The sequence below is a fragment of the Patagioenas fasciata genome, chromosome 1 (genome assembly GCF_037038585.1).
Source record: "Patagioenas fasciata isolate bPatFas1 chromosome 1, bPatFas1.hap1, whole genome shotgun sequence".
NCBI lineage: Eukaryota > Metazoa > Chordata > Aves > Columbiformes > Columbidae > Patagioenas > Patagioenas fasciata.
In genome coordinates this window covers 3,307,374-3,451,180 of record NC_092520.1, presented here as the reverse complement: position 1 = coordinate 3,451,180, position 143,807 = coordinate 3,307,374, and the positions used below count along the sequence as shown (strand labels likewise).

The 143,807-nt window shown below is 46.4% G+C and overlaps 3 protein-coding genes across 3 annotated transcripts; 1 reads left to right on the top strand and 2 right to left on the bottom strand.

Annotated features, from left to right (window-relative positions):
* Positions 1–2,484: 2,484 nt before the first annotated feature.
* On the bottom strand, positions 2,485–31,015 carry DGAT2 (diacylglycerol O-acyltransferase 2). The gene is made up of 8 exons (XM_065833646.2): positions 30,877–31,015; positions 22,453–22,572; positions 21,310–21,417; positions 20,769–20,839; positions 10,215–10,419; positions 6,046–6,220; positions 4,917–5,119; positions 2,485–3,943 (listed from the first exon to the last, which is right to left on the bottom strand). Exons 1-8 carry the CDS (start codon positions 30,914–30,916, stop codon positions 3,789–3,791), a joined length of 1,077 nt encoding a protein of 358 aa, XP_065689718.1. The 5' UTR covers positions 30,917–31,015; the 3' UTR covers positions 2,485–3,788.
* A 21,495-nt stretch (positions 31,016–52,510) lies between these two features.
* Positions 52,511–88,902, bottom strand: MOGAT2 (monoacylglycerol O-acyltransferase 2). Its single transcript, XM_065852408.2, has 7 exons — positions 88,724–88,902; positions 78,131–78,261; positions 69,838–70,016; positions 58,244–58,448; positions 56,728–56,902; positions 55,964–56,163; positions 52,511–54,069 (listed from the first exon to the last, which is right to left on the bottom strand). The coding sequence occupies exons 2-7, from the start codon at positions 78,219–78,221 to the stop codon at positions 53,915–53,917; spliced, it is 1,005 nt and encodes a 334-aa protein (XP_065708480.1). The 5' UTR covers positions 78,222–78,261; positions 88,724–88,902; the 3' UTR covers positions 52,511–53,914.
* A 69-nt stretch (positions 88,903–88,971) lies between these two features.
* Positions 88,972–132,902, top strand: MAP6 (microtubule associated protein 6). The gene is made up of 4 exons (XM_065833660.2): positions 88,972–89,813; positions 116,843–117,056; positions 119,385–119,581; positions 132,617–132,902. Exons 1-4 carry the CDS (start codon positions 89,086–89,088, stop codon positions 132,684–132,686), a joined length of 1,209 nt encoding a protein of 402 aa, XP_065689732.2. The 5' UTR covers positions 88,972–89,085; the 3' UTR covers positions 132,687–132,902.
* The last annotated feature ends 10,905 nt before the right edge of the window (positions 132,903–143,807 follow it).

Sequence of the window (143,807 nt, the reverse complement as noted above, 5' to 3'; positions counted from 1 at the left end):
TTATAAACTTCTATTAACGTTTAGGTTATTTTACAATGCAATCTCTTCTGTTCCGAATGCTGTGTACATCAAAGTCAGCTCCTCTCCAAGAAGTCTCTACGGTACATAGGCAAGGACCTAAATAGGAAAATGTAGGTGCATGGACGGTACCTTCATTACCAGGACACCCCTACCGAGTCTTTTGTAAAATCAATCAAAATCCTCAAATACCTCACAAGCCAGAGATTAACTTTAGGTAAGGCTCTTACTCCTAAAGTTGGCATAAGAAAGGAAAACCAACTGCAGGAAAAAACAGCTTGGAAGAAGTCATTTGTCCATGAGCTCAGCTTAGAAGGGTGGTTGAAACTTGTATGAAACTAAGATGTCCTTGGCTGGTACCTTAGGCACAAGATAAGATCAAAAGACCATCCGCCTTTTATAGACTGGTGGAAAACGGGGAGAAAAGAACAACATGTAGTGACAATCCCATGTTAGACCTTACTTAAAGGGACTTCCAGCACAGCCAAGAGTTTTGATCAGAGCTAGTCCCACCTTGCAGTATGGACAACTACAGGACATTTATTAGTGCAGCCTTTTTCAGGAATGGATCCTAACTTGGAATAGATCCCCTGTTCCTCTGCACTAGGGGGATTGTCAAGTAGCAGCTGTGCTTTGATACAGAACTTGAAAATTGAATGCATCGCTTGGAAAAAACTCTGGAAGAACTGAGTTCCCCGGGTTTCTGCCAAGGGCTTAGAGCAGAGCATTCATGGCTTGCTTTGTTATGGTTTCTAGCCAAGTCACTGGAAACCCAACCTTTATGTTTTCTAGCAGAAAACATGAGGACCAAACCAATTTTACAAGGTGTGAAAAGACGTTAATAACACAATGTTTATTGTGTGGAACAGGAGGCTTCCAAACTGCATTGGCCAAGCCTACAAAGGGTGAAGATTAAGTTTAGCTTTCACCTTGATGAGCAACAGCCAGCATTGATGGACCAATTCCATAGCTCATAGACCAGACCCAGCCCAACAGACAACAGGTTAAACCCTTTAGTTGTTACTAAAAAGGGTCACATGAACTTTACAGCCATGTGTGTTATTTCTGGAGCACTTTGCACCTCTGGTGGCGTAAGGCTGGGCACTCTGACAGGAGCTGGAAGGATTTCCTCAGCTGGGGATCAGGGATGCAATCCAGCTCTTTGTGCAAGGCCTGTATCTAGTGGAGCCCCCCAAGGGTCAGTCCTGGGATCAGTATTATTCAATATATATTCAGTAATGACTTGGATGAGGGAATAGAGTGACTGTCAGCAAGTTTGCTTGTGACACCAAGCTGGGAGGAGTGGCTGACACGCCAGAGGCTGTGCTGCCATCAGAGACCTGGACAGGCTGGAGAGTTGGGCGGGGAGAAATGGAATGAACTAGAACAAGGGCAAGTGTAGAGTCTTGGATCTGGGCAGGAACAACCCCAGGTTCCAGTGTAAGTTGGGGAAGGAGCTGTTGGAGAGCAGTGTAGGGGAAAGGGACCTGGGGGTGCTGGGGACAGCAGGGTGAGCATGAGCCAGCACTGGGCCCTTGTGGCCAGGAAGGCCAATGGTACCTGGGGCGGGTTAGAAGGGGGTGGTCAGTAGGTCAGAGAGGTTCTCCTGCCCCTCTGCTCTGCCCTGGGGAGACCACCCCTGGAATATTGTGTCCAGTTGTGGCCCCTCAGTTCCAGAAGGACAGGGAACTGCTGGAGAGAGTCCAGCGCAGCCACCAAGATGCTGAAGGGAGTGGAGCATCTCCCGTGTGAGGAAAGGCTGAGGGAGCTGGGGCTCTGGAGCTGGAGAAAAGGAGACTGAGGGGGGACTCATTCCTGGGGATCAATATGGAAAGGGGGAGTGTCATGAGGATGGAGCCAGGCTCTTCTCAGTGACAACCAATGATAGGACAAGGGGCAATGGGTACAAACTGGAACACAGGAGGTTCCACTTAAATTTGAGAAGAAACTTGTTCCTGGTGAGGGTGTCAGAGCCTGGCCCAGGCTGCCCAGGGAGGTTGTGGAGTCTCCTTCTCTGCAGACATTCAAACCCGCCTGGACACCTTCCTGTGGAACCTCAGCTGGGTGTTCCTGCTCCATGGGGGGATTGCACTGGATGAGCTTTCCAGGGCCCTTCAACCCCTGACATTCTGGGATTCTGTGATAGGCAGCACCAAAACCCACAGTAATTTCCTGAAAGGAGCAATAGGGTATGAACTTCTTTGCTCAGTAAAGGAGGGCCAGACATGTAGGCTGCCATAACTCCTTTTACACTGACAGCCAAAAACCCAACCTAAAACCATGAAGATTTGCTTAGCTTACCATAGGTGTCCCATGCAGGGACAACACAGATTAATGTGGATCCACTTTTGGACAGACAGACCAGTTTTCTCCCCATAAAAGCCAAGGTACAGCTGAAATCACACAGAACTGCTGTAACAAACTCAGCCACCTACCACAGCAACACCAAAGAGACCACAGAAAACCACCGGTTTTGCCCAAGTTTATTTCTAGAAATTTGTACAAAAAAATTGATACTCTGTAATACAATAGTCTATCAAATATGACAGATGAACATTTGTATTTAGAGGCAAGATTCCAGGAATGTGAAGTACCGTCCTCTTGCGTGGAAGAAAGGCACATTTTGGAGCTCAAAATACACTCAACTGATCTGTTGAAAAGGCAGGTCAGACATGCAAGTAGTGCAATGTTTCAGGTTTATACATAAACAATTTGTACTCTGAAGGAATCTCACTACCAGCAGCGTTAACACCCATGTAAACATTTTATAAACACTTTAAAAGCCACTCACTTTAGATCCTATGCATGGAAAGGTTACTCCTTTACATTCACTGGACGGAATATTTAAAAGCCATCTCTTTGGGCAGAAGTTACTCTTAGCTTTCCCCAAATGCTTTTGGGATCCAAAACACTTCCATGAATAGTCCCAACTGCATTTCTCCCTACAGGCTACCCCAAGGGTCTGCAACACCAGGGCCACGCGATTGCACCATCCCATTGCTCCTGGAACTTGTCCTTGGAGTTTCCTGATTATGAAGGCATCCCATATTTCCAACTAAATGCCTCAGTGCAAGCAGCGCCTGGGACAGACCCGCTTCTAAACCGACATTCAAAATACAAGCGGTGACATTACAGCCACCAAATTATCCATCATGCTGTGTGGAACGAGATCCAGGCTCGCGATATCCTTTGGTTTCCTGTACCATCTACAGTAGATGCTGCACCAGGGGGTTTGGCAGCCTGCTTGTGCTTTCAGAAGGGGCTTTTCCAAAGCAAGAAATGCCCTTGTGCTATCTAAGCATGTCTTAACATGACTCTTGTGCAACATGCCTGTAATACTGCTGTCTCGGTCAAACCAAACTGCTGGGTTTTTGATCAAAAACCAGTAGAATCCTACTCTCCCAAAATAGCTTGTGCTGGTGAGTACAGTAGCTGTAGGAATGCTTGTAATTCATTGCTGGCAATCCAACAGCATTATGTAGCAGATTACAAAGGCAATAATTTATCCCATCCAAATCCTCATAGCAATGGGGAGTTGTGCTCTTTTTTTGAGTAGAAAGAGTTTTGTAATGGGATTTATCCAAAGTAAAAACTTTTTTGTTTTTTTTTGTTTTGTTTTTTTTTTTTTTAAATGGTCTAACAATACTTTAAACACTTTCTTTGAAAGACACAGACACCCACACATGCTTTCAAGTACACGATGACAGTGTGGACTCCTGGAGAAAATGTGTTGATTCTGAGAGAAGATGATGCTGCTGCACCAGTTCCCTTCAGTTGACTTCCAAGACCTCAGTCTCTGGCAGACCAAATTTGCTCTTATACTTGTCAAAGAGTTTGACCAGGGAGTCCACATACATGCTGTGGTAGAAGTCCACTTCCTTCTGGGATGGATTATCGATTTTGGGGATGGTGATGGGCTCCCCAACTGATAAAAAAGATAAAATCCACATGTTAGGTTCAATGCTCTTAGAATCATAGAACCATTTTGGTTGGAAGAGATCCTCAAGATCATCAAGTTCAACCATTAACCCAACTCTGGCACTAAACCATAGAATCTCTTCAGCTGGACGAGACCCTCAGGACTGAGTCCAACCACAACCTAACTTTAGCACTAAACCATGTCCTTAAGAACCTAATCTAAATGCCTTTTAAACCTGTCCAGGGATGGTGACTCCACCACTGCCCTGCGCAGCCTGTTCCAATGCCCAAAAACCCTTTCCGTGAAGAAATCTTTCCTAATATTCCATCTAAACCTCTCCTGGCGCAACTTGAGGCCATTTCCTCTTGTCCTATTTCTTGTTACTTGGGAGAAAAGACCAACACTCTCGATGTTACAACCTCCTTTCAGGCAGTTGTAGACAGCGAGATGGTCTCCCCTCAGCCTCCTCCAGACTAAACAGCCCCAGTTCCCACTACACAAATGCCAGCACTGCAGAGACTCTGCTTCACTAGCGGGAAGTCCCACTTGCTTCTGCTTACAGAAGAGTGATAAATCCCTCCAAGAATAAAAGCTGCAGCTCTTGTATATTCCCCTATACACACTGGAAAAAGCAAAACCCCACTTTTTTCTCTACCTTAGAGCCTCGTTGCTTTGAGTTGGAAGACTCAAAGGCTGCTTCCAACTTCAGCCCACCAAGATAACAGAAGGTAGCAGCTACAGTATATTTTTCCCCAAAAAGAGCTCTCTGGCAAAACTGGCTGGCAGTAGAGCATGGTGAGAGATGTGCAGCCTCTAGAAACTCTTCTAGCTCATTCTAAGATGTGCTGGAATGTTTAATATAGAAGGAAAAGCGGTTTTATAGTCAAGACTGCAAGAGCAACTAGAGTAGGGGCATGGCATAGACTCAAATATGCTACTACCTAGAAAGGAACATAGAGTGTTTATACTAAGTCCTTACCAACAGTGGTGATGGGCTTGGAGTAAGGTAACAACCCCCAGGTGTTGGAGGAGAAGAGGCCACGGCCATGAAAGATGCATGGAGCAAAGCCAATGTGCTTCTGAAACTTCTTCTGAACCCATCTTCCCCAGGAGCCCTCCTCAAAGATCACCTGCTTGTACACTTCATTCTCCCCGAAGGAGTAGACAGGAACCAAGTCCGCACTAGAAAGACGGCAAGATGTTAGGAACCCACACCCCTGGTCTACAGCACCACCCTCACTGCCATGTACTCTGTCAGGCTGCACATTTGCAGATTTTACTGCCCAGAGCTTTGTTTGCAGTGCAAGGTACTGACATAAGTCAGCCAGACTTCACGTGTTATGGTAGATACACTTTTAAGGTATGAAAGAAGATAACTATCCTGGCAATGGGCCAGTCAAACACCACCCAGTCAGGTATGGAATATGCTTCCATGTATTGTTGTTGGAATGAATAAAGGACTCTGCATTCCGATTCAATGTGAATCACACAAAGCCATTTATTACAGAAACAAGCCTCCTTATATACGCAGTTATTTCCTGATCATGCGTCCACGCTCCAAGCATGCATTAGCTGATTGGATATTGCCTATGTTCACAAGCTGTCCATGCACCTGAGTCTCACTGCTGATAGGTCTGTTGATTTACGTCATGTAGCTGCTCTGTTGTTGCAGAACTGTTTTACTCCCACAGCAGGTCCTGTTTTCAGCTTTCTGAGGTGGCCTTGAAATTCCTTTGGGCCTGGCTAGTTCAATAACAAATCTCCATCTAGTAGAAACCCCTCCACATATTGTCATCTCTGATTTTTGATGGACATTCTCTTTCAGACTCATGGGATCCCTAGCTGTGCAGGTAATGCCCCACACAGGTTACTGCCACCTGCCTCTCCTTAACCCTGGAAGCCTCCTTCTCTCTTAGACCTCTTTTTGCCCCTGTCCTCTGCTCAGGGGCAGAAGGCAGGACATGCACATATGTCTGATGCTAAGTAGACACCCACAACACGCAGTATGACTGCAGAAAGAAGAATCTACCCAAAACATCAGCTGCTTCAGGGGATATAATCAAATTTCCTATGCTAATAGTATCACACTCATTGAGGTTGCCTCTTACCCGTGCCGTAGAGCCAGTTTCACGAACCCTTTTCGGTTTTTCAGCGTCACAGAGTTCTTCCCCGGGGTGCAATTCAGGGACTCCGCTGCCCCTCCGACCACAATGATGATGGCATTGCCGCTGCCGTTCTTGGACAAGATGTAGTCTATGCTGTCACGGTTCACAGGGCATATACCTGCGTATCCAAGAGACAGACATAAGGGTCAAGCTGCAAGATCAAGAGGATCTTGAAGACACCAGGCAAATTTGTAGCAAGGAATTTGTGCCTTGATTGCAAGTTGAGTTGTCCACCTTCCTTGTTACCACAAAGGGTTGGGTATATTGTCAGACAACCTGCTCTTTAACTAAACAAGCAGTGAACAGACCTGGACAGCACTAGACTCGGTCATAAACTCCACCCAACACCAGTCTCAAAAAGTTGCCTTAACATGGAAGATTTCAGCAAGGGTTTTCTTCTGGGCTTAAACAATTGCCTTTGGCATCACTAAGCCATCCTTCTTCCAAGTAAGCTTTGCAGCAGGAGCTGGTTTATCTTTACGGGGGAAGCAAAGCAGTTGTGTTATTTTGGTGGATGAGGAACTGAATTTGACCAGTTCCTCAGCAAAACCAAGCAGTAGAATAAGTCTTCCTTTGGGACGATGCTTTTGTGATGCAAAAAAAAAAAGAATAAACAAGCAAACCTTCCTGAGGCAGGTATATTATGAATCAATTTATTTTTCTGAAATAACATCAAGTTCTTGCAAGGCAAGAACACAATTCTGTGCTCTCCTGGGATGGAAGAGATGTATGCAACAGAAACTCAGGTAAGTCCATACTGAGACAAGTGTGTGGAAAAGCCTTTCCAGCTATCCCACACTGGAAAGGACAGGGTTCTACTATCAGTCACGGTACTCCAGCTTTACAAGGCACTCCTTGCTCTAAAACATCAGTCTTTGCTCTGGGGATCTTATAATTCAGCCTAATGAAAGAGAGGTCTTTTAATTTCTACCCTATTGCTCTAAAAACTGCTAGAAAGTTTGATTCTCTGCTCCCAAAACTCATACTTTTATCCTACAGTTATTGTCAGAGCTTAATCATGCCTCACATTTTTGGCTGGGATAAGGCAAGGAGAAGGAGATACCGTCATTTACATTCCCATCCACACATATCTGAGCTGTGTTGAGTACTTAAGGTCATCGCACTAGGAAGGGCAGTATTACACAATTTAATTTTAGAAGCTGATTCTGCACGTCTCGTGGTAGCCACCACTTGGCCCAAGAACTAAGTGATGAATGAGTCCCATGGGATTGTACAGAGCGAGTCTGCAAGCTTTTGTGTGCATCCTGAAACCCTGGGCATCGTCGTCACCAAGCAATCGCAGCTCCAGACCACAGGGGAGCAGACCTCACTTGAGACAAATCAGCCAGATTTGAAGACGAAAACCCCATTTCTTTTGGCAGAGTTACAACTCTCCTTGACTATGTTTCCTTTGAAAGGCTCAGGCTGTGCTTGCTGCTCCGCAGGACAGACAGAAGCCTTCGTACTTCTCCCATTTTCCACACCAAGGGTCATTGTGACTACATAGCTCTGGCTACTGGGACAGCACAGATTTATTCTGAGCCATTTCACACTTGTTAGCAGAAGGAGATTGTGCCTGCTCAAAGCACTGATCATTGAAATCCTTCCTCCAGAAAATGCAAGGAGACATGCAGACAAATGGCAATAGCTGAATTGTGCTCTTGAGCACATTTACACAGTATATAGGATTTTCTGGCCATCCCTCATGCCTTAAAGGTTTCCCACTATAGCTCTAGTCTCTAGCAGCTTATAAAACATCGTGATATACAACAGTTGGTTGTAAACCACCTAAGTGTGTGTATTGGTATGGTAATACTTGTTAGGATTTCACCTGAAGTGATTAATCCCCAAAAAAAAGGATTGATCATCAGCACTTCCCAAGTGAAGTTAAAGCCTTTGTAGTGACACCCTTAAGTTCCAGTATAGGAGAAGTGAAAATCAGCAGTGGTTTTCAGAAAGTTAACTTTGTCCACGAGATCACACCTATAGTCCTAAATAAAAAGGAAGCAGAATTTCCACCTGATTTAACCACAAAGCTCAAGGATGGCCAGGCCACCCCAATCAGCAGCAATGTTGCTCATGTCTCCTCCCATTTTCCTTCCAAAAAAAAGAGGGAAGAAGCGCTGACTGGCCACATGATTTCTCCACCAGTCATCTTGAGCAGATTTAACATGTTTGAGTTTTTGTTTGTTTGGTTTTGTTTTTAAATATAGAAAAGCTAATGCTCTGTGGAAACTTCAGTGACCCATGAAATAAGTTGATAGACAGGATAGACTAGAAAGAAGATCCCACCTTCTCATGCACTGCTGTCCTGCAGAATTCCCAAATTATGGGAATTATGCACTTCACACAGCAGCTTTCTATCTGATGCAGGATGATAGAAACCAGCTTTCAGGAAAAACCATCTTTTCTGCACCGGGTCCAGGTAGTTTCCTCTCCCTCACCAGATTAGGGCAGTAATCTTGGAAACAGTCAAACCTAGCAAGTCAAGGCCAAGTACAGCTACTCCTGTCCTCTCTCCAGTCAGATTCAGCCAATATACTATATCAATATACTATATCAATATACTATATCAATATACTATATCAATATACTATATCAATATACTATATCAATATACTATATCAATATACTATATCAATATACTATATCAATATACTATATCAATATACTATATCAATATACTATATCAATATACTATATCAATATACTATATCAATATACTATATCAATATACTATATCAATATACTATATCAATATACTATATCTTTTTTTTTTTAAAAAAAAAGGTCATTTATTGGTGAATCTGCTCCAGGAAAAGCAAAAAGGGCACTGGATTGTTCAAGTCATGGTCTTTAGCCCCTCATCACTACCTGACCAACAGGCATCCTTGCTCTGAAAAGGAAGATTGGGCCATCCAAGAACAGTTTCTTGAGGACTTCAACACTTTTTCTTCTGCCCAGCCACAACCTACAAGCTCTCTGTCATTAAAATACTGGAGTCCATTAGAACAAAACGATCAATGTCATTCAGCAAACTTGTATCGTGGTCTGTTCCCTGTGACTCATCTTTTCAGGGAAAGGGCTCTTTGAACAGCTGAAACCATGCAAACCTCTGCTCCCAAGCAGCAAGGGATAGGACAAGAAGAAATGGCTTCAAGTTGTGCCCGGGAGGTTCAGATCGGATATTAGGAAAAATTTCTTGACAGCATTGGAACAGGCTGCCCACGGAAGTTGTGGAGTCACCATTCTTGGAGGGGTTTAAAATACATTCAGACGAGGTTCTTAGGGACATAGTTTAGTGCTATAGTTACATTATGGTTGGACTCTATGATCTTAAGGGGTTCTTCCAATCGAAACAATTCTATTAATACCCCAGGCTTTTTACTCCTGGCAGGCATCTAAAAACGTGGCTGGGTGAAGAGGGCATCTGTCATCACCGTAAGACCTGATGTGTGACAGCTCATGTGATAATGAGCCCAGGAGCAGAGCTAATCCTGGTATTCACATTTCAAAGACTAATTAATAATTTATGTTTTCATTTGGTGTGACTTCTTCATCTACCAGTACCTCCTAATGATAACCAGGACAACTCGCTCCCATGTCTCTATCTTCTTCACTCACAACTACAAATGTCAGATATCTTTACTATCTACACGTGAGGAAGAAATTGTTGCCCCTGAGGGTGGTGAGAGCCTGGCCCAGGTTGGCCAGAGAGGTGGTGGATGCCCCATCCCTGGAGACTTCCCAGGCCAGGCTGGATGGGGCTCTGAGCAACCTGAGCTGGTGAAGATGTCCCTGCTCATGGCAGGGGTGGCACTGGGGGAGCTGGGAAGGTCCCTTCCAAACCAAATTATTCTATAGTTCTATGCCTTTGAACAAGAGTATCCTTGAGTTCAGGATGAATGCAGAGGAACAACAGCCCCCACAGTCCATGGTAATCCCATTTATTCATATATTCCTCTTGACAACTATACAAAAGCAACCTTTCTGTGATGCTATCAGAAATAAATGATTATGTGAGTTTCTGCCACAGGTTTTCACCTGAAAGAAGGGAAGACAGTTCAGAAACAAGGGTATGAGTAGGAGGAACACAGCGTTCTTACACTTACCACCAGACATTAAGTAGTCCCTCAAAATGGGCATCCTGAAGTTTCCAGCCAGGGTAGCGAGGTATGGTCGGATCCCAGGGAATTTCTGGCTGACACCCGTGGCCTCTGTGCTGAAGTTGCAAAAGGCACCCAAGCCCATGATGCCATGTGGATGATACCCAAAAATGTAATTCCTGGTGGTCAGCAGATTGTGAGTTTTAACCAGCTACAAAAGAACAGAGTGAGCTCACATGAAAACAGATATTTTCAGGTAATAAGGAAAAAAAAGGAAAAAAAATTAGAAGTCCCCAAATTTTGTGTCTCTTCCCACCAAGAACAGGTTAAGGGATGGGGATATGGGCTGTTCTGGATCTCAGAGCTTGTGGTAAGAGCAGCCACTTAGATTTCAGTTCCCCAAGCAGAAGGAACAGAATAAACAGGGTGAGCTTGGACAGAAGACAACTGCCAGCCAAGCAGGAATAGGGGCTGGGTTGCAGTAACCTGTGCCCTTTGTTTCTCCACTCCTCCCAAAAGTATTCTTGCGAGCTTCTTGTCCAAACCAACCAAGTTCTTCATGGCCATGTTACTTCAGCTACGCCTCCTTCCAGGTCCTCTCTCACCACATTAGTGGCTCCCATCCCAGTATGAGAGGAGAAACACGAATAAAAATCACTGTCCCATAACAGAAGCAAGTTTGCTTAATACCTGAAAAAAGGTCCTACCACTTAATACACCAGTTGGCCACCCTCCAAGAGAGAAAATATGTGGAATGGTGGCTTACCACTGCAAATTACCCCTTTCAGAAGGCCTTGTTCTGACCTACATGCCAAATGACCAACAAGACACCTCAAGGTATCCGTAGCAAAATGCTCCAATTTCTGCAGGACATGCTCCAGGAGGAGTAATCAGGTTGGTCTGGGATTGTGCAATATTCCTAGCCATGTGCTCATCTGTTTGTGCAGCGTGGACACTCCAAAGCACAACCCATACCCTGGTAGCACTCATGCCAGAGGATTCTTGATGTTATAAGTAGGAACAGCATCAAAACATCTTTCCCTGACAGTATGCAATCAGTCTGAGTAAGCAAACAAAAGGACTGCTGCATCACCCTGCAGAAGCAGGGATCAAATGTAATCTTTTCCAAGCTGTAATGGTGCCAGGTTTTGCCAAATGCAACACCCCATTAGCTCTCAGACTGAGGCGGGACCTACAACCCCAGTTGCACCTTCAGCCATGTGCACTCCATGCACCCCCTCCCTCAAATTGTACACGAAAAGGTCACTGCATATCAGCTCCTATAGGAAAGGACACAGATTTCCAAGACGTCACATCAGCATTACATACTCCACCGTCTTGGCCAAGAAGTGCTTTGGCATTAAGCAAGCAGGTCCGTTTTGTTGAATCATGCTATGGGCAGCTGAAGTGCCATTGCGACACGCTGAAGTGGCGTGGCCAGAAATTTGATGCCCTCCTCCCCATATTCCTATCACTGTCCCCAGACCAGGCTACAGCACTCATGTTATTTAAGACGGCAGCTGCAATACAGGCAAGACACTGCAGCGGGTTGAGCACGTTTACAGCCCCCACCTCCATGCTTTCCACTAGCTTTGAGGTCACGTAGGGCTCCAGGAAGCACTTGCAGATGCTTGTGGTTGCAGCAACTCTGTAGAACCCCACAGCCTGTGTCACATCAAGTCAAACTCCCCTTTCCCTTCTTGCCCAATTAGTAGATGACTTGGCTTTCACTCCCCAGAGTGGGAGGGCTGTCCCTTGACCAGTTAGGGCAAACAGTGCTCTCCAGAATATAAACTGGAAACCAGTCTTCAGGAAAGGCTAGAGGGAAAACAAATTCCTCCATCTGTGAGCTCTTGCTCAGCTGTATCACGGAATCATAGAATGGTTTGGGTAGGAGGGACCTACAAAGCTCATCCAGTGCCACCCCTGCCATGAGCAGGGACATCTTCACCAGCTCAGGTCGCTCAGAGCCCCGTCCAGCCTGGCCTGGGATGTCTCCAGGGATGGTTCATCCACCACTTCTCTGGACAATCTGGGACAAGCTCACACCACTCTGTGTCAAACATTTCTTCCTTATATCTAATCTAAATCTCCACTCCTTTTGTTTAAAACCATCACCCCTTGTCCTATCACAACAGGCCCTGCTCAAAAGTCTGTTCCCATCTTTCTTCTCAAGCCCGTTAAGTCCAGAAAGGCCACACTAAGGTCTCCCTGGAGCTTCTCTTCTCCAGCTGAACACCCCAGCTCTCTCAGCCTGTCCTCCCAGCAGAGCTGTTCCAACCTCGCATCATTCCTGGGGCTCCTCTGGCCCCTCTCCAGCAGGTCCATGTGTGTCCTGTGCTGAGGACCCAGAGCTGGACCAGCACTGCAGGGGTTCTCACCAGCACAGAGGGTCAGAAGGACAAACTCAAGGCCTGGTGCCTACAGACACTCATGGTTTAGTTGGACCAGTGTCAGACACTTCTTAGAGCTCTTGTCAGAACAAGGCTGGAGTTTTCAGGCTCCAAGCCTCATCCGTCATCTGCACGAAGCACAGCTGCTTGAAACGGAAACTGGCTGAAACAGAAGGTTTGTCCTTGTCACTCTGGAGCATGAGGAGTTTGTGAGCCGAGCTTGGCAAAGCCACTTATCTGCTCTCATATGGAAAACATGCTGTTTTCCTGCTTGCCAGCCATGATAAGCACCCTGTTCCAGCCCCTCTACCACATGCAATGACACCTTGTTCCCAAGGGAACCCATTGCTTGCATACCTCACACAAGACCCAGCCAAGATGTGGCCTTATCCCTCTGTGTTTGCTTTCCAAGACCTCCCATTACAAATCATAGAATAGTTTGGGTTGGGAGGGACCTTCAAAGCTCCCACAGTGCCACCCCTGCCATGAGCAGGGACATCTTCACCAGCTCAGGTTGCTCAGAGCCCCGTCCAGCCTGGCCTGGGATGTCTCCAGGGATGGTTCATCCACCACCTCTCTGGCCAACCTGGGCCAGGCTCTCACCACTCCTAGTGTAAAACATTTCTTCCTTATATCTAATCTAAATCTCCACTCCTTCAGTTTAAAACCATTACCTCTTGTCCTGTTGTAACAAACCCTGCTCAAAAGTCTGTCCGCATCTTTCTTATCAGCCCCTTTTAAGTCCGAAAGGGCGCACTAAGTCTCCCCAGAGCTTCTCTTCTCCAGCTGAACACCCCAGCTCTCTCAGCCTGTCCTCCCAGCAGAGCTGTTCCAGCCTCAGATCATTTCTGTGGCTCCTCTGGCCCCTCTCCAGCAAGTTTATATCTTACAGAGACATAGGGTTGGTGGCCTCACAGTCACAGGCCCTGGTTGTTGTGGGTGATTTTAACTTCCCTGATGTTTGCTGGAAGGACCATTCAGCCAGCCAGCCACAGTCCAGGAGGTTCCTCCAGTGCATTGATGATAACTTCCTCATGCAGATGGTGGAGGAGCCGACCAGGAGAGGTGCACTGCTGGATCTCATCCTTATTAACAAAGAGGGTCTGGTCGAAGCAGTAAAGGTTGAGGGCTGTCTGGGTTGCAGTGACCACGAGATGGTGGAGTTCAGCATCTTGTGTAGCAGGAACAGGATAGCAAGTAGAATTGCAACCCTGGACTTTGGCAGGGCTAACTTCGGCCTTTTCAAGCAATTGCTAGGGGAAATCCCATGGGCAAGACTGCTTGAAGGAAAAGGGGCCCAAGAGAGCTGGATTGCATTCAGAGATTGCTTCTTCCATGCTCAGGATCAGAGCATCCCCACACGTAGGAAGTCGAGGAAGGGAGCCAGAAGGCCTGCGTGGTTGAATAGGGATCTGTTGGGTACGCTCAAGCAGAAGAGGAGAGTTTACAGGTCATGGAAGCAGGGACTGGCTACTTGGGAGGAATATAAGGCTGCTGTTAGAGGATGTAGGAAGGCAGCTAGGGTAGCCAAGGCATCCTTAGAATTACAGCTGGAGAGAGGGGTCAAGGACAGCAAAAAGTTTTATCTGCTATGTATTTAAAAAAGTTAATATTAGAGGCAATGTAGGCCCACTGATGAATGGGGTGGGTGCCCTGGTGGCAGAAGACACAGAGAAGGCAGAATTGCTGAATGCCTTCTTTGTCTCTGTCTACTCTGCTGGAGGCTGTCCTGAGGAGCCCTGTATCCCTGAGACCCTGGATGAAGCCAGGTCAATGGAGGAGTTTGCTTTAGTCAATGAGGACTGGGTTAGGGAGCAATTAAATAGTCTGGACATCCATAAATCCATGGGTCCAGATGGGATGCATCCATGGGTGCTGAGGGAGCTGGCTGAAGTCATTGCTGGACCGCTCTCCATCATCTTTGCCAAGTCTTGGGAAACGGGAGAGATGCCCAAGGATTGGAGGAAAGCAAATGTCACTCCAGTCTTCAAAAAGAGCAAGGAGGAGGACCCAGATAATTATAGACCGGTCAGCCTCACCTCTGTCCCTGGGAAAGTAATGGAACAGCTTATCCTTGGTGTCATCTCAAGGCACATCAGGGATAAGAGGGTCATTAGGGGCAGTCAGCATGGCTTTACCAAGGGGAAGTCGTGCTTGACCAACCTCATAGCCTTTTATGAGAATGTAACAAGGTGGATGGATGATGGCAGAGGGGTGGATGTGGTCTACCTTGACTTCAGTAAAGCCTTTGACACAGTCCCTCACAGCATCCTCACGGCTAAGTTGAGGAGGTGTGGTCTGGACAATAGAGTAGTGAGGTGGGTTGCAAACTGGCTTAAGGAGAGAAGCCAGAGAGTGGTGGTCAATGGTGCCGAATCTAGTTGGAGGCCAGTATCTAGTGGAGTGCCTCAGGGGTCAGTACTGGGGCCAATATTATTCAATATATTCATTAACAATTTAGATGAGGGAATAGAGTGACTGCCAGCAAGTTTGCTGATGACACTAAGCTGGGAGGAGTGGCTGACACACCAGAGGCTGTGCTGCCATCAGAGACCTGGACAGGCTGGAGAGTTGGGTGGGGAATAACCTGATGAAATTTAACAAGGGCAAGTGTAGAGTCCTGCATCTGGGCAGGAACAACCCCAGGTTCCAGTATAGGTTGGAAAATTACATATTAGAGAGCAGTGTAGGGGGTCCTGGTGGACAACAGGATGCCCATGAGCCAGCACTGGGCCCTTGTGGCCAGGAAGGCCAATGGCATCCTCAGGTGTGCTACAAGGGGGGTGGTCAGTAGATCAAGAGAGGTTCTCCTTCCCCTCTACTCCGCCCTGGTGAGACCCCATCTGGAATATTGTGTCCAGTTCTGGGCCCCTCAGTACCAGAAGGACAGGGAACTGCTGGAGAGAGTCCAGCATAGGGCAACAAAGATGATTAAGGGAGTGGAGCATCTCCCGTGTGAGGAAAGGCTGAGGGAGCTGGGTCTCTCTAGTTTGGAGAAGAGGAGTCTGAGGGGTGACCTTATTAATGTTTATAAATATATAAAGGGTGAGTGCCACAAGGATGGAGCCAGGTTCTTTTCAGTGGCAAACAATGATAGGACAAGGGGTAATGGGTTCAAACTGGAACACAAGAGGTTCCACTGAAATTTGAGAAGAAACTTCTTGTCAGTGAGGGTGGCAGAGCCTGGCCCAGGCTGCCCAGGGAGGTTGTGGAGTCTCCTTCCCTGGAGACATTCAAAGCCCACCTGGACATGTTCCTGTGCGACCTCACCTAGGTGTTCCTGCTCCAGCAGGGGGATTGGACTGGATGATCTTTTGAGGTCTCTTCCAATCCCAAACATACTGTGATATTGTGATACCCACCCTGCTCACCCACATCACTTCCACAAGTAGTTTTGTAACAAGATAAGGGATGTGCAGGGAACTGGCTCACCTGCACATCCCACCCATGATAAGGAAAAAGGGGAATATCTGAGCAGCACTGGAGAATCAGTGATAATCCAATGCTCATAACAGGGATTTACAGGTCTGAGAGTCAGCCCGGGATTCATATATTTGTGCTTTTCCCCCAGCAATCTGACCCATGCAGGCTGCCACTGCCTTCCACAGGTTGTCCCACAACAGAAGGTGAGCTTGTCTTCCTCTACTCAGGTCAAGCCAGGGCAAGCAAGGACTGCCAGGCGTCAGACAGGTTTGTGTCCTTATCTGCAAGTGGTGCAGGTTTTAGATCTGTTAATGCATAAACTCAGCCCTGAGTCTGACCTGCCAGCAGCAAAGGCAGAGACTTCATTGCTTCCTAAATTTAATGTGGAAGCAGCAATTTTTGAAGTGCTGTCATCACTTATTTCTAGTCTCAAGCAAAACTGAAGGAGGTTGACCCCTCACTACTAGTTTTGTTGCACCTTCCACCTCAACAAGCAACCCCTGAGCTGCTGGGCTGCCTTATCAGGTTGACCTAAGGAATTGCTGTAGGTGTCATTTGACAACACCACATATGCAACTCTGTTCTGAAAGTCCAACAGGTTTTTCCTCTTGCCTTCAAGGTTTTCTCCAGTCCCACACAGCCCTCACATCCTCAAAGGCTCAGTCTGCTGCATCCCAGCCAGGTGATCACAGTGCTGGGACTGAAGCTGGACCTTCACCCCTCTGCACTAACACGCCTGTTCCCAGCTGCTGTCTGAGACCAAACCTGTTTCACTGGGAGCAAAGGTCCATCCATCTGCTCTAGTAATAACAGATTTATTTAACAGATCTAATTGTGCCTACAGAGCAACAGAGCAGCACGATGACGTTAAAAACTAGTTAATATTTGAGTGTCAGATATGTCCGAAGAACAGTATTGCTGATTTTATTTGTACCAACAGGATGAATAAGTAGCACATTCCAGTGTAGAGAAATGGGACTGCAGAGACACCACTGCTCAGCACCAGGAGCCAAACAACAGAATGAAAATACATCTAAGTGGGTGCTCAGCCTACTTGCAAAGCTGAACAGCTCTGTGACCACAGGAGTTTGCAGAAAGCAGAAAGTTAGAGCTCATCCTGCAGGATTCAATCTGCAGTAGTCAGCATATAAACTTGCAAAACAATAGAACAATTGCAATTAGCTGCATCACACCCAGCAGTGCTGTAGAATAAATTATCTCACTTTCCCAGTAATTCATGCCAGGACCTGAAGACCCCTCCAGGTTCTCAGTATTGCCACCACGCTACACACATAGGAAACAAAAGCCTCTGTTTCCATTCTGTAAGTCATCTATACCAATAAACCAAGGAGAAGCTTCACCAGGAAGCCAGCCAAGCCACAAAAGTGCAAGACAAGCGCCGCAAAAAGAGTCGCTGTCTTGCAACAGACCGTGCTCTGGCACGCTGCTGACTCTCCCATCTTGGCAGGAGACCAAGAAAGTCTCATAGCACACATCTGAAACGCTCACTGCTCAACAAAGGTGAGCCAAAGGTCTGCAGTCCTCGCTATCTGAAGTGCTATTGCCTATGGAGATAAGCGGTGGCTGCGTTAACACGGTCCGGTCCTGGCTTTTTTAACTAAAAGACCTTTAGATTGTGGCACTCCCCACATGACATCTCATATGGAGCAGTGGGGCTGAGTCCAGCCAAGTGCACAGCACCATAGAATGTCCTGAGTTGGAAGGGACACACAAGGATTGAGTCCAACTTGATGGACGTTCGCGCCTGCAAGAGCTTGGACTTTACCTGGCTGTTCAGCAGCAGGATTTAGCTTGCTGGAAGCTTCCTCAGCTGCTTCAGGTACAGCTTAGCTTAAAGCACTATTTGTAAGGCCAGCCACTAAGCAGCAGACAAACTTAAGCTCCCCGTGCCCTAAAATAACTTGTTACTGTCAGAGCAACTGCATGAAGCCCTGGTGAATGTGAACAAGCTCTGCTGTTGCAGAGGAATTGATCTGGATTGAGGCTGGTTCCCAAATCCACCTGGTATTACAAAACATGACCTGGGTGTCTCCACATACAGGTACAATAGTCCTGCTGGTGTTTCAGGATAGGAAGCACTGCTGACTCAGGTGGAGACCAAGCCTAATCACAATCAATATGTGCAGAGCCACCTTCTTGTGCAGCTACTTGATAAAAGAAACCAGCAGGAAGAGCTGTGGAAAGATGCAGCAGATCCAGCTGAAAGTTCTAGCATACAGATTTGTCAGAGGTCGATACTGGTGGCATTTCTGTCTGATCAGATCCAGATTGCAGCCACAAGACTGGTGAACGCACACCATCTTGGCACAAGGAAGCCCTGGCTTTGAGACCTGCAACCACAGAGAAATCTCCGCTTCTGAAATATTTGGTGCTGAAGTTGTTACCCCCTGGGAACTGGCTCCCTAATTCCTGGGGAGATGGCCTTAGGATTTTGGAAAAAATAATCTGCTGTACCACTTCCTATTTGTTTCCTTGGATAGGAGTAAAATCTGAGCTAATAGTTCTAATGCAAGCGTTACCTGTGCTGGTAACAGTTCTACAGGCAGAGCTTGCAAAAGCTGAGTTTAGTATGACAAGTGTCTCAGTAAGATTGTCATTGCTGTGACCATGGCACAGGGTGAGGTAGAACAGATGACCGCCCCAACAAACCATAAGCTGGGGAGACAAACCAAGCCTTGCTAAGCCATTACACAGGCAGTTCAGGACTCAGACAAGGGGGATTTTGCAGACAGAAGTGATTCCCCTCTAGCCCAGTCTCCCTCTTGCCTGAAGACAGGTGAATAAGTTTATCAAAGGAGTTCCTGTGCTTTCCATAAATTTAAGCCCAAGACATTCTGGTGGTTGGTGCCACTCCTTACAAGTGATAATATTCATGGTTCATCCTCTAAGATCAGCCTGATAACTGCAAACAACCACCTCTAGTACCTCACAGCCCCACAATCCCCATAGCAACTTTTAAGCAGCAGGCAGCCAGCTGGCTGTTCCCCCATAGCAGGTGCAGGAGTTACGCTACAGTTGTCAACCCTCATATGATGTTCTCTGCATACCATTTACCATACCATTGCATACCATTGAGGGTGGTGAGAGCCTGGCCCAGGTTGCCCAGAGAGGTGGTGGATGACATCCCTGGCCAGGTTGGATGGTCCTCTGAGCTTGAACTGGATGAGCTTAGAAGGTGCCTTCTAACCCAAACTATCCTATGATTTTATGATTTACTGATGGGCTCTGTAAACCTTGCACAACGCTACCCCTTTAATGGCAACAGAATTACAGTTACAAGGGGTTCTCACAAATGGATCATGTGAAATACTAAGTAATTACCTAAAAAAGCAGAAGTTTGGTTTATCTATTCAATCTCATATCTAAACCTACTTGAACAACCCAGCTGTTTGACAAACTTACAATATATATAGAGTGGATCTGACCCACATGGCTGGTACAGAGCATGTTCCCACAAAGATGAGGGCTAAATACACCAAAGGAGAGATGAAATGAGGGGACCGGCTGTTACTGGTGACCTTCTTGAATTATGCCCCCAGTAGAAACCAGCACCGTTTTGCCTTCAGCAATATCAAGAGGGCAGGGTTTGTTGCAGTACTGAGGACTTGGCACCAGAGGACAACCCAATTTAGACCCTTCAACACTAAATCATGCTCTGTTCTCCATTTTCAGAGACCTGGGCTGACCGGCCACTTGCAGCCTGTGCAGTTGCAGTGTATTTTTCCATGTACACCTACATTTGCCAAGAGTTACCTGTTAATAGCAGCAAGAATATGGCAAGGGTGTTCACCAGCAGTTTGTTCAGGCAGCCTGAGAGCTCAAGTGACTTTCCAAAGGAGGAATACAGTCTACACCAGCTTGGTTTCCTACTGGCATTTGATTCCCTACTGCCTTTTGAGACTTGACTACCTTAGGACAGGGTGGTTCATCAAAAGCCATTGCAAGGTCCCTCTCTTTTGCTCAGGCTGAGTAAGATGTGCCAGTGCCTTTACATAATAGTCCCTTCAGCCGTGTGTCCTTCCAAAGAGGATCAAGTTCCCTCCCAGCTGAATGCGGCCCCTGCTCCTTTCCAAGTCCTTCAGCTAATTCTGCAGTCCCCAGAGCCGACTGACAGCCTTGTCCTTGGTCTGCAACTCACCTGAACTAGCAGGGAAAACATAAGCAGAAGGGGAATGAGTTACAAGATGGAGAATTGGAGTTATTCCTGCTGCTGGAAACTCCCTTTCCCCAAAGCTGCTGGACTTGGAAGCTTGTTTCCTTGCTCCCTGTGAAGTGGTAGAGTTTCTGGTGCATAGGTTTGCCAGATATTCTTACCCATTACGGTTCTGCCCTAGGGTATAACTGGAAAACAGACGAAAACTGAGCCAGATTTACAAGGGGGGAACAAGGTCAGGGCTTGGCACAACACAGGATTGTTGCAGAACAGAAATCGGGGAGATATAGCCTTATTGCTGCAGGGCTGATTGCCTCAAGAATTCTGGTGATAAAACCATCAGAAGCAGCATCTTCTACAAATCACGATACCACCACTGATGATGCATTTCAGACTTTATAGCCACAGTTGCTCCAAGCAGTAGTATGGCAATGGTAAGTAAGCCATGTCCTGCTTACAATTCAATGTCATGGATAGACTAGTGTAGGTCCAACATCAACTCCATGAGGGTTATTACAAGCCGGTCTAAAACAGTTAAGACTCAATGCATAGAGTTAAACTGTTACTTACTCTTATTGGAAAATAATCCCTGAAGTACCTCCATATAGCCCAGTTTCTCACCCATTGGGATCTTCTTCCTCCTGAAGAGACAAAAATAATGCTTTTAAAGCTCTTTTGGCATGGGTGCCTACCAAGAATCCTATACGACTCCAGATAATTTTTCTAGCTAGACAGCAACTTATGAATTTCGTTCCACTAAGGAAGTGGGACACCTGCATCTTGCACTAAAATCAGGTGAAACCATCTATACTCAGGATTTTAGGATACTTCAAGCTAATTAAGGCCTAACAAAAAATTTTGAGTAGGACCTGTTGTAGTTGGGCAATGAACAATTCCAGCTAGAAACAGCTCAATGTTAACCTCAGATTCATCTTTTGGGGAAGAAAGCCTAAGTTCCTGCATGATTTCAGCGGTCTTAAAGCAATGGAGGGTGGTCAGTGACTCAGTCAAGTCCCACTAAGCAGGGAACCCACCTATTATAAGAAAGTGCTTTGTCCAAATATGAGGACAGGGACACTTAACCAGCAAAGATCTATGCTGCAATATTTACCTTTCTTTGGTGTATTCCAGTCAAATACCAGCCAGGCTAAATATAGAGCGGCAATGGCCCAGCAATCTGTGCACAGTATGTACATGAGGATTAAAGTGCAAGCAACACCTGGATGGGTCCAAAAAGAGAAGAAAACAAGGTTGCATCAGGTTTTAGTCTACGTTTACACTTGCATTAAGAGTCCCTTGCCTTTTGACCCTTCTATACTGAAGTCTTAATCTCAATCTGATGTCAATCTTCAATGCAAACAGATTTAGCTAAAAAAAATAAATGCATGTAGGACTGAGGCAGCTTCCTCTAAAGCTTTGAAGTATCTCAACCCACCCCTTTATGGTTTCTCCAGGTATCTCTTCTATAAGATCTCCAGGTGCGGCATCTGCTTCACCAAGCAAGATCAAGACTCCACCAGCATCGACATTTCATGGCCTACACCAATGGAGTTTCTTCCACAACTACATAAACCTTCCACACATTACACCAGCTTTACACCAGTCGCCCCACCATGGTGCCAGAGATCCCACCCACAAATGCTATTGCCATTTCAGCACAAACTAAACTGGGAAGGAACAATGAGACTTGATTGACTGCAATCATCACCTTTCTCCAGTTTATTTATCAACAACACTATGGAGCAGAGCAGCCTGAAGCTTAACAAAACAAAAGTAACCAGAGACAAGCAGTTTTGCTGGTCTAACACAAACTTCTTGCCCATCTCTGGTATCTCTTGAGTGGTGACCAAGCCAAAAGTAAGGCACTCCTGTTTGCAATCAGTTGCATCAGCTATCGGTTGTTTCTAAGAAATTTCTTAGATATTTATTATTTCTGGACATGCCCACGAATGAGTCAGGTGAGAGATTTCCAGTTGCTTCCATCTTATTTGCATGGTACACATAGACATGAGCTAATCAGCAGGTCTTTCTATAGCTCCTATGGTTTTTCTAGAGCCAGGTAAAGCCATTTATTATCAAAATACCAAATGACAAGATTGTGTTCTATTATACAATATGCACACACCCCAGGGACTGTCCTGCTGCAGTACACATCCAGTAATTAATGCTTACATAAGAGTTAACATTTTTGCATTACAATTCTTTCAGAATTAAGGCAAACAAGCTTTGCTTTAGGCCAAAAGGTGTTACTCACCCATGATGAGGAAAGTGAGAACCCATTGCAGCACAGAGATGATCTGGAGTTGTTTCTCTACTTTGGATTTAGATAGCCAGAACAAATCCTGGAGAGAAGAAAGAATGTTCGACCCTGTGCCTAAGAAAAAAAGAGAGGAATAAATTTACATTTACATATTTTACTTTGAGATAGGAGGTTTAAAAAAAATTGATGTTCATATAGTTTACTTTTAGAACAAGACTTAAAGAATAATATTTCCCATGGAGTTTAAGCATCCCAGAAGGCAAAAGATTGTCATCTGCAAACATCCAGCTGTTTTGGGGATGCTGGAAGGGATTAATGGGCAACAGCAGCTCCCACCTGAGCAAGACGTTATTGCCTTGACCATCACACATGGTCCTACCGCCCACTTCAAACTTCCAGTTCCTGGAAGTGGTGGTAGATAACAGGGAAATCCATGACTTCACCAGAAGATAAAGATCAGCTGTCCCAAACCACAGGCAAAGCACACACGGGGCTGTGGTCTGAACTCTTGCTCATCCAGCCTTCACCAAGTCTGTTGCACAACTCCTACACGTGTGTTCAACGAAAGCTCTATGGTCCAGCCTTACACAGCAGAGCTCAAGGGCTGGTTGAGCAACACCTCAATTCATGACCCCAGGGATCCACAGCTACAAGGGTAAGGAAAACGATCATAAAAACTGCATCTGAGGAAGGAAGGAGTTGAAAGCCACTCTTAGAAGCTTAAGCTATTCAAGTGGGGAGAGAACAAGTAAAACACCAAAGTGACTTCATTTCTACATGAGGAGCCTCCTACTGCAGCATTTGCTGAAACACTCAGCCACCTCAAGAAAGTAGCACTTGTAAATGAGTTTTCCTTCCCTTCTCTTCATTACTTTATTTCACAAGCACCATAATAACTGGTTAAAATGCAAATCGAGCTGCTGGCCTACAAACAAACCAGGAGGTGTGTTTACATATTTCCTTCTCTGTTTAAGGATCAGCCTGTTATTATAAGGGACGCGATACTGCTAAGCAGCCATTATATTGAATGGGTTCAGTCCTTGCTGTTGCTGGCAAGACAGGACTTTGCTAATGGTGATATCATGGCAAGTGCTCACGCTTAGTCAAATTGAAGTTTGATGGAGAAGAGTCTCTTCTATAGAGACAGAGGAGGTGCCATAGTTCTAGTAATTTCTACAAAGCAGGTTTCACTAATGCATCTTTTAAATACGTGAACTATATTTAACAGTCTTTGCTGTCGCCTAACCTAGAATCATAGAACAGTTTGGGTTGGAAGGGACGTTCCCAGCTCCCCCAGTGCCACCCCTGCCATGAACAGGGACATCTTCACCAGCTCTGGTTGCTCAGAGCCCCATCCAGCCTGGTCTGGGATGTCTCCAGGGATGGTTCATCCACCACCTCTCTGCCCAACCTGGGCCAGGCTCTCATTGCTCTCACCACTCTCAGTGTAAAACATTTCTTCCTTATATCTAACCTAAATCTCCCCTCTTTTAGCTTAAAACCATTACCTCTTGTCCTATTGCAACAGGCTTTCCCCATAGTCTAAGCAATACAATTAATGCACAGTAGCTGTACTCATAGAGCTGCTGTATTAATTTTGCAGTTTCTTTGCTTCTCCTCTTACGTAGCATTTAATGTTAAGACTTAGCACGGTACCCAGGACTGACAGCTACATGTGTTCCTGAGCATTTCTGATTGTAAAGAACATCAGCCAAGAGCCACACCAGGCCCTGTAGCCTAAATCTATAGCTAGCCCACATCCTGAGCTTTCCTTAGTCCATGTCCAATGAACAATCCTTGCAAGGGGTTAGGCATTAACTACTCCAAGTAGACCAAGTCTCAGTCAAGGATGGATCAAGACACAGCAACTGCCAGCAGACTGAAACCTACAGTACTAATCCAGTCTGAAGCAGCAGCTCAAGTTGAAGGCAAGTCTTTGCATGATAACATAATATTTGCTAAATTCACTCTTAGCATTGCAAGTGTAACTCCAGTTTCTAAGAGGAGACAGGGCAACATGTGGACGAGTGAAGCCACCAACACACACTGATTCACAACGCTAGGAAGACTCAGGAATCCTGTGCAGCAGCTCCTCACATTTGACAGTAAATACCCAAATTTGGGTAAAGTGATAAATTACACCCTGTTTTTTTACCAGGTCAGAGTCATCTGTCCAAGGGTAAGAGAAATCTGTCATTGCTGCTGAGGGACCACAACGCTGGGGCAGCTGCTGCTCCAGCTCCACAAACTTGCTGTCCCAAAAACCTGCTTTACAAAATCGCACATGGACAAACCTCATGTGGCCTGAGGACTGCTAGATACTAGTTTAAAGGGAGCTTTAGCAATAGAGATATCGTCAGTGACACCGCTATAACCTCAAAATAAGTCAAGAGTCTTAGAGATTATTTGTGATCCACAATAAAAGCCCAGCCTTGTGTAACTGATCCTTCCAGCATTTGTAGTAACACTACCAAAGCATCTTTGGATTGATTAATCCAACACTCCCGCCTTGGATCAGATAAATCCCCATCCTCTTCCCCCAAAGAGGACAACTGTTGTTCCTTCCAGATGAGAATTTGTACTTCAGCATTTTCTAGATGCTTTAACAAATTGCAGGGATTACTAGCCCTGTAAATAGACCAGTATTAGGTGGCGTAAGTCAACCTGTCAATTTGTTTCCCGAACTGCATTAAGACAGAGGGAAGGCACGAGTTCAGCAGGCAGCTGAGCATCTGCCCTTGGACAAGTGGTGTCCTGGGTCAGTTATTTGCTGAAAGCAAAAACATCCTTCACAGAGATCAAGGCTTCCAACACCAGCAAAGCCAATAGTTACCATGGAATGTATAATATTAATGTTTAATTCACAGTTAAGGATATAGAAGTCCAGTGGAAATGAAAAGGACTGTGAGAATGGGCAGAGGTGTCACCTTTGCACCAACAACCTGCACACTCCAGATGGACCCAGTGCGTCAACTGCAGGTTGAGTAATTATAGATTGTTAGTGCTGACACAGCCATTTCCAGCCAGTCTTGAGCTTGTTGTCCATAGTGCCAGACTTCACACCTCGTATACTCAACCCTCCATACAAGCCTTGCTTCTTTTCTCCTTCAACTGTAGTAGCCAGGGGGGATTTGGGGGAATCCATGTTCTGGAGAACCAGGCTGGTTGCTGGTGACACAAGAGCTTTAACAAGCCAACAGAAACGTGGCTTTATTTTGGGGTCTTTGCCACAGCAGAATAACTGAACACTGATACTTGGATTCAGTTCTTTGAAGAAAACCCTTCCTTTCCAGGACTCACTTGTGGGCCCACACCAAACATCATTCACATATTAAAAACCCAAAGGAGAATTAAGCACAGGAAAGGCAGTATTTCTAATTTTCACGGAATACTTAGCCTAATAATTGAGTTTAATAAGGCTTATCAGACATACCTATGATAAATTTTAAGGCAAATAATGCTGTATATCTCAGTATTTGGTACCGTTTTGTATCAGTCTTTTCCTAAGGAAATATTTTTAATGTTGCAAGAACACAAATCTCCATCTTCTACTGCTGAAGACAGTTGTTGTGTGCTGGCCATCCAACACAGCTCCTGGAGAGTTTTCATAGAATGCCCTGAGCTGGAAGGGACCCACAAGGATCATGGAGTCCAACTCCTGTCCCTGCACAGGACAACCCCACAGTTCACACCGTGTGTCTGGGGACATTGTCCAGTCTCTTCTTGAACACTGTCAGGCTTGGGGCCGTGACACCTCCCTGGGGAGCCTGTTCCAGTGTCCAGCACCCTCTGGGTGAAGAACCTTTTCCTAATGTCTAGCCTAAACCGTCCAGTTGCTCTGTTTTCCAGGGCACCTGTCCCAGGACTAGACAGCCTGGCTGTTTGGGATCACACCCTTAGCAACACATGCCTACACAGCAGAGATCTTTAATAGCTTTCCTGATCTCAGATGAGATCCGGAGTCCTCCAGACTCTCACTGCAGCCCACGCCCTGGAGCACTGGCGGGATCCTGCCTGCACCAAGCCATGCACAGCTCAAGGATGCTACTTGCCAAGGTGGCCCCAAGTGACTTCTCCAGGACACCTCACTGCTATTGAGTGATAAGAGCCATCCGCAGCCTTCCAAAGAAGCCCAATGACATTTGACATCTGTTCCCCAAATAGTGATGGAGTTACTAAATTCTAGCAGCCATCAGAGTCAAGCACAAGAGATGCTACCAAGGAGTCGATGAAGGGTTTGACCAAGCAGACTCATGTCTGCAACACAGACTCAGCCATGGACAGCATCTGATATGCTTCCAGCACAGTTTATTTCAGATAAAATGTGCAAAAATCATGATATACCTTTACCCAAAGGTCCCAGGAGAAGAAGTAAACAGAACTTGACACTTGGGCACCAGGAAACCCAATTCACAACACTTAATTAAGGAATAGTCAGATAAATTAGCTGAGAGGAAGTACAAGTGCTACAGATAGTTAAAAATATACTGAAAGCTTCTTAAAGACAAGCTTCATCTGCTACCTTTTCAAGACAATTAGCATGTTAATTCTGGGTCAAGAATTATGCTGCAACACACAGATAATTTAGAGGGAAACCAAATTAGACGTAGTGTAGCTGTGCCCCTCCAAAGCATAAGGTGTGAATGGACATTTTGAGCTATGCATTTGGCAGAAAAGCTGACATCGGAGGCGTATAAAAGCCAGAATAGATAAACAGACCAATTCTAGGGTACTTGTGAGGACTCAGCCTCCCATGCAAGAGCAGGAGTCTGCACGGGAAGCTGCTACATCAGATGTGACGTCTGTAAAACCTCTTAAGCAACACAAGTTGTTCCATCTTAAGTTCACTCAGATGCCCCAGCTGCAGCACACAAGCTCTCTCCGCTTCCAGTTTTGCTGTTTGTGTTGTTAGATAGTCAATTACTTGTTAGAGAATAACGAATTACCAGCATGAAGTATAGTTCTCCTGCCCTGCACATAGCTGTATAGCAGTTTGCTCATGCCCCAGGGGAGAAATAATACTTAATAATCCCATATTATCTGCGGTAAAGAATGGCTGTGACTGGAGGTCAATGACATAGTTAATGGGGAGACATTTATTTCAACCTCTTTAAAAAGGAGCTGGGATTCTGCATAGCAAATAAACAAATTTGTTATGACATTTATCTCGTGGTAGATCTGCATTTACTCGCAACACTGAACTTGGCCTTCGGTCTCGACGCTTGCAGCTGTGTGTTGGTCAGAGTAAAGTAACACGAGCATAGACCCAGCTGCCCTAAACCAGCCAACAGTTTTAGATGTAAGTCAGCAAGGTCTAATAGCTCTAGACAAGAAAAAGGAAACCATCCTACTACATCTCGTCAGTGTGCACGGGGCAGAGTGCAGGAGCTCTAAAAGAAGGGCTCAGTCATGAGGCCAAACCTCCACCTCCCAGGCAGCTTGGTCAAGAGGAAACACCACAGGACAGCTAGCAGGGATGCTGTGATCCCAAAACAGGACTCAAAAGTCCACCCCCAAGCAGAAGTGAGGTCTGGCAAACCTCAGGTGCAGCACAAGACTAACCCCAAGGTTAAGCTGAGGGAAATTATCTTCCTCACCCCAAACTATTCTACAATTTTGTTCCGCATCGCTAAAGTTTAATATTGCTTTTATAGCATCCTAGAGGCATTTAGGTTGGAAAAGACCCTTAAGATCATTGAGTCCAACTGTTAACCCAACACTATCAAGCCCACCACTAAACCATGTCCCTAAGAACCTCATCTATGCATCTATTCAACCCCTTCAGGGGTGGTGACTCCAGCACTGCCCTGGGCAGCCTGTTCCAATGCCACAGTCCAGCCAAAATAAAGGAGAGAAAGAGCTTCTGCAAGATGAAACAAGATAAGAGCAGATACTTCAAAAGACAGCCCTTAAATGTCCTGACCACACCAGCATCCTTCCTCAGGAGAGCTGAGCACCTCCCTGCTGCTCTGCCAAACACAAGGAGGAGAATACCCGGCCAGCACATGGCCAAAGTGAGTCAGGTCAAGATGAGGAGATGACAAACCCTTCCACCCAAAGCATCTCAAAGCATCCTCCAACCCTAGATATTGGTCCAAGATCTGCTCTGATCTTTGCAACACCGGGTTAGCGTCCAAAACAGAGTTCTCCTGCATACACACAGGGATGGTTAGAGAGGCAGATGTCTGCACCTTTTCTTGTTTTTAATAGGATCAGATTTTCAAACAAATTCAGCCAAACTTACAAGCACTGGGACAAAGTCAGGTGTCAGGCAAACATGAAGGCTGGGGGCTAAAGGACAGTATAAGCCATTCAGACTCTCAGCCCACATAAATCAGCTCTTCACACAGGCAAAATACTTGGAAAAGATAGGGAGAAAAGAAAGTCTAGTGGATTTGTTCTAAATATTCTACATGGGTGGGGGCAGGATGTTATCTAACATGATCAAGCAGCGCCTAAGGTCCCATGCATGAACTGCTACACCACGTCACCTCTGCCCATCTTTGACCTGCAAGGTCCTACATCATCATCCCCAAAGCCCAGCCTGAGTCTGAGCTCCTGGCTTTGGACCAGCAGGCTTTGAAGCTGGTCCTGCATTTTCTTGCCCATGACAGGCTACAGAGCTGGCAAGGGGTTGCGTTGGCGGATGCTGCAGTCACCAAGGCAACATCTCGCACCTCCCCGGGCAGAAGCACGTGAAGAAATGAGTAAGGAAACAACAAATATCACTGCAGGACCCCCATGAGGTGCCTCAGAGGAAAACTGACCTGAGGAGCATTAAGACAGCTTTCCATTGCTAAGCAGGATTATCTAGAGATGAGGCCAATCACTGTCCCTAAACCACACTCCATTTTGAATTATGCACGTGTCCTAGATCCATCATTAACACGTCAATGCCGCCAAGGTGGCCACTGAGGTCTCAGGTCAGCCCTACATATTTTATAGGTCTCCTGAATGATTTATTCTCTGGACTTGGCTTGTGGTTAACTCTCAATTCAACAGTTCACATGCTGTCAATTCAAATGACCTCTCATCTCAAAACATCACTTGGCATCATGCTAGTTGTATAAGCAAGCTAAGATACTTTAAGGACCAGAGCTGAGCTTGGGAAACACATGCAGATTTTTTTCCCCAATCCGTTCACAACTGATCCTGCGGATCCATCCCCAATATTGGCAGGTGCCACATCTTTCTGATGGAGATGAGCACCAGCAGCTCGACATGCAGGACACGGTGGGAAAGCAAGAGCTGAGGGGTTAATTCACCAGGTTCAGGTCCTTTTAGCTCTGCTAACGATTTGCTTAATCAAGGAGCCATTTCAAAGGTCTCTTCAGCCCAAGAGGAATTCAGAGTGTGCTTTTGCAGGGCAGAAAGCCTTTTGCAACACAGACAGAGCAATCACTCCAGGGCCCTCCACAAGGCACGGGGCAAATCACTGTCCAAGCGCATTTTCCTGCAAAACCCCCACTATTTGCAAGCCATGACACTTCTCTAAACAAGCACCCTCGCAGGAGGGTTAGGAGGCTCCACCAAGCAACATATTTAGACTTGCTAAATTTATTCCTGTGAGATACCCAGAGCTGCTTTTACAAGCACACGAGGGAGGCTGCAAACTGAGATTTCCCATATTGTCTCTCCGATATGTTTATAACCTACGTGTTTCAGCCTGCAGCAGGAAGCGCTTGGCATCCGCAGCTCTGCCCACGATGGGTGGCAGCCATGGATACCCAACCTGTTCCTCTCACCAAGGAAGTGACTTACCAGTGCAGAGCATTGCAAAAGCGAACTTGGATGTAGTTCCTAATGTAAAACCTTGCTTTGACACTGAATCTTCAACTCCCCATGATAACACAACAAAAAATAGCAGTGCTCTTTTTATCTTCTCCTCTGTTGATGTAGGTATGGGCGACAACGTATTACAAAATAAGGCTGCAACAGTGAATTTTTACCAGCCACGCCGTGTTGATAAAACTACTACACCTCCCTTCCTGCCATCACAAGGAGAGAAAATAAGTAAAAATAAAATAAACGCTCGTTCCTAAGCAAATGCCACACGCCCACATTTTTCCAGGGTGCAAAGTGGCTTAGATAAACCTGAGCCGTTTGCAACAGCTTCAGAAAACCAGCCCGACCCTCCAAGCTCGCTTAAAAGCAAAACCTGCGCAGGGAGCCACTAAGAAAAACCACAGCCAGCCTCCCCGCCATTGCATTTTGCTCTTTTCCCACCATCCTCCCCCCTCTTAAACAAGCACTGCTCCAGGCAGAAAGAAAAAGGGGGATATTAGAAATTAAGCTGAGCGTTTCTGTGTCGCTTCTGCCCGACCCTGCACCTTGAACCGCCGGGATGCTGCTCCCGCACCGCAGCATCCCCACGGTACCGGGACGCGTCTCTACGTCCCCAGACCCCCCCTTTGGTACCTCGCAGCACCCCGGAATAGGCAGCGATGATGGTCTTCATTGCGGAGGGGGGGTCAGGTCCCGGCCAGGGCCATAGGATGGAAAAAAGGACCCGGCTCCGCAGCCCCGGTGCAGCGAGTAGGGAAGGGATCGGCCGCACATCCCTATATAGACCCGGAGGAGGAGGAGGAAGAGGGCGGGGAGGGGCGGGGCCAGGCAGGACGCCTGGGTCCCTCAGCCCGGGGTGTGGACGGGGAGGGAGCTCTTGGTCTAGGTGATCCAACTTGCTGCATGGGGTGGGGATTTGGGGGATACTGGGCACTGGGGAGGCCAAACCTCGAGTCCTGGGGGCAGTTTGGGGCCGCTCACACCAAGAAAGGTCTTGAGGTGCTGGAGCGAGTTGAGAGAAGGGAACGGAGCTGGGGAAGGGGCTGGAGCACAAGTGTGATGGGAGCGGCTGAGGGAGCTGGGGGGTTCAGCTGGAGAACAGGAGCTGAGGGGAGACCTTCTGATCTCTGAACTGCCTGAAAGGAGCTTGGAGCCAGGGGGGTCGGGCTCTGCTCCCCAGGAACAAGCGCCAGGAGCAGAGGAAACGGCCTCAAGTTGCACCAGGGGAGGTTGAGGTTGGATGTGGGGACCAATTTCTTCCCCAAAGGGCTGTGGGGCATTGGAACACACTGCCCAGGACAGTGCTGGAGTCACCATCCCTGGAGGGTTGGACAGATGGACATGAGGTTCTCAGGGACATGGGACAGTGCCAGGGGTGGTTTAACAGTTGGACTCGATGATCTTGAGGGTCTTTTCCAACCAAAATGATTCTATGATAGTAAGACAAGGCAGGGGGCACCCCCACACCCTCTGCAAGGTGTTTCCCTCCTTGTTCTCCTTCCCCTCAACACAAAGCGGGGAAAAATCCCCCCAAGTCCCCACTAGTGATGGACATTTTAAGGCACTGTGGTCCCTTTCCTGCTCAGATGCTCTCCCACCTCATTCTTGGCTGATTTTAACTTCCTCAGCGGGATCTGGGAGATCCAGATTCCTAAAAGCATCATGACATTAAGAGGAAAAAAGTAGAAAAAATAAAATTTTAGAATTTTTTTTTAACAGAAGCTTTAATGGTTTCTTTAAGTTTCATTTTCACAGAACAGTAGAACCATTTTGGTTGGAAGAGACCCTCATGATTATTGAGCCCAGCCATCAAGATAGCCTGTAGAAACCACTGACCAAACCTCATTTTCTGCTCCTGACAACATGTTTATGGATCTACTCGCAAGAGCCGTAAGAAATGAGGTGACATTTAAGTTTTTATCAAGGTTTTAACATGGCTGCACCTGCAAGACATTTTCGCAGATAGGGACAGATGCATCTGCCCCAGATCCTATAATATTAAACCAGATTCTTTAAAACGGGGTGATGTCTGGCCCTATTGTTAAAGGGGGGGATTTTGCTACACCCCTGAGCAAAGAATCAGGCCTCTCCTCCTTCCCTAATCTCAGCTTCATCTTCTATAATTTGGGGAAAATAAAAAGATAAGCACCTTGAGATCCCTCAGGGAAAAGCCCATTGAAAGCAAGGAACATGCAGAGCTGCCTATTTGTGGAGAGCAGGTAGCAATCACCACCAAAACACCCTAAAAAACTCCTCAACTTTTGCCTGGTTTTTAGGTTGGGAGGAGGATTACGCTTTGCTGAGCCAGCAACTTTTTTTCTCCTGTTGATCCTGGAGATGCTGATGCAACGTCCACTTTTTGGCCCAGACACACGTGTCTACCAGTGTGTTTCACAAAAAAAAAACCCTTGTATTTTCAGCTGTTGGGAGCTTAAATTGGAGATTCAGAGGTGAAAGAGTGATTTGTTTTTCTTCTCAGTCCTCTGAGGCATTCCCATACCCAACTTTTTGAGTCAAACTGGCACCAGGACTTGTTCGGTTGCCGTTTGGCCAAAGGGCTGTCTTCCAACAGTTGTAGCGGCCTGTTGAAATACGTATAAAAATAGAAAATTGTAAGAGAATGTCTGAAGAAAGGGTCTTGCCCAACAACTCTTGGATAAGACCTCCAAAAGGGAGCTCAGAACAGAAATAAATCACCACTAAAATAGTGCTGAGTGAAAGGGGAATGGTTTTCTGCCCATGTCCCCTGTTGACATAGAGTTATCTGCAAGCGAAGTAAGGAAAGAAGTGTCTCTTCTTATTGTAACTGGGATAAAAACCTGCAAAAAATTATACTGCCAGGTTGTGACGTGAGATAGAAAGATATTAGTGTTCTGGGACCATCATCTGTCCAGATTCATCATCTTTCTATTGACCTGTATTCACCTTTTTTATACATTTTGTGGGTAAATTCTCTGAATCATAGAATCATAGAACTGTAGAATCATAGAATCATTTTGCTTGGAAGAAACCCTCAAGATCATCAAGTCTGGCCATCACCCCACCCCTGGCACTGCTCCATGTCCTGAGAACCTCATCTCCATGTCTGTCCAACCCTCCAGGGATGCTGACTCCAGCATCGCCCTGGGCAGCCTGTTCCAATGCCCCACAGCCCTTTGGGGAAGAAGTTATTCCCAATATCCAATCTTAGCCTCTTCTGGCACAACTTGAAGCCATTTCCTCTCATCCTATTGACAAGAGAAATCCTGATCATCTTCTTGCTCCGTAGGCTGCAGTGGGGTCCCAGCCTAGGAGAATACATTAATAAAACGAATTCTGAAGATTAATAATAAATAAAAACATCATGAAAATTAATAATAATTAAAACCTCAGCGCTCAATGCAGCATCACAACTTCCAGAAGTAAAGACACAACCGCCACAGCCCCAGGCCGAGCAGCAACACGCACGTGTGACTTGCAGGTGCAAGTTGTGACACCGCATTTCTTGGGAAGAAAGAGAAGTCGAGCCCAAATCCATGACAATACACCCACGCTGAGCTGCAGCTTGAACGTATGACTTGCAGGTGCACGTTGTGTCACCGCATTTCTTGGGAAGAAAGAAAAGTCGAGCCTAAATCCGTGGTGATACGACCGAGCCCCGGGACACCCTTCATGTGACTCGAGCAGCGACAGGGAGCTGGCTGCCACCCAGTTCCCGTCTCACTTGTTTTACCGGTACTTGTCCTGCAACTTTTTTTTTCCCCCCTCTTTCCTCTCCCGTTCAACCCACTGAAAATCAGAAAACGGTCCAAAAGAATAGATTAGAGATCTCTTGGCTCTGTTCCCCGTGAGGATATGTTTTCCCACCAAGAAGCCATGCATCGCCGTGCTGGTTTGATAGATGTTTTTGGAAACATGCGTGGTTTGTTTTGCTCGGTGCTTGCGTTGGCGCAGGAGATATACAACCCTGTCTATTATTAACCCGCGTGTCTGGGACGATTATTCTAGAACAATAACATCCTTTCAAATACCCTACTATTACCGAAGCACCTGAGCCTGAAAAACACGGGTTGTGGACGGAATAACGTGGGCAGGAGCCAGTCTTGCAGCTCTCTGCAGCCAAGAACAATTCACAGCACTTTTAGACTCCTTTATTTCGGTTTTGTTATAATTTTTTAGCAGCAGGTAAATCTCACAGCAAAGCAGCAATGCACCCTTACACAGTGTTTTTTTTTAATGCACATATTGAATTTTTAAGTTGATGCCTATCAAATACATCTTTTGAGGACACATTTATTTTCCTCTTTCCACTTCTATTCGAGAACTTGAGAGCTGTTTGTTGGGCATGGGGCAGGTTTGTAGTACCTTGAGTCAGCTATTTGCATACAGCTTGTAGCCTTTTTTTTTTCTATACAGTTATTTAACAGCAGAAAATGCCCTATTTTCAAAGACTCCATGTGCAGTGTATTCACCCAGGGGCCAGGTGGTTGGATGCATGTATGAAACTGCCTGTATTTGGCATGTTGGGACATACACTCAAGTCAAGCTTATCTTTGTAATTCCCCTTCTCTGACTTAAAAACAGAGATTCATTTCCCTGCCTGTGGTTAACCCTCTGTTTATCAATGTTTAAGTTTTCTCTTTCCAGGAGTATTGGTTTTAGTAGGTTTTTGTTTCCAAGCCTTAAAACACAAAGGGTTTTACTACTGCCAGGGTTGTCTATTAATTCAACCATCTCTGTCTGCAGTCTGCAACCACAGCATCTGAAAAGGACATTTTCTCCCCAGTTTTTCCCCCTGAGCCCACTAAGAGCATCATGATGGGGCCAACTCTGCAGCAGACACCGTATCTCAGGTTCCATGATCATGTCCAGGTTACTGTGTATTTCTTCTGGTGCCTTCAGCACGATGAATTTGGGTTGGAAATAAGGTGTGCTCTCATGCTGCATGGGGACCATCCTCATCCTGTTGAAATAGGACAAAGGGTGACGGTTTTAAACTAATGGAGGATAGATTCAGGCCAAAGACATGGTGACACCCGGGCCCAGGTTGGCCAGAGAGGTGGTGGGTGAACCATCCCTGGAGACATCCCAGGCCAGGCTGGACGGGGCTCTGAGCAACCTGAGCTGGTGAAGATGTCCCTGCTCATGGCACTGGATGAGCTTTGAAGGTCCCTTCCAACCCAAACCATTCTATGATTCTGTGATTCTCATGGAAAGAGAAAGCCTTGTGTGGAGCAGGAGGACTTTACAAGCACCGAAAGTTTGTGCTGCCAAATTGTGCCTCACCGAAGAGCTCCCACCAGACCACAGGAACCCCTGGATCACTTCTGCTTTCATTCCTGCATCTTCCTCTGAGCCATAATCATCCCCTCACCACGAGTGATTCAAGTCTTATCATGAGTGATGTAAACGACAAACCAGATGATGAGAGCTGGGATTTAATGAGGAGTTTGAACTCAAGTCATCCAGCGAGCAAGATTTGCTTCATCCAATTGCCAAGCAGGCAGAACAGAGACAAAACCCTTTCTCACTCCTGCAGTGGTTACTTCGTACTTGCCGTAAACATGACTTTGGCCGTGCCTACTTCACGTTGTGTATCTCCTATGGTGTTCACTTCTGCAGCTCTCCTCTCTCTCTCCGAGGCCTTGTGTCCTCATTCTTTGCCAGTTATTCAGCCCAGGAACTGCTCACATGAGCCCAAAATGTAACTTGAGCCTCAAGGTGCCACTTGGGAGGCTCTCACAAGCCCCGATGCTGGCAAGACGTTACTTTGTCATCTGCGCTCGCCTTGACGAAGGTCCATCCATCACGTCCCTGAGGGTATTTTTAGCATTTTGTACAGAGATATCAGAAAGTCATGGGAGGGTTCATCTTCTCTTCCAGCCTTTTTCCTGCCTTGCTGGGAACAGTTTGTAGTCCAGGTAATATTTATGGAAGTGTGCTTTTGGCTCATACATCGCCTGAGTGCTGGATCTGAATTTTGAGCTAAGGCAGAAATTATTTATTCACACATACCCACATGTGGCCTGCTTCTCTACAGACCTTCAAATAAGCCCCAAAGCTGTGTAAACCTGAGTATGGAGAAGGCAACTGAGGCACAAGCTTGCTGGGGAGCTGAGCTGTCATATCCCTCTGAAGAAGCATTGCAGATTTAGGTAAATCAAGGCCAGGCTGGACGAGGCTCTGAGCAACATAATCCAGCTGAAAACCTACCTGTCCATGGCAGGTGTCTTGGAGCAGATGACCTTTGGAGGTCCCATTTGTGGCAGGATGCAAAAGCCCCTTTCTCCCTCTCCCTCCTTCATCATGGAAGGAGTAAACACATCTCCCTCTCTCTCTGCTGTTTGAGGCTGACAGCTTCTTTTGTTTGGCCCCAGAGCCCCCTGGCCAGGGCCATTAGGAGAAGGCAGTGCCGAGGTGCCAGGGAGCCGCTGGGCGCCCGCGGCCAATGTGGGGGATGTTTGGAGGCTTCAGGGGCACCCACAGCCAGTGTGGGGGTGCAGAGAAGCTTCTGGAATGCCCACAGTCAGGTCTGATCAGGCTATAAAAATGGGACTCTCATTGAGGCTCTGCCCATTGTCGCGGGTCTCTGGGAGCACAAGCGAGATTCTACCGCCGAGAGCCCCCCGGGATGGAGACTCCGCTTGCCTTGCTGCCATGGGTGTGAGTAAAACTTCTCCTCGCAGGATTGCGAGTGTATTTATACTTTCCGTGCACATATGCACGTGTAACTTTCCATGCTCAATATGAGCACGTGTAAAATTAATCCTCGCATAATCACGGGTGTATTTTCCTCCCGTGCTTCCACATAAGTACGTGTAACTTTCCGTGCACATTTGCACGTGTAACTTTCCGTGCTCAATATGAGCATGTGTATAAATTATTTCCCTGCACAACTGCGAGTGTATTTTCCTCCCGTGCTTCCACATAAGCATGTGTAATATTCCATGCACATTTGCACGTGTATTAACCCTCGCAGGATTGCAAATGTATTATAAATTTACCCTCGTAGAATCGCGAGTGTACACATTCTGTACTCACTACGAGTATATGTATCTCTTTAAAATAATTCCACACCGTGTTCAGGCAAGTGTGGACTCCTCCGGGACTCAGGGGCGGCTCCTGCATTGTTTTGGTGAAGCCACGTGCATGCACTCTGTGGACCGCCTGTTGTATTAGTTGCTGCCCTTTAATAATTTTCCTCAACTGACATCCGAACCTGTATTTAAGTCATTTTTGGAGTGCTAAAACCCTATTTCTCACCAGTTTAATAAAAGTTGTTTTGGACCCTGTTGTCCCTTAAACTAACCTCGGGGTGCCTCCGTGACACCGTCCAAACCAAATTATTCTATGATTCTATAATCCTAGGTAACTGTAGAAATTTCATGCTCGGTCATTCACCCCTTTCCTTAGTCTGGACTCCATCAGCTTCAAAGCTCCCCTTGGTCTCTCCTGCTTCCTGGTTGTGACTTCTGGTGGGATCCTGCAAGTTGTGTTCGCAAATGTGTGTGGGGAAATGTTTTGTCACCCCAGGTGAACAGCAATGCCTGGATTTGATTTTCTGTGCATGCTTTTGAGTTAGGTGTTATGATTTTAGGAGTCAGGACTGGTCTTTTCCAGTGCTCCACCCCTAGAAAAGTTGAATGGGCAGGAACCAGCCACACTTCAAACATACAGAATAATTGTGTACAGGGGTATCTGTAAACCTGTCAACAAACTCTTCATGGCCTATTCCTCATTACACAAACAACAACCAGGGGTCATACACTTGACAACTGGAGCATGGCAGGACAATGTGTTATAGATGCATAAAGTCACTATGGGCAAGGCCACCTGCATGGTTCAGTGATGCTGACTTGTTTTTTGCCAAGGTGCAAAGACATGCACCCCCATGTCCAGAGCCAGAAAGAGCTGAGTGAGCAGGGAGCAACACCCCCCTCTCCAGGAGAGCTCAACAGAGCCCATACTGAGATACCTGCACATGTCTGAGCATCACCATGGTCATTGCACTGGTTGGCCTTTGCATCTGCAGCTGGATCATAGAATCATAGAACCATAGAATAGTTTGGATTGGAAAGGACCTTCAAATCTCATCCAGTGCCACCCCTGCCATGAGCAGGGACATCTTCACCAGCTCAGGTTGCTCAGAGCCCCGTCCAGCCTGGCCTGGGATGTCTCCAGGGATGGAGCATCCACCACCTCTCTGGACAACCTGGGACAGTATTTTACCACTGTCATTGCAAAAAATTTCTTCCTCATGTCTAACCTGAATCTCCCTCCTTTAGTTTAAAACCATCACCCCTTGTCCTGTCACAACAGGCCCTGCTCAAAAGTCTGTCCCCATCTTCCTTATAGGTCCCTTTAAAGTTCTGAGGATCCACCTCATGTGGCCACAGATGTCTCCTAACCCCAACCCCAGTCTGATTTTCAGCCAAGTCGTGCTTTACACCCTCCCCAGACTTTGGTGTCACACTGAACTGTTATCTCACAGGTATTTATCAGGTTTGTCCTTCAAAGAATTTGCTTAGGAAGGGGATGTTTGCAATGCAGAGCAAAGCCTTTCCTGCAGAGGGATTTCTGCATATAGCATGGGCACCTCAGGCGTGCATCAACACATCCCTGGGACTTATTCATCTGGACATTCCCAGGAAAGAAATAAATAAAGAAAAATAGTGCAGCCAGTGTGGCAAAGTTTACAGTTATCCAGACTGTGTTAAAATCAATTTTGAGTGAAGAGCATCCCATCAGGGAAGGGAAGGGAAGGGAAGGGAAGGGAAGGGAAGGGAAGGGAAGGGAAGGGAAGGGAAGGGAAGGGAAGGGAAGGGAAGGGAAGGGAAGGGAAGGGAAGGGAAGGGAAGGGAAGGGAAGGGAAGGGAAGGGAAGGGAAGGGAAGGGAAGGGAAGGGAAGGGAAGGGAAGGGAAGGGAAGGGAAGGGAAGGGGGTCAAAGGCCAATGGGCATCCCACCAGTTGTTATGTCCACCTGTAGGACATATGGTCCTGTATCCTTTCTGATGGCTCACCATAAATTAGGTGCAATCTTGGGTAGGAGAACCAACACAATAAATCCTCATCTCACATTCAGTGGGGACACAGACAGTATTTTGGGTAGTATTGGGGCAAAGAGTGCATCCTCTGCTACTCACTATTTAATGGTAAAACTGCTTTGGAGCCCAAAGCTGGAATCAGCTATTTTCATAGCACTTGTGTTTTCTGTTCATGGAGTTAAAAGTCATTTAACATTACAGAGGTTTTGAAATGTAGCTATGTGTTGTCATTTTAAGCTGCACTTACACCTCTTTTTTTCACAAGTAGAAGCAAAGTTCAGGCCAAAACTGTGAGAGAGACTTCAGAGTGAGCTTTGTGCTGGAGGGTATTAAAACCAAAATAAGACATATAAATATATTATATATATATATATATAAAAAAAGCCCAACCCTTGCTTTTCACCACCATACAGATAGGAAGATTTATGCAAGTCACTGAGCAGAGCCAGATTTTGGCTGCTGGCGGCAAGTCAGGGTAGAGCTGCCTAGATACAGTCTAAAATTAGAGCACTTAAAAATTAACTGTATGGCTAAAGAACTTTGGTCCCTGCATAAAATGAGGACTGGAGAATTAGTAATAAGCAGTTAACCAGCTACGCTTTAATCCAATTGGAAGGTTTTTGCAAAACAAGATTTGACACCATAAAAAAAGAGGGAGGATTAGTATTTTTCTCAATTATGTTTACTGCTTTCATTAAGAAGGGTGTTGGGAAATGAGGCATAGGGAACTGTTGAAATATAATAGGGAAAACATGGTTCCCACTTGTTGAAAGCTTGGAGGCTTCCATGTTCTTTTAGGAAGCATCATATTAATCTTGTGTTATACTTCTCCAAAGTAAAATTGGCATTTTCAGCTCTCCCCCATGATGAAGACTGCATTTTCCTAAAGGTTTCCCTGCGAACTCCTCAAAACTCTGTGTTTGAAACCAGACAGCCCTGGGACAGCACCAGCCTCCTACCACAGGTGGGGAAACTGAGGCACAAACCTGCAGGGGTGACCATCCATGCCCAGACCATGTGTTTCTGATGACAGCAAGGCAAGTTCTCCTCCTCACCTCCCCACCTCCATCCCAGCTCTCACGCCAAGCGAATCCCTGTTGAAAGCCTCTTACATCCTCCATCCCCTGGGCTTGTCCAGGGCCAGAGAGGGAGGCTGTAATGCTATTATTAGCCCAGGCTGTCTGTCCTCCCTTGACCCTGCAGCCAGGCCAACCTCTCCAGGGATCTCCACCACCATGGGCAGGACAGCTCTGGTCCTAAATCCTGTGCAGGATCCATCAATCCCAAAATGATAGCGAAAAGCGGATGAAAAAAGGAGAAATCAGCCCTACAAATGACCCTCAATTTGCTTGGACATAACCAAGATGCTCACCACGGGATCTACCCATTTCTGGTTGTTTCCATCTTCTAAGGATTTTACCTGCCACAGCAAATCTTTCCAAGCCCTTTGGTGACATTTGCGCAGCAGCACCCTTGTTCTTCATGCAGAGAAAAGAAGAATGTGGGGAAATCCTTCATTTGCTACAAAATCCTGCAATTGTCCTTGAGAGTTTCAGCCCTGCACACCAGGTGGGACCTCTTCTGATAGGGGAGCAGAGAAGAAGATGCACCCCATCCTTGCACAGTAACCTGCTGAGAAGGGACCACCTTTCTACAGAGCGAAGGGGTGAGTTAACCACTTCTTCACGGCTGTTTGGTTTCTCAAGGCTTAGCCATAACATACTCTCAGTACCTCTGGTTCATGAGAAGAGGTTTTGGGTTGTTTCCTTGGAGACTGTCTCCCTCCAACCAGGGGGTCTCTGCTCCGTGTCATGTGTCATCTCTTGGATGGAGAAAAGCTGATGCTTTTTAGAAATCTGGAGAATGCTGGTGATCTTTCTAAGACGTAAGAAAGGGCTCCTTAGGACTGCGAACTGGGAGATGCCAGTTTGGAGGCAATAGGTGTTGCCTTGATGTTAAGACCATGTATGTATTCATGTTCAGGGATTTGTCTCAAGGAGAGGAGATGAAGACTACCTCCCCATGATGAACGAAGAAGGATATTTGAATAGGAATTTGTATTTGAATCTCTCAGCCTTTCATGTGAGGACAGACTGAGAGAGTTGGGATGTTCAGCTGGAGAAGAGAAGCTATGGGGAGACCTTAGTGTGGCGTTTCCATATTTAAAATGGGGCTTATAAGAAAGATGGGGACAGACTTTTTAGCAGGGCCTGTTGCGACAGAACAAGGGGTGATGGTTTTAAACCAAAGGAGGGAGATTCAGGCCGGACATGAGGAAGAAATTGTTGCCCCTGAGGGTGGTGAGAGCCTGGCCCAGGTTGGCCAGAGAGGTGGTGGATGAACCATGCCTGGAGACATCCCAGGCCAGGCTGGATGGGGCTCTGAGCAACCTGAGCTGGTGAAGATGTCCCTGCTCATGGCAGGGGTGGCACTGGGGGAGCTTTGAAGGTCCCTTCCAACCCAAACTGTTCCATGATCTTCTTCCCTCAGGAAGTCAGTTGAACTACACTATCAAATCATTACTACCACATTCTGCAAGGTGTACAGGACATCCCACGGGAGGTTGTCTTTCGATTGCTCCTGGCTCAGCCAATTTGGGCAATAACCCGAGCCTTCCCAGCATGTTAGAATAGCCTGCAATTTCTGTGCTATAGATAGCACATAATTTCTGTAATATTTGTTACAGTCCTGCAGTTGCAGGGCTCTATTTATAGATCACGTGTGGTGGATCAATGGACTAAAGGCACCTCAGTCCCCCATGGTGTTAAATTTAGGGGGTTGCATCACTGCCGTAATATAAAACAACTCAGAATTAACCAAGTCTGCAGGGAAAAGGTACCAGGCTGATTTCACAACTCCTGCTGGTCCCAACGGAGTCATTCCACAGATGCATGTGGGCAGCAGGCACCAGACAGACCAAGTCCTGCAACCCTTTACTCACCCGGGGAGTCACGCTGACTGCACAATGTTTCTGCAGATGTTCTCTGTGCACTTCACAGCTGCAGGATCAGGCCAGGAAATGCAGTGTAAGGGTGGTACTTGTTGGTGGCATCTCCAACCTGAAGGACAAAACTTCATCTGGTTACCTGAGGTTGTATTTACTCTCTATAGAGCCTCTACATGGCTCTTCATCCCAACCTATAGTGCTGGAGTGTCTAAGAAGGGTTTCCAGGAATATGTATAATATATAGAGAGAAGGAGAAGGAATAATATAAATAGGCCAAACAGGTTGAAATTACAATTGTTTTAAAGGAAGCAAGTTGAAATTACTGATTATTTTAAAGCAAGTAAATAGAATTGCTAAATTTATACTTAAAAATCAGAATTAAAGAGGCGATCATAGAATCACAGAAGGGGTTGGGTTGGAAGGGACCTTCAAAGCTCATCCATGAGCAGGGACATCTTCACCAGCTCAGGTTGCTCAGAACCCCGTCCAACCTGACCTGGGATGTCTCCAGGGATGGTTCATCCACCACTTCTATGATTATTTGACAAGTATTTAAGTATGAAACTGGTTCCCTTCCTTGCAAAGTGTAAATAACACAGATAAAGTAAAAGTCCTCTCCATGTTAGCCCTGTGGCTCAATAGTTCCTGCAGATCCATGTCCTCTTTTGCTGACCATCTCTGTTAGTCTCTGTTTTCTCTCTCATTCCTTTTTAATCTGTCAGTCCAGTTGGCATCAGCTCCCTTGTAGAAACACCTAGAATCCTGTTGTACCAGACCTCCTTGTGTCCAGGATGTCCACATCCTTTGGCCAAGGACTGAGATGGAATGGATTTCACATTTAGCTGAGAACATGTGTGCAGCACAGAGGTCACTGCTGTCCTTGTACATGACATTAATGATGCCAGGACATGCTACTGAAATTCCCTGACCTGTGTCTTCAGAGACAAATGGACATTATAAGTTTAAATACAGAGGCAACTGAGTGAAAGGTGAGATGTGGAAGATCATAAAGCCTGTGGATTTCATTATATTTCCCAGATATTTTCTTTCCCCTTTGCTCTTCTACGGGGATTAAAAATTTTGCTTGGTTAATTCCCTTCCACTTCTCATAATCTGGGTAGGATTTCAGGCTATCCATTTGAAGTCATGTATATATGAAGAAGTTGTTTAATCTTGCGTGGATAAGAAAGAGGACAGATGACTAGAAACTGAGAATTTAAATTCAGACAGTTGTGCAAGGGTAGTACATACTGCACCCCAATTCTGCAGGGTTGTTTTGATGCTAAATCATCTCTATTTGATTTCATCTGCTGCTCTTGAGAAGGAGTTTAAGCCACTTTTTAGAAAACCTACAAAAGTAAGGATGTTCCTTTGTTCACATGTTCCTGCATAGCTCAAGCAGCCAAGTGGTGATGGGATCTGAAGAAGCACCTGGTGTGTTTGCTTCAACATTTTGAAGGACACAGGAGCTTATGTAGGTTTTGGGTGTCAGTTCATGTCCTGTCTCTTCTTATGGTCAACAGTGAGACTCACAAAACAGAGGAACACTGATATTGCTGTAATTTTCACTCCCAGGAGAGCAGGAGATGGTATTTCAGGTGTCGCATTTAGGAGTCTACTGGACTTATCTTCCACGATTTTTTCTGATTCTTCTTGAACCCGCATACTTTTGGCCACCCCAGCTCCTGCTGACAGTGTGTTCCAGAAAAAGGGAAAACAAAGGAAAACTTATTTTGATTTTCTTCAAAAATGTCTGGGCAAAGGTTTCCTTGGATGTTCCCTATTTCCTGAGTTCCAAGAGAAAATTGCTTCACCACCTTCCGCTCTCCATTCAGAGTTTCACAAACTGCTGTTGCCATCCCCTCCATCATCTCTTTCCTGGGCTGAGGACTTCTACCATGTGCCTCCATCTATGGAAGAGGTTTGTAGCTCTGATTATCCTTTTTTGTCGTCCTCAGACCAGAATTTCACTCATTGCTTGAATATTGACTCACATCATGAATTCATTCAGTTGTATAGAGGTGCTTTCATTTTTATTCTTTATTCCTTTCCTAATAATTCATATCATCCTATTTGCTTTTTTTTTAGCCACCGCTAAGAAAGAGCCCACCTTTTCAGAGGACTACCCTTAAGGACTCCAAGATCTCCTTCCCATGTGATGAAACAAGTTTGAAGTCCAGATGTGTGAAAGTTTCTAACTTTGGAATCAGCTGTGAAGATGAAAGGTTTGGAAAAAAAATCTTCTGAGGGAACTGGGCAAAAGCATTCATGGGATTTACTGTTAAATATAAAGATAACATGTGGTCAAGAAGACCCAGATTGCAAATTGCTGGGATCTGGGAAAATCTTATGGAGGACCTCTACCTTGTGCTTGTCCCATTCTTCTCAGGCATCTTCTGTTGGTCACCAATGAAGAAGTCCTACTGAAGTAGCTTGGCCTTGCTCTGAAATAATAAAACTATTCTATCTTCTTAACCTATGTCTGGGAGGAGATTTGTGAGGACAAAGTTGAAGCTGGAAATGCTCTGCATGTGCTGGAGAAGTAGCATTTGAGTCAGTGTGGCCTACCCACAGCTCACCAGTTTGGGGAGAAAAGAGATCTGAACCCCAGGCACTTTCCCTATGGTGTTCAGAGAGACGAAGGCGAGAACACAACTCTGAAAGTCCTAAGACAGAGCCAAATCCTAGGGCCAAGAGCTGGAGAAATGAAGAGAACAGTAAGACCCCAAAGCCAGCTGGTGTGTGACCTCCACATCCCACACCAAGGGCCTGGATTCTGGACCTCAGTCCAGAAATAAACTTTAAGTCTTCACTGAAAGCTTTATTTTAGTAAAGAGGCCTCCTACCACCTCACTTTCTTTTATATTGACCAGCACAGAACAGTAGAAGGAATGAATACTGATAATGGGCAAAAATTTTGGCCACTGCTGTCAGTAGGAAGGAACAGGTATTGATCACTTCCTAGCAGGTCATGCTAAAGCTGGCCTCATGAAAGATCTGCCGAAGCCTATTAGCTAAGGCACATCCTGGGGGGAATCCTCTTAGAGAAGTGGAGGTGAGAATACAGATGATATTACTGTTCCCAGCACTGTAATCATAGAGAAATAGGGCTGGGAAGGGATATTAAGAGGTCAGCAGGGCCATACCCTTGATCTCCAGGGAGGATCAAGTCCATCCATGTCATATGTCACCAGGCAGACACCGTGTTAAAGTGCTCTTAAAGATTCTCCATGATGCAGATGCCACAACCTTTCTGGCCAATCTGTTCCTAACCCAGATTTTCCTGACTGTAATTAGGCCCATTGTTTTTTCTCCCATCCAGTATGTGCGTGAAAACAAGATCATTCCCTTCTCTGTATCTGTCTTCTATTATATGTCTCTTATCAATCCACACTTCTGCAGACCATACCATATTAATCCATTCAGTTGGACCCATCAAAACCTCCATAATCATCTATACTGGTATAGGTGCTTGTGTGTATGTACATAGTTTTGAATTTTTGAATTTTGTTTTTGTCCTTGAATCTTAGTCATTTGTTCTGAGTTGGACTCAATGATCCTTGCAAGTCCCTTCCAGTTTAGGGCATTCTATGATTCTATTATGTATATGTGTGTGCAATTATTTATATTTTGATTCTCATCTCAACTTCGGGAGTTCGAGAACATGGGCTTATCAGGATTGCCGCGAGTCTGAAAGTGCTTCCAGCAGAAAAGAGCTGTTGGAAGTTGGCCTGTGGGAGGAGTATTTCCTTCTTCATATTTATACCCCAAAGCCATTGGTTTGTTCTTGGGCACCCCCAAAACACCAGTCCATTTTCAGTCGAGGAATTTCTTGTATCTCAGATCAATGCAGATGACAGACTCAGGAAGTGATCAGGTGCACAAGGTACTTTTCTGCTTTTCTTCATATGTGTTTGTGAGCCAAGCCCATCCCCATCCTCACTTAGAGCATCCCTGAGGTTTCTCTGATTTCCACCCTTTTCTCCCTAGGTCTTCTCCAGGACTGAGGAATCAGAGAACAGCCGAAGCACAGGCTGCTCCAGCTTTGTTATTCACCTCAAGGGACAACCTACTATGAGTAGAGGAACCTCATTATTCAGAAAATTACCATAAATTAACCTCCATCCTGGTTAGCTCGGAGTGACTGCGACTCACATTTAGTCAATCATATATAATGTTCAACCCCTCTTTTTTTTAGTGGGACAGTCTCTGTCCTCGAAGGTTTTGTAGTGCAGTGGCTGATAGCCCCAAGGCCAATGTCAGGACCATCCTCTGGATTTGTCTGTAAATGAGAGGAGGTGAGTAACCCAAAGTGGAACAAGCCCTTTGTGCAAACACTACTTTATTGTGCTTTCACAGAAGAAGATAATTTTCATCTGGAAAAGTGATTTCTTAATGTCTCGGGGCTGGATAATCCTCTGGTTCAGTGGCCAGAACCCTATAGCCAAGACCTGAAGCAGAACTCAAGCTGAGACTAGAAATGAGAATCTAAACCAGGAGCAAACCAAAATCAGTGACAAAATGAGACAGAAAAAAGAGCCAGGAGAGGACACCAAGCCTCGAAGTGCCCAAGCCACCCAGGGAGAACATCAGACTGATCTTGTTCCCCACCATGCTGGGATGAAGAACCCTACAGATTCCCTGCTTCTGTGGGTATGTCCTTGGAGCGGTCAAGTGCGGGTTGGCCAGAGTAGCTGTCTCCATGTGAGGAGCAAAGATGTCCTCAGAGGAAAGGGCTCCTCCCATGGGAGAAGGGGACTTGCTGACCCTGCTCTAGACAGCTTTACACACAGAAACTTGCATTTTTATAGGACCTACATAAATGCCTTTAGGAAACTTTGGTCCACAGGCTTATTTGGTAGGGAATCTTCTCTCTGCTCAGAATAATTATACAAAAGCCAATTTCAAAATACAGTCTAAATTTCAATTCCATCTTGAAACACAATGTGTGACTTGTAGAGAAAAAGGATGCTTCATAATGACTTAAGAAGACCCAAGACATTTTCTGGGGTCACGTACAAAATAATCCACGTTTGGCTGTGTTCATATAGAGGCCCCTTCTTGCTAATATGATGACAGTTTGAATATAGAGTAAAACTTCGTGTTGTGCATTTGAATGCTAAAAGCAAGTACAGATGCTGGGATGGCTCCTCGGATTTGATCAGCTCCTGCTCTCATTAGGGGTTACTCATCACTTCTACAGATGAACACCCAGGATGATCCTGGCGTTGACCATGGGTAACCAATGACCGGAGGAGGTGGTGATGCTAGTGTAACTGCTGCTGTGACAAACCATCAGTTGTTGAGTGCTTGGAAGAGAAAACATCTCTCTGTCTCTTTCAGAGCTCCTTGCTGTAATGGGGTAAGATCCAGAGACTCAAAAGATCTGGGAAAGTGTTCATCCTACACCTCTGGTTTATTTGTCAGGGCTTTGCAAATCGTTTGACAATCACAGAATCACAGAATCATTTCAGTTGGAAGAGATCCTCAAGATCCTTGAGTCCAACCATTAACCCACCCCTGGCACTAACCTATGTCCCTGAGAACCTCATGTCCGTCTGTCCAACCCTCCAGGGATAGTGACTCCAGCACTGCCCTGGGCAGCCTGTTCCAATGCCCCACAGCCCTTTGGGGAAGAAATTGTTCCCAAGAACAATTGTTCCCAACCTCAGCCTCCCCTGGCACAACTTGAGGCCGTTTCCTCTGCTCCTGGTGCTTGTTCCTGGGGAGCAGAGCCCGACCCCCCTGGCTCCAAGCTCCTTTCAGGCAGTTCAGAGATCAGAAGGTCTCCCCTCAGCTCCTGTTCTCCAACTGAACCCCCCAGGTCCCTCAGCCGCTCCCATCACACTTGTGCTCCAGCCCCTCACCAGCTCCGTTCCCTTCTCTCAACTCGCTCCAGCACCTCAAGGCCTTTCTTGGTGTGAGGGGTACAAAACTGCCCCCAGGATTGGCGGTTTGGCCTCCCCAGGTCCCAGCACAGGGACGGTCACTGCCCTGGGCCTGCTGGCCACACCAGTACTGGTCCCAGCCAGGATGCTGGTGGCCTCTTGGCCACCTGGGCACACGCTGGCTCATGTTCAGCCGCTGGTACCAACACCCCCAGCTCCTTTTCCGCCGGGCACTTTCCAGCCGCTCTTCCCCGAGCCTGTAGCGCTGCCTGGGGTTGCTGTGACCCCAGTGCAGGACCCGGCACTTGGCCTTGGTGAACCTCAGACAATTGGCCTCAGCCCATCGACCCAGCCGGGCCAGACCCCTCTGTATGGCCTTCCCACCCTCCAGCACATCAACACTCCACCCAACTTGGTGTCGCCTGCAAATTACTAAGGGTGCACTTGATCCCCTCATCCAGATCATTGATAAAGAGATTAAACAGAAATGGAAGCCAGGGATGGGAGCCAGGCTGTGCAGCCGCCACCAGGATGAGACCTTAAAATGGCAAATTGGCAAGAGTGGCATCAAGCAGAGGACGTTTAAAAGGATGCAATGGTGGCTGAAATAGGTCAGATATCTGCCCTCAATCTTGTCCTCAAAGCTTAGCTATAAGGGGAAAGGCAGTGTTGTGGTTAAGAGCACAGGACATGGGATGGGGGATTCAGGTCTCAGCTTTGCTACAGATCTCCTGTGACCTGTAGCAGATCAGTTGGGTCAAGACGCACCAGAGATTTGGGCCATAGGGTCACGCTTATTCTTGCTCTCTGGCCCTGTGATGCTCATGGTCTCAGGTTGACAGTAGCCCAGGATCACCGGAGGGGTTAAAGAAGCTCCCGCTCCACCTCTCCAGGGATTATAAACCATATTCACTTGTGAAGTGCTTGACAGTTCTTGGAAGCAAGGCACATCATGGGATTTGTAGGCAATGTCATGGGACTGTTACGAAATACAGCATGGAAAAACCCGTAACTCAGCTCATTCCTTCATCTGAGTGACACACCGTGACTCCAGGGCATAAGCTCGTAGTGATACCAAGTCTCTCAAGTCAATATTTCATGTTGCTGATGAGTAAAATGAGGTGCTTAGCCTTGCTAGAAGATCCCGCTGTGTGGCAGCTTAAAGGATCTCATTTTCAGAAGGCAGAAGCTAAGCACTTTCTAAACATTTCTGAAAATCCTGACCTTATGGTATCCACTCAGTGGAAGAATCCTATAGCCATGTTTACATGCTCTTGGCAATGCAGAGTTGCTTTCCCAGTTCAAAGTACTTGGTGATGTGGAGGTGGATTCCTCTGGCATCCACATGTACCCTTGGCCGTGAATTGTTTGCAATAAGCAACCGAGTTCTCTGCTTGCTGACAGTGGTGAAGATAAAAGCGCTGCTGCATTTGTCCGCCTTCAATTCTAGGTGATCAGAACGGATCAGTAACCCAGAAAACTGTCTTCCCCAAGAATTCGGTGTGCATTTTTTTTCTGTGCATTATTTTATTTTCTATGCATTTTTTTTCTGTGCATATGCTTTTTTTTCTATGCATATGCTTTTTTTTCAATGCATTCACGGTTTTCTATGCATGCATGATTTTCTGTCCATGAGTTTTCTGCACAGCCTGATTTTCTGCACATGCATTTTTTGCAAGCATTTAATAAATCCAATTTCTATAGTGCTTTCTGTATTTAATTTTCAGTGCCTCTTGAGTTGCTCATTGAAATCATGTTTAGGCTGCTTTTTACTGGTCATATGACCTAATTAAACATGATTCCATTTAGCTCGTAGGCATTATTTTGTATCCTGACATCCAAAATGCTGTCTCATGACTACCTGATTTTACAGAAATTTCCCCTACCCAGAAGTACATGCTCTATTTTGAAGGTCTTCTGCTGTCTGAAACACAAGAAACCCCCCATGATGTGTTTGCTTAGGAGGCTGCAAGCACAGAGTTAATGGTTTAGCATCTCTGAGTGGGCTGAGGATGGGACACGTGCAGGAGCGAGGGTAGGAAAGAGCTTGAAAAAATGGATCAAACACACCCAGTATTTCCTTAAATCCGTTATATACCCTCCCGCCTTGTGTGACATGTTGCTCATTGCAGGTTATCTCTCTGCTGATGGGTTTTTATAATCTGAAAAAGGTAATCTAACAAAATCCTATGTCACATGGTTCCCCCCAGAAAGGCTGTGTCGAGGGGTGAGCTCAGGTGATGGGAGATGATGCAGAAAAGTGACTCAAGGGGTTCCAATCAGAGACAACTGAGAAATTATCAAAAATAAGGAAAGCGTCCATATTCCTGGGGAGACCCGTGGTTTTTAAATACTTTAAATGGTTTTGAAAGCAAAGTGATGGGTTTCAGATGCATTCACAATTTTATTTCCTTTCTTGAAAAGGAAATTTATTTCCTTTTTTTTTGAAAAGAAAAATCTCTGTGGCACGAGGGAGGGATATTTAACACACCGCATTTTGGAACTTTATTGAATTAAAAGCAGGGAATCTTTCCCTGAGCAGAAAACCACACATTATTTCTAGCTGCTTGCCACAAAAGCAAACAACCTTTTAACCCCATTCCCAGGTCAGTAAAACAATTTTGCGGGACTAGAGCTACAGAATGGCAAAAATAAAGTATTTCACTTGGCTTTCCTCCTCTTGCGGAATTAGTCCGTATTTTGCATTCATCAGCCATCGGAGGTTTTCTTCTGAGCCTCATGATCTGAACCCGCTAAGTAAGGCAAATCCAGATTAGAGCCTCTCTCAACAGAAATACTGGAGAGATCGTGAGGGAAGCGGTCGGAGGAAGAGACAGGTAGGAGGGGAATACTGAATCACTACACTTTTATTTTTTTACCGTATTTTCCAATTCGGAATTTCCATAGAAGTCCCACAAAGGCTGAAATTTGAAATTTCGGCAAGAGAGGCAATGAATTTATCCCTTCCCTTGGGCTTGTTTCTCAATTCAGAGCCAGTCGCAGAAATAAGGGGTGGACGTGCTGGAAAGAAACCTGCTGTATTGTTTTAGCTTTAAATGGTCCTTATTTTAGGGTGACAGCTTGCATGTCCCCTCAATCCTAACATTTGTGCCTCAAACTGAACCAGTCCTGAGCTGCAGAGTCCAAATTCAAATGTAATTTGGTTTGACTGGCTGATCTGGACACTCTTTTCTTATGGTTTCTCCTGCCTTGCGTTGCATCAGAGGATTTTTAATCCTCCAGACACTTCTGTGCAAAGCCAAAATAGCACAAAAGCTTCTCGTCTTATGTTGTTTTGCTCAGAGACAGATCTGGCCTCTTGAGAAAATGAGACCTCGCATTGCTCTGAGCCCCCTGAGTAGCCCTGCCCGCAAGGACGCCTATAAATTATTATTCTTAATGTTATATTTAACACGAGCCCAGGCACTGACCCCTCCTGGGTTATATAGGTCCCTGAGGGATCGAGGACACGTTCCGGTCTGTGAGATAAAACTGATCTCAAAAGATGGCAACTATATATAGCAAATGCACTTCTCTGACCCCTTGTCTCCAGCACTGCGGTCTTCTTTTGCTGTTGGGTCTTCCGTGTCACTGACCGCCCCATCACCCTTCAGACAGCTCCAGCATCCTCCTTCCCATTCCTCCACGGGATTTTTTTCCTGACCACCCCTTTTCTGCCTTTTTTCTCTTCCAGGATGGCATCACCAGTCAAGAAGGTGATGGGCCATCTCACCTCCCAAGTAGGTGCATCTCCGGCATTGGAAGCATCACCATGTCTTGTCCCCAAGCAGGTGGTCCAAGGCTTGGGAGAACATCTTCTAACGTGGCTCCTCCACCAGGCTGGGGCAGAATGGTGTCACTCCTACAGATCCAACCCCTCTTGCTTGTACCAACACTCGCCATCCTTATCCATCCCATGGACTGGACCCTGTGTCCTGCTGCCTTGCCATTTCCTACATCACCAAATCCAACCACCCATCTGACATCTCCCCAAAACCATTATCTCTCGTGCAGTGCTGATTCCCACCCCAACAGCAGCACCTTTAATCCTTTTCCCACTGAATCAAGATCTCATGGCCTTGTCCTTACTCCTGGAGATGTTCCCCAGCCCCACAGCACCCTACGCTGTGACCCTGGGAACATCCCCATCGCTCCTCTTCAGCATTGATACCCATTGGGATATTTGCAGAAGGTCATGGTGACTTTTCATGGGATCTGCAGGTGGCACGGCCAATAGCAAGGAAGACAGAGGAGAGGAGAGGGTAAAGTTTGGATGGTGATGAACATCAAAAGAAAAGGGTGGGAGAGAATTTTTTCTATTTTCTCAGTACATATATCTTCCTCCTGCTCATGCACCTGTGTCTTTAATTAAGGACAAAATGAAAAGTCTATTAATAGAAAGCAAGCAAGAAATCATAGCAGGTGACCTGCTTTATTTGACTGGATTAAGTGTGGTATTACAGGAGTGCTTAGAAATATCGATGTGAGCTCGATCAAATTCTTCCCTGTTGCTGCGTGTTTTCTGGGAATAAGAGGGATATGCAGCTGGTCATTCAGATTCAGAATACAGTGGGGCAATTTGATCAGGGCAAGAGGAAAGGGAAAAGAAAACAAAGCACAAGGATGGACCTAATATTGTCAGTTTAGAAACAGTTCTGTGTGTTTTCCTTGTTAAATGCAATTCTTGCAGCTGCAGTAACAAAAATCCTGGTTGCATGAAGCGCAGGAGCTGTGTAGGATTTTTGGTGGCTCCTTGCAAGTGGGGAATAGGACGTGGAGAAACGAAGGAGAAATTAAGTGGAAGAGAGAAGAAGGTGGTGCTATAAGGGCTCTATAGGGGTGATGTAAAGCTTGTCGGAGCAGGTGGCTTCCTGTCACCTAAAACTTCCACATTGCGAAGTCCCATTAAGTGCAGAGTTTGATAACGTTCTGGATATCAAGAAGAAGCGGCTTTTTAAAGCCTTGATCATCTGCCAAATGTGGCTTTATGAGCCATATTTCCTGTCCCAAATAATTTCTCTCTTCTCCCACCTCCTGGCCATGCATTCTCCTTAGAAAATTGTCTCATTTGTAAAATGAAATGCACAGTGACAGTGCTGGTGACTAGTCCAAGGTGTCCCAATGCAGGGATGTCTGGGGTTAAATAAGTAGAATTCTAAGCAGGACTCCTGGAGCTCAGATAAGGTGAAGCCTCCAGATAAGCCCTTGCCCTTTATAAATGTTTTATTTCTTTTGCCCCAGTGGGATACGGCATTGTGTTGCTGCTGAAGTTGCCCAGCACCATGCTGGGAGTATGAGCTTTCTCATAAACTGTGTTTAAGTTGGCAAGAAAGAGCCCAGAGCAAGCAAAGACTTGAAGAGCACGAGGCAAACAATTATCATGTGTTGATCTAGACAAATTATATTTAAAAAAAAGATTGCATTCAGCAGAAATTATGGCGCATCATCCCATTTCTGAATGGAAATAATGCAAAGGGAACTTTGGATAATTCATCTCTGCCTGGAAATACCTTGAAAAGCTGACCTTCAAGCCAAACTGGAAGTGCGAGTTTTCTGCTGAGAGTTTCAATAGCGTTGGGTTGGTCAGATGGGATTTTTCTCTTCTTATGTTTTTTATGTGTCCTACAGGGACCAAAACTGAAAACTCTGGCCCTAAATCCATGCAAATACTGGGAAAATCAAGTCATCTCCCTACACTGTTCAAACCACACGTTAACTGTGACTAAGTGGAGGTTGTGAAATATAATAGTTCCAGAGATATGGGAGAAAACTTGAAGCTTGATCTCTGTGGTTTCACCTTGCTTGAGGAGCTCTATATAAATTCCAGGTGTCTGTCCTCTGGGATGTTATATTTCGCTTTGTGCTCCTCAAAGAGCTTGCACAATTCATTTAGGTATTTCTGATGGACTTCAGCAACCTCTTCCTCAGAGGGTCTGTACTTCTTCTGCACTGGAATTGGCTTCCCAACTGGAAAAAATAAAAGCACAGGCGTTAGGATGAGCCAGTGTCAGGTCCCTTTGGACACTTTGCATTTATCAGCATGGAGCTGGGGTCCACCTCCCCAAGGATGTGGTGGATGGATTGATATGACCAGTCACGTTCTGGGGTTTGGGAGGTAGTACAGCCAAGAAGGTTGAGAGGTGGAGGTAGGGAGATGTCTTAGGTTGCCTCTTTCCTTGCCTCAGTTTCCCCATCTGCAAAGCTGGGTAATGTCAAAGACCCACTGTGTAGCTGTAGTGAATCTCAATGCAGTCCCTACTGCTGCTCTGAACATCTCAGATCTGCTGTGGATAAAGACAACATCATCCTAATATTTGGGTTGGACTTTCCAAGCTGTTCCCACATTGCCCTAGGAACCTCCATTGCAAAACTGAGGCACGGGGAAGCCCAAGACTACCTAAATACACTAACAACTGAGGTCCTTCCACTTTGCTCAGGTCAAAACCTCAGTGAAACCTCTAATTTTTATTAGGAACCAGGTAACCCACCTATCTTTAGAAAATCATCCTGTTTTTCAAGGGCAAATCTGATTAGTTTGATTCCTAGTACTAGAAGAAGCCCCTTCCCATCTCCCAGAGCCACGAGAAGTAGGATCAGGTGCCTGCAGTGGACAGGAAAGTTCATGAGGTATTATATATCACATGATATATATATATAATATAGACATTATATATTATTATTTCATATAGTAAATATTAAATGACACATAATTATATATGACACTACATATTATAATATAATTACAATATAATATATAGCATAGAACATTATCATGTATATAATTGCAATATATAATATTATTATATATAATACCTCTCTTGCTCTGGTCTCTTACTCAGATTGTGTTTGTCAAGTGACAGAGGGTTTCATCACCATGTAATGCTGCTCCTCATCAGACTAATGAAGAGCTCTTGTGATACTGCACAGCTCATAAAACCATTGAGACAATCCAAACAGGTTGTAAAACAATTAGAAGTAATTGCTGGTTGTCAAACTTAATCAGAGGGGTGAGCTCAGACCTTGCCAAACAGCCTCTTTGATTAGACCAATTCGCAGAGCGCCAGCCACGCTGGTGGGCCGAACACGGAGTTGTTGAAACAAACCAAGGAAAACTTCTTCAAAATCAGACTTTTTTGAAACCTATTGTCCTGTGGGCATGGTTTCTGGTCAAAATGATTTGCCTCGTTCACATACAAATAGGTTGGGATTTGTGGTTGTGTCTGCATGGGACACCGAGCAAACCTGCAAACTGCTTAGGTGTTGTCCTACTTGTGTTTGTAAAATGGTCTTGGAAAGTTTAAGGCAATACTATTGCAGTGGTTCATGCTGGCATTGAAGCTGTCTGCATCCAACAGGGGTAATCACAGAATCATAGAATCACAGAATAGTTTGGGTTGAAGGGACCTTCAAAGCTCATCCAGTGCCCACCCTTGCCATGAGCAGGGACATCTTCACCAGCTCACGTTGCTCAGAGCCCCGTCCAGCCTGGCCTGGGATGTCTCCAGGGATGGTTCATCCACCACCTCTCTGGCCAACCTGGGCCAGGCTCTCACCACCCTCAGTGAAAATAATTTCTTCCTCATGTCTGGCCTGAATCTCCCCTCCTTTGGTTTAAAACCATCACCCCTTGTCCTATCACAACAGGCCCTGATAAAAAGTCTGTCCCCATCTTTCTAATTGGCCTTTTTTGTAGTATGGAAAGGCCACAATAAGGTCTCCCTGGAGCGTCCTCTTTTCCAGGCCAAAGAATGATGAGGTGGCCATGTTTGCTCCGGGGCTTGCCCAGCACAGCCCAGATGACCTGAGCTCTGTTTTTAGATCAAGACAGAGTCCCAAACCAGTGTGCCAAGGAAGGACTTACCCACAGTGTAGATGGGCCGCCGGTATGGCATCAGCCCAAAGCTGTACTGGAAAATGCCTCGTGCATGGAAGAGGGGAAGGGAGATGCCCATGATCTGCTGGAGCCGGTGCTGGATCCAACGCAAGCAGGAACCTTTGGGGTTGTTCACCTGATCATAGAGGTCAGTCTCACCAAAGGAAAAGCAGGGGACCAGCGGGGTGCTGTGAGGAGTTGAACCCAGTTAGGAGCATGAAGATTAGAACCATAGGATCATAGAATGTCCTGAGTTGGAAGGGACCCACAAGTATCATTGAATCCAACTCCTGTCCCTGCACAGGACAACCCCACAGTTCACACCGTGTGTCTGAGGACGTTGTCCAGTCTCTTCTTGAGCACTGTCAGGCTTGGGGCCATGACACCTCCCTGGGGAGCCTGTTCCAGTGTTCAGCACCCTCTGGGTGAAGAACCTTTTCCTCATGTCCAACCTAAACCTCCCCTGGCACATCTTCCTGCCATTCCCTTGGATTCGGTCATTGGTCACCAGAGAGAAGAGATGGACTGCTATCTCCTCTCGGTCTCCCCTTCTCCAGGCTGAACAGACCAAGTGACTTTATGCCCTGCTCATGCGGCTTCCTCTCCAAACCCTTCACCAACTTCATGGCCTTCCTCTGGACACTCTGGATTAGCAAAGCTCACCCCAAAACACCTTCCCTCCCTTCTCCAAAATCAGCAGGAACGCCCCATTAACCAGCCCCAGATGCCTCTTGACCCATCCCCTGCGTCACCCGTGCTCGATGGCCAGGCGGACAAATCCCTTCCTGTTCTTCAGCAGCAAGGTGCAGGATCCCGGCCGGGCATCCAGAGCCTCCTGAGCCCCACCAACGATGATGGCCAGCATGTTCCCACCTTCTGGCTTCTTCAGCACATAGGATGCGCTCTCCTTGTCAGAGGAGACCAGGCCTGGGGTGCAGAGAGGAATTAAAAATGAGCATCTATAAAATCCACATGAGTGTGGTTTGCTCTGTACCTTTTTCCCCTCCGTTATCCAGCTCCCGAGGGGTGCTAGACACTTTATTTTCAGAGTTTTCCTGCACTTTGGCAATCTCAGGCCAGGTCCCCTGGAAAGTGCTGGGTTCATGAACAGATCTGTTGTGTGAATATACAATTATCCCTTTGCTGTCTGGCCCAGAAGTGAGAAACAGAAAAAAATGTTAGGAAAAAATGTAGACTGAGAACTAGCGGCACTTAAACCCCAGGGAAATCTGTTTTGGTTTGTTGTCAGATGAAACCATGTCCAACCCTGAATAATTTTGAAGGCAGTGAAACATTTGCTTAAGGTCAAAACACACACAAATTTCACTGGATGCTGCTTATTTAAAGTGGAATTTAATGCAGAGCTTCGCCCCTTGTTATTTACTTTCAAAAGTTAGAAATCTTTAATTCAGAAATGACAAAGCAATTTTGTTCTGATTTAAAAAATAATAATAATAAAAAAATCCTTGTTTCTGGTGCTGAAATAATTTGTAAATTAAAACCTCCTTGTCACATGGATTCAATCGACCTGAAAATGAGCTGTGCACCGAACTCGCACATTAGAGCGATTAAAGCTTCTTTCACCTGGGCCATAATTCTCTCATATCTCACTGTTATGATTCCTCGCTCTCCATGTAAATATTTTTTCAGCAGCAAGAGCCAGAGCTTATGTGGAAAACAGGGTGATGAATGCCCTGGGGTATCTCAGATGGAGCTGGATGACTCTGTTTAGTCTGTTGAATCCTGCCCATGACATGAGCCTATTTGGATGGAGAAGTGGTCATGCCCCGAGCCCACCAGTGGGTGATGGAAGTAATCTCCTGATGGTCTCCAAAAATGTCTCAGGACTCCCTTTCTCCTCTTTTCATTTAATTTTTATCTATTCTATTTAATTTCTTCTTCTCTCGCAATGTGGTTTTGCAGCAGTGTGAGCTGCTACTTGCATCCTCTGTCCCCAGACGCATCCTCAGCATTTCAGCTCATGATTTGCTCCGCATTTTGCTGTTACGCAGCACCTAGTGCAACGATGCCCTGAGCTCTATGAAGTTGAACAACAAACAGCTGGAAGGGTAATTTTTAACTTCAGAGAGTTTTTGGGTGCCACCTCCAGTAACTGTGTCCATGTGTGGGATCCAATTGGCCACAGATAGGAACAAACAGAACCTTGACTCATCTTCCCCTGGTGTCTTCAGTCTCTGCCCCCCAAAAAATCACCCACCCATCCCACCACTTGCCAGAGACATTGGCCCACGCTGTCACTCTTCTTACCTCCACTCATCAAGTAGTCCCTGAAGAATGGGACACGAAACCACAAGGAGAGCATCATCAGGTGTGGGGTGATGCCCGGGAAGAACGTGGAAAAGCCCGATGCCTCTGTGCAGAAATTGATGAAGGCTCCAACTGCCAGGACCCCATGGGGGTGAAATCCCACCAGGTAGTTCTGCCGAGGGTCCAGTTCCGCCGTCTTCACCAGCTGGGCACAGGGATGGAGCCAAAAAAGGGGCCATGAGTTAGTGCTTTCACCGTGGGAGGATGGAGCATTTGCTATGGAGGCCAGATTAGGGATTTCTGGAGTGGGGTCCCTAGCATCCACCATGCATTCTGTTGGAAAAAGTCAACTGGAACAACTCTATCATTTTTCACTGAGATGTATTTCATTGTCTGTATTTCCATCTCCTCCCACCCACTGTCCCAATGTGTTGTTTTCCAATGACAGAATACCTTGTGTTGCCTTGAGCTGGCCTAAGTGCTGTTAGGAACCTACTTTGTTTAAAATATCCTCCAATATAGTTTCTAATATGGGGAAAAACATAAAACAAAACAACAAAACAAAACAATAACAACCAGAAACAAACCAACCAACCAACCAAACAAACACCAACAAGTGAGAAAAGGGTGATTATTTCTGTCCCAGAACAGCAAAGGTAGCAAAGAATTGCTCTGGTAACCATCTACATAAAGCTGCACAACCCTGCTCAACAGCACAGTGTGGACCAAAGGGTTGTCCTCTTCTGGAGTTCATGTCAGGAGATTCAAGGATGGTTTTGTACATGGTGGGGTGAGATCCAGAGCCCAGACATCTAACAGAGAACAGGCTGATAGTTTTCTTTCCATCATGGAAAGCCTGCAAGAATCGAGCCTGTGTCTAAGTGCCCAGGTAATCTGTGTGTCCATCAAAGAGCAATGGATATCTGCCCAAGGTTGCTGTAACTTTACTGAGAGGAGGGAATGGGGAACCTCTATGTCCAGCCTTTAGAGATGGACAGCATGGGTTGCAGATACAGTGGAGCACGTGGCCAGTCCTTGAGCACTGGCTAAACAACCAGCTGAAATACTTGGCCAGTCTGAAAGCGGGTTTGGAGGCTGGAAGATGCTATAAAAACGTAGAATCGTTTTGGTTGGAAAAAACCTTTCAGATCATCAAGTCCAGCCATTAACATGGAAGAATGGGCCACAGCAGGAAAGGGGACAATTAAAGGGAGATAAGGAACAGCCAGGACTTGGACTCGGTGGGTTACACTGGCTATGGACCACCCAGAGGAAAGTGGCTGGTGTGATAAACTCACCCTCCAGCTCTGTCACCAGGAAGACCCTGCCATGCCAACATCAGCGACCACATGAATAATGATAGAATCATAGAACGTCCTGAGTTGGAAGGGACCCACAAGGATCATCGAGTACAGCTCCTGTCCCTGCACAGGACAACCCCACAGTTCACACCGTGTGTCTGAGGATGTTATCCAGTCTCTTCTTGAACACTGTCAGGTTGGGGCTGTGACACCTCCCTGGGGAGCCTGTTCAGTGTCCAGCACCCTCTGAGTGAAGAACCTTTTCCTCATGTCCAACCTGACCCTCCCCTGGCGCATCTTCCTGCCATTCCCTTGGGTTCTGTCATTGGTTGCCAGAGAGATCAGAACCTGCCCTTTCTCCTCCCCTTGTGAGGAAGCTGTAGGCCATGATGAGGTCTCCCCTCAACCTCCTCTTCTTCAGAATGAACAAACCAAATGACCTTGACAATAACCTTGGTAGAAGCAATCAATACTGAACACTGATGCCTCTGCACTCTTCTGTGGGTGCCAAGGATGTTCACATCACCATGAAAGCATGAATCTCCTCAAGGTTACCCACCACAGAGCCATTACGAACTTCCAGGCAGCTCAAAGGCACTTGTGCACTAAAAGAACCCAAGACCCATGGCGCATCAGCCTTCTGAGTACCCTACTCCTGTCCACACTCGGGGAGCAGCTAATGGTGCATGTTTTTCCTAGAACTGCAGGTTAATCATGAGGGTGTATTTTACTTTCTTACATCATGGCTAATTTCCCATCTGTCCTAAAGCACTGTTGACTGTACACATGTGCCCATTCAAGCGCCTGCTCCTAATGAGGGGAACGGACAAACAAGAGTCCCACCACTGCCCGGGTACGGAGGTGCCGCGGCACGAAGAGGGGCAGATGTTTGAATTACTAAGTGCCCAGGGCCCCTGTGACCATTTGCTCATTTTTGAGTAATCTCAGCTTACATCAATGTTTCCTGCATTCATCTTCGGCTTCCAAACAACCTTTCATCTTAGCGTGATTTATAAGCAGGGAGGCGAGATGCTCGGGTGTGTTGGAAACCAGTAAATCTCTGGCTGTGTGTGCACGGGGTGACAAGAAAGGCGGGGGTGAGAACAGTCTCAGTGCTTGGGTGCACCCCAAGATCACACTGCCCTTCTTGCTAATGAAGAGCTGAAGTCAGGGTATCCACTGAGCTGTGCAAACTGCTTCAGGGAGACAGTTCACTTGTGCTAAGATGCCAAACATCCATAAAAGCACTCCCAGGAGACATTCAGCTGCTGCCTTGGTGTCCACCACAACGAAAGGAGAGGAAAAAATGAAGAGTAGGGCTTGTAACAATAGGACAAGGGATAACAGTTTAAACCTAAAACAGTGGAGATTCAGACTAGATGCAAAGAAATTGTTGCCCCTAAGAGTGGTGAGAACCTGACCCAGGTTGCCCAGAGAGGTGGTGGATGAACCATGCCAGGCCAGGCTGGACAGGACTCTGAGCAACCTGAGCTGGGTTGTCCATGCTCATGGCAGGGGTGGTGGATTAGGTGAATGTTAAAGGTACCTTCTAATCCGAATCATTCTATGATTCTATGATAAGAAGTGAGGGAAGATAAGAGGGAGGTTGTGTTCCCTTACAAAGGACTGGGCATCCACCAACCAGCAATCTTTCCAGCTCTTTTTCTGGTTGTTCACATTTTCTCTTGATGTTTTCTATTGAGATCACCTTGTGATTTATTTTACTTGTTGTAGTGTGCACCTATTTTCAGATACTGCATTTTTAATCTTGCTTTGCATTAATGTATTATAGAATCATAGAATCATGGAATCATTTTGGTTGGAGAAGCCCCTCAAGATCATCGAGTCCCACCATTAACCCACACCTGGCACCAATGCGTATCCCTGAGAACCTCATCTCCATCTGTTCAACCCCTCCAGGGATGGTGACTCCAGCACTGTCCTGGGCAGCCTGTTCCAATGCCCCACAGCCCTTTGGGGAAGAAATGGTTTCCAAGATCCAACCTCAACCTCTTCTAGCACAACTTGAGGCCATTTCCACTCATCCTATTGCTTGTCACTTGGGAAAAGAGACTGATACCATTCATGCTACATTTGCTGTTTGTTCTCAATCAGGCCTTTTAAACCACATAAGCATTTTGGAGCTTGACCATGATTTGTATATCTGCTTCTGTGTATCTTATGTATCTGACTGGCAGGAACCTCATGAAGTTCAACAAGTAAAATGATGAAGATGTGCACCTGGGGAAGATCAACCCTAAGCACCAATACATGCTGGAGGCCACCCAGCTTGGCAGAGATGGGCCTAGGGGTCCTGGTGGACATCAATTTGAACATGATCCAACAACGGGACCTTGCAGCAAGGCAGGCAAATTGCATCCTGGGCTGAATTAGATATATTGCCAGCAGGTGGAAAGAGGTCATCATTCTGCTCTGCTCAGCACTGGTGAGGCCACACCTGGAGTGCTGGCTCCACTTTTGGGCTCCTCAGTACAAGAGAGACACAGACATACTGGAGAGACCAAAGGAACCACAAAGCTAATAGAGGGACTGAAACAGCTCTGCTATGAGAAAAGGCTGAAAGAACAGCAACAGTTCAGCTTTGAGAAGAGGAAGTTCAGGGGGATCTCATCAATGTATATAAATATGTGATGGGGTGATGCAAAGAGGATGGAGCCAGGCTCTTGGCAATGGTGGCCAGTGACAAGACCAGAGGCAACGGGCACAAATGGAAACACAGGATAGTCCCTCCAAACATCAGGAAACACTTTTTCACTGTGAGAGTGACTAAGCACTGGCACAGTTTGCCCAGAATGGTTGTGGAGTCTCCATCCTTGGACATACTCAAAAGCCATCTGGGCATGGTTCTGGGCAACCAGCTCTAGGTGGCCCTGCCTGAGCACAGGAGGTTGGACCACATGACCTCCAGAGGTCCCTTCCAACCTCAGCCAGTTTGATTCTGTGATTTGTGTACCCCTGCTCTAAGCCATGGGCAGCTAGACGGTAGTTGTCTGGTCACTCAGGAGTTCGTGGATCTGGTTAATGTTTCTGCAAGAGCTGTTCCCTGTGACAGCACTGACCACATCTTAGTGACCTGGTTGAATTATTTGCCTCTTTCAGCTTTGTAGACTGGGCTCCTTTCAGGGCAGAAGCAAAGGAAGGGAGAGAAGGTCCCCTTTTAGTCACAGAATCTGTTCACATTTGGATGATTTGTCCAGAACTTACACAGAAACCAAAGACAAGACTGAGAAGAAATCTGTAGCGGAGGAGAGACTTGGGCAAAGTTTCTTATGCCGTAGGTCAGGCCCCTGGACTCTAAACCACCCTTCTTCTGGAAACTATTTAAAGCAGAAACTCAATCCTCCCATCTGGATTGTTCCCACTGTGTATTTGTTTCTTCCCCCTCCTGCCAGAGGTCAATCTCAGTTCCCAGGCTGCCAGGAAAGTTAATACCTGACTCTGCACCAGCCCAGTTTACTCCTGTACTCCAGCCCCAAAGTGCTTACTGGGGCTGGGGTTGAGGTACAGAGGGGTGGGATTGTCCTCCCTCCTGCCTTGGCCAGGGTATCATTTCCACACCCACTGGATGGCATTTGCTGCTTTGGTCTTTCTGGATGAGTGGAACCTTTAATAATTGTCTAAGGACTTAAGCGTCCAGCCAACCCAGTCTGTGCGTAAACATCTAAGTGAGACAAGGGCTTCATCAAATGTTTTCTTTCTAAGAAAACATCAGATTCTCATCTCAGAGGCCTGAGGGGTGACAAAGTAATGTATATGACCTGTGGTCCAAAGGGAAAGAGCTGTTATCGGCTCAGGATTGTGGTCTCCAAACCAAGCCATGGGTTTGTTGTCTTCCCTGAGCTTCTCCTTGACATGGCTGGGATGCTGGTTGAGGTCTTGACCACTGACAGTGGTAATGAATCCTTGTCAAAGTGTTATGAGGCCTTCTAGATCTCAGATCTGGGGTGATCATAGAATAATAGAATAGTTTGGGCTGCAAAGGACCTTCAAAGGTCTTGGCCTTCCCAACAAATTAACTTATATTTGTGTTTTGAAGGGTGAGATCTACTGAAGACTTCTCCTAAATGAGAAATATCTTGATAGGTACAGCTGTTCAGTGCTCACAGTGATTATTCTGTAGCACTAACCTCCCTTTATTTTATGTATGTGGGCCTAAGACATAGGTAAAACCCTGTTCCAGTTCTCCAAGCTCCCATAGAGATGTGGTGAGACCTTCTCCACATACTGTCAACTGCATTAGGGAAACTCACACACAGACTTTCAGGAGCTCTGATACGAGCCAATGTACTGGCAAGGATCTCAAGCAAATTAATCCAAATTGATTTTAAACTGGATTAGTTAAACTGTATTAACATCCCAAGTAGATGCTCTTAGCTGGAATTAAAGTGGCCTTCACTTGGTATTTGGTGGTGGTTTTTTTTGTTTGTTTTGTTGTTTGATTGTTTGTTTTGTTTTAAATTCATCTTGGAGTAGAATTAGGCTAATTGGAATTAGGGTTTCTGAGACACTGTATCAGCCCAGGAGTTCAGCACTGGTTTAACGAGGCTGCTTTAAATCACTCCTTGAGAAGTGGCTGGGGTTTCCTGGCGGTCCCCTATAGACTAGACTGTCCTGCCCCAAAACCATGGGAGGAGGGAGGATGGGTGGTTCCCCACGTGATGCTGGTATCCTAAAGCTTGAAGAAAGTAAAACTCTCCCTGAGTACAAAGGGTTGGAGAGCTGGGTGCTCCAGCACACCCTGTAGATAAAGCCCTACCCAGTCCCCAGCCAGCACTGTTTGCCCAGAGCTGAAAGGATTAAAATATTGTTAAGTGAGTAATTAGATGAAAACAAGTTGAGATGAGTATGGGCACCGCACGGTGCTTTCTGTGCCAGGGGACGTGAAGTCAGGGAGGGCACTGACCTGCCATGACATCGCATCCTTAGGGATGGATGAACATGTGATGGGAGATGCAGACTTGCATGGCATCACCCCCACAGCCATTCACAGAGCAGAGGAGGCTGTGATCAGGAAAACTGGTCAGAAAGATTCTGCCTTCTTCAAGTCTCCCAAATCAAATTTTTAGTGTATTTCTAACCTTCTCTGCCCCCAAAATCTGTTTTCAAGGATGTTCTATTAATTAACATAGATGAATATAACATTAACAAGGGTGAACAAGGATTTTATTGTTCGTTTGGACTGGACTAGATGACCTTTGAAGGTGCGTTCCAACCCAAACTATTCTATGATTCTATGATTAATCCTCTCTTAAGTAGGACAAACCTCCTTTCAGCTTTGTCCTAAGCAAATCCTCAGGTGCCTTGCTGTCCACCCAGGCACCTCCAAAGAGCACCTCTTCCAGGAGGAAACATGCAACCAGATTCTCTGGGGGATGAAACCCCACAGAGAAATCCAGAAACCCAGTGAGACCCAAAGGAGGAGAAATCATGCCAAGGTGAAGAGAAACGGAAGCCCACACCAGAGTGTCTGGATGGGAGACCAAAGGAAAGGAAAACATCTGAGTATTGGCGGCAGCTGGGAAGGTTTTAGGCCACAGCAATGATGAGAGTCTGAGAGGGACAGCTGGAGAAAGAGGACTTTGGGCACTGGGGTTTTCTCCAGGTGACCCAATGCTAGGTCAGAGATGGGTTTTCAGTAAGCATCAGGGAGTCAGACCAGCCAGGTGGGTTTAAATTGAGTTAGGATAGGACTTCATGACCCTCACTCAAAGCTGGATAAGCATGGCAGCTCCAAAACGCCTGAATCTTCCCTTGTTCTTTTGTTTTGCTGCTTTTGGGGACTTGTAGGACTTTGGACCATCTAGCCATGTCTTGCTTTTGCTCTAACAACCCCTCTTCTCTCCTGGAGCCAAGAGAAGGAAGGAAAGTGAACAGCCAAGACTGCTAGAAATCAGAGATTATATTTAATGTCATAGGCCATGGCACAAAATCCCCAGTTACAAATAATACCATTCTTCTATTCAAAGCCCTGGTAGGGCTTGATTCAAGCGAACTTGGGCTGTTCCCTCTCTGCAACACTTTGTACATTCCCAGAACCACAACACATTCAAAAAGCCCTTTCATTATTTATGTAATTATGAGAATGAATGAGATATTGGACGGAGACATCCCAAATCAGAGCTCCAAGGGATCAACTAATTCTCATTTTAGTTATTCTAAAAACAAAAAAATAACTCCAGCAAGTCCTCAAGTACAATGACAGCCGGTGAGATGGTGTTTGCTGGTGTTTTTCTGAATGATGCCAAAACCTGAAGACAAGATTTGTCCCTCTAAGACCTCAATTTTAGCTTCCTGCTGTTGTATTTCATTCGTAACCCAGGTTGTGTGGTCTAAAGATGAAATATCTTGTCTAAGCCAAGCATCCAGCCCCAGTGTATAGTCAGGAAGAAAAAACAGTGACTTCTGTTTGAGAAGTAGGGATGGATCTTGTCAAGCTTATTCTTTCCCCATTTCATGCCCCTTCTCACCTTCTGAAGATCCATGGTGCTCCTCAGCTGAGGTTACCAGAGCACTATGAGGGATGTTGGTGACAGCAATCTTACAGTGACAGGAGGGGATGGGGATGGGGGGAAGAAGCAGCAAAGATGTGCATTCCCTTGGCCATGCAACAGAGAAATTTGTTTTTACTGTAACACTCGGTGTATCCTTCATAATAAAGATGTGTTGATAAATGACTGGGAAGAAACTGTGTGAATGGCCTCAAGTTGTTCCAGGAAAGATTTAGATTGAATATTGGGAACAATTTCTTCCTGGAAAGGGTTGAACAAGGTGCTCAGGGCAGTGGTGGAGTCACCATCCGTGGAGGGGTTTAAGAGGCATGTAGACGAGGATCTTAGGGACATGGTTTAGCGCTAGATTTAGGTTATAGCTGGAGTCAATCTTAAGTGTTTTTTCCAGCCAAAATTATTTTATTATTCTATGAATGGAGATAAAAGTTTTGGCAGAGACCTGGCAGTGGCAGACATATTATTGACTCTTGGATGAACATAGTATAGGTGGAGCAGTCCAAAGTATCCAAAATCTCTCTGGAGGCAACATCATCTCACAGCAGACATCATTGCATACCTGTTCAACCATAGCCTGCCCAAACAGATTCATTTTGCACCTTTTGGTATATTTCCCACCACTATTAAGACCCAGCTGAACTCAGGCATGTATTGCAGGCCTATCAGGAGGATGTATAAAAAAGAAGGACTAGAATAGGTTTAAAATCCAGGGGAGTGAAGCAGAAATAACTTTCCTGGGCAAGGCACTGGACATTCCCTTAGACTCTCAGTGCTTTTCCCTCATCCCTCTTTTAAAATCACCCAAACTCATTCAGCTCCTGCCTGACCCTATAGCTCCCAAACCGCTAACTAAAATACGCTTATCTCCAGGGGGAATCAACTGAGTAGCAAAGCGGTGCTTGTGCAAGGCTGATATCAGCAGAGGGTGCTCCTTGCACGCTCCATAGAGTCACAGCTCGGAGCCCAAACATTTCCACGTACCAGACGCTCGCTGCAGCAAAATGCAAATTCACACTGCCCAGATTCCTGGAAAACAGATGCTCATCTCAACCTTTCTTTGCTTTCGCCACAGCTAACATGCCCAGGGATGCTTTAAAAGCCGCATTTAAAGCTGATTCCTAAAATAAAATAGCAAGCAGCTCTTCCTGCCTCCAAACGCTGGTGTTTGGCCATGCTAAGTTTGTTGATGGGATCTGGGAGGATTAGGAGCCACATTTAATCTTCCCAGAATGACTAATCCTGCAGGGTTGAATGAACTCAATCTACACACAAATACAGCCCTGGGGTGCTGGGTGCCCACCCTGTCTGTCTCCCCAAATCCCACTTCTTGTGCCCCTGTTCTGAATGGGGCTTTGGGCAAGTGAGAGGTCCGTGGGACCATCCAGCCGTGCATGCTCAAACCAAAAGCTCAGCTTAGTTTATCATGAGCGCAGTTTACAGGACAGTTAAAGCAATATTTACCATGCTTAACTTCGACTCTGCTAAGAACAAACCAGCCCATGTTCTGCAGTATGAAATTAAATGCCTTCAGTTCAAGGAAGTAAACACATTTGGATTTATTTTTTAGGTGGGGAAATAAGCTGGCAGATGTGGGATATAACAGAGTATAAAACCTGGAGTGGCATGGCTAGGTGGGACAGGATTCACTTGGGCTAACCAGGGAGTTTCCAGTGAAATGAGCAGGGTGATCTTCACACTGTGTGGTTCAGCTGGTGAGCTCCTTGCTGTGGGATGCTGGGGATATCAAGTGTTTTTCCACACCCTTGGACTGACAAAAGGTAGCAGAACCATTCAGTAAGAGTGGATAAATTCTATATTCTGGCTTATAAAGTCCTTGAGCAAACTAATGTTGAAAACGGAGAAAATATTTTAAGGAAATAATATTATGTGATTGCTTGGTTATAATACCCTTTTAATTATATTTTTGTTTTCCTCTGTCGTTTTGCAGTGCCCCTTCTGACTTCGCACAGCCCAGTAGGGAGAAAGGCTCCATCCAACCCTCCCTGTCTTCACCCAGTGAGCTGCAGCCAAACCCAGTATACATGCTCCCTCTACTGGTCCTACTGGTCCTCCTGCCAGGTCCTCACGGCCTGACAGTGACACCCAGGGAGGGAAGGACAGACAGACAATGCAGTGTAGCATTCGGGTGGGTTGCATCACCTTACAAAAGGACAGGAGAAGAAGTGTCACTGGGCTACCAGCTAAGTTTTAGCAGAGGGATGGTCCGACGCCTCTCAAACAGTGGTTTATGGCCAAAAATAATGTACAGGATATATATTGCATATGATCATCACAGCCACATGAATAGCTCATAGCAATTTTAGCACTTCTTAAGGCAACCTCGAGAATAATTTATTGGGAACCCACTTGGTGTTTCCTATTAAACATCATAAAATATTACCCGTCCTTTATGGTAAAACTCACCACAAGCTCTCCTGGGATGTGTTCCCATTCCTCCCCAGAAGACTATTATGTACCTTCTGGGGGCCTTGCTTTGAAGTTCATCCAGAAGCCTTTAAATCACAAGTTAAGCTCTCAGAGTAGCCATAAAATAATTCATGGCGAGCTCTCAGCATCACTTTCCGCCATGCCTTTGAGCAAAGAAACTCAATGGTGGCAGAGTGCATATAAGGTGAACATACTCATAGATAGTCTGGTAGGGAGGCAACTTGGAGACGTAGTTCCCATAGAACGGTCTAGCCTAGAAACTCACTCCTTTGCATGGCCCACGAACTCTTCTGCTGCATTGCTCAGATTTGTATTGACTCGTGATGGCTCTGAAGCAGGATTTTGTACTGGTCCGTGCATTCATACCATACCAAGGGGATACCAGATAAAGAGGTCAAAGATCTGCTGTATTTGGAGCACAAGTCTTATGAGAGACAGCGAGTAGCTGAGGGGCCTGGGGGGTTCATCCTGGAGAACAGGAGCTGAGGGGAGACCTCCTGATCTCTGAACTGCCTGAAAGGAGCTTGGAGCCAGGGGGGTCGGGCTCTGCTCCCCAGGAACAAGCACCAGGAGCAGAGGAAACGGCCTCAAGTTGTGCCAGGGGAGGTTGAGGTTGGATCTGGGGAACAATTTCTTCCCCAAAGGGCTGTGGGGCATTGGAACAGGCTGCCCAGGGCAGTGCTGGAGTCACCATCCCTGGAGGGGTTGAACACAGAGATGAGGTTCTTAGAGACATGATTTAGTGACAGTGTTGGGTTAATGGTTGGACTCAACAATCTTGAGAGTCTCTTCCAACCAAAATGATTCTGTGATTCTATGATTAAAGTAAATCTGGAAATGCCACAGACGTCAGTGGATCAGCAGCTCTGTGAGATTGCCCTGTACACACCCACCCAGCCTCTTCCTGAGCAGAAGGGGATGCTGACTTAACAGGGCACCAGAACCAGTTGGGTTTTGGTCAAAACTTGGCTTTGTGTCTACTGGGCAAATGCTGAGCATCCTGAAGAGCAGAAGTGTCACAATATGCACATGGGAAGACAGGCAAGGGGAGATTTTTCTGAACTGCTAGAATGAACCAATATTAAATGCATGCATGAATTCAGATGGTTAAAGAGTGTGGTTGTGAAAATGGTGGTTTTATATTTTTTCTGGGTTTTGCAGTAATCTGAGAGCTGGGAAGACCATCCTGCCTCAGTCCTTCAACACTGATGTCCAAGCACCCAATGCCATCACCACTGGCCCCAGATCTGCCTCCAAACAGCAAGTTCAAAGTTGGTCCCTTAATCTCTTAAAAGCCAATGGGATCGGTGGCACTTACCGTGACGGGGAAATAGTCCTTCATGTACCTCCAGACCACGCTGTTCTGCATGGCATGGATCCTCCTCCCGCCCTTTCTGGGTTGTTCCCTGTCTAGGAACCACCATGCAGCATAGAGGGCACTGAGCAGCCAAAACCGGGTGAAGAGGAGGGCGATGAAGGCAGCGATGCAGCACTGTGCTGAGAGAAAAGCCAAGAAGTGAATTGGCAGTCGGGTTAGGTGTGTGTTGGGATAAGAATGATTCAACCGAAGGGACTCGATCTGTTTGGACCTGGGATGGACCCCAAGACTTCACTGGGTTTGCTGCTGATTTATTTAATCACTGTGAAGATACCCTTGATGTAAAGAGGTGGTTTCTTTCCTATCTGCCCCAGGAATCTGGAGAGCAACCAAGCACTATCCTTGCAGCAACCACCTTTTACTACAAAGGCCACCGTGTCCCCCTCTTCTCACAAGACTTGTGGACCTCAAAACATCCAGAGGGTCCTCATTGATCTCCGTCCCTTTGCTGTCCAGCTTTTCTCTGGAGTCAGTCTGACCTCTGCAACCATAATGCCAGTATTTTACCCCAAAACTCCTGTTAATACTCCCTGATGATAACCTAGCATTTTGCAACATCAGCAAAGTGAGGCACTATACCCTGCATGCACAGTCCCTGATAGCTTTGTTCCTGAGCTATCGATTCCCCATTTTAATTGTGCCTTGGATTTTTAATTTTTTATCTTCCCATATATAAGATTTTAGTCTTTATTGAGTTTTTCTTTTTAATTGATTTTGGACATTTTGCTCCATTTCTTGGGTCCATTATCAACAATAATCTTGGCCTCTAGAGGATTTTCAGTCCTTTCAACTTGATGTCATCACAGATTTTATAAGAATGCCCTATTTCATTCCCTAAGACGTTAATGACTTGGGACATTCCCAAGTCATTAAAGACTTTTCTGAGCTGCTTCCAGACAGTGCTCAGCTTTTCCCTCCACCTCCCATCTCCTTCATGCTCTGTGTTTTGGCACGGGAACAAGAAAAGAGAAGTCTGTGTGCAAAGAAGCATCACTTGGTACATCAAATCCCCTCCAAGCCCAACACCGTCTACAGACTGAGAAGCACCAATGGCCACCAAGCTGTCACCTGGTGAAGCAGATGCCCTCTAAAGTGCCTGGGAAGAGTTGCGTCCTCTCCATCTGTCCCTCTGGAACCCTTGGTGTTGTCTGGGATGGGGGAGACTGAGCTAAAAAAAACAACCCCACAACAATTCATCCAAGCCCTTTGCCTTCTGCAGCTTATGGTGTGATGAGCTATACATTTTGTTCTTCTCTGAGTCTTTATTACAGATCCAGAACCCAGGGCTTAAGGACATGAGGATGGAGATGCCCTGTTTAGCTTTAGCTTCAGCTCTGAGATAGATATATCCATGCCCTCATCCTCTGAGACCTGGATTTTCATCTTTGGGAGTCACTTGGCATCTGCTTTCTCCAGCTCATCTCAGCTAAGGGCTATCGGAGGGGAGGTACACGATGCTCTCAGTTAAGACCTCTTTGCACCTTCAGTTTTCTTTTACTTAAGGACCTATAAGTACGTCTGTAGTCAAGATCTATTTCTACTCCTGCAAATTCTGAGTCTTTCCTGAACCCACACTGGAGGGGAACACACAATCCCCTTCTCTGAACTTGCTCCAGCACCTCAATGCCTTTCTTGGTGTGAGGGGCCCAAAACTGCGCCCAGGATTTGAAGTTTGGCCTCCCTGGGTCCCAGAACAGGGACGCTCACTGCCCTGGGCCTGCTGGCCACACCAGTGCTGGTCCCAGCCAGGATGCTGGTGGCCTCTTGGCCACCTGGGCAGGGCCTCTGCCCATCGATCCAGCTGGTCCACATCCCTCTGTAGAGCCTTCCTGCCTTCAAATAGATCATACATGGGGAAATGCTGCAGCTCTCTGCAGAGCAACAGGTCGAACCTGCAACACATCCTCCAGGTCAGAACAAACCACTGCTCGTACCTCGTGCTACTCCTTTCAAATGCCACAGACATGGCCTTTATAACTCTTGAGGAAAATAGGATTCAGCACGAAATGAAGCTCCAGGGTCCACATGACACACAAACACCACTTGAGGAATAACGCAGAGGTCACGATTTTACTGCACCTGGGAGCCAGCTCATCAGGTCTTCTGCAAAACCGTGCAACGCTTAGTTCTCTTCTTTATCGTACTGTGCAAAGCTCAAAGTACATTCTACAAAAGGAAGGAGTTGTTCTGGTCCAAATCCATATACTTATCATCCAAATGAGGCTTTATCTTGCAATAATATAATTATTAATTACTCCTTTGATTCATTTCCAGTTCAGCTTTTATTTTGCCAGGCGGAATTTGCATACAGTGAACTTTGCTTAACCTTAAGACCTTTTTTTTTTTTGTAAAATCTGACAGTGTAGTGGTTTCTGTGGGAAAGAAGCGTATCTGTGTTCTTGTGTGGATCCTCAGTCTCAAAGTTTCTGTGGATGGCACTAAAAAGACAGGAAACTTCCAGAAAGTGTACAGTTAAATTATGTTCCCCATAATTACTGCTTTCTTCCGTTGAGGGGAATCCTAAGAGGAAATGAGGAATGACAAGGGCTTCTTGCCTGTCCCTCCCTGGACTAGAGATCACCTCAAAGCTGCCCAGATGAGGTCCATATTTCCCTCAGAACCTGCTTTGCCACAAACAACTGTTCTCTGGGCTACCTGCCAGGCAAACACTTCAAAGGATATCACGAAAATGGCATTGGGCTCTTGGCCAGGGAACCTCAGCAGATATTTCCATTCTGGGGCCAAACTCCACCCTACCTACAGATCATTGTGCCCACAATCTGTGAAGTACTGTCATGTCTTGGAAACACCACTGGAAGAGATGGCAGTCTGTATCTTGGTGGGGACAGGGGTAAACATGAAAGTATCCACTTCATTAGAAACCCATTTTTGAACCCCACTGTCTGCTGGGGCTCTGCAAAGCCAGACAAGCTCTCCAGCTTAGAATCACAGAAAGGTGTGGGTTGGAAGGGACCTTGAAGGCCATCTAGTTCTAACACCCAGCTTGGACAATCTCTCCATTGTGAGGATGGGGACTGCAGGCGCATCAAACACAAAAATAGCATTGAGATGTGATTGTAAGGTGGCTCTGCCTTGCTGCATTTACAGTGTTCTTTAAGGGAAAGGAGGAGGAAATTACCTTTAGTATGTTGGCCCAGACTGCCCAGAGAGGTGGTGGATGAACCATCCCTGGAGACATCCCAGGCCAGGCTGGACGGGGCTCTGAGCAACCTGAGCTGGTGAAGATGTCCCTGCTCATGGCAGGGGTGGCACTGGATGAGCTTGGAAGGTCCCTTCCAACCCAAACTGTTCTATGATTCTATGACTCTATGATTCCACGACTCTATGATTCTATGGCTACATGTGCTTGTACATTCAGGAGGAACAAACAGGTTTGGAGATGCAGTTGCAAACAGATATGATCCTTATCTCTTCTCTCTTGCAGGTCTGGACTCCTGTGAGGCAGCCCAACTGCACATGCTAAATTGTTATAAAATAGATTAAGCCCTTACAAAGTGTCCTTTCAAGGCAAATATCACCATGGGCTGCAGGAGGAGATCTAAGGGCATCATGCATGTCTTTGCTGTCACATCTTTTCAGTTATCTGAAAATAGCCAGAGAACACAGGGCTGGGCTGAGATTAGCTACTGTGCTGTCTACTCATAGAAAATAAGAGAGACCTTTTCAAACTACAACCAAACCCATAGCACGCTTAACAAGAAGGAAAGTTCCATACAGATCCTAAATCAGGGGTGTCGGACTCATTTTCGCCAGAGAATGCCTCCATGTGGATGTGATGGCTTTCTTTGATCCCCTCTCAGGCCAAGTGGCTTCCTGGGCTGGGGTGCCTCAGAGAAAGAGCAAAAATGGTGTTTGGTGGTTGGCATCTTGTGCTAAGCAGCTTTTTTGTGACCTGCAAGTGCCTCCCTGGATGAAAATATGGGCATATCATGGACAACACACACATATATGCCACAGGCTCCAAGTGAACTGCAGACTAGAAGCACATGGAGAACAGGGATCATGTCCCATCAAAGTGCTGCAGTGCCCAACATTGCCGCTAACCCAGCATTTGCTCATTCGACCTGAAATAAGGAAAACAGCAACCTATAGAAATAGATTTTTGGTATCACAGCAGGCCCAGAGTGAGTCAGACTCGTATTGCAGCTGTCTGGAGAGTTTGCAAGATGCATGCTGTTGAGGTCCCCAGTGCCAGCCCAGTCCCTAATAGTGACAGCCTGCAGAGATCCTGTGCCAAGCCAAGCCTGGCAGCTTGGCCAGGCTGTCCCAAGCTGTGGACTACGCTCAACTGACAAGGGGACCCGACTCACGTTGGCACCATGTGCCCTTTGAGCCAACCTTGCTGATTGAAAGGGTTCAAAGGCTGGGTGCCGTACACTGGATCTGCAGAGGTGGCATCCATAGGGCTCCCGTCCTGACAATGGGATTGTTTGCAGGGGTTCAGCCCTGCACTTATTGCAGAATCGTCATAGAACCATATCATGGTTTGGGCTGGAAGGGACCGTGAAGATCATCTAGTTCCAACTCCAAGGATGTCATGGGGAACAGTGTCAAATGTTTTGCACTAGTGGTAGAATCATAGAATCATTTTGGTTGGAAAAGACCCTCAAGATCGTCAAGTCCAACCGTTAACCCAGCTCTAGCACTAAACCACATCCCTAAGAACCTCATCTCCGTCTGTCCAACCCTCCAGGGATGGTGACTCCAGCACTGCCCTGGGCAGCCTGTTCCAATGCCCCACAGCCCTTTGGGGAAGAAATTGTTCCCCACATCCAACCGCAACCTCCCCTGGTGCAACTTGAGGCCGTTTCCTCTGCTCCTGGTGCTTGTTCCTGGGGAGCAGAGCCCGACCCCCCTGGCTCCAAGCTCCTTTCAGGCAGTTCAGAGATCAGAAGGTCTCCCCTCAGCTCCTGTTCTCCAGCTGAACCCCCCAGGTCCCTCAGCCGCTCCCATCACACTTGTGCTCCAGCCCCTCACCAGCTCCGTTCCCTTCTCTCAACTCACTCCATTCCAGAGAGATGTCAGTTGCCCTTCCCTTATCCATTAATGCTGTAACCCCACCACAGAAGGGCACCAAATTTGTCAGGTACAATTTGCCCATAGTGAAGCCATGTTTGCTGTCATCAGTCATCCCCTTATTATCTATGTGCTGTGGCATAGTTTCCAGGAGGATCTGCTCCCTGATGTGGCCAGGCACGGAGGCTAGACTGACCGGCCTGTAGTTCCCTGGGTTTTCTGCATGGTGTGTCTGGATAGATGCCCATGCTCAAGTCCACGTAGAACAGGAATGAGAGAGGCAGCAGGAAGCAGTGTAGCAGGTCTGGTCACCAACTTGTTGATTTTGTTGCCCTGCAGAAGCCTGTCTCCATTGCATTAGAAGTGGGGGCACTGGTCAGTTCTGTGGTCCTGCAATGCAGTCCTTAGTCCATGCCTTGCAACCCTTGACTCTGCCTCTCTGCTCCGCTCTGGTGAGACCCCCCTGCAGTGCTGGTCCAGCTCTGGGTCCTCAGCACAGGACACACATGGAGCTGCTGGAGAGGGGCCAGAGGAGCCCCAGGAATGATGCGAGGCTGGAACAGCTCTGCTGGGAGGACAGGCTGAGAGAGCTGGGGTGTTCAGCTGGAGAAGAGAAGCTCCAGGGAGACCTTAGTGTGGCCTTTCCGGACTGAAAAGGGACTGATAAGAAAGATGGGGACAGACTTTTGAGCAGACCCTGTTGTGACAGGACAAGGAGTGATGGATTTAAACTAAAAGAGGGGAGATTTAGATTAGTTATAAGGAAGAAATTGTTTAAAATGAGGGTGGTGAGAGCCTGTCCCAGGTTGTCCAGAGAAGTGGTGGATGAACCATCCCTGGAGACATCCCAGGCCAGGCTGGACGGGGCTCTGAGCAACCTGAGCTGGTGAAGATGTCCCTGCTCATGGCAGGGGTGGCACTGGATGAGCTTTGAAGGTCCCTTCGACCCAAACTATTGTATGATTCTATGATTCTATGATCCCTGCACTGTGCACTCTCCTTCCAGCAGCTGTCAGCATCTCAAGAAAACAGCACTTTTTGTCTCATTGCCCTTGTCAGGAGCATCCTCAGGAAAACTAACAGTGTAGACAATGCCTGCCTGTTGTGAGAGGCACTGCAGCAGGGTCCCTGCCAGCACCAGGGTCGAGCTGCCGCATTCATCCAGCGCCCCGTGGAGAATGAATGAGCCCCTCGCCTGGCGCTTGGCTTCTCGGGAGATGCATTTGCACAACCATAGCAACAGCTGCCTGCCACTGGTCTGCAAATGTCTGGCAGTGGCTGAGCGCGTGTTTTTGGGAGCCCTTTTCTGGCAGCAGAAGTACAAGGCTGTCTCAGAGAAAAAGAAGCAGCTGGCAGGCAAATCCTGGCCATGGAAGGTCTGATCTCTGCTCCTGAGGGTGGCATGGGGTGTTTGGCAGCTTGTGGGATGAAATTAAGGGTGCCCCTTAGCATCAAGCTTTCACAATTGTTAAACGGGGAGCGTTTGGGTGGAAAGTTAGAGCCTTAAAGAAACTTTGTAAAATGAATCAAACCAGCTGGAATCACTCCACAAGGTTTGGTTATCACCTTTCTAATGCTTTTCTTATAGCATTTCTTAACCGTTTTCAGTTTCAGATTGTACCACACACACACACAGACACAAAATCAAAGTAAAACTGTTCCAGCAAAAGACTAATGTATGGAAGGCCAATTATAGAGGAGGTGTGGGTTTGGGTCTCATCCTCATTCAGAGCAAATTCTATTTCCCCGGAGGATACAGAGCCTGCATTTGGAATAGCTCCATGTTACCATCCGACTCTGGCATGAGCCAAACCCATAGACCAAACATGAGGAAAAGGTTCTTCACACAGAGGGTGCTGGACACTGGAACAGGCTCCCCATGGAGGTGTCACAGCCCCAAGCCTCACAGTGTTCAAGAAGGGACTGGACAACGTCCTCAGACACATGGTGTGAATTGTGGGGTGTCCTGTGCAGGGACAGGAGTTGGACTCGATGATCCTTGTGGGTCCCTTCCAGCTCAGGACATTCTATGATTCTATAAATGGTGTGATTCTATAAAACCTATGCCAAGAAGCATGCAAACAGCTTCACCATCTGGAACAGTATGTCCCACCAGGTTCTGGTGCAGAGGTGACCACTCAGCCCCAGGTCTGTGGCAGAGTTTGGATGGAGACATCTCAGAAACTTAACAAAGCTCTGAAGCACAGCCTGTCATTTCTTTGTAGGTATTTTTTTGGAGATGCTTATGTGTCAAGACCCATATTTACACAAAGATATGCTGCCTTTGTGTATTGGGTCTATCCAACAGCTGTTCTGCTACAATAAAGCAGAAGCTTTACACGTATCCCATCTGAGATTAGGAATTGGCATGACAATGGCAGACTGGGCTCCTGATGGGCTGTAAATCACCCCAGACAGTTTGCACTCTCAGATAACCTGCCTCTGGGTCTCAAATTTCCTTGTTTCCCAGTGCATCCTATCCAAAACTGCATGTCTCTCATTTCCACCAGCACCCAATGCCTTCTGCACAGTAATCAGTTTGTCTGGGTCCCAGTTTACTAATGTGTCTGTTCCCCAACCTGCTTGGGTTTTCCTGGCAAAAAATGTCTTTTTGGGGGGTGTGCAGGGGCATCTGTATAAAGTTAAGTGCAAGTTCCCAGGGTTGCAAAGCGGAGTCCTCCATGCTCATCCCATCTTACCACCCCTCAGGTATGGGAATGGCATTTCTCATGAAAAATGCTGATCAGGGCAGCACCTTAGACCAGGAAAACACTAAATCTAAAGAGCAGAAGAGGCTGAAAATGGGTTTAGCAGAAGCACCCAAGCACAAACACACACACATGCACTTCCCTAGTGCCACCGTGCTCAGATCGGCTGGCGAGTGGAATGCAAAGCAAAATGAAAATATCAGAAAAAAAGTGGAAAAAAAAAAAGAACTGTTTTAGTGAGTCAGAGCCTCCCACACCGCTCCTCATACAGCGAGACAAACAGAGACCTGCCAGTGCAACGTCTGCTGCTAATCACTTCTCCTAACGTGGCCTGGGATTCACTGCAGGCTCCCAGAACATGACTTTAATGCCACTTTCTTTCAGTCCCAGACCTTCAGTCCCAGGTATTCCTTGGGGACAGGGAGAGGAGGGGGTGGGACAAATGCTGCTCTGGCTTTTCTCCTTCAGGGAAAGGAGAGGTCTCTTACCTAGACATAGGAAGGAGAAGACCCATTGAGCCACCGATGCCGTCTGAAGCCGTCTCTGCAGTGGTATGGAGAGAGGAGCAAACTCGACCATCTTGGGCTTTGCGTGTGCGTCTCGAAGGGAGAAGGAAGCTCTGCAAGTGGTGAATGCAAAGTACAAAGTCATTGGTCAATATTTACCTTACAGTATAGGGGATTGTGCAAGGTACAGTGGCAGCGGTGGCTGCCTGCAGTCACCTTTCCGTATGGGGAGGAGAAGGACACTGCCAGGAGGTGTCACCAGCTTTATGCCAATGAGACTCAGCACACGGTTAGATGGTGAGGATTTCATGCTTCTACCACCCAAATCTGGGAGGTAAACTCCCTCCCTTCAGGACCCAGCCACAGAATCATAGAATCATAGTATCATAGAATCATAGAATCATAGTATCATAGAATCATAGAATCACAGAATAGTTTGGGCTGAAAAGGAGCTTCAAGGGTCATCTAGTGCAACCCCCCAATCCTGCCTTCAAGTGCCTGTCTCTCTCAAATTTTGCAATATTTTGATGTTTGCAGAGAGGATGAGTCATTTTTGTGTATGAACCAGGCATCACCATGCAGGGTTTATTTTCTCCCCTTTCCCCTGCAAACCACCCTGTGCACGATAAGAAGGGACAAGAACAGGGAGGCCACTTGTATTTTCAAGTGATATGGTGTGGATGGGTCCCAGTTTCAGTCAAGGAGGTGGGTGAAAAACACAAGGGTGTTTCACTGCTGAGCAGGGGGCTACAGGAGCAATCTCACACCTCTGCCAGGAGATGGATGGATGGATGGATGGATGGATGGGGCAGAAAAGTGTCTATATGCATCCTCACACATGTCTATGTGTGTATATGAGAAAGGAAATACTACCTCCCTTTTGCATTTCTGCCTCCAAGTGGAACGGTCTGAGCCTCGGCCTCATCACATGCAAAGAGCTGCAATTTACTGGATGGAAAAATAATCAGAAATTTGGAAGAAAAATAAAGTCCTTGGGGAACTGACAGGCTGCTCAGGTAAACAAAGAAACCATCTCGTGAGAGGCCTGCGAAAACCAGGGGTCTTGTTGTAACCAGGATACAGAATAATACCATGAACAGACTGAATTAAACAATAAGCCGATCCACTGCTCAAGCACCGGCACACATACAAAGGCGTCACTTGCTTGTCTAAGGGGTATTTCAAATCCCCGAGGTCACCGCAGCCAAGAATTACAGAACAAAACTAAATAAATAAAATTGGTAAAAGCAAATCAGAAGTGTTAGGCTGAAAAATAATCCCCCTTCTTTGTCAGGCCTTAAGAAGACGCTGGGCTGTGAGGAATTTATGTATTTCCATTTTCCAGAGTCACTAGAAACAACACAGCTCTTGTGAAACCCCAAGGGCACTTTCCTAAAGACACCGGTTGCTTTAATTGAGCTGAAACTGGCTTAGATCTCACTTGAATCTCTCCTTGTCCTTTGTCTTTTGCTGCAAATGTCCGGACCCTGTGTGCTTTGAGAAAGCAAAGGAGGCTTTTAACGCTTTCGGCTCTGTTGCCTGGAGACGAGATGTTTCCTGGTGAGAAACTACCAGCAATTTCCGAAATGCTGTGGGGAGATCTGCAGGTCCAGGGCTCCTGGTCTTCCCGGGTTGTGCAAACTCCAACACAGTCAGGGAGGTGCATGGTGGGACCAAGAAGGGGAAAGTCCTTGTAGGGACCTCCCAGGTCCGGAGATGATGTTTCAAGGTGTTTTCCATCCTGCAATCTTGTCCTTGTTGGAGCCCAGCCATGCCAAGGAGCTCTTTATGGGTTTTGTTAGTGCAAAAGATCACACCTGAGCCATGGGGACACCCAGACATGTGCAAAGCATTTTCTGCTCCCAGGAACTTCAGACTAAGCCATGGAGCAGTCGTATTGCTGGTTCCCCAAGTAGTTGTATTGCAAAGAGTTTCAGCTCTTTGCTTGTGGCTTTTTATGATAAAGAAAGCCCCACGTTCTGGATTTATTATGTATGAGTTGTCCCCTTGGAAGAGCTAACCAAGCAGTGAAGCAAGGCTCAGCTAGGTAATAAATATTTATCTCCTGCTCTGCTGTGGATATTTCATTTGCTTTTGTCTTTTCACTTGCTTAAATCAGGAGAGAAAAACACCTTCTTATGGAGGGCTTTGAAATCTCCTGCTAAAATTAGAGGGGGATCAGAGACTTCCAGACAGTCATGAAGAATCAAGAGAGATGCATCTCCTTGTTGTGTGTGGATAAAACGAAATCTGCAGCTTGCTTTAGGGGAGAGTTGTGGTTCTGTAGAATTCAACCAGCCAATGAGTAGGAGACATGTCCAAATGTTGAACCCCGATTTCCACAGCCCATGTCCTGATACCCAGGTCAGCCTTATGCACATAATGGTCTTGGTTACCAGTTGATGGTTGATGACTGAATCAAGAGTTAAAACTGAGTACGATCAGATATCGTGAAACCATTCAGGCTCCACAGTTGATCTATCACCCCTGGAAAGCATTCAAGGTGCCTATATCCCTCTCAGCCTCCTCTAATGCTTTGGAAATGAAGAAGAAAGCAACCACGGTCAACACATGGCCTTGAGGACCTCATGAGTCCATCGTGTTCAGCTTTGGGCCCCTCACACCAAGAAAGCCTTTGAGGTGCTGGAGAGTGGTCTCACCGGTGCCCAGCACAGTGGGACAGTCACTGACATAGTCTCTATGTACCTATATTTCTCCTCAGTGACACCTCTGCCTCTGTGTCCCAGCCATGGCAGGGTTGTCCTGGGCTCTCACACGGCCTTGCAGGCACCATTTCTGCAGCAATGATGCTTCTCTTTATTGGTCCCATCCCCAACATGTATCACCAGGGACAAGGGAACATGCAACACTGCGGGCGGCGATTTAGAGGGGATTTTTAGTGACCTCTCACATTTTAAATCATTTAATAATCACACACAACTGCTGCGGATGAGGAGCTGCCTGGGGTGTTCTTGTTTCCCTTGTCAACTCTGTTTATGATTCATATATGTTGGGAGGGTGCTTCAAGGCCGAATGGGATGGGAGCCAAAGAAAATCCATAATGGGGTGCTGCATAAAGAGGATAATTCAAGTCCATGAAAAGAAGAATTTGAGTGTTAATTCAAGTGCACAAAAGGACATTAAATTCTGTAATGGAAATCACTGACGTAACACAGGCCGATGTCAGAATGAGTGATTTTGCAACAAGCAGAAGAGGCAGTAAAATCTAAAGGCTTCATTTTGAAAGAATTTGCATTTAAAAAACAGCAGCAGGTGGAAGTGGGATTCTCTCACACTGATGCTCTTACTCGAAGCTGGGGATGGACAAAGAACAAGCTTGGTGCAATGGTATCACATCGGTTTGGTGTGATGGGAAGATCCCCCGCAAGAATGACCACAGGTGGTGGTGGCCTGATGGGCCGAGATGGAATGGGACTCACACAAACCACTGGACAACTTCAAAAAAGACACATTCAGTTTCCTCCTGATAATTTTGCCACTGGAGGAGAAATTATGTTGGTGGGAAACTCTAGGTGTACGTATGAATGGCTGAGAGGCTCTAGAGAAAATAAGAAGGTTTATCTATGATTAGAAGGGCAGTGATCTGGAGAAAGCTTCTAGCTCCTCTGCTGGGACACCAATCCCATAGCATTTACATGTGGTGGACCTTCAACAAGGGGCTCAACAAGGAGCCATAAGCAGCTTCTTCTGGCAAGGCAAAGTGGGACATCTACACAGCATCTCCTCATGTCTCCTACAAGCCACTGCACTGTCCCTTGCATGTATCCCTTCAGGTCCTCCATGTCTGGCTTTCTCAGCCCTGATCCTGGAACATGGCCAGGTCTCCATGTGCAACCTACACTTGTGAAGTCTCATGGGCATGTCCCACCACGCTGATTTGCAAAGTCTGGTGACTTGCAAAGCCTGCGTCTTGGTGACACGGGGCTTTATGGTTCCTCCTCGTACTCAGAGATGGACATTGATCAACTGAGTTGCAAGGGCCGCTGATAAAAGGATTACAGGGGACAATCCACTGAGGGATTAAACTAACTTAATGTTCCCAGGCTCAACGCAAGCCATAGGAGATCGGATAAATTACTATAAATACCTGGGTAGGAAAAAGCCAAGGAGAATGTAGTTCAGGATTCCTCTATAACGGAGGAGAAAGGCTCCTGATGAGATAGGGGGCTTATAGCAGGCCCACTTTGTTATAATTTCTTTTCTTCATTTTCACTTTATTACAGCTCTCATCGGTGATCTTCCGTGAGCAACGGGAAGAGCCACCATACTCTTCCTCCGAGGCTGGTGATTAGTCAGGAGCCAGGTGCCTCCCTTTGAGATGGTTACCACCACACAGGGATTGTTAAAAATACGACCACCTTCCCCTCCTATAATGTATTGCACTAGCTTTGTCACACTCTTCCTGCAATACCATGTCTTTATTTCCTACAAAATTTGGTAGATACGCATGTACAGGGCACAGGACAGACAGCACAAGAGGTCAGCTGGTGATCTGAGAAAACAAGCGATCCCTCTCCATCATCAGGTCCAGCAGAGAAGAACATAGATCTGAGTGAGCTCTTATGGTGGCATTATCTGTTCACATCATGGAATCATAGAATTATTTTGGTTAGAAAAGACATTTAACATCATCGACTCCAACCTCAGGGTCATCTAGCTGGTGAGCGTGCTCTTTGTGCAGTCATGAAGAGCAGGAGAGACCATCAGACCTATCCCAGGATGGTTTCCAGTAGGTTAAGTTTGACCGAAAGGCATCCCAGCTTCACACGAGGACCCCAGGAGAAGCAGCTTCACCAGGTCCTCTGTTAATCAGCTTCCAAAATACCTCTGTTATCTTTTCCTGGGGGATGTTTGGGGTAATTCCCTGCCTCCATGCCAGTGGATCCCATAATGGATGGGACCAGAAACCACTGTCTGGGGGTCTACCCAAAGTCAGTGTAGATTTTTGGGTGCTGCAAAGTATCGGGCTTGCTTTGCTTTACACCCCACCATGGTGCCCTTAGCATCATGCAAACTTCTGGGTAGGATTGTGCCCCAAACTGGCTCAGTCCAATGCTGAGTGACACCCATGTCCTTGGCCATCCCCAAGACCAATGTCCCACCACTTGGTGTCACGCCACCACTTGGTGTCACGCTCGGCCACAGCCTTTTCCCAGAAGAGGCTGGAGAAGGAGAAAGCTATTCCTGCTTTCTGCCACAGCGGCTGTAATTTAAACACAGAGGCATTTTTATTTATTTAACTCCCATCCTCTCTGAGGGAGCTTTGCAGCCAGAGAATCCATTCGCCTGATTAGAACTAATGGATTTTACCTGATGTAAGTGATTAAATTATTTCCATAGCTGATTCCTGAAAGTGAATGAGAGGCCATGCTTCAGGATTTATATAGAACTATATATTTCCCTGCAGGAGATGCTAAGCAATTTTTTTTTTTGCATTCTGCAGTTTCTACCTCCATCCAGGTCCTCCCGGTATCTGCAGAGCAGCAAAGAATCTCCTGATGCTGCAAAACCTCCCAGAGCAGTTTTGTCCGTGTCTTTTCTTACAAGAAAAGAGGTGGGTAGTGCATGACCAAGCGTTTCCATGTGAGATGAGCCCGGGCTCATTGCAGGTGAAGGAAGCTCAGAAAAAGGTTCAAAATCGCTTTGTGAATGTACAAATCCCTGGTCACCAAAATGAGTGTGAGGTTTTGTGCAAACCCCGGTGCGAAGGCACTGCTGGGTGCAGAGCTGGGACACCCTGTAGCTCCAAATGGGAGCTGTTGCCAAGGGTTTTCATGGACTTACGCCCACCAGGAACACACTAAAATATTACTTCCACGTTATACTAATTGCGATTAATTACACTAATAGCTTTTAGTGCAGCAAACCCCAAAACAGCAATGGCAGATGAAATTCAAAATTGAAAATATTTTATGCGGGAGGCACCCAAGCACATGTGAGTCTTTTGTGAGCATCAGATCTTAGACCAAGATGGGTTTACAGCCTCACAAATCACTGTGGCATCTATGAGATAAATGAAATTATAGAGAAGATTTAAAAATAAGCACATCTGTGAGGTTTACCAGCTGAAAGATCAGTCCCATCATGGTCTTCTGATGGCACCTCTTCCTCGCAGACCTGAGGTCACCATCATAGAGTGATGCTTTCCCCCTTTTCCTCATTGCTGTTCCCATTAATTTGTATATTTTTTAATACCACAGCCCATTGGATGCAAAAAGGTGTTTGCCACCATCCTTTGCAGAAAGCAGCGTGTTTGGAAACACAGGGTTGGGGTTTGACACCAGCAGTTTTGGGACGAATCTCCCACTTCTGATGCATGACCTGGATAAAACAGCGGATTCATCTTCTGCAAATGGAAAGTGCAGTGCAATGAGAGCAACGTGCCTTTATAATGTTGCTTTTAAAGGCAAAAATCAGCCTAAAAAGTGATTAGCACTTCTATCATGGGTGCAAAGGAGCATGTACCATACTTACTGAGGTCTCAGAAATGTTTTGCTTGTTCCCAATCTGGGAGATACTGAGGAGCTTCCTAAATCCTTAACTGTAATCACCACTTCTAATTGCACTGGATGTAAAAGCAGGGATGATATAATCCTTGTTGACAAAGCCATTGCCTGTGTATAGACACCTCTCATTGTAATTTATTCATTTTTTTTCCAAAAGCTGCGCTTTTCATTCAACCATCCCTATCAGCGAGTGCTCCAGTCCCATCCATAAAATGGGTTACCACAATTTACCTAAAAGCAAGAATGAAATTAAGCAAATCAAGGCAAAGATAAGCGAAAAAACCCCAAAACCAACAAAACAAAACCCAAACCTCAGGGTCCAAGACTCAATAAGGGGATGCAAAGCATTGGATTAAAGAAACAATCCTGGCAGGAATAATCCTGCTTTTCACTTTACTCCCAGCAGCTGCAGTCGCTGCCTGGTGGGAATTGTTTTCTGTTGTTGTAATTCAGTTTTTGAATGTGTGGATTTCGGAGGCACCGGGATCACTGTTTTTATTGGAATTGTGTTCCCAGTGGAAATAATGGCAGCGCAGCTGTGTTGAGAAAGCCCCGATGGCTTTGATTTTGGGGTCTTCTTCATGTGGTTAGATGAGACGGTGGATGCAGTTGGGCTGAAAATGGACTTTATGGGGTTCAGAGAATAAAGAGTAAGATGCAGGCAGAGAGGGAAGGGTGGAGGGATGGAGGGTGGAGGGATGGAGGATGGAGGGATGGGGGATGGAGGAAGAAGGGATGGAGGAAGGAGGGATGGAAGGATGTAGGGGTGGAGGAAGGAGGGATGGAGGGTGGAGGGATGGAGGATGGAGGGATGGGGGATGGAGGAAGAAGGGATGGAGGAAGGAGGGATGGAAGGATGTAGGGGTGGAGGAAGGAGGGATGGAGGGTGGAGGGATGGAGGATGGAGGGATGGGGGATGGAGGAAGAAGGGATGGAGGAAGGAGGGGTGGAAGGATGTAGGAGTGGAGGAAGGAGGGATGGAGGGATGGAAGGATGGAGGAATGGGGGATGGAGAGGTGGAGGGATGGGGAGGTGGAGGGATGAAGGAAGAAGGGATGGAGGAAGGAGGGATGAAGGATGGAGGAATGGGGGATGGAGAGGTGGAGGGATGGAGGAAGGAGGGATGAAGGATGGAGGAATGGGGATGGAGAGGTGGAGGGATGGAGGAAGGAGGGATGAAGGAAGGAGGGATGGAGGAAGGAGGGATGGGGGATGGAGGAAGGAGGGATGGAGGATGCAGGGATAGGGGATGGAGGGATGGGGGATGGAAGGATGGAGGGATGGGGGGTGGAGGGATAGGGGATGGAGGGATGGGGGATGGAAGGATGGAGGGATGGGGGATGGAGGAAGGAGGGATGGAGAATGGAGGGATGGAAGGATGGAGGGATGCAGTGAAGAAGGTCAGAGAAAAGGTGAAGGCAAGTTTGGAAAGGAGGGTAGGGACTTGAGGATGGGGTTGGATTTGGGATTGCGAATTTCCCCTGAGAATAAGAATTAAGAGGCAGCCATCAGTCGGCCTTGCAGCAGAAGGGTGTTTGGTAGGGGGGCAGTTTTGGTTTGGTTTTGCAGCTGCAGGTCCACAAAGAAATATGAAAACCAGCCAAAATAAAATCATAAAGTTTGTGTATGTGCATGGCTGTGCACGTGTATGTGTGTTCGGTTCGTTTTTTATACATAAGAGCCTCAACAAGGGGAAACGGGTTCCCAGCAGCTCATTAAAGATCTATATGTGCATTTGTGCACACGTGCGTGTGCACATGTGCATGCAGGGGCTGTATAGGTGTCCAGGTCTGTGCGCACACATGTGCTTGCATATCTGTAAGTCTGTGTGTGCATATGGGTATTGGTGTATCTGTGCACACAAGTGTGTATGTGCACAAATATGCATGTGCTAATATCTGCACGCATGCCTGTATGTAGGTAGGCATAAATATGCGTGCAAGAATGTATGTGTGTGCATGCATGTCCACATGTGTGTATACAAGTATCTGTGCATGTGTGTGTGACTGTGTGTCCATCTGTGTGCAAGCACGTGTATGTGTGTGTGTATCTGAGGGCACATCTGTATGCGGGTGTGTGTGTACGCACAAGGGTGTGCTTGTGTGTGCAGATGTATGGCTGTGCATGTTGCACGTGTGTGTGCTGGTGTACACGTGAATAAGTGTCACTGTGCCTGCGTGCATTCCTGTTTCAATGTGTGAGTGCATGTGTGTGCAAATGTGTATGTACGTGTGTGTCTGTGGGTGCGTGCATGTGTATGTGTGCATGAATATGTGTGTGCAGGTGAATGTCCACACGTGTGTGCAGGTATGCAGCTCTGTGTGCATCTGTGCATGTACATGTGTGTGCATGCCTGTGCATGTCTCTGTCCTTGTGTGCACACACTTGTATGCATGTGTATGCCCACATTTGTGCACGTAAATGTGTATGTATTGTGTGTGCATGCATGCTCATGTGTGGGTTCACACATGCATGCACATGCATGTGTGTGCATACGTTCATGTGTTCATATGCGTGTGCAGCATGCATGTCTGTGCCTGCATATGCACATTTGTGGGCATGTGTGGTGGGACATATATGTGTGCACAGGTGTGCATGCATGCAGATGTGTGCATCTGTGTGGATGTACGGATGTGCATGTGTCTGTGTATATGTGTGTGTAAGTGTGAGCACAGCTCTGCATGTGGATAGACTTGTCCAATTTTGTATGTGTTCACATGTGTGCATATTTGTATGTCTGCATGCATGTCTGCATGCATGCATCTGTGTGCACATGTGCTTGCATATGTGCATGTATGCGTGCATGTGCACACATGCATGTGCATGCAGCTGTGTATATGTGTACAGGTGTGAGTGTACATGTGCTTGCATGTGCACATATATGTGTGCATACCTGTGTGCAGGTGTGTGAGTGTGCATATGTATGTACATGTACCTAAGTGCATACGTGTGAATGTGCATGAGACAAATGTGTGTGCATGCACGTATAGTGCGTGTATTTCTGCAAGTGCACACCTGTGGGTATGTGCACATATATGTGTGCAGGTGCATGGACGGAGATGTGTCTCGTGTGTTTGCGTTTGTGTGTGAGTGTGCACGTGCACAGATGAGATGCATGTGTGTCAGTTTACATATGTCTTTCCACGTGTATTGTATAAATAGGTGCAGGTATGTGTGTGATCACATACATGTGTGTTTGTGCAGGAACATGTGCACACACGTGTGCAGGCGCCTGTGCACATTGAGTGTGCATACCTGCAAATGTGTATGTATGTGGACGTGTGTCCACGTGTGCTGGCTTGCATTTGCATGCACACACTTATGTCTGCATGCATGTGTATGGCAATGAGAGACAACGCACACCAGGATGCAAAGATGCACACACAGGCAGAGATCTTGTTCAAGACAGAGTGCAGAGCCGGGCAGAGCAGAGAGCTGAGCCAGGCTGAGGCCCTCTTTACTAGCCATTGACAGTTTACAGGATTTACAGATATGGGCCTGGACTAAGATATTTTATCAATAATTGTTATTAAAAACACACCACACTCATGTTATGTCCGTTTCAGTTACATTCCCACTCATTCACAGACCAGGCCCAAAGACATTCACACATCGCATGTACTTGGAAGCAATTATCCGGCCCGGGATACCATTCTCACGAGTCTGGGCTATCACCCTTTACAATTATGAGAAATGTACTTCAGCACAACCTGTCCAAAGTCCTTTATATTTTGACTAGTTGCTATGATCTGATTGTGTCAGTACTATTTCTTCTTTGACCATCCAGATCACAGAATCCCAGAATGTGAGGGGTTGGAAGGGACCTGTAAAGCTCATCCAGTGCAATCCCCCCATGGAGCAGGAACACCCAGCTGAGGTTCCACAGGAAGGTGTCCAGGCGGGTTTGAATGTCTGCAGAGAAGGAGACTCCACAACCCCCCTGGGCAGCCTGGGCCAGGCTCTGCCACCCTCACCATGAAGAAGTCTCTTCTCAAATTTAAGTGGAACCTCTTATGTCCCAGTTTGCACCCATTGCCCCTTGTCTTACCATTGGTTGTCACGTTAGTATTGATCTTCCTTTATCATCCAGGCGGCTGGAGCTGCACATCTCGATTTCCCACGATTGCACACGCGGGTGTGCACACCTGCACGCGGGTGCGTGTGCGTGTCGGTGCGCGCACGGGCGTGTCTTGCGTGCGTGTGCACAGGTGTGTGCTCACACGTGTGTGCCCCCCTCCGCCAAGCCCCGCCCCTCCGAGTCCCCGCCCCCTCCAGTGCAGCGGGGGGCGGGGCGGCGCTGCTCCCCCGGCCGCTCCATCGCTCCGTGCGGCAGCGGCGCGGAGCGGCTGCGCTCCTTGCGCGGGTGCGCTCCTTTGCGCGGAGTGGTGGTGGTGGTGCGGGGGGGCCGCCATGGCGTGGCCCTGCATCACCCGCGCTTGCTGCATCGCCCGTTTCTGGAACCAGCTGGACAAGGCGGATATCGCCGTCCCTCTCGTTTTTACCAAATATTCGGAGGCCACCGAGCATCCCCTCGCCCCCGCTCCTCCCCCCCGCCCCGCCGCCCCCATCGATACCCAGCCTGGCGGCGAAGCGGCGGGTGGTGCGGGGGGGGAACCGGCTCCCGGTTCGACCCGACCCGGCCCGGCCCCGCACTCCTCACCCCCGGCCGACTCGGTGATGCGACACGACTACAAACCCTGGAAGGTGCAACGACCGGAGCCGAGCTGCAAACCCAAAAGCGAGTATCAGCCCTCGGATACACCCTTCGAGAAGGAGACGCAGTACCAGAAGGATTTCCGTGCCTGGCCCATCCCCAAACGGGGTGACCATCCCTGGATCCCCAAACCGGGACCTTCCCCCGTCCTCGCTTTGGACCGCGGTTCCCCGGAGAAACCAGCTCAGGAGAAGCGACGGAAGGTGCTTCCCGGTGCCGAGAAAAAGGAGGAAGACCCCGAGGTGGAGGATGAGCATCATCCCAAAGCGGTGCGGGCCGGGGATGGGCGAGAGAAGGGTCGGAAGAAGGCGGAGGAGCCGGGCGGGCAGCAGCCGGACGCGGGCAGGGGCAGGGCGGCCGCCGATGCTCTCAACAGGCAGATCAAGGAGGAGGTGGCCGCGGCGGGGGTCAGCTCGTCCTACAGGTGAGATCCCCCCCACTCCCCAAATCCCGACCCTCAACCCTTCTCCTGTCCCCTCTTGCCCATCCCCGGGAGGTGTGGGAATGAGGCTTTGAAGCGTTTTGGGGGGTGGTTTTGATGGTCTCCTGCCCTGCGTGGGGGTGTACCTTAAAATTCCCCACCTCTCTGGGTGGCATCGATGGGGCGTGGGTAGGTGCTGTGCAGATAGTGAATCCACGGATCTTTCTTACCGTGTGGATTTGGAGCAGCTTTGGGTGTTCCCCACCCCACCACAGCCCAAAATTCAAAGGCACCCACCACCTTGGAGAGGTTTGGGTCGCTTCCCCGGGATGTGCAAGTCTCCACTGGTCCTTTCCTATAGCGCATCCCTGGCTAAAGGGATCCAACCTAAAGGACCAGCATCCCAACCACATCACTGCACCCTGGGGGTCCCACGCCCAGGAGGGTCCCACGCCGAGGAGGGTCCCACACAACGCCCTGGGGCCCATAGCATCCCCGAGACAAAGCGTCCCAGGGACACGGCGGGATGCGGGTGACGTGCATCCTAGGCCGCTTGGGTGGGGCAGCCTTCGGATGCTGCCATGTTTAACGCAGCGCGGCACGGGGGGGTGGCACAACCCTCTGTCGTCCCCCCCCATCATCCCCTCACCCCAGGCTAAAAAAGGGGTGCCCTTATTTCACCCCAGAAGAGATCTCATTTGGGATTCGGAGCGCAAAACTCCTTGCCGCGAGATGCTGTTGTTGTTGTTTCTCTCTGGGTGAAGGGGGTTGGATGCATTACAAATGCAAAACAAAAGTGACGGGGTGGCTGCCCCGCTCGTACGTTTGCAAGGAGGATTTGCTGTGATTGTGTTTTCCAGAGCTTTCTTTGGCAGAACCCAATGCTGCCGAGGCCGGGGTGGAGGTGGCAGAGAGCAAAGCTGGGGTTTGTTGTGGCAAAAGTGTAATCGCAGCCTTTTTGCTTCTCCCCATACCCACAGGAATGCCAAAGCATTTATGCTATTGCAAGAATGATTTTTCCTCCTCAGGGGGGTTTAGAGGTGACACCCTGCCATCAAACAGGTAGTAAATTCATGCAGATTTAAAATGCAGCTGGGTTTTGACTCCTGTGTCCCACTGGTGACCGTGTGGCATGGCAAACCTGGCAATCATCTTCTTTCCCATGTCCCTGAGTGGGAAACGGTTCGAGCAGTGAGATTTTTATTTTTGCTGTAGTTCGGTGTATTCTCTTGCTAGGGATGTGAGTGATGCTGCGGGCTCAGCTGCATCCAGGTGTGATGGTGGTTGGCTGAGATACAGGAAAATGGCCAGGGATTGTCAGGATCTCTGTTTTGTAGGGGTGGAGAGTGTGGGAAAAGGGTTTTCCAGAAGTGAAACAGTCCTTTAATGTGCTTTGACCAGTTGTGATCTTAGATACCATATTTTTGTCTGGTCATCTTGCAAGGTCTCATGTTAATGATGGCAGGACTGAAGAAGTTCTGGAGCTGGAGAGCTGTTGTGTTGCTCTCTTCCACTGGTGCAAAGGATAATTAGACTTATTTGCTTCTATATTCAAATGCAGATTGCTTGCCCTCCCATCCCTCCATGTACCATCCCTCCTGTCTTCTCCAGCAAATCCGTTCGACCACCATTGCAGCAGGCTGGGCTGGGCTGGGTTTGCTCCCCAAGCAAAGAGGTTGGATTGGCTCAGATGTTAAACCCAGGAGAAACATGAAGGCTTCAGCCTTCATTGTGTTGCTCCTCATTTTTCAGGACACCCTTAGGGCTTCTTTTTGCCCTTGGATCCTCATCTGCCCTCCCGCTTTCATGTTTTTTCCTTCCTTGCAGCGTATTGCAAGAGAAGTGTTTGCTCTGACGCTCAGCCCTGGGACATAAGCGCCTCTTCATTAATGCATAAGTGATGTTGTGGCTAATTGTTCTCATTTTCTGTTCAAATTAGGTATCTTGTAAGTGTTGTTTATTGTTTGGGTTCTTTTGAAAAGCCAAATTCTCCAAATCCCTATTAGTTTGGAGAACATTGCATCTCACAGAAGTCCATACTGGAAACATCTCCAAGGATGGAGATTATTTGGGCAACCTTTGGGGCTCACCCAGCAGCCAAAATTATCTCCTAGTGACCTTCTACTAGAGAGCAGCAAGGATGGCTCATATGGGGCTTGTCCTCCATGGCTTTTACTGGACTTGTGCATGGATGAAAGTTCCCCAGGAGCAAGGGACGATTTCCTTACAGCCTTCTGCCACTGCTGCAAATCAGCATAATGTGATACTCCAGGGCTGGGAAACAATCCCTTGGAGAAACCAAAGAGCACACCAGGAGTGGTTTTTAAACTTGCTCTGTCACCTTTAATATTATTTCCAGGTGAGGGAACAGACCATGGGATAGTGTAAGCAACTAGCCCAAGGTCATCAGGGAAGTCCAAGATAAAGGGGGAAATTCCCCTTACTAACCTCTTCATACCAAGACAAATGAATATTGAACATTACCTGTGGGTGTTGGTGCCAGCGGCTGAACATGAGCCAGCGTGTGCCCAGGTGGCCAAGAGGCCACCAGCATCCTGGCTGGGACCAGCACTGGTGTGGCCAGCAGGCCCAGGGTAGTGACCGTCCCTGTGCTGGGACCTGGGGAGGCCAAACCACCAATCCTGGGGGCAGTTTTGGGCCCCTCACACCAAGAAAGGCCTTGAGGTGCTGGAGCGAGTTGAGAGAAGGGAACGGAGCTGGGGAAGGAGCTGGAGCACAAGTGTGATGGGAGCGGCTGAGGGACCTGGGGGGTTCAGCTGGAGAACAGGAGCTGAGGGGAGACCTTCTGATCTCTGAACTGCCTGAAAGGAGCTTGGAGCCAGGGGGGGTCAGGCTCTGCTCCCCAGGAACAAGCGCCAGGAGCAGAGGAAACGGCCTCAAGTTGCGCCAGGGGAGGTTGAGGTTGGATGTGGGGACCAATTTCTTCCCCAAAGGGCTGTGGGGCATTGGAACAGGCTGCCCAGGGCAGTGCTGGAGTCACCATCCCTGGAGGGTTGGACAAACGGACATGAGGTTCTCAGGGACATGGGTTAGTGCTAGAGCTGGGTTAACAGTTGAACTTGATGATCTTGAGGGTCTTTTCCAACCAAAATGATTTTGTGATTCCGTGATTGTGGAGATCATGGTCTGCTTGGACTCACAAAGCAGATGTGATGCCCAGTGGTGATGTCCACAGGGCATGGACGCTACTCCCAGCCCGAGGGATGGATGATTTGTTTGCATTAGTGTTCGAGCCCAGAAATCTTCAGCGAGGCCAGAGCAGCAATGTCAGGGCTGTGCACATCTGTAAGAGACTGCCTGTTCCCAGAGATCCTACAGAATAAACAGCATTTATTTACATTATTTATTTACAGTATTTGTAGTATTTATATTATTTATATTTTTCTATTTTCTTCAGTTGTATTATTTGTATTTATATATCTCTGCATTTATATTTTTTTTATATATTTCCAGTTTATCTATTTATTAAATATCTGTTTCTATATAGGATTTATTTATGTACTTATGCCCACATGAATCCCCTTGGCAAACCAAGGGAAACAACGGCAGGACATGCTCATTCCTAATGGTCTCCAAAAGTTAAGTGGCTCCCAGGGCAACGTCTGGTTTGAAGCCACCAGTAGCAAGTAAGTTTGGAGGTGATCAAGTTGCACATGATGGCAACTGTTCACTAATTAGTGCCCTGTGGCTATTCCTCTTTGGCTGTGGGGAAACTGAGGCAGGGGGACTGAGTGACCTACCACTGTGCATCAGGACTAGAGCTGGGATCAGAGTACAGCTCCAGGGCATCGTTCTCCTGTTTGCTGTTGTTTTTCTGAGGTCAAGGTGCTGGAAGCCACCACTGTGACCAGGCGTGCTCTGGTGTGACACAGGTTCCAGCACCAAGGTGCTTCTTGGCTCAGTTTCCCTCCCCAAAGCTGCTCAAGCAACACTACAGGAGCAGGTTGTATCTCCCTTCACTCCGTCTTAATTCCTGCTTCTGGTGGTGGCCTGAGGGACCAGGACCAGGCGTCTTCCAGCGAGTAGGAACACCAGGTTGATGTGGCTACCTTGGCTTGTACATAAGAATCAGGGCCCAGCCTGGTGGCTTTCCAGCTCCTTGGAAAGCCGTTGCTGCTGGATGAAACCCTTTCTTCTTCAATCATCTGATGTCCCATTGGAGGATCTGGTGGCATCGTTGAGGGTTTCATCTGTATTGGGCATAGAGGTGGTAACTCCGGTACTTGAGTTTTTTTGGGGTGATTTTGCCACCTGAACTCCTGAAGGGATGAGCAGAGCTTTTCTCTTTGTGGCACTGAAGGATGGAGGGGATGGGGGTGGAAGTGGAACAATTGGAAGCACATCTGGCAAAAATGCAAGAAGGAATGTACATTTTCCATTTTTGTTGGAAAATGATGAGAAAATGCTAGAATTTAGTGTTTCCTGGGTATTTTTTTCCTCTTCTTTGTCTTGCGTTCTTCTCCTTTTGTTACATGTTTTCCCTGAAGAGAAAAAGATAGAAAAGGGAAAAGGGAAATTTCACCCCCTTTGCAGACTGTCAAAATGAGCAGCAAGGTAATTAATTTTCCCCAAAGAATATTGCAAAACCTGTATTTCAAGTTCTTCACCAAAAGGATATATGGTTTTTTTTAACCAAGGCAATTATTTCTTTTCCCCACCAATTTCCTTTCCTATCAGAGGAAACAAAACAAGAAAGAAATGGAAAATTTTGGACTGCCTCTGGTATTAATGAGTTGCCTGTTGCTAATGTTGCTGTCATTCATCTCAAGCCCTGGAGCTACTAAAGATACAGAGCAAATGAGAATTTGTAGTAGCTATAGAGATGAATGAGTCAGTGCTGGAGACTTGCTGTGTATTTTTCTGAGATAGAGAGGAGCTAAATTAGGGAGGGATGTCCATGCAGGAGGGCTGGAGCAGGCTACAGAGTCACTAAAGGAGATTCAGGCCAGATGTGAGGAAGAAATTGTTGCCCCTGAGGGTGGTGAGAGCCTGGCCCAGGTTGGGCAGAGAGGTGGTGGATGAACCATCCCTGGAGACATCCCAGGCCAGGCTGGACGGGGCTCTGAGCAACCTGAGCTGGTGAAGATGTCCCTGCTCATGGCAGGGGGGGCACTGGGGGAGCTGGGAAGGTCCCTTCTATGATTCTATGATTTTATCTAATCTAATCTTGAAAATCTCCATTGGAGAACATGTCCCATCTCGGTGAGACACTTGGTAATACTGGCTCGTGCTGTCAGGTTTGCCAAACTTGGTGGGAAATTTTCCATTGGCCTCCGAAAATTCCGATCGGAACTACAGGCTGGGTCTGTCCTGATAAATTAAACAGTTCCAGAACACGTTCCTGGGCATGGGGACATGGTCATCTACACTCTTCAGTTGTTGAAACACACCCTAGCACTCTTCCCAGGCTCATTTGAGAGTGGGGACAGACCAAGAACTGACCCCATTGAGCAGCTTGGGCGCAACCACCTTGTTTTGGGTGCTAAGGGGGTCTAATAGTGTGAGTCCAGAGAACATTCCTGGGCAAATTTCATTTCCCAGTGTCATTTCAGCTACGAACTCCCAAATTGGATGGAAGTGCCATTAAAGTAACCCGTGCAAGCAAATGGATGCAATTTTGCCCTCATCTGGAAGGGAAGGGACATGATGTTTTCTTCCATCCGGAAAAGGCTGTTCAGATAGATGTTTGGCAGCTTTGACTAAGGCTGAGCTCTGGCTCAGCTGTTACTTGATACGTACCTTTAGCAGCAGGAGGAGACATGATGTCTGCTGATACCGCAAGGACCAGTCGTATGAGTATGTAACAACCATGGGTGGAGGAAGCTCTTGTGTTTCCTGAAACATGAAGAGGATGGAGATGGGTGTTGCAGACAGGTAGCAATCCTGCCACACTCAGTGTCTTAATCTCCTTTGGGTATAGTCCACCAGCTGAGAAAGGCTCTTGGTGGTATCTCCAAACTGGAGATCACAGGATGGTTGAGGTTGGAAGGGACCTCTGGAGATCCCCCAGTCCAACTCACCTGCTAACGCAGGGTCACCAGAGCAGATCACACAGGAAGGTGTCCAGGTGGGTTTGAATGTCTGCAGAGAAGGAGACTCCACAGTCTCTCTGGGCAGCCTGGGCCAGGCTCTGGCACCTCAAAGCAAAGACGTTTCTCCTCATACTCAGACGGAACCTCCTATGTTTCAGTCTGTATCCATTGCCCCTCATCCTGTTGTTGGGCATGTTAAGTCTGGTCCACCCTCTTGACACACACCCTTGAGATATTTATATTCATAAATAAGATCCCCTCTCAGCTTCTCTTCTCCAGGCTAAACAGCCCCAGCTCTCTGAGTCTTTCCTTATAAGATGCTCTAGACCCCTCATCATCTTTGCAGCTCTTCACTGGACTCTCTCCAGTAATTCCTTGTCCTTCTTAAACTCAGGAGCCCAGAATTGAACATACTGCAGTCATTTGGTAGTATCTCCAAGTTGAAGTATTTCCCAGCATATTCCCTGCAATCACATTAAGGTGGACACTATCCAACCCCAAAAGCCAACTGGGAGCTGCTCAACAGTGTGGGCAATATTAATTTTGCTGCTTTGACTGTGTGCAAGGTGGAGCTGGGCTGTGCATGCCATAGGACAGGCTTGAGCAGGGGGAGGAGGTGGAGGTGGCATTCAGGTGACGGACTCAACGTACCTGGGCAATTTTTGCTCTGCTCCTGCTCCGATGTGTCACCTCAGCAGGGACCTTTAAGCACTCAAGACTGGATGGGACCATCTGAACCAGTAAGTCCACTCATAAGCACCTCCTTATTTAGTCTTTACAACTAAGCTCTGAAGCTCTGCCTCAGAAAAAGCAGATTGTCAGTTGCATGATGCCATCTGGAAGAGTGTGCCAAGACCTCCGTCTCCGATGGTTTGCAACCATCATCTCATTTCCAGTCTGAGTCAATGGAGAGGTTATATTTTGCAGTTTTGTTGGCACTGCATCGCTTAGTGCTTTTCTCCTATCTGGAGGTCACTGTTCAGTGTCTCCATGAACCATGTCCACTAGCAAGTCAAAGTTTTTTGGTCTCCTTTTTACTCCTTGTATTGACCATTTCTCTCCAGGTCTTCCTAGATGAAATCACACTTTTTTAAACACAGATGCAAACTATCAGCCTTCGGAGATGAGATCTCCATTTCTGCTGAGATTCCCATGTCATGTTTGTGGGAATTACAGGTACATCATGAATCCCTCACCCATCTTTGATAACCTACACATCGTTCTCCTGCTTAGGCAATTCCAGCCGTGAAGCTCCCATCCTATAGCAAAAAATGTTGGTGATTAGCACCAAGCCTAGAATTTAGTACTAATAGTTTTTATCCCATTTTGAACATGGCAGTCAAGGTCAATCCCTTTCTTCCTCTGTGATATCCCGATCTTCCTTTGTATCGGTGCTGCCTACAACATTGTGCCATTAGGAGGTCTCATCAGTGTTGTCCTACTTTTTTGTGCCAAAGCCAGCCTTAAAGAAGTTAAACACTGCTAACCTCCTTCCAGGCTGCAGCTCAGCCTTCCAACACTCATCACTGTTGTTTCGCTTGCCCAGTTTTCCCATTCTGCTGATGTTCGTGTTCACTGGCGTAATTAATGATTTCCCACGTGGCCCTGTAGCAAGTGCTTTACTGAAACCAGGTAGATTCTCACAGTTCTTTTGTCTGCTAAATCGGTTATTCTATCAAAGGACATGTCAAACATTTCTCCTTCTCCCCTCCCAGTCGCTGCCATGTCTGTTTAGACCACCAACTTCTCCTGAATGCAGGAGCAGATGCCATAGAACAGACTCCAATCTCACTTGACAGCTTCAAGCTACCACTGTAACACAAACAATAAATAAAGAGATGAGGAGAGGGATCAGCTAATTTAGACACCAGGACTTTCCCTGTCCTTCCTTTGCCAAATAAATCACAAACAGCCGCTGTAAATTTGTCTTCTCTCACATTTAGAGCCTGATCTTTGGTTTTTCAGTCTCCTACCGGCTGAACAAGCCTTCACATTCTAAGCACTTCTTCACTTTATCCTGCATCAATCTCACTTTTCTTTGCTTTTAGCTGAATGTGTTCGTAGCACTAATGCTGAGATCTCAAACTTTGCTGCACCAGGGCAAGAGCATGGATGCTGTCCTGCAAGCCAGGAGGGAAAAAGGCAGTTTTAGGAAAGTTTTATGGGATGGAAATTTTATTTCTCTTGATTTATAACTCAGCTTTCTGGCTATCCTTCCAATGTCCTTTATATTTTTATATATATATATATATACACACATATGCACACAGAGAAGCCAAGCTGTTTGCCAAGGCACTGCTTTAACCTTCAACTCATCTCTCCTCCCCAAGTCCAATGTTGTGAGTGTTATATCGCAAACACATTTTGCTTTCTATTAATAACTCCTTTCGCTCAAACGGTGCCTTCACCTGAAGGGACCTCGCAGCACTTTGCAAACACGGTGTGAATACAGAGAAACTCTTGCTGCTTCGAGGACCCAGCTGCAAGTTGTGCTGCTGAGGCTACAAAACAGGGTGTTTTGGTGCTGGGAAGGTGGGGAGGCTGCTTTTTTAATATATATATACATATATATATATTAATTTTTATTTTTGATGGAGCTCTAATTCAGTTTTGAGAAGCAGGATGCATTTGGGTGATGTTCTCAGGTTGATGGGTGGGTTGCCTGAAACAATGTGCTGCTCATGCTTGGAAAGAATGGCACTGGCTCCATCTGTAAAAATCACTGCAGCTCCTGTAACACCAACAGAATTACCTGGGGGAGAGGATGTGACCCTCGGGCAGCTGCACAGAAAGACACCATGAAATTGGGAAATTTAACCAGTGGTCCTAGGGTAGCAGCTTGTTTCAAAAAGCACTTTACAGCACTATGCATTGGAGCAGGAAAGCAAATATTCCTGCATCATGACACGCCTATGATTTGCAGCTGCGCGGTGCAAAACAAGGGGGTGATGAGCAGGGATGAGCTGGTATTGGGGTACAGCCCGGGGACCCCAGCATCCCCATCCATCTGCAGAGATTCACAAGGGTCTACAGGCTGCAATTCAGGAGCACAAAATAATATGCTCAGCAGGGGTTTTTATTAATAATTTGATGATCGTGAAGGCACCTCCCAGGTTGTCGTTGCTGCCAGCAGATTTGTAAAACCTTGCCATTTAGCTGCTGCGTGGCTGCTTAACACTAGGCTTTACATTCATCTGGTTTTAACCCTAAAAATACCACCACAGAGCTGTAAGCGAACAATTTTAGCATCGGTTACTCCAGATCCACTGTACAGGCAAGGAAATTCAGGATGATGTGAGCCACGGGCTGGCTCCTGGCATCCCTGCATCCATTCGTAGGACTGCAGTCCACTTTCTCCTGCATAGCAACATCCTCCTCATGTCAATTAGCTCTTGCGTGGTGTTTATCCACCCAGCCTCGCAGGTGCTGTCTCAAAAAGCATCCAGAGATTTCTCACCGAAATATTTTGCAAGGTCACTGATGTTATTTGGCTGCTGCTTTACTTTTCTTGCTCTTTAAAAGGGCTGAAGGTATGTGAGGCTGTGCAGGTACTTTACTGCATATCTAGCTCAGAGACAGAGAAAAAATTGAAGGTTTTTTTTTAAAGAAAGCAGTGGGCTTCTGGAGCGAAACGGTGCTAGATATTAATTGCAAAGGTCAAGGTTATTCTGCTCGTAGAAATCAATACATGATCAGAGAGCTGGAACATCTCTGCTGGGAGAACAGGATGAGAGAGTTGGGGTGTTCAGCTGCAGAACAGAAGCTCCGGGGAGACCTTAGTGCTGCTTTTCAGTGCTTAAAAGCGGCCGATAAGAGAGATGGGGACAGACTTTTTATCAGGGCCTGTTGTGATAGGACAAGGGGTGATGGTTTTAAACTAAAGGAGGGAGATTCAGGCCAGACATGAGGAAGAAATTGTTGGTCCTGATGGTGGTGAGAGCCTGGCCCAGGCTGAGCAGAGAGGTGGTGGATGAACCATCCCTGGAGACATCCCAGGCCAGGCTGGACGGGGCTCTGAGCAACCTGAGCTGGTGAAGATGTCCCTGCTCATGGCAGGGGTGGCACTGGGGGAGCTCTAAGGTCCCTTTGAACCCAAACAGTTTGGTGATTCCATGGTCTTTATTTACAGATTATATAAATAAGTTTTTTTCCTCTTCATAGATTTCATTCATGTAGACTCATCCCATACTCACAGGTACCGAGATGTCCATGCTCAGGTGATGTGGCCAGGTTCACTGAGAGGCAAGGAGACACCAGCTTTTGAATCCTCATTTAACCTCTTAGGTTTTTCTTGGCTGATGACTACAGACTGCTTTTTGGACAGAACTTTCACATCACTTAGGTGTTATTATATTCAGCATCAGCCTTGATGGGACTCTTTGGAGCTCTAGAGACATCTCCCAAGAGTTTGATCCAAATTTTGGTGGAATCGATGAAAGAAACCGCTATACTCAGCTCGCAGCATCGATCCATTTCTACATGAAGATCACATTTCCAGTGAGCAATACCACTCACTTGGCTCCTGCATCACACAGACCCGGAATTACCAGATCAGAGAAGCGCTGAGGTTCAAGCTCAGAGGACAGTGGAGAGAAAAAGCTGTTCCATCTCTTCTGTATAGGACACAACTGCTTAGATATCCCACATTTTAAATTTACAGCACTACTTTCCTACCACAGTTGTAACTGGTACTTTATTGCAGTTAAGAGATATTTTGAGGGCAGAAAGAGGCATTAGGACCATCCCATCTGAGTGCCTGTACAGTATTTCACAGAATCCGAGAATGTCAGGGGTTGGAAGGGACCTGGAAAGCTCATCCAGTGCAATCCCCCCATGGAGCAGGAACACCCAGCTGAGGTTCCACAGGAAGGTGTCCAGGCGGGTTTGAATGTCTGCAGAGAAGGAGACTCCACAACCTCCCTGGGCAGCCTGGACCAGGCTCTGACACCCTCACCAGGAACAAGTTTCTTCTCACATTTAAGTGGAACCTCTTATGTTCCAGTTTGTACCCATTGCTCCTTGTCCTGTCATTGTTTGTCACCAAGAAGATCCTGGCTCCATCCTCCTGACACTCGCCCTTTATATATTTGTAAACATTAATGAGGTCACCCCTCAGTCTCCTCTTCTCCAAGCTAAAGAGCCCCAGCTCTCTCACCCTTTCCTCAGAAAGGAGATGCTCCACTCCCTTGATCATCCGTGTAATCTTGTGCTGAGTCCTTCACTTGTGTTCAGCTAAAGCATTTTGCATGCTGGAATTGGAATTCAAGGACATCTTGACATATTGGAGGAACAGCCTGAAATAAGTAAGAAGCGGTTCAGAAAAGCGATGGGAAGGATATGACATCGAGGTGGGATTCATTGGTGGTACTGGTGCAGATGGGAATGGCTGGTTCAGGAACAATTCTGCAGTAAATCACAAATCGCATGTCAACAGTGTTATTACATTGATAAAAAAAAAAAAAAGAAAATGAACCAACAAAACCACTCAAAAAATACTGAGATGTGTGTAGAGGGATTTGCTGTGTAAAATGTGACATCCTTCCACATTAGTAAAGCCTCAGGTAGGCTTTTTTATTCAGGTTTTGGCTTTGTATCTCAGCACAGCTGCAGACCAGAGAAGGTCCTAAGGACACCCATGAGGAGTGCAGAGGACAGTGGTCATTGCAAAAAACTGGGAAGTATTGGATGGTTTTGGACAGAGAACAGAGCCCCACAGAGAAGTGGATGGTTGTGTATATGAAATAAAACGGTCCACTGGGATGCTCGAACCCACTGTAGTCACAGTCGAGAGGAGCAAGACTTGGATGTTGAAAGTTAAAAATGTACTAAAGTGCTTTGCTGGAGCAAGTCCGAGGGATATTGTGCATCCCTGGAGATGCCAGCAGGAAATCTCCACAGTCCTTCTGTTTGAACCTAGGAAAAACAAAGAAAAGTCATTACCATTCATTCCCTGCATTGATTTTCTGTCTGCAGTGACCTTGGTACCGCTTGCTTTTCTTTATGCTCCCCAGGGCAGGGGTTGGATCAAGCAATTATAGTTTTAATAAAAAGTGCCTGGGTGTACGCGTGATGACTTTTGATTCATATTATCTCGATGGCTTCTGCTGATCCTCAATCATTACCCACCACCCCCTCTCCTCCCTGCCATGCTCCCAGTCCTTTATCCCATGTTGGGATCCGACTGTTGGAGTCTTGTCCCATCTTGGACCTTGGGTGTCTTCGCAACCAAGAGCAAGTAACCCATCAGCAGGCTTCAAACCTGCTAATATGAATGCATAGCGGATTATTTGAAGTAAAAACCCATCATTGCTTAACAGCAGAGGTTAATATGAGACAAATTTCAGCCCTGCCTGGCTGATCATTCGTTGGACTCAATGATCTTGAGGGACTTTTCCAACCAAAATGATTCTGTGATTCTATGAAAACCGCCGCATAGGGAGATCTTGCACAGACACAAGAGCAGGTTCTGTGTGGATATCACACAGATTGATTGGAAAAAGCCTGTGATTTGGGACAAGATCAGGATTTGATCCAACAGAGCAGAGGGAGCGTCGAGTGCAGCCAAGAATCACCCCTTTTAACTGCTTTAGCTTTGCTTTTAGTAAAGAAAACCCGACATGACAGCTTCAAGGCAATAATTTTCCCTACCCTCCTTCAGGTTGATTTTTTTCCTCTTGGCTGGAATGTTAGTTATTTTTTGTAATGTGATATTTAATTATTACTTAATATAAACATTTTATGAACTGTTACAAGGGGTGAATTATTTATGGGAGGGGAAGGAGTGCTTTTTTCTGAGCCTTTCTGCTCTGTCGGTTGCAATAAATATCAATCTAGGAGCGTGTTTAAAACATGCATGTGCTGCCTGGGAGACAAGAACAGTGCCGTCTTCTCTCGTCTCTTCTCTCAATTAAGTACCTGCTTAATACATTTGTCCCTAGCATGTTTTATTTCTCGATTAAGCTTGGAACAGCTCCAAAAGATGAAGTATTTGCAGACCATCTTATTTCCAAATACATACGATTTACCCAGTGGATGCAAATGGCTCAGAGAGCCTGTAAACATTTGCTGGGCGTGCAAAAGTGCTTAGTAACAACAAATCCTCCTTCTAGTTCCTTGCAGAAGAGTTGTAAAGCTGGTGCTTTTGATTTTTAGTCCCCAAATTTACTTCCTGGGAGCTTTTTTTACTCTTTTTTTTTCTTTAGCAAAGGGATTGCAATGCACAGTTTTGTGCGCTGGCAGCTGGGTTGGGGTTTTGGCAGGTAGGTCTGTGATTGCAGATACTTGCAGACCACGTGCAGTGGAGGGATATATTTCTATAGTCTTATCCTTCTTGAGAAGTGGATTTCCATAATCCAGATATATTTTTAGGGCTATTTATGGCCACATTACGATGGCACCGTCCTCCGGACTGAGTGTCTTGTGGACACATGAGCATCCATGCAGGACTATGGCCAAGCAAGTGGTCCATTTGCAACCTCCTCCAGATGCTCCGGGCTGGGTCTGGAGGTGCCAAAAGACCCCAGGACATCAGATCCTGGGGCATAACATCCCATCAGCTTCCAAAATAATGTCAATGCAAGATGCTCCCGAAAATGCGAATGGTGTCTGAGTCTTTAGGTGTTTCTGGGTCTTTGTTGCAGCCTCTGTAGCTCCTGGGGCTTTGTTTTCTGCACAGAGCGTTTCTAAATCCCCTTTGCTGGCACAGACTGCTTTGTGTATCCCTTAGGATTTTCTTTCATCTCTTTGCGGTTTTAGCTCCCCGCCTCATGCTACACACAGGCTCCTTGCGTCTGGAAACAGAAAACCATGTCTCTACTCCATTTTTAAATCCAAAAGGACTAAATCCTACACTTTGCCTGCTGCTTATTGCTGTGCGCCATGCCTTTAGGTTGCAGACACTCTGATTTTGGAGCTTCGTTTGGCTTTATGCCTCTCCTTTGGAGCAGAGCACCAACTTCAGTAGCACAGGGCTATCACGATGTATTTCCATGGTTATTTCAGTGTGCACTAGAGCGATGTTTTTGGCCAAGGACAGAGAGGAGCTTCTGGACCTGAGCACCTTTGATGTAAAGACACGACTTGTTTTGTCTGTGCTTCACTTTCAGGGCTTTCCACTCCTTGCAAGCGCTGGAGAATCCCTTGAAAACAGCCGGTTCATTATAACATAACCTTCTTCCAGAACCTACTTTCTCATCATTTCCCGTGTAAAGCTTTCCAACAGTCCTCCTCTTATTTTCATGACAGCTTTCATGCGGACGGTGCAGTACCAGCAGTGACCAGTAATTGCTTTGTTTGCTCACATAGGTCCTTGTTTTACTTAATTAGGAGGAGAATTCACAATACAGCCATCTGCTCCAGTGCCTCGTGCTGCCTCTTTCCCAGACTCCCCTGAGACAGCTTTGATGGTCCCAGTATTTACCAATCCGTTGTCATGGGACTAATCCAGTTGTTGGGGAGCCAGCATCAGCGCATCCCTCCCATTACATCGTTATTGATGCACAAGCGATGCTGATGGTTTCCTGAGCTTGTGGAGTTGGGAGCGGGGAAATGGAGAGTGGTTTTTACATTAGTTTTCTTATTTCCTACAATTGATCTACTTTTGTGCTTCTCGCATGGCTTCTAAAGAAAGATGGGTCAACTTGAGGCAGCGTGGAGTTGTGTTATTACACTGCTAGAAGTACTTTAATGGACATAATTCTGCTCCCTGTTACAACCGTGACTTGTGGTGGTGTGTTTCAGGGTTTTCAAAAGAAATACATGGGCACATTAAGCCATGTCATCTTCCCAAAGAAGCCTCCCAGTTCTCCCACACTGTCCCCCTAAATTGTCTGCCCATCTCTTGAGCCCAGTTTAGTCCTTTAAAACAACCTTCCTCCACAGCACTCAGGGCAATTTCAGTGTCATTTCCCTACGTTTCCTCCCTAGTAATTCTACATATGTAATACAAACTCCGGAGCAGGAGCTCTGCCTTACCGTCCAAATTAAATTCACATCTAGACTTTGCAGCCCCCGAAATAAGACAGTATTAAGGATAAAGATGGGGGGGGGGCAGAATCTGATTCAGCCTTTGATTGCTTTCCCTTAGCTCAGTAATCCTTTATCTTAAGATAAGCCTCAGCTTTCTTCTTTCGTCTGTGTAGTTCACACCCACTTCTATTATGGTTCTTCCAGTTGAAGAAGAATTACAGCCTCTTAATTTCAATTAAATAAATATTGAATGGGTACATTGCAGAGGAAGGTGTAAAATGGAAAGCAGAATTCAGCCCTGTCTGTCACAACCAGCAACTGGCTTGTCACCTTTACATACTAAAAAATACTTCAGATTCCTTATATGTATAAAATCTTGTAAAGAAATAGCATGATCTCAAATACACACATACATGAGTGCAGCAGAAGTAAGTAATGGCACTAAATGTAGGTTAATTTTGCATTCATCCACTTTCTGTATTGCATTATTCGAGGCTGTGTGGTTATCACACTGCATATGTCATGTGCAGCACATCTCCCCATGCCTGACTTGTGTTGCACGCTTGGGACATGGTGGAAACGCAGCTCGTCAAGCTGCAGAACCGTTCATTGTGAAATATTCATTGTGTTGGATCTGGTACCCCAGCTGATGGATTCAAGGGATTTCTGCCTGTGTAGTTTCATAAAAAATATCCCCACCAATAAGTGGGAAACCACAAACCTGTGTGTGGTGAAGATGTCACTCGCAGATGTGCATCGTGAATGGTTGATGTGTAGTGTCATATTTTAATTCTCTTTCCTTTTCTGAGAAGAAGGTATTATGCATCCAAAGCATGTATATTTAAGATGTTTGGTTTACATGTTCTGGGCTCCCCAGTGTAAGAAGGACAAAGAATTACTGAAGAAAGTCCAGAGGAGGGCTACAAACATGCTGAGGGGTCTGGAGCATCTTTCTGATGAAGAGAGACTGAGAGAGCTGGGGCTGTTAAGCTGGAGAAGAGAAGCTGAGAAGGAACTTTATTTATGAGTATAAGTATCTGAATGGTGGGTGTCAAGAGGATGGACCAGACTCTTTTCAGTGGTGCCCAACAACAGAATGAGGGAAAATGGGTACAGACTGAAGCATAGGACATTCCATCTGAATATAAGGATAAACTTCTTTACTGTGAGGTGCCAGAGCCTGAACCAGGCTGCCCAGAGAGGTTGTGGAGTCTCCTTCTCTGGAGACATTCAAACCCACCTGGACACCTTCCTGTGTGATCTGCTCTGGTGACCCTGCTTTAGCAGGTGGGTTGGACTGGATGATCTCCAGAGGTCCCTTCAACCCCAACCATCCTGTGATTCTGTTATTTTACTTCATAGTCTAACATAGGATAAAATTGTGTGTGTTTGGAGCCTAAGCAGATGTGTGTGCTTTGCTTTCACAGGCAATATTTTAGCTTGAAGGCTCTGAGCCGTGGAAGTGTAAGATCACTTAGGAGATACCTGTTTGTTACAACACCCAGATTTCAGTGGTCTAACAGAAAACAAGACGCCATCCTGGTTGTTTCGCCTCTCAGCTGAGCTGCAAGTTCTCTGTCCTTTTGGCATCTAAGAGACATCTCCATTGGTGTGAGCAGCAAGTGAGGCCATGACCTTGCACCATTATCTCCATCAGCTCTGCAGGATCATTGACAGTGGAGGGCATTTAGGAAAAATGTCTTCACCAAAAGGGATGTCAGGTATAGGAATAGGGTGCCCAGGGCAGTGGTGGAGTCATCATCCCTGGAGGTGTTCAAAAGACAAATAGTTGAGGTTCTCAGGGACATGGTTTAGTGATAGTGTTGTGTTAATGATTGGACTCAATGATCTTGAGGGTCTTTTCCAACCAAAATGATGATTTTATTCTGTGATCTTCCTTTTCCTAGCATTTGCCTTGTTGCCATCTTGGACACGTAAACCTTTTGAAATCAGGTGACCAGGTCTTCTATTAAAGCTCACACCAGAATTGCTATCGCATATGAATTGAAACTCAGACTGTGACTAACTAGGCTCTTCATATTTCATGTTTGTGATTAAGTTTTAGGACACCTGGTTCCCAATCAGCATATTTCAGATACAGTCATATAGTAGCTACTACAGCAAGGAGCAAATAATGCTTCAAGTCATCAATACAGTGGCAAAATAATAGCTGTTATTTAAGCTTCACTGTGTTCTTCCTTTACCTGCTTTACTGCTGAATCTATTTCTAGTCCCATGCCAGGATGAGCAATTACACTGTCATGCAGACTAGGAATGAAATCAAAGAGCAATACTAATTTTAAGCTGCATTAGAAACACAGGAAGAAGAGAAACAATGATTCCCTGAAGGGAGTAGAAAAATGCAGGTAGTCAAATAACATTGCCCCAGCAGAGGAGCTTCTATTTCATGTCAAACAGCCATTTCCTGACCTTTCTTCAGAGACACCCATCCTTAGAATCTTAGAATCATAGAATCACAGGATAGTTTTGGTGGGAAGGGACCTTCAAAGCTCCCCCAGTGCCACCTCTGCCATGAGCAGGGACATCTTCACCAGCTCAGGTTGCTCAGAGCCCCGTCCAGCCTGGCCTGGGATGTCTCCAGGGATGGTTCATCCACCACCTCTCTGGCCAACCTGGGCCAGGCTCTCACCACCCTCAGGGGCAACAATTTCTTCCTCATGTCTGGCCTGAATCTCCCCTTCTTTAGTTTAAAAGCACCTCTGTCTTTTGTCTCAAGGGCAAACCTTGCAGTTTCAACGCAGGTGAACTGCAGTATCACTAGAGCATCTCCAAGTTGGCGAAGGGCCAGGATCTCAGGAACAGGAGCTGGTGATGAGCTCAAGCAACTTCACACCAAAGCTTTTGGGAAAGTCAGGACAGGGTGGGCTTTCCCCAGCGGCCCCTGTGCAGACCTACGAGGGTAAATTATCTACTCTGGGTGACCCTGCTTCAGCAGGTAGTTTGGACTACGTGATTTCTAGTGGTCCCTTCCAACCCCAACCATTCTGTGATTCTGTGATTCATGAGCACCCCCAGCAGTGTGAGTGGAGCAATTTGAACCAGAGCTGTTGTCAGCAGTGCTGGTCAGTGAGATGCTCCGTCCTTCATCTCCTTGGGCAGCAGCTCCTCGGTTCTGTCAGAGTCTGGCCCGTTGTTGCTGAAAGATTACGTGTTTGGGTTCCCTTTGGAGTTGTGCTGCTGAATCTCTGGGGATGGCTGATCGTACCATGATTTTGTGAAACAAAATTGCTTCATTTGTCCTACAAAGCTTAATTTTCCCCAGCCTTAGTTAGCACATCTTGCTGCACCAGATTCCCCCTCTGAAAAATCGCGTCGTAGATTCATGTATAGCTTTTGCAGTGTGGTCCACCAAGCTCTGCTTCAGGAAGTCATTTATGTCCATATTTACATATAAGGAGCAGCCAAGAGCTACTGTGCATGTGCTAAGTGTTTTGCTGAGCTGAAATAATGCATTTTTAATGCATTTCTGGTTTATGTCTTCAGACGCTTGAAATGAGGTACTGAAAACATCTCTCCACCAAGAATCCCACTGGAGCCAAAGGCTTAGGAGGCCACCAGCCAAGCACAGCTGCTGCATCCCATCAGATATTTGAATAAGTTCATTGCACTCATCATGAATTGTACTGAAAAGTCTTTGCACTTGAAGAGCAGAATTTAAAATATTGTGTTTTCTTTACAAGTTCTTCTACTTTTCCTAATATGAAGGTTTCTTCTCAAGTTGTTGTTGTTTGTTTGTTTGTTTGTTTTCCCCTGGGACTGTACCATATGTTACTTGGTGAGCCTTGTTAGTGCATGTGTCCATACCTTCATGGTAGCCATGCCATTGTGCACATTTTCTCGAGAAGGTTTCAAATACATGATGCTCTTTGGCCCAGCAAACTCTCACAGGAGCACTTCAGGTCTCCTCATCATGTTCAGGTTTCTGCAGCTCATCCATACCTACCTGGGGCGACGGTTTTCTCAGTGCCCATCTTGCTACATCACCCTGTCAATAAAGGAGCTTTTGTGTCAAAGCATCCATGCCATGAGCTGTTTTGTTTGTTTAACCTTGTGGCACATTTCACAGTCATTTGTCCATTTTGAGGACAAAGGGGCTGACACACTGCTCTTGCTCCAACCAACTGGAGAATAGACTTACAGGCCATTAAATGGGATGATAGTGGAGCTTCAGCCTGGCCCTGACCCATTTTTCAGGGGTCGACATGACATTTACAGATGGGTTGTGTCTGCAAGCAAGCTCAGAAATGTCAGGCTGTGATCCCCCTGGGAGCTCTCAGGGTGCATCATCTGGCATCATTGGTGGCACCAACATTGAGTTCACTGACTTTACAGGCTTGAGAATGTCTGAAGACAACACTGCAGCTTCTGTATGGAATGCCCAATGTGTGTCCCTTCCGCAACAGGACCCATGAGCTTATAACATCAAGAGAAATTCAGAGAAACATTAGATGGCAAATCTCCATGAGGTGATGATTCACACCAGGAGGGTTCCTGAGGTCAAGGTCTCAACTGCTGTTGGGTTTAACCTCTTCAGATCTCCAGATGGACCTTTCCTTGGTTTATGGCATTTCTGCTGTGGAATCTTCCAGTGTTATCTAGCCCAGAATCCACGCTTTTCCCTTTGGTGGATATTCAGCCACCAGGAGGTGAGGAGGACCTCGAGCTGCTGGGCTGTAGCAGATACTGATAGATATCTTTTATCTGGCCCAGAATCTGCTTTCCCCGTGGCTGGCTGAGCACAGGGACTTGGGGGAATAATGCAGAATTAAGAGTGGACCTAAGGTAGAGGCAGCACTAGAAGGAAGGAGGTGATCTCGGGGGGGTTGGTGTTTACCCTGAGGTCCACAAACAAGTGGACTTTGGGTGTCAAGGGTGGCCAGATGTACCACGTAGTCTGAGTGTGGGGATCTGTCTCACCCTTTTCTATCATACATGGACCTTTCTGTGCTGCTCAGTATCCCAGTGGCTGGCTCAGATGGTCCTCAAACCTCCTGGTTCCTTCTGCTGAGACATGACCATTGGCAGGGCTGTTGATCTTGGGGTTGCCTTCCCACAACTACTTTGCTCTTTGAGCTCCTGGGCCCTCTGCAGTGTTTACCATCACCATCATTCATGTATTTGTGACATTTTGGACATGACAGCATGGCCAACAATTTTTCCTCCTTGGAAGCCCATGCTCCATGGCCCTCAGGCAATGAAAATATCCATGATTTGTGAGCTGCTGACTCAAGCAACTTTTATAAATGGGTTGCAGCATGGTTCTGCTCTGCCGAATGACTTGATTTCATCCTTTTCAGTACATTAGTTATACCTTATTCATAGCCTGCTTTCAGTCCATGCTCAAGTCACCCTGTTGTAGGCTCAGCACTTTCCTCCTCTTTTGTGCCAGTGTTGTACTTGATGAGCCCTAACCAGAGATGTCCAGAGGCAGTGGTCCCTCCCCAGCCTGCTCACACTTACTCCATTGTGCATTGTCCAAGCTTCAAATTTGCGCATTAACGTATCACATTGTTTTAGTCACGCACAATTAGATATCTGCTTGTCCAAACTGATTTGCTCTTGTGTACATACATCTATATGTGCATACGTCTATAGAGGTTGATTATTAATGTTTGGGGAAAAAATAATCTCAGGCACCAGGAGCTTCATTATACCATTCACAGTCTCTGTGCAGCTTTACAGTAAATTATTGTGTACAAGATAATAGCGTGGGCATTAGAGGATAAAGCTGTCATTAAGCATCACGTAGGAGTAGGAGACAGGGCACTTGATGCAGCAGACAATGAGGGGCTAGTTCTCGCACTTGTGGTGGCAAATTTTATACATTGACAAGACCATTGCAATAGGAGTTGGTTGGAATTGACCTTTTAAGCAAAGGGGGCTGAGGTGGGAGATAGGATGAAGGTGCTGAGGTCAGTGTTTTGGGGTGCAGTAACATGTCAGGCTGACAGAAGCAGTAAGGAATCATCCAGTTCCAGCACTTTAGACTTATTTATCTTGAAGGCAAGAACATGTCGTGGTGTTTACTATTGCATGAGGGACCTCAGCATGGACCATTGTTCCTTTATTGCTGAAAATTTGTTTTAGGAGTCATGTTTTGGCTTTTGCAGGACATAAACAATCGGGTTTATCTTTAAAATTAATTGTGTTTGCAGAAGGATACACAGCCTGCTTATATTGAGTCCAAATGGAGTTTTTCTATTCTCATTAGAAAAGAATACAGCTTTAGGATCAAAACATGCACACTTCTCATGTGAGCAATTCTTTGTGAGCAGGATTTGCTCACAGTTCAGCTTAGTCCAGTATCTTCTGGCTGATCATGGCCAGGACCAGAAAGCTGGAAGGAGATCAGTGTTGAATAGCTCAAGCTTTGGCCCATAGTTTGTAGAGAACAGCTAAATGCTGAAGAGTGGTGTTAATGATTATTACGAGGATGTGTTGCTGAAATTTCCTTTGATAACACTGAATATTCTCAATTTCCATCTAAACAGCCATGACTTAATTAAATCTCATTAACAACTGGACTTCAGTGACCTCCTTTGGCATTGAGTTCCAGAGTTCGACCAGCCATTATCATCGATTTTTGGTTTCCCACTGTTTTGTTTCACTGAACATCTCTTTTCCTGCATTAAGAAGGAAAAGGGAGCTGGAGAATATTTGGGAGCAAATGATACTCTACTCCAAAGAGGCAAAATAACTGGAAAATATCAGACAAATTTGCAGTTTAGTTTCATGAAAATGTGTATTTTTTTATTGTTATTCTGCTTAGAGGAATATTAAAGAGAAATGTGATATTCTGAAATATTCCTTGTGAAACAGATTGATGTTTTGCTTCATAAAGGGATTTATAGTTCTTTCTTATTGTCTTGAGTAGAATAAGGGAAAAAATGGGATGGAAAATAAGTAAGGAAAATGAAAAAAGAAATTACAATTAATTTAACATTTCAGGCCAAACATTTCATAAATGACTTTTTTTTTTCCTAGTGAAAAATCTGAGTATTTTTCATTTTTGGTTGATCCGTAGCTTTCTAGGTTAAGTTAGAAATATCCCTTCTGTGCAGCACTCCACCGTGTAGTTGCTGGTCTCCCTTTTCTGCACCATTCATTATTTGATGCATACACATTGGTATGAGGGAATTGGGCTGACTCAGTGCCAGTAAAACTGTCAGCGTAGTAAATTTAGCATCCTGTGCTGATTCTGAACAAATGTAGCTTCTCTTTAAAGTCCTTCAAAGTAGGTGGAAGCCTTGAAGTGGTTAAACATGGCCCCATCTGCCCCTCTTGACTTCGCTCTGGCATCAATAGATGAAGTTAATCTAAGCCTATGTGAGTGTTGGTGAGCATCTCCAGAGATGGCTGCATACCATAGTTTGGAGCTCATATCAACTCTATGTCCCCTAGCTGGGGCAGAGGAAGTTCTTCAAGTCACCTTCACATGCAGCCTCCTTTAGCAATCCTCAGCCAAGGGGAAAAAGCAATTAAAATAAAATAAGCGGGCTGGATGAAGCCCTGTGAAGGGCAATGTGGTGGACATTGATAGATGTGGAGAGCAGCTCTTGGCTTTAATGGATATTTATCAGGCCACCACATCCCCAGGCTACTGTCATCTTATAAGATGATCTTCTACCTATTAATTTGCAAGACATCTGTCCCATCATGTGCAGTCCTATGTTCTTATTAGGTCTATAGATGGCTATCAGGGCTCTGAGCAACCTGATCTGGGTGAAGATGTCCCTGCTCATGGCAGGGGTTGGACTAGGTGAGCTTTGAAGGCCCCTTCCAACCCAAACTATTCTATGGTTCTATGATTCTGTCTTCACTGGCAATTTTTCCCGATGCACTTGGCTTACAAAAGGTCATCTGATCGGTCATATATTCATTTTCGTTGAGTTTCATTTCAGTTTCAATTTCAGGTCAGCACTGGGTTCCCGACTGTTTCTAATTACTCTTTGTAAGACTAGGAGGTGTGTAATTTACTGCTATTTCAGTTCATCCCCTCTATTTCATGCCAAGATTGCAATCCTTAATTTTTTCAGCAAAATTAATGCAGTTCCCTTAGATAAAGGATTACAGAGCTGGACTAAGCTATACCTATTGGTTATGTCCATACTGATGCTTGTACATGCCCGTGACTCACTTGTGTGGTGTGAGCAAAGGCTTTTGCTCAGGTTTTAGGTGAGCTGTAAGGCTGAGCTCTTTTGGCATGGCATCTAAGATGCTCCTGAAATACTTTCAGAGCTAATTTTGTGTGGAGCCGTCTAGGGTCATCCAGATGACACTATCACCTGCTCTTGAAACAGGGAGAAATAACATTTTCAGGACACATTTCCGATTGCAGCTGGAATTTGCAACTTCTGGGCACCTTCATCACAAATCGGCGTAGGGATGTTAAGTAGTAAGGAGGGAGGTCTCAGCACTGCATTGGCTTTCTAAAAGCCAGGGTTAGTTTTAGCATTACCGGAGCAACTAATAAGATAGATTGGCTATTAGGAACTTTTTGTTTTCATGGAAAAGGCTGTTGGGCGTTGGAACAGGCTGCCAAGGGCAGTGGTGGAGTCACCATCCCTGGAGGCATTGAACAGACAAAGAGATTAAGTTCTTGGGGACATGGTGTAGTGCCAGCGTTGGGTTAATGGTTGGACTCAATCATCTTGAGAGTCTCTTCCAACCAAAATTTTTCTATGATTCTGACACTTTGGAGAACAGATATTTTCACTAGTCCCAGAATACAAAAAAAAAAAAAGAATCAACTCTTAAAGCCACCGCTTTTCTTCTCACTCATTTGCTCATTGTTGGGACAACATGAGCTCAAAATGACGTAGGATCATATCAGACAGACATTTGATGAAGAGTCACCAGACCTGGAAGGGGGATTCATAGAATCAAAGACTGGTTGGGGTTGGAAGGGACCTCTGGAGATCACCCACGCCAACCCACCTGCTAAAGCAGGTTCACTAGAGCAGATCACACAGGGTCACATCCAGGTGGGTTTGAATGTCTCCACAGAAGGGGACTCCACAGCCTGTCTGGGCAGCTCGGTCCAGGGCTCTGGCACCTTCAAAGTAAAGAAGTTTCTCACCATGTTTATGTCTCATTAGGATTTAAGTCACCTTTCTGAGACATTCCCCCATCCCTACAATCAACAGAGATGCAGACTCCAAGCAAGGCATCTCCCTTTCATTTATACTTTGCGTTAGTAAATTCAATGTGTCTGGCACTCAAGTGTGATGATCCATGCTGTGAAGTTGCTAGCACACTCCTGCCTACATTTTTTGTCCCAGGATAACTAGTACTTTCCCAAGTAATTGCTGGGCTGGGTTCAGGAGCTGATGTATTCCTAGGGCAGATCCCAACGTGCTATTTTCCCTCACTTATCTGTGGTGTAGATGGAGACATTTAGGAATTCGCACTTTCGTGCTAATGAACCATGGTAACCTGTGGTTTTGGGTATGGACACAGCCATCACAGAATAGTGTGTGTCTCTTCTGATAACTCTTTTTTACAGTTTATGTGTTGCCTGAATATCAAAAACAGGCACTGAGATCAGCTTGCTAGGCCATGTGTAGCTGTAGGAAATGGTCTGAGTTTCTCTCCTCCTTCCACTGCTTCTGCAAGCTCTGGATAGCAGAGATGTAGAATTAGGCACACTGGGTGCTTGAGCATGGCCATAGCATGGAGTGGCTGTTCCATCCCAGGTGTGGTAGGACTCCATACAAATGTGGCCCATGCTCTCTCGCATGCTTGAGGGGACCGACCCTACTGTAGTAGCTGATGATGTGATATCCTGCATATTTGCCTGAAAAGGGATTTAGAATCATGGAATCAATTCAGTTGGAAGAGACCCTCAGGATCGTCAAATCCAACCATAACCTAACCTAACTCTAGTACTAAACCATGTCCTATTTAGAATAGAATCATAAAGATTAGAAGAGACCTTAAAGGTCCCCCAGTGCCACCCCTGCCATGAGCAGGGACATCTTCACCCAGATCAGGTTGCTAAGAGCCCCATCCAGCCTGGCCTGGGATGTCTCCAGGTATGGGGGCCTCTACCACCTCCCTGTGCAACCTGTTACTTCTAGATGTGCATTGAATCCATGTGACATACCTGGTATTTACAACTCCTTAGTCAACACTGTGAAATATTTCAAGAGCAATAGTCTTCTATCCTCCATTTCCAGAGAAGATCATGGCTGAGCAGTTTCAGAGCTGGTGGACATGCATCCACCTAAGAGCAGCTGTTGATCTGTCCTTTGCCTGCAAAACCAGGCTCATCTTGGGAGGTACAGAGTACTCAAGGGTCTTGTCTCATAGCACAGCAGAGTTGAGCACTCCCAGAATTGTTACATCTGCTTTAAAGTCCAGCCACTACGTGCACGGTACTACAACCTCCATTCTTTGCCTCTGGTTCTGTAGATACAAGCTGTGCTTAGGTTTACAGGTTGACCTGGTGGTCCATGTGGGTTGTTTGGCCAGCTGGCCTTGCAACAAGTAAGAAAATGAACTTTACTTGCCTGTCCCTCAGATGCAGAGCACTGTTCGGATGTTCCTCCTGTGCCCATCCACTGCTTTGGGGAAACGTTATAATTGTCACCTCTGAGATTTCTACCTCTGCCACAAATATGATAGAAAACAGCTAAAGGGTTCAGAAGTTGCTAGGGACAGATCTGAGTGACAGATAGATATGGACAGAGAGAATTAGTGCATGATTTTATTTCCTTTGGAAAGTAATAATAAACATGGAGTCTTCTTATGGAACAAGAAGAGATCCTAAAAAGAAACCTTTTATCTTCTGAAGAACTTTTGGTGAACTTTGAGTTTGTCAGTAATGTATTAACATCTTTAAACCAATTCTTTAAAGTTGCTTCCTTTTCCTTTCTCTCAGCTCTTCATGCAGAAGGAATATTTTAACAATGGACGGCAGAGAAATATTTGTGGACAAATGGGTGGCATTCACTGAACAGGAACCAGGGGGACACAAATGAGCCCATTCATATATTGCTCATGCATTGAAACGGTTTTGTGGAGAACAGCATCTTTCAAACAAGCAGTTTCACAGTATTATCCAAGCCCAAGAAGGGCTAAATAATAAAAGAAGTGGAGAGAAATGAAGAAATACAGGGAAAAGAAAAAGCAGGTGCAGCTGGAATCAGCAATAAGACAGGATGGAGAATTGATTTGGATTTGGCTCATGGATTGGATTTGACTCATGGATTAAGATACCTCCATTTAGGGGTGCATGGTGTGAAGGTCTCATGTGTGCTAGATGTCTGTGTTCCTGTTAGTGGAGATCTAGACAGTCAACAGCCCAACAAGGAGTTAGCTCATCCTAAAACAGACACCCATCTTTGGCATAATGAAGAAATTGTTGCCCCTGAGGGTGGTGAGAGCCTGGCCCAGGTTGGCCAGAGAGGTGGTGGATGAACCATCCCTGGAGACATCCCAGGCCAGGCTGGACGGGGCTCTGAGCAACCTGAGCTGGTGAAGATGTCCCTGCTCATGGCAGGGGTGGCACTGGGGGAGCTTTGAGGGTCCCTTCCAACCCAAACTATTCTATCTGTTCTATGATTCTAAGGGTTCTCCAAGCTCCACTGACCACATTGAACAGACTGTGTGAGTGGGAAATGTAGGACTGGGTGAGCAGGGAGCTGCACTGATCCTGCACGTGAAGGCATCATTTGCTACGTGTTCCTGGAACAACAGATGACCTTTTTCAGCCTAGCCTCCCTGCCTAAGTGGGTTCTCTGATGACCAATCCCTAACATTCTGTGATTCTGTGATTCTTTTGAGCTTTTCCTAATGTGTCAACAGGTTTTAGATGAGGTAAAAAATGAGCTGTTGGGAGCCAATTTTGTTGTAAACTTGACTGGATGTGCATAAAAGCCCTTCCAAAGAGACCTTGCTGAGCAATGAGGGATTCCAGCTCCACATTCCCGCTACTCTTCTGTTGATTTAATTCCTGAACCCCTTTCTTTTTTTTTTTTTGATCTTCAGAAATGAATTCAGACCCTGGATAGACATCAAGCCTGTGAAAGCTATAAAAGCGAAGTCCCAGTACAAGCCGCCAGAGGAGAAAATGACCCATGAAACCAGTTACAGCGCTCAGTTCAAGGGGGAAACCAATAAGCCTTCTCCAGCTGATAACAAATACCTGGAGCGCAGAAGGATACGCACTCTCTACAGCGAACCCTACAAAGAACCACCAAAGGTAAGAAACGCATCGGAAGAGACCCAGGGCCACCACTGCTCCTGGTGGGACATGTCCAGCACAGTAAGGCTGGGGTGAACACTGCCCGCTCACATTCCCTCATGTGGCATCTTAATTTCTGACCAGTGGCTGCATCTGTGGATCCACCTGTAGGTGGTGGTGGGTGAAAAACGGAATACGAGTCAACGAAGTGCACTCGCAGCCCAGAAAACCAGTAGTATCGTGGGACTGCATCCCCAGCAGCGTGAGCAGCAGGTGGAGGGAGGGGATTCTGCCCCTCTGCTCCGCTCTGGTGAGACCCCCCTGCAGTGCTGGTCCAGCTCTGGGTCCTCAGCACAGGACACACATGGACCTGCTGGAGAGGGGCCAGAGGAGCCCCAGAAATGATCTGAGGCTGGTTCAGCCTGGAGAAGAGAAGCTCCAGGGAGACCTTAGTGCGACCTTTCTGTACTTAAAAGCGGCCAAGAAGAAAGATGGGGACAGACTTTTGAGCAGGGCCTGTTGCGATAGGACAAGGGGTGGTGGTTTTAAACTAAAAAAAATGTAGATTTTTGTTAGTTATTAGGAAGAAATTCTTTATCGTGAGGCTAGTGAGGCACCGGAATAGGTTGCCCAGAGAAGTTGTGGACACCCCATCCCTGGAAGTGTTCAAGGTGAGGCTGGATGGGGCTCTGAGCAACCTGGACTAGTGGAAGGTGTCCCTGCTCATAGCAGGGAGGGGTTGGAGTAGATGATCTTTAAGGTCCCTTCCAACCCAAACCATTCTGTGATTCTATGGGCTCTAGTATGGCTTGATTCACTTTGGAGACAACAGTGCCCTATGTCAAACTGTAAAGACATGAGGGTAGGGCCCAGATGAAGAGGTTTTTGCATTGTCATTCCCCAGACTATGTTCTAGACCAGAGGTGTCCAACTCATTTTCACCATGGGCCACATCAGCCTTGTGGTTGCCTTCAAGGGGCTGAATGTAGTTTTAGGACTGTATAAATATAGGAGTAGTTACATTTATACAGTCCTAAAATTGCATTCAGCCCTTTGAAGGCTACCTCAAGGCTGATGTGGCCCATGGTGAAAATGAGTTGGACACCCCTGATCTAGACAGATTTCTCTTTCTCCTTTCAAAGCACCCTCTATCCCAGAAAGAACATGGTAAGAGCCAGATCTTCATCTATGTTGGATTCAGAATGCTCCACAGATTTTGACAGCAAGCACTTTTGGCTTTGATCATATTGAGGACATGTGTCGAGAAGGGCTGGGGTTAAAATGTCTTCCAGCCTTGTTTTCTAGGAACAACGAAGGGTCTGCGAATAAATGGAGTCAGTCTGTGCAGTTTTAAACCCAGGAGCACTAGTCTTTCCCAGTGTTTAGATTTATGAGGTCTCAGGGGGATGGCAGGGCCAGCATGGAGAAGCTGAACGTTTCTGTTCATCCTTATTTTTGAAGCCGTCCTCCCTATTTTGGGGGCTGTAGAAACAGATGGATGCAAGACACTGTTATGGACTTTTCTCAGGTGCCAATCCATGTCTTGCAGTGCAGCTGTCCCCAAGTAATTTTCCTCCATTGTGGCAATCTATTAAGGGACAAACAGACTGAAGAATCGTGTCCTGCAAGAAAGGTCTTTTCAGTGATAACTCTTTTCAGTGGTGCCACACGATAGGGTGAGGGGTAACAGGCACAGACTGAAACACAGGAGGTTCCATCTGAATATGAGGAGAAACTGCTTTACTTTGAGGGTGCCAGAGCCTGGACCAGGCTGCCCAGAGAGGTTGTGGAGTCTCCTTCTCTGGAGACATTCAAACCCACCTGGACACATTCCTGTGTGATCTGCTCTGGTGAACCTTCTTAAGCATGTGGTTTGGACTGAATGATCTCCAGAGGTCCATTCCAACGCCAGCTGTTCTGTGATTCTGTGGAAGGTGGTGGCTTGTAGGAGTCTCTTTGCCCCAAGCATCATTTCTCTGCTTTTAATCTAGAGGGAGACAACCACCTTTTGGCTTGCAAAGCCCATCCTGAAGTCAGAAAAATGTGAAGGAATTGATAAAATGTTGATAATATTCCCTCTTCTATTTACCTGACTGTGCATTGACTTAGATACAATGGGATCTGTTGCTTCAGGGCCATTGTGACTTCAGGGCATCAACACCATGAAAGGATTTGGCCAAGTCAACATGCACCCAGCTGCTCCCCTCTCTTCGTGGCAGGGCATAGCTGAGTAGATAAGCAATATTCATGCCTTTTCTGACCTAAATCCTATTTTCCACCTGTCCTTGTGTCTCTCTTTCTCTCTCCATCTTTGTGTTGTCGTTTTGCATGTCGCCCTCCATGCAGGTGGAAAAGCCTAGCGTAAAGCCTTCCAAACCAAAAAAGACCACAACAAGCCATAAACCCCTGAAAAAGGCCAAAGACAAGCAGATCGCATCTGGCCGGGCTGCCAAGAAAAAGAGCGCCGAGACCTCCAACACAGCAAAGCCAGAGGACAAGGAGAAAAGTAAAGAGATGAACAATAAACTGGCTGAGGCAAAAGAGTAAATGTCACTGCACTTTCTTTTCTTTCTCTTTTTTTTTTTTTCATTTTCTTTCTTCCTTTTTTTTTTCTTTGATTAAATAAAGGCCACAAAATTAATTAGAGGCTTCTAATCTGCTTTTTGTTCTGATTGTATTAGAAGCTTTTCTGTTTTATTTCCAAGGAGGATTAGGGAATCCTTGTTTGTGAGGTCAGATTGTTCTGCTTTGCCTGCACAACATGGCTCTGCACAGAGTGAGGGTCGTGGGAATGCACAGACGGGGTTGTAGGAGATGAAGGTGATGGATCAACTGTTGTTGTGTCCAACAGCTTGTCCCTTTCCTTGGGCTTGGTCCTTCAGTGGCACGTAAGTGCCTGTTGAGGCATGGAGGGGTTGTGGTCTCATCATGAGACCCCCAACCCCTTTTGGGGTTGGCCATTCTTTGGTCATCTCCCACTGGTGTCAACAGGTGGAAAGGTTTCAAAGACAGAGAGGATCAAAGGTTCATTCGTGGTGCTGTGGCTCTGCTGTAAACCCATTAGAATCAGTGACGTGACCAAAAGTGATTTCCCCTGGTGATACCAGTGGGACTTTTGCTCCAAGAAGTGATGGGAAAGGAGAACCCTTGCAAATAAAGGGCCAAATCCTCCCCCAGGGTAGCTGGGGGGTATGTCCAACTGAATCAAGGCAGCTTTATCCATCAACTACCTGAAGGCCTTGATTTTCTTTAAAAAAGGAATGAGGGAAGACGCAGAGAGCAGTGAAGACTTCCCAAGCATGTGGCAGGTCAGACTAGGTTATCAGCAGGCTGTTCTTCCCTATTGTTTCCCCTAGGTTATGGATCTCTTTAGTTATACGTGGTTTGTTTTGAATCTTGGTCTGCTTTCTTCACTTCTGGGGTGCCAGTAAATAGAGCTAGATTCCAGAAATCGGTTTTGTTTGTAGATGTGACCTTCCAAGGGGTAAAAAGAGATGGGTCAGCAAGGTTGTCTAGAGCCATCAGCCCCCGTTGTTTTGACTCTACCAGCTGTTGTAGTTCATGCTGGCTTGTGAGCATCCTAAGAGGTCTGTAAACCCGTTGCTGGGACCCCTAGACTCCCTCCAGGCAGGATCTCAGGGTTTCAATCCTATTTACTGTGCTCTTACTCTAGGAGATCCCCATGCACAGCAAGTCCAGTTGGGAAGCTGTAAACACAGCAGGACCATTTGTCAGTGAGTATGAACTGGCCCAACAGACTGGCATTGCATACCCAGGAATCTGGGTTGTTGAGTCAATGGGGGCTGGGAGAGGTAAGGTCCCAATCCGAATTTACGCGTTTGACTCCTGGATTGAGTCCTAAATGCAGAAGGTTTAATCTTGATACCCCCAAACTGAGCTGTGAAATTGTCCCATAGCAGAGTAGTCAAGGTGCAGGGTTCTTCCTTATTTTTGCAGCTCAATATTTTTATCCTAACATGCGGTCCAGCTTGAAACTTCCAGAGAACGGACAATTGGGAAGAACGAAGTGAGGGATGGAAAACAGGGTAGGGAGGCATTGCAAGAGGGGAGTATAAGGACTGTGTTGTTGTAGAGGTGTTTGAATGAGGGAAGTCTTGCTGCTAGGATGTTTTAGAGATGTGAAACTATTGAACAGAAAAAGGGATGGGCTCGTAGGGTGAGGAGTCCCATTTTTGGGATCTCACCCCATTAGAATTGGGTCTTTTGGAAACATAAATGAGCGGTGGGCTACGAGGCTGAGAGAACGTTTCCAAAGAGGAGGAAAGCTCTGTGGTATACAGATAGTGACATTTGCTGGCCTTAGTAATGAATAAATGCCAAGTTCATTGTATTGTGTGGTGTGTCCTGTTTGCCTTGCGCTAACAGCCTAAAGCTTTGAATATAAGTACGTGTAGTGTTCTGAATTCAGTGGTGTATTTCCAAGCTTAGCTGTGTTAGAACTGTGTGCTATGAGCTAGTCAGGTTGTGTATGTGGAAAAATATATATTCATATATAGAAATATATATATTTAAACCTCCGATGTTTAGGAGGAAACCAGGGAAATCCTCCAGGAAGTAAAACTGTGGAAATCTTTGCGAATGTAGTGCATTTTTCGATGTGCATGCTCCATGGAGACGCTGACCTGTCCATTGCTTTTCTGAGCGCTCAGAAGCTCCTGCAGCACCTCTGGAGTGCAAAACTCAGCTCTATCTCCAGCACAGCTCGGCAAAAGGCTTGCGTTGAGCTGGTGGAGAGAAGTGCAGCTCACAGCTCTTTCCACCCCATCGCACAAGGGACAACTGACCAGAGAAGCCTGAGCTTCCAAGACTTGGTGTGATTCCTTGGCATTTAAATGCTTCATCCATCTTCACACTCCTCAGTAACAACCTCTCCTATGGCAGGATATAGCAACAACCGTGAAGATGACGTGTCACAGCAGGCAGAACATGTCAGGAAGGCATGTAGACAGTTACCAATAGCCCAACACACCAATCTCGTACATACGGAAAGACCATGCCAAACGATTCTCCCAATTATTTAATGACCCAAAGCTTCACATTCAAGCAGACAGCATGCTTGCCACCATTCCACCTTGAATTCGACAGGAATTTAGCCCTTGACTTCAAAGGTAACCAAATTTAGCCCAAGGAACGTCATTTAGATGTTCAGACCACCTGATCCAAGCATCTCCGTGACATTAAATCAACTGCTCATCATCTAGCGCTTCAGGGTTGCTTCTTCTCGATGAAGAGCATCCATCGTAGTCTTTGAATGAAACGTGTACAGTGAGTGGTCAGAACATAGCCTTATGTTTCCTTAATACATGAAGTTTTTGGTGACATCTAACTACAAAGCTAGGTATGAAGTGCTAGTCAGTGGTCTGAATTCCCTCTCTACTGAAGGCACCTTCCAAGAGCCATTGAGCTGCCTATTTTGGACACCTCTCTTTGTGTAGGTTGAATGACACTTGGAAGGTTTCAATCTTTTCAGAAAGAGCCTAGGAAACTGGTAGGGCCTGGGGACCTCCCTCTCAAACAGCAACAAAACAGGGATATAAACCCCAAAATAGGGATATAAATCCTGGCCTTCGCTCCACGTGTACCAAGTCCTCAGCACACATCCAAGCACATAGTTTATTGCATTGAATGCCAAGAACTGCAGCAGAGTCAGGTCTCAGGGTGAAATCCTGCACTGTTCTCCCTTCCGTAGACTTTGTGCCCATTTGACTCACTCAGGTTTATCAGAAAGGAGACAAAATTCTCTGCTGTTTCAAGTTCACTTTGGACTCTGAGCTTGTCGATCCCCCTGGGAAAGAGTGCTCTGCTGTTCTGTGTTTCCAGCTACCACAATGCTGATTCTGTTTCGCCGCTGATTTGTAATATGTTTTGCTTTCCTTGTAAAAAGAAAATGTTTTTTGCTTTTTACCCTGTCAAAATTCCTCTGCTGTCTATTGCTTGCTTTCCCATTTTCACTGTATTGTACTGTTACTCCTTTCTGCAAAATGGTGCTAATTGCTGTCTGAGCTCCTGTTTTCTGACTGCTTTGCACACCGATCACCTGCTTCTTCATTTGCAACGCGTCCGGCATAAAAAACGTGGCTCCCATGAATTCCACAAACTCTTGCCTCTTGGAGGCAGATAGGAAGTGTCTAATTAATATTTTGTGGCCTGGGTTTGGTTGCATATCACAAATTGTCTCTTGTAATGTGTTAAGCACACCTCCTCGTGGTGCTTTTTCATTCTTGCTGTCCTGATGAGAGTCACACACACACACAAACACACAGAACACACACACAAATTAATGTATAGCCAATTGATTGTGACGTGCTTGTGATCTTTGCTTGCTCAAAGGGTTCTTTTTTTTCCAATTATAAATAAATGCTAAAGACGAATACCACCTCCTTGATCTTGTTTTCTCAATAAGAAGCACAGTTAAGCGAAAGAAACACCCTTCCAACCGTAATCAGATTTGTGTTGCTTAGAAGCCACCACCACTTCCATGATGCTGTAGGGACAACTGAGCTGTCACAGTCCCCTTTAGATGGCCGCTAACCTCAGACTAGCCTGACATGAGAGCTAAGCGTTTGCAAATGTGAAGATGGACAGTGAATTCATGTGGACGGAGCAGGTAGTTTGCTTTTATTCTCTATATATAGTGTCTCCAGCAGAGGGTTGGTTCAGTGAGTGCCCTGCATGCAAGATGCGGCTGCTCCATCTTGCTGGTGTCCACGTTGCATTGGATCAGGGAGGAGAAACCAAGTCCCACCAAGAGCTGGAGGGAGGGGAGATGCCATGGATGAGGTGACTTAATTACACACCCTTTTCCAAATGCCTGCAGCTTTTGCTTTGGCCCAAAACCACCTGACCATGAAGTGGGTCAAGGGGCTATAAATCCTCATTGAAAGGAGGTGGAAAATTCTTGAGTTGAGCACTTCTAGCGTGCTGCAAACCCAGCTGCCGCTGAACAGGTGTTTGGCAATGTCTGTGGAAGTGCAAAGCACTGATTTTATATTAATTACAGCGTTTGCTATCTGGAAAAAATGATACCTGAGAAGAAAGCAGAGCTGAGGACACAATTTTATTTTAAATGGTGAACCCTAATCTTCTTTTCATCTCTTTTTTCTTTTAATTAATTTGTGAGCTCCTACCTGCAATTTTTACTTTTAATCACATTTTTCTTTTAATAGCTATTCGAATAACAACCCCACCAGCCTGGGGAAATTTGTCTTCATTGGGTTGTGTTTTGAAATCTCTCCTCCAACGTAGCTCTGCTGACTTCCAACCCTTTTCTGCCTTACCGTTTCTGGGTGCTATTTCTCATCTCTGCCCGGTTTACAAATCGCTTTCTTTATTTATCTGATCTGTAACTACATGTTAACAACAATGCTGCTTTCTGATGTCCTGCTGTATCACCCTGCCTTCCCTCTCCCTTCCCTACCAAATCCATCCATTCATCCATCACACATAACTATATGACCTTTAAAGTGTTTCAGCCGAGCTGTAGGTCCCGGGGTTTATCATGTCACCCCTCCACAGCTCATACTGCGGAAAATGTTCATTGTTAAAAGACTGATCATTGATGGGGCTTATCTGCAACAATCCACGTTGGCCAACAAAATGTTTCTCCCATGACATGAAGGTCTGGGTTCTGTTCCATGATGCAGGATGGGGTATCCCATGCACCCATGGATGGGTGATCCATCTAATCCCATCCAGCTGCCCACATTCATTGCTGGAAAATGTGTCCTTGTTGTCCTGTTTCTCTCCAAACTTGCTCAATGTACTCTTCTAAGAGACAGTAGGACCTACTGGGCTGATTACATTTATGGGGACCTGGGCTCCTTGGTCTTTAACCATCACTGTCTGAACCCACTGCTACCAACTCGCTTCTTAATCTTTGCCAAGTCATTAGTGAGAGGCACTTCCCACATTTTTCCAAGGGTGGTTGTGAGAGCAATGTCTGTGCAAAGCGCTGGAGGTGGGTTACCAAAAATGAAATACCTTGTTTTCTAAGAGCATTTAGTGTGGAGACACTGGCTGGAGTAAAAATAGTCTTAATTGTCTGCGTTGGTGTCTGGTGAGGGAACAAAGAGGGGAGAGAAAATACTGACATGTTGAATTTAAAGAGTTAAGTCTGCTTCTCACACTTTTAATAATGAAGCATCTGAGTGCAGCTTTGCAGAGATGTTGCTTTGATTGCACAGGGTGTGAGCAGTCCCATCTGGGGTGGCTGTCATGTTTCTAATTTTAATTGTTTGCTTTGAAATACATCATGTGCTAAGGGTTTCAGCACACACCCCCAAACACTTGTGCATGGGTGGATGAAGAGGCCTGATGGTCTCCATCTCTCCATTCTTCCCTGTGTCAGGCAGGAGTTTAAGCGCCTTGAGCACAGGAATGAGTTTAAGTGATTTTGCCATTTGCAAATCTCTGAGCTTCCTTTGAAAACCTCAGTTATAATTATTACATCCCTGACTGGCAGAGGAAGGTCAAAGGATGAGTAGGGATATTTGATCAGCTGACACAATATCCTTTGGATTTAGAGTTTAAAGATGTACCATTGCAGGAGAGAAACGGGCTTTTTAAGAAGATGTCTCTGTCATAGCTGGTACCTCCTAATATCCAAGGAATAACCACCATTCCCAACAGCAGCAGCAACATCAAATAAAGAAGAGCAGTACAGGAAGAAGACATTCCCTAGAATGAATGTGATACCATGGCCGTGTTCAGCACTAAGAACAGTATCTTTTGCACAGTTGGAAAATATTGTGATGTTCAGACATGGGCTTCAGCTCTCCTTGTTTCCAGCAGTGTTATGGTAAGTTTGATCCAGTTGGTGATTTGACCACCCACTGCCACTTGCTCTTATTTATGTGGACTTCTTGGGTTGGGAGTAATTGCAGTAGTGCCACTGGGCTAACTCATAAGCTCAGAGGTCTGCAATGAGGGGTAACACAGCTGTGAGTACTTCAGGAGTGGTGGTTTATCATGAATCACTTGTGAACAGTCTGAATTTCTGTTGCAGGGTGCCTTGGAAACAGCTGCCTAATCATGCCTGTCAAGTGGAGGAGATGTGAGCCAAAGGATAAAAGAAAAGCCTGCTAATGGATCGAAGGCATCTTTATGCTTTCTAAAATGCCAGCTTTCCCTGCAGGGAGTCTGCTCCCCGGAAACCAGCAGCAGGACCAGCTGCCAGAAAAATGATGGATGAGGAGTAGTGACAGATCTTAGCGATATGTGAGAGCGCTGAGGAATGAAAACCCTTCCTTCAATGTCGGCCGCTCAACGGTGTGAGAAATAGAAATGGGGAAACATTTCTAAAACCCCCTTGTTGTCATTTGCCCACCTCCCACCCCAGCCCGAGACATGCAGCAACCTCAAGCCCCTGAGCAAAGCTGGGTCTTCCCATATCTCCTTGGTGAGTCAGAGACCTGCATGTCCTGCCTGACTCTATGAGCGGTCTGGAGACCCATGTCACAGCAGAGGGTGAGGAGCACCCTCCATGGCATGTGGTGGAGGGGATCTCACCACACAATGGCTGCAGCTGGTGGGTCTGTCCTCAGCAGTTTAACAGCACCCAGGAGCACTTGATGGTACCAGTACCCAATGGTCAAGATAGGGAAATCCTGACATCAGTCCTTGGTCTTTGGACTGACCTGCTCCTTGGCGTGGTTCAGGGTTTAGTACCCAACTGAGGACTAGTTCAGCTGTGGCCACCTTGTCTGGAGCCAAGAGATTTATCAGCAGGGACACGAGCCAATAAGGCATCTTTAATTTAATGAAGTAGATAGTGCTTTGGAGTCACAGGGCAGTGAATGTCCTTACCCACATTGCTACTGCTCCCTCCCCTCTCATAGAATCACAGAATGGTTTGCATTGGAATGGACCTTCTGAGTTCATCCAGTGCCACCCCTGCCATGAGCAGGGACATCTTCACCAGCTCAGGTTGCTCAGAGCCCCATCCAACCTGGCCTGGGATGTCTCCAGGGATGGTTCATCCACCACCTCTCTGGCCAACCTGGGACAGGCTCTCACCACCCTCAGTGGAAACGATTTCTTCCTTTTATCTGACCTGCATCTCCCCTCCTTTAGTTTAAAACCATCACCCCTTGTCTTATCGCAACAGGCCCTGCTCAAAAGTCTCTCCTCAAGCCTCATTGCTGATCAGACTTCTGTGTCCCTGCTGGCTCCTTCCCACGCAGTCTTCAGTGTCCTCAACACCCCACCAGACCCCATCTACCCAGCACACTGCTATTCCCTTTTGCCTTCAGAATCATTTTCCCTCCATCTTCCCTGCCAGATTTCCATGTCTGTCCCACAGCTACTTCTCCAGTCCTTTTCTTTCTCCCACCTCTCCCCCTCCAGCATCTTTCCCTTCCAGGCCATCTTAAATACCCAACTCTACCATGGACCTTCTCTTCCCCATCCTCCCCAGGTTACTGTCTCGTGTCCGGTCTTGTCTCTCGTGGACTGTAAGCCTTTTTCTTCGCCTGTACAGTGTGATAATGCTCACTGTTTCAAATAAATAATACCTCACCTACCGACTGCCCTTTCATTTCTTGGTGTGGCTTCAGTAGATGTGTCTGCGAGTGCACTGTCTGTCTGTCTGTCCTCGTGACCAGTTCAGCAGCAGGTTTTGCTGCCCCAGCTCTATCCATAGTCTTTTGGGTTGACTCTACTGTGTTTTTGTTTCCTGGTACCTTTATGTTTTTTAGAGCCACAGCTCTATGATGTCTATGTAGGAGCCAGGCATATACAGAGCTGCATGACCTTCTGTCCTTTGCAGTTCTGGTGCATCTGATAAAGAGCTTGGCCTTTCTCCAGCTTCATGCAGAGATGTCCTGGGCTGACAGGTGGCTCAGCGAATGCAGCAACTGAGGAGAATGAAGGAGAAATCTTGTAGCCCAGAGCAGAAGCAGCTGATGTTAAAGGAACTTCATTTCCTGGTGCAATACAGAAAATGGTGGGTTGAAGTGTGTCAGTGGAAATCCAAGCAGATGTCCCTCTCAGAGGAAGATGCAGAAGGTGGCTTATCAGCATGACATGGTTCAGTGATGAATGCCCAGGAGGCTTCTCGTGGTTCAGAAGGTGCCCTGAACATCTGTGTCCTCCATCCCAGGCTAGGACTGGACCTGCCTGTGGTCCCTTCAGCCTGTGAGTACAGCAGGGACCCAATTGTGACTAAGTCCTGGGTGGCTCCATTCTCCCTTCTTGCCCTAATTTATTGCCTAAAAGTGCTGTTTTGTTTTGTGCTGCCTGGAGCTATGGAGGTGATGCTTCCTCCCTCCACACATGGAAAGATGCAGAAGCAGCTCAGTTCCTCTACCCTCACTGTGACCATCACTACTAGTGGTGTCACACCACCCTGACGGGACACAAAGGAGCCTCTTTGTCATGTTGAGTGAGCAGCTGAACTCACAGCATGGCCATCCATCTGGTTTCATACACCATCTGTACAACTTAGATCTCAATACCTAACTCAAGACCAAACTGAAGCTGGTTGATGGAGATGGATGGAAGAAGCATCAAGCAGTGCTAGGTCCCGTGGGCTTCTTCAATGCCTGTTCCTGTCCTTGGGTGTGCAGGAGGAGACAGCAGAGTTGAAACGTGTAAAGAGCTGCAATCCTTCTCAAGGAGGAGCGTGGAGATTCCATGTAGGACAAGCAAGATCTGCAGCTGGGTTGCGCTTGACTTCTCCAGGCTCTAGAGACTTCAGTGTAGATACTGGAAAGAGGCAGTTGAAAAGAAGATCCCTAGGTGTAGGTAATATCCTGCATCCTTTCCCACACCGAGAGTGAAGAAGCACTAGAACAACCTAAACCAGCAGCCAAAAATCTCAACTGCACAGTTTTAGGGACCGAATGGTATTTTGGACAATATTCCTGCATGCCACTGAGGTCCCTAGCTGACCTTGGGGGTACATTGAAGTCTTCTAACATCTAAATTTCTGCTAACAGAGCTTTGTAAGTGCTTGTCTATCTGCTGCTTTGCAGGTGGGCAGTTTGAAGTGCTGAGGTCCTTGCTGTTCACTGCACACAAATTTCACAACCAGACACTTTCTGTTCCTTTAACCCTTCCTGGCCCCAAACTGGTGAAAATTTCCATGGCACACCCATGCTGTGCAAGCAATAGCAACCTCTCTGCTTGCTTAGATACAGACCCAGGCTGATATTCTTCATTTTCCCTGCTGTAACTTACAGCTGTAGCCCCACTATTTAGTGCAGTTGCCTTTTCCAAGGAATGTGACTGAGGCCAGATATTGAGTACAATATTAAGGCCATTTTTCAGGACAAAGAAGACTTGTGTTTTTGTTGCTGTTATCACAGACAGCAAACTTTGATGCTCAAACACCCACAAAGCATTCAGCAGGGAAAAGTGACTTGCCATGTGCTGTAACCTAATTGGTAATGGCCTTTGCCCAGGAATCAATGGGTTTGTATCTTCTGAGGAACATGAACTTGCCACTGTCCTCCTGGGTGAGGTCCCTAACCATAAGATCAGGTCCTCCACAGATGACAGTCATCTCCTCACCTGAGTTCTCTGGAACAGAAAGGTCTTATTTCATGGTTCTTTGAAAAAAAATGCCCTTCGGTGCCAAACTTCACAGCTATATGTGCCTGGAGTTGTGTTGCTGTTCCTGAGCCATCAAGAGAGGATTCCTGCTGCTTCTAGTTGCTCTTGAAATCACCTTTTAATTTTCCATGTGCCTGGAGCTGATGCTGTCTATACAGACTCATAACAGCTCCCAGATAGTTAAACTGCTTTCAGTGAAGATAATTTTGCAGCAAAAGATAAATGTCATCAGCTCTGTTTTGATACAAGGTCACCAAAACACTAACACCTGAATCTGCAGAGGAGCAGGGTTGATCCATGAGCGGGTCCTCCACATCTGTGAAGAACAGGATAACATTGCTGGAGCCCAGCACCATCAGAGGCAAATTTAGACCCTAAGTCACAAGAGCCTAGCTACCTGCTGTTACATCAGGACCAGCAAATAGGAAACAATGCTATATGTGCTTGTGGTGGTCATCCTTCCATTGTTAGGTGCTGCCTCTGGGAAATGAACCCCTGCTGAGTTTCGTACTCTTTCTGCATCTCTCTCTCAGCCATAACCTGAGAAATGATCTGTCACCTCCAATCCATCTCTTCTCCATTTCTCACCTTGTCACATTGCGTAATTAACTTCTCCTGTATACATGGGTTTCACCAGGCCATGGTTTGCTACCAGCAGTCCTTGTGAGAGCAAAGATCTCCAAACTTCTTCCTCGCCTGACTAAGGCAATGATCATTTGTAAATGTTGCTGTTTCTGTGTTAGATTTCATTACTTTTCAGGATCAGGCTTACATTTCAACCCTCCAAATTGCACCCTCCCAGCTCACTCTTCCCAAGGCTGGGGTGTTCTTCTGGTGAGATGCAATGCAATGCGGTGTTCTCCCTGCTTACCAGTTCCTGAAGAAAATAATATAATTACCTCCCGCTCACACTCCTTCCAATTTAAAACAGGTTCTGAATGAGCTTAACTGAGAAGGACAATCACACAATTATCTCTATTTGATGCAAACAAGGAGGAAACCTGGGGATGGTGTGGGACACAGCTTCTTTCTCCTCCAGAAGGCTGGGTCTTAGACAGCCTGCAATACGTGGCTGCAGGATGCTCACACTCATGAGAAAAGAGCCAATGCATTAGAAGGAAGAAGTATACACCATGCAAACATGAACCACAGGCACCAGTTTGCATGACTGCCTCAACAAAGAGGTACCACATCAAGGCCGAGAAGGGTGAATTCCCCTGATGACTCCAGCAGGGGCTGAGGGAAATGTCGATGGAGGATGATTTCAGTTTATGTTGCTCCAGGGAGAGATGGTGTTTGCTTTCAAATCTATTCTGAAATGCAGGGCAACAGCAAGAGCAGGGTGACACACCAAGCCCAGGGAAGAGGTGGGATTAGTCTGGCACTGAACCACCTACAACCTGGAGCATCACATGAACACTGACACAGGAAGACCTGAGCTTAGGCCTCATAGTTGCTGCGTCCTTCCTTACTAGACCAGTTGTGAAGATGTGCTTGGAAGAGGTGGCTTGGCATTTGGAGTAGCTACTGGCAGCCTTGGGCATGTTCTCCACTGGGAAGGACATGGAGGCATCTCCAGCCTTCTCCAGAGACCAGGCAATGGGTCCTGTCCTAGCAGATGTCTGTGCATCAGCAGTATGGACCTCGTCTGTCCTGGCAGTTGAGCAATTTTTCAATGAAGAGCTACTCTGCATTTTTACCAAATCCCTTGATTTACAGTGCTGGGTTTACCAGATTCCCATAGGAACCAGTATGTTGGAAGGACTCAGCAGTTTTCCTACACTGGGGACACAGGGGAAAGTAAGGCCATGGTGACCTCTGCCAACAGCTTCTGGCAGCAAATGTCTCTTCACTGGAAATACAAAGGGCAGGACAAGGGTGAGTATTTGAGCCAGATCTGTCCTGTCAAGCTTCTCCACATGTTCCTGCCCCACGAGTTTCTCACACAGAGATGGTTGGTCTCACGTGTCCAGGTTGGGCTGGTTGCATGGGCCAGGAAGTGGTAACTAACACCTCATCACTGGTCCTGGTGTCAGCATCTCCTGCCCTCCTTTAACTGCAGACTGGAACCTACACAGAGCCAACGTCAGTCTGGGGGACAAAGGGGATCTCCACAGTCCCTTAGTACAACCACTGTGCAAATTTGCCCATTTTAAAAGCTGAGTTGGTTTCTCCTGCCTCTCCATCTGCTTTCTGCAGCCTCACAGGTTCGTCCTCATCCATCACACATCCCTCCTCATCCCTGGAGATCCTCCTTCTCTTTCTCTGCTAATTTAGATTGATTCCCCATTCCCTGCAGGTATTTCCATCCCCATCTCTCCCTCTGCACTTCAACAAGACCCAACCTTCCCTTCAGCACCCATCCAGAGCTTCTCCTGGCATCATGTACCATAACTCCCAGGTTTTGTTCTCCTATGCTCCCATCCAAGACTACCCCAGGTACAAAGATGGCCCCAGAGCTCATGTTAACAAACATCCAATGTGTTGGTGCCACCATCACCTCCTGGTGTCACCTGGGGTCATTGAGTAGAAGTCCTCTCAGATTTGGATTAGCATGTGTTAGCTTGGCTCACTTTCCTGAGGACCAAAAGAGCTCAACTCCCCCACATTACAGGGCTTTCATCATCCGCCTTGAGGGAAAGAAAATGCTTCTTTGTGAGACAATTTTACAGTGAGGTGCTCGTTTGATGCAGGTTATAATCAATTGGCAAGCATTTTTCACAGCTGATGGGTGGGCCTGATCCTGGTCATTGTTGAACCAGGGGCTGGTCAAAAGGGCAAGACCTCCAGCCCTCTCCCAATTTTGTGGATATCTATGGGTTTTGGACCAGGACCAGGCTCACCAACCAGCCTGAGGACATAGCAAACATGTGCGGGCTGCTTGGGGAGCGCTCTGCAGAGCCACTTGTCACGAGGCAAATTCCAACTCAATGGTGACATTTTGTTGTTGTGCTCCAGCTGATTTCTCTGACAGCTTTGCAATGATTCTCTTTCTCTGCTTCCAGGACCCCTGAAAAAAACACTGGTGCTACAGACCAAGAACCAAGTACCTTAGTGCAGGACCAACCCACATGAAGTCGAGCGCTTTCTCCTGAGCGGCAGTTGGAACAAACGTATAGTCTGCATGAAATGTGTATCGTCTGGCTGGTATATAATAAAGCTGATGATCAGAGCTGAATGACAATTCCTCTTGTCTCTCAAGCACTGAGAAGTTATGGTCACCTGGATCTGTGTAATGCAGTTAGCATGTCTGTGCCTTGATTTATACTCAGTAAAGTCAGACAAAGAAAATGGGTCCAATTCTCCCTTTATTCATAGCTGTGAAATGACACTGGTTTCAATATTCTTTCTAGTTTGCATGGTAACACAGGGGTCAGATTTACATCCATAACTCATGGAAGTATCATATTGGATTTCAGAGATTACCCTGGAAGCCTAGCAGCTCCTTTCAAAAATCCTTGTAAGAGTTAATGCACTATAAATTCTTAAGCACCATCAGGAACTCACATTTGGATGTCACCAGGTGAAGCACACCTTGTGCAACTTCTGGCAGATCCCCTTGGTGTGGTGTTGTAGCCAAGAACATCTCAGGTCGTTTCCTGAGGCTGTTAACATTAAAATTGTTCATTTTGCAATTTAGGTCAAATGTTGGATAAGACCCCAAAACTTTCTGGCAAAGCAGCATTTCTCATCAGCATTTTTCAAAACATGTTTCATTGCAAAATTGTAAAGTACAAACTGGAAATGTTGTAGGCAAATGTATCTGGTTCATGGGATTAGCATGTCTGGTTGTTCTGCATGTCCATCTTTCCTGAGTGAGGCTCCTTATGTCCACATGATACATCCAGCACATCATGGGAGACATAATCCAGCCCTATAACTCGTTCCCTATAGATGGCCAAGTGCATGAAGTACCCAGATTGCAGTTCCAGCAATCACTGGCCCAGCACACCACAATAAATAACTCCAGGTTTATACTGAAGTGTTATAACACTTTGAGCCAAGATTTGCTTTACTTTCCACAAGCACTAAATTTAAGCAGAAGGCTGTTCTTGCCTCCCAAATTAATTGTACAAGGCAGCTACTTCATCAGAGGTGAGCAGAGCTGGGCAGCTTCCATGGAGCTCCAAAGGCCTCCAGAACCAGAGGGTCTGGTTTGCTGGGTCTAGTTCAGAAGGAAATTGCCTTGGCTTTTGTGAAGGGTCTGGAGCTAAAGTGTGATGGGAGCAGCAAAAAAAGGCCTTGAGGTGCTGGAGCGAGTGGAGAGAAGGGAACGGAGCTGGGGAAGGGGCTGGAGCACAAGTGTGATGGGAGCGGCTGAGGGACCTGGGGGTTCAGCTGGAGAACAGGAGCTGACGGGAGACCTTCTGATCTCTGAACTGCCTGAAAGGAGCTTGGAGCCAGGGGGGTCGGGCTCCGCTCCCCAGGAACAAGCGCCAGGAGCAGAGGAAACGACCTCAAGTTGCGCCAGGGGAGATTGAGGTTGGATGTGGGGAACAATTTCTTCCCCAAAGGGCTGTGGGGCATTGGAACAGGCTGCCCAGGGCAGTGCTGGAGTCACCATCCCTGGAGGGTTGGACAGATGGAGATGAGGTTCTCAGGACATGGGGCAGTGCCAGTGTTGGGTTAATGGTTGGACTTGATGATCTCGAGGGTCTTTTTCCAACCAAAATGATTCCATGATTCTATGATACTATTTCAAAGTGAAAATTCAAGTCCATGATACAACTCCTCCTCCTGTGTGAGTGCTCTTCCTATACAGGCTCCTTTTCTGTGCAGGAATAAATTAAGAGTGATTCCAGCAATGGCTGGATCAACATTAAAATGAGTGAATGTTTTAGGAGATGCAATCTCCTTCACTTGCAGAGACTCTCGGTTACTACTGCTATTTGTTATTCATATTGTACTACTGCTAGAGGCACCCTGTGATGGCCAAAATTCCTGAGGGTGCCAAGATCTGTACAGATACAGGACAAAAACAGAGGGATCCACCCAAAGGATCTGGAAGGCAAGGCAGGAACATAAAATTGCCTTGAGCTCCTGATGTTCACATTGTGGTGAGTTCTTTTTGACAACAAAAAGATTGGAAAGATCCTCTTTGTCAAAGGGATAAAATACAGAGGAATATATGTAGCAAAAGTGTTCATACAAGCCCAGAAGAATAATTAAACTAAATCCGATCACTGAACCATTGCAAAACACCTCCGAGAAGATGTGAATAGTAACTAATGAAATATTTAATACAAAGGGAAGTAGATTACATGCTTGTGAATAATTACACTGAGTGTGTGTCTTGCCCAGGAGCTGCAGGGTCCTTGTTACACATGATTAAGTAATTAACTTTTTTGTGTATAATCACCACAATTGCACAGTTGTTAGAGAGGAGCCCCATCCAAAGTTCCAGCTCCAGACTTTGGTGGCCTGCAAGAGGTTTTGCTCCAGGTCCCCGGAGCTGCTGCTATCTCAGGGCCCATCAATTGACTCTGAATCAGATGAACATGGACAGAAAAGGCACCATAGATCCAGTCAGCCAAGGATCTTATCTACATGCAAGTATCTGTAATAACCAAGGCATAGTGGATGTCTTGGTGGATCATTCCCCTGGACTGGGCACTGATGAGGTCAAACCGCGAATCCTGGGGGCAGTTTTGGGCCCCTCAAGGCAAAAAAAGGCCTTGAGGTGCTGGAGCGAGTGGAGAGAAGGGAAGGGAGCTGGTGAGGGGCTGGAGCACAAGTGTGATGGGAGTGGCTGAGGGACCTGGGGGGTTCAGCTGGAGAACAGGAGCTGAGGGGAGACCTTCTGATCTCTGAACTGCCTGAAAGGAGCTTGGAGCCAGAGGGGTCGGTCTCTGCTCCCCAGGAACAAGCGCCAGGAGCAGAGGAAACGGCCTCAAGTTGCGCCAGGGGAGGTTGAGGTTGGATGTGGGGAACAATTTCTTCCCCAAAGGGCTGTGGGGCATTGGAACAGGCTGCCCAGGGCAGTGCTGGAGTCACCATCCCTGGAGGGTTGGACAGACGGACATGAGGTTCTCAGGGACATGGGTTCGTGCTAGATTTAGGTTAACGGTTGGACTTGATGATCTTGAGGGTCTTTTGCAACCAAAATGATTCTATGGTTCTACAATTCTATGAAAACATAAGAAAAAAAGGCTTGTTTTCCCATCAGTATCTGATCTTCAGGGAGATGGCTGGGAGGGACAGAAAGGTCAAGCCTAACATTCACCAAAATACAGACTGCTTTTCAGCTCCCTGAAGCAGCTCAGCACAAGGTGAGAGCAGGAGCAAGTGGCCACCAATTTTCATTTAACCAAAGGAAGCTGTGGGTAAATGTGCTCAAAGCAGGAAGGTGAAGTTTCACAGAGATGGGTTTTGAAACCACAGAGCTGATTTAAATGCTGACCCAAATCAAAGCAGAAGATGCCCACTTTAGAAAACATTTGTGTAACTCATAAATAACCACATATTTTCCCACCAGACTGGGTACCATCTTTCAGACAAACCAAAGAAGAAAAAAAATAGATTCAAATTTCATTTAATATAGAAATACAGTGTTCTGATTAAACTCAGCATCTCCTCCTTCATTTTCCCACAAGATTGAATATTTGCTGTTTATTAATAACATTTTCTGTATCTTGGCAGATTCTGCCCTCCATTGCCAATATTTCCCTTCCTCCTACTGTCCTCAGACTCTTGTTTTGTTCCTCGTCTCCTTCCATTTCATTTTTCTTCCCCTACATAATATTTCCTGTTAGGATTCCTCCAACTGTTGTATTACCCACCCAACATATTATATATTTCCTACTATGCTTCTCTTTTTACATTGCAAAGCATTTGTAGCTGGGAGTTTTCCCCATTTTGTGCTCTGCCCGTCTTGTTCTTATCCTGAGGTACTACTGTAATAGACATGATTAATAGGAATTATTCTCCCACCAGCAAGCCTAGTTCAATACAACTGAATTTTGCATGATTGATTTTATCTGCAGTGTACTTGGTACATACTCACAGCTTTGGCTGTGCTTTGTATCAGCAATGGTGCAAATCTATAAAGCTGAGGGAGAGAAGGGAATCCCCCAAGCAAGGCTAAAATGGGAGCAACACAGGAGACCAGAAATTAGAGCAAGGAGAGAAAATCAATATTTCCAGATCATAAATTAAATTAAATGGAAGGAGATAGATAGAGGCAAGAGGCAAAGTTTTCTGCTCCCCCCTCCAGGAGCTGGGCAAGAAAACTGGTCCAGAGAGAATGAATCCTCTAAAGAAGAGGAACAGCAATACTGGAAAAGAAGAGGAAAGTGATCAGGAGGGTGTTTCAGACTGGATTTCACCTTTTGTAGCTCCGGAGCTTCACAGATTTGAAGACTTATTCTGATTTTCAGGGAAAAGAAAAACCCAGGCTGAGGAGACATGTAAAGTTCATAGGAGATGCTTTGTTTGATTAATGCTGTTAAACTCCTTATTGGGTGGGTTATTTCCATTTAATGAGCCAGTGAGTGAAGGAGTTCGGTGGCTGGGGAGAGCTCCCAGATAAATTCATCAAACATCAGGGCAGAACTGAAGGGAATTCAATTAGGATTTGCGACCAACAGCATCCATGGTGTAAAGTGGCCAAAACATCCGGAATGCCATCCCTTGGATTTGCCCTTCTGATTTATGGGCCTTAGGAAGGTGTACACGTTAGGAAGGTGTAAATGCCTTCAACTAGACTGACTCCTTGCTGATTTACACCAGCCAAGGTCTGTCTAAACGACACAGAAAATCCAACAGCACCTTCTAACGCTGTGAATAATACGTTTGATTTGGGTTGTTTTTCCTCCCCCAATGATTCCTAGATGACTTATGCTTTCTTGTTTCTTCAAGGCTTTCAAAAATTCTGACCTGAATTATTTAACCTTTGTTCACTCCCCTTTTCCTCCATTGTCTTTTCTCTTTTGTTTCCTTTACCTTGATGTGTTTATCTCCCACTTTGTCATTCGAATCACTTCATGTCTCCTTCTACCCTCATGTATCTTTCATAGTTTACCCTTCTTTGCTCTGGGAAGGGGCAGGTTTTCCTATTTGGTGGCAATCAGTTTTTGTGACATATCTAGGTTACTGTCAAGACTCCTTCTCTGTGTAAAATGTCTTCCATTTTTTATGAATCTGCTTTAATAATTTATGCCCCATCAATGATGTATAATGAAATCACCATCCTGAAATGGCTTTTCCATGTTGGGGAAATGGAACAGAGGTAGGCTGGAAGGTACTATCCCCCAATGGTATTTTGATGCAAGATAAACCGCAAGTTTCAGAGGAAGGAGAAAGCTGAAACAGCTGAGAAGATGCTATTGTTTGAGGTCTGGATCAGGACAGAAACAAATGGACCTACTTTTACTTCACCTGTAGTGCAAAACATCACAAATCACATGAAACATCGTGATATTGTCACTGATGCCCTTTGGTTCAGAGATAACCAGCATAGAAACATAGAATCATTTTGGTTGGAAGAGACCCTCAAGTTCATGGAGTCCAAACCGTTAACCCAACCCTGGCACTAACCTATGTCCCAAGAACTTCATCTCCATGTCTGTTCAACCCCTCCAGGGATGGTGACTCCACCACTGCCCTGGGCAGCCTGTTCCAATGCTTGACAATCAATTCTGGGAATAAATTTTTCCTAATATTCAATCTAAACCTCCCCTGGCACAACTCAAGGCCATTTCCTCTTGTCCTATCATTTGTTACTCGGGAAAAGACACCAACACCCTCCATGCTACAACCTCCTTTCAGGCAGTTGTAGAGAGTGAGAAGGTCTCCCCTCAGCCTCCTTTCTCCTTAGAGATGAATCACCAAAAATAGCAAGACTCAAAATATCCTTCCTATAAAGTTGTATTCACACATGTCAGGATGCCAAAACCACTCCATTACTTACCTCCCCTGAGCTGCAGATCCACTGTGGTGCAAAGTGGATCACTAGGTGTAACTGAGGCTTATGACCCTCACCATATTGTGAACTTATGGTGGTAGGAGATCTGCTCTAGTCCTGGTGATGTAGGGATACCTGTGAGGCAAGGCTGGTAGTTGTGCTATCTCTTGTTGGAAGAGGATCAAGGGTTGAGAGGATATTTCCTCAGGAACATAACTGCTGCATCAAATTTATTTAGTCCACATCCTTGCAGTGCCATGGAACAGTTTAAGGAGTCAAACACACATAGGCAGTATTTTAACTGGCAGAGCTAATTATAAGGTACAACGAAAACACCCTGATCTTCCAGATGATGTGATAGGAAAGTGTGTGGGCCAAATCCTGGTGTAAAACACCATAACATTGCGTTGAACCTTGGTTTTGGTGGAATGCGGATGATTTAACACAGCAGAGGGATGTCCAGCCTAGGATCTAAAAATGCAGCTTGTTCCTCCTTGACATTCAGCAAAACCAAACTAGTGGCCTTTCAGTACTTGAAAGGGACCGATAAGAAAGATGGGGACAGACTTTTGAGCAGGGCCTGTTGCAATAAAACAAGGGGTGATAGTTTTAAACTAAAGGAGGGAGATTCAGGACAGACATGAGGAAGAAATGTTTGCCCCTGAGGGTGGTGAGAGCCTGGCCCAGGTTGGCCAGAGAGGTGGTGTATGAACCATCCCTGGAGACATCCCAGGCCAGGCTGGACGGGGCTCTGAGCAACCTGAGCTGGTGAAGATGTCCCTGTCATGGCAGGGGTGGCACTGGATGAACTTGGAATGTCCCTTCCAACCCAAACTGTTCCGTGGTTCCCAGCCAATGGAATAATGTAGTCTTGGATCCAGGCTCAGAAGCTGGAGCCCATCTATCGGAATGGTCTCATTCAAATAAGTACCAAATCCCCAAGTATTTAAACATTCTATCTCATGCACGCAGAGTTCACAAGCTATTAAATGTAATTAAATTAAAGCTGATGTTGGATTATATTTTTTGTGTGTTTTATTCTCCAGTCATCTCTTTAAGCTTTTTGCTGTATTCACGTTTTCTTAAACCAGTGGAAGCACAGATATTTACCAATCTGAGTCTAGCAGCTGCAAAAAAAAAAAAAAGTTCCTTTAAAAATAATTTCCTAAATTGCTCTAGGAGAAAAACATAAAGGAATATTTTCACATGGGAGTAAATATGAAAGGAATCACTCTTTTTTGCCTGGCTCCTCAGTATTTATCATGTGAATATATAAGTCTTCATAGAAGTGATTAAATATGGCAGCTCAAGAAAACATAATTGATATTCCTCTGTCCTTTGTGTAGCTCATTTTTTATTAACTATCCCTTGTTTATATTTCCTCAGGAGGAGCAATGAATATATATTCATGAAACTGCACAATCACAACTCCCAGAACAGCAGGTTTTCAAAGCATGAGCTATTTTTGTGTTAATCATAAATGTATTGCACAGAGCACTGATAATAGACATGATTGTCCATCCACTAGGACTTAGCATCATGACAGAAGAAGGTCTCAATTCTTCATTTATGTCTTGCAGAAATATCATAAATCATCTGTTCAAACCAGGAGACAAAAGCCAAAGCAGCAACAAAAGACAAAGCTTCTCAAAACAAGGCAATCTAATAAAATGCTAACTAAGCTCATGGCAAGGTTTTTAGGCTGGGTGCATTTTAGGAGAAGGATGTTCTCCAGAAATCTGGCTCAACTGTAACCATCTTCAGCGTCCTTGTCCTTCTCTGAACATACTCCAGCCCCTTCCCCAGCTCTGTTCCCTTCTCTTAACTCACTCCAGCACCTCAAGGGCTTTCTTGGCATGAGGGGCCCAAAACTGCCCCCAGGATTCGAGGTTTGGCCTCCCTAGGTGCCAGCACAGGGACGGTCACTGCCCTGTGGCTGCTGGCCACACCAGCGCTGCTACAAGTGCAATGGCCACAACAGTAAAATGATTTTCTCCCAAGAGGGGATCCCCCTTCCAGTCTTGAAACATTTCTTGTCAATCTAGTCATCCAGAAGACCCCAGTCCTGCAAGCTCTTAAGCCCTGCTGGGGTCTTCATAGTCCATATTTCTATGGAAATGGGTGTCACCATCCAGTTGATTATCACAGTTGTGTCCCAGACCAACCATTTAAAAGAGAAAAGAAGCAGGTCTCAGTTTCTTTATCAAAGCTTAATTAACACCAGTTTAATTCCCCAGCTCACCATTCTAGGCCAGTAGCAGCAAAGCACCTCTGTCCTGCCCAATATGTAGCATGAGGTGTATCTGGCAGGAGAAGACAAGCCTGCCTTTGCTTTATGTGACAGGGAACAGTTTTTGGAACAGTTACATACAGAGAAAATGCAATGTGTGGGTGACTGTTCTTGTGGTTCAGCTTTCCAGTTATGCAGAAGTAAAAATAGGTTAGTGGGTTTGCAGGGATAAGAAGATCCCACAGTCCCCACCATGGCGATGTGTGGCCAGATGGTCCCTGTCTGGGCAGGCTCTGTGGCCAAGGCTGTTCCACCCTTCCTAGTTACCTTCTGAACAGAGCTCAGAGTTAATCCTTCTCATCCAGGAGGGCATCTCTTCTTGATATCATACCCCAGGAAATGAGGAAGCCCCCACTTATCTCACTAAGCTCTTCTCCCTTGACACTTAAATATTCATTGCTTTATTACATCTAATAATAAAAAGCCCTGCTGAATCTCTAGGAGCTTCTCTTGACGACAATTCTTTCACTTTCAAAGAATGACACTAACCCTTTTTCCCCAGAAGATCCCAGTGGTTGCCCAATCTTGGTGACCCCAAAAACACTGATGGAATTTAACAAGGCAAGTGTAGAGTCCTGCATCTGGGCAGGAACAACCACAGGTTCCAGTATGGGTTGAGAAATTATATATTAGAGAGCAGTGTAGGGGAAAGGGACCTGGGGGTCCTGGTGGACAACAGGATGACCATGAGCCAGCACTGGGCCCTTGTAGCTAGGAAGGCCAATGGCATCCTCCGATGTATTACAAGGTGGGTGGTCAGTAGATCGAGAGAGGTCTTCCTTCTCCTCTACTCCGCCCTGGTGAGACCCCATCTGGAATATTGTGTCCAGTTCTGGGCCCCTCAGTTCCAGAAGGACAGGGAACTGCTGGAGAGAGTCCAGCGCAGCCACCAAGATGCTGAAGGGAGTGGAGCATCTCCCGTGTGAGGAAAGGCTGAGGGAGCTGGGTCTCTTTAGTTTGGAGAAGAGGAGTCTGAGGGGTGACCTTATTAATGTTTATAAATATATAAAGTGTGAGTGCCACAAGGATGGAGCCAGGCTCTTCTCAGTGGCAAACAATGATAGGACAAGGGGTAATGGGTTCAAACTGGAACACAAGAGGTTCCACTTAAATTTGAGAAAAAACTTCTTCTCAGTGAGGGTGGCAGAGCCTGGCCCAGGCTGCCCAGCGAGGTTGTGGAGTCTCCTTCCCTGGAGACATTCAAACCCGCCTGGACATGTTCCTGTGTGACCTCACCTAGGCGTTCCTGCTCCAGCAGGGGAATTTGGACTGGATGATCTTTTGAGGTCCCTTCCAACCCCAAACATACTGTGATACTGTGACACTGTGAACACTAGCAGAGTCCTTTCCAGTAAATCATCTCCAGATCTCCGGCCACAACCTCCCGCAATTTCCCAGATTCTGGCTTAGCTTTTGGCTTTATTAACAAGCATTTCGGCTGTACAGCCCCAAGCCATCCAGATTATTCTGTGTGACTCATCATATTTTTTTTTTGTGCTGGCTGTCTTGGCGTTGTCTGTGAGTTATGTCAGTGGTGATTTTGTATTTATTTCCAGATCGTTGAGGAAAATGTTGGCGAACGTCAAGCCTTATAGGACTCTCTGTGGATCTCTGCTTAAAAACTCCACAGACGGTCACAGATTCCAAACCAGACAGGTCATCCAGCTGGTATCTGCTGATCGAAATCTGCCGATTGCTTGTATCATCAACATCTCCTTTTGCTGATGACATAGAAAGGTTTGGTCATTGTCATGCTGGGGAAATACAGCACCAAACATGCATTTTTAAGAGTTTGTCTATTCAGTGACAGCTCCAACCCATTGCTAGGATTCCTCTGTTGCCATTGCAGCGCCTCTTTGATATCTTCTCTCCGACATCATACATTTTTCCTTGAGGTCTTTAGCTTCTCTTGTTAATTTTCTTTCCTTCTTTGCCACTGTGTATAATAGAAGATACACACTTTCTTTTTTTTCCATTGTTCTTCACCATTTCTTGTTATGGACCCTGAGCAGAGAAGATTTTGACTGTGGCTAGTTAAAAACCAAAATATTTTATGTATCTTATTGACTTTCACTGAAAAACTCCTAAATATCCTCCAGGTTTTCTCAGGCTGAATTTTCCCTCTTGGTTCATCTCATCTGCCTTGCTCGACAGCACGGAGGAAGGAGGCATCTCAACCAATTCATTGCTAAGCTAAGGAGGACAAAGGACAAATTGTTTGAGGTACTTAGGGACATGGTTTGGTGCCAGTGTTAGGTTGATGGTTGGACTTGATGATCTTGAAGGTCTTTTCCAACCAAAATGATTCTATGAATCCACCAAATCGGAAGGATGAATGTAGTGTTTTCACTGTGCTTAAAAATACATGGGTTGCGATTTGTAACTTTGAGTTCTTCAATCACTGACAAGATGTGGTTTGGATTTCATTTTAGTGCTACTGTGAAGCAAGCTAAGGGTGCATCTGTGCAGATGGGAGTTGGGTTTTGGAAGAACTGGTTGGCCTCTGAGATGTTTTCAGCAGAAAGATCTCAGCAGCACATGGGGACACAGGCACTTCTGAAACATCAGGTAGCGAATAGAGGCTGACGTCTTTGGAAAAACCGTCCTCCCGCATTTAATCACGACAAGTAAACACAGGACAAGGAGGTACCAGCTGGTGCTGTCTCCAGTGCTTTCAAGGATCTCCGTGAAAAGCACATGTAGAAATGCACCTTTGCCTTAGGCAGCGTTTTAAATAGGAGACAGCCCTACTCATGCCACAAATGATGTGAAACTGTTATAATAATGCTCTAAATCACAAGAAATGGTGCCTTGTATGGTCTCCCTGCCTTTTCCTTCTGTATGGGGAAAGGCAATTTTGCAGTAAAGGTTTCTTTTCTGCAGAGGTGTGGATTATTAATGGAGGGAAAGGCTGTCAAAAAAATAAAGTGAAAAAGGAGAAGGACTCGGGGGTGCTGGGGGTGAAAGATTGACCATGAGCCGGCAACATGGGCTTGCAACCCAG

Bases quoted from the DNA above. Each gene is read 5' to 3' on its own strand.
- DGAT2 (XM_065833646.2), bottom strand. From the start codon at position 30,916: ATGAAGACCATCATCGCTGCCTATTCCGGGGTGCTGCGAG. The intron at 21,418-22,452 runs GTGAGTAACACC...GGACCCATCCAG, and splicing joins TCTCACTTTCCTCATCATGG to GTGTTGCTTGCACTTTAATC. The intron at 20,840-21,309 runs GTAAATATTGCA...TTGTCTCTTCAG, and splicing joins CTGGAATACACCAAAGAAAG to GAGGAAGAAGATCCCAATGG.
- MOGAT2 (XM_065852408.2), bottom strand. From the start codon at position 78,221: ATGGTCGAGTTTGCTCCTCTCTCCATACCACTGCAGAGACGGCTTCAG. The intron at 70,017-78,130 runs GTAAGAGACCTC...CTTTTCTCTCAG, and splicing joins CTTCTCCTTCCTATGTCTAG to CACAGTGCTGCATCGCTGCC. The intron at 56,164-56,727 runs GTGACGCAGGGG...AACTCCTCACAG, and splicing joins CGCCTGGCCATCGAGCACGG to CACCCCGCTGGTCCCCTGCT.
- MAP6 (XM_065833660.2), top strand. From the start codon at position 89,086: ATGGCGTGGCCCTGCATCACCCGCGCTTGCTGCATCGCCCGTTTCTGG. The intron at 89,814-116,842 runs GTGAGATCCCCC...TTTGATCTTCAG, and splicing joins GGGGTCAGCTCGTCCTACAG to AAATGAATTCAGACCCTGGA. The intron at 119,582-132,616 runs GTAAATGTCACT...CTCTGCTTCCAG, and splicing joins AAACTGGCTGAGGCAAAAGA to GACCCCTGAAAAAAACACTG.